Raw genomic sequence first — 144,179 nt, 5'->3', positions numbered from 1 at the left:
GCATTCTGCCTGCATGATTTCATGTTTTGCAACAGTTCCAAACTGAAGACAATTGGCAGGCAATCAGGGAGGAAATCAAGTCAAATAAAATCAAATTATGAGTTCAGTCTCATCTCTTCCCTCTGAGGCCTTGTAGGTGAGAAGATGAGATGAATGAGGTTTCAGGCGCTGTGTTCCCCAAATTTCGGTAGATGCATATAAGGTCATCTGAGTGATTTTCCCGGAGTCTTCTTTCCCAATTTGACTTACAGGGAAAGGGAAGTGTTCCCTGCCCCCACCCTCAGATGAGGGTTATCCCCACCATCCTACAATGTTCTCCAGAGATGTGCTCCCATTGGCCTCGTCAATCTTCCTATTAATTCATAGCCTTTTTAAATATAACCTCTTCTATGAGCTAATAATGGCAGACCTGGATCGCTTCCTTTGCAAATCCTGCATATTCTGAAACCTCACTCTAGAATATAGGTGTTGGCACCTATTGTTTTATTCTGGACTTAGTTGGCCTCTAGAAAAACTGAGACATCAAGAAAATTCTCAATTAACATTCCTTCTTATTAGTATGTTGATAGAAAATTCTAAAGGAATACACACAAAACTATAGACAGTGATTTTCAGGGAAGTGGGGATAATCACAGGGAATTAATTTTCCACGTGTCATACTTCTACTTAGTTCAGATTTTTTGTATGTGCATTTCTTACTTTGGCAATAAGGAAAAGAATCACTAATATGAATCTTCCCAGGATCCTAGGTTCAGGTATTCACAAGGAATGTTGACTTAAATATGAAATCCAAGGAGAGAGTGGACTCTGGCTTCAAGGTATGGTGGCTCTGTAGGTTCAAAAGATGCCATCAGCTCCCGACCCTCGGCCCCGTCAGTGCTTGGCTTTGCTTTCCTCTGGGTTGGCTTCATTCCCAGGCAGACTGTCCCCACAGGGAGACAAATGTTCCTCCCAGAAGTTCCAAGTTCATCTGGTTTCTTGGTGCTCACAAAGTCAGGAATAAGGAGTCTCTCCTTCATAGAGTGCAACCCCAAAGGCTTTCAGTGGCACTGCTAGAACCACGGGACCAATCACAGTGTCCAAGGAGTAGAGCACTTCGATTGGCTAGCATTGGTCACGTGCCTGCCAAGTGGCAGGTGAGATAGGATCCACTTAATTGTCAGCCCCATCTAAATACAGTGGGGCCTTAACTTACGAGTTTAATTTGTTCCGTGACGGAGCTCCTAACTCAAATTACTCGTATGTCAAATCTTAAAATGAACGAGTGAGACACGTGATGCTGGGCTGATGTGACGTTCGCTGCGCCAACTAGTGGTGGGGTATCTGAAGCTGGCTGGTAACCCGAATTTTAGCTCGCAACTCAAAGCAAAAAATCGGCCTCTCGAAAAACTCGTTAGTCGGGACACTCGTAAGTCAAGGCCCCACTGTACATGTAAAGGGGAAGAGGGTGTTTTCTAAAGTGATGAGGGTGGACATAAAAAGAAAGGATGGGGAAGGAAGAAAGGAAAGACGTCAGGAGAGGGGGTAGAGGGAGGGAGGGAGGGAAAAAGAAGAGAGGGAGGGAATAATGGAAGAAAAGTAAAAGATGACTACTAGCTCAGAAACCCAGCATCTATCGAAAGCATTTATTGACTGCTTACTGCATGCATGCTGCTGCAGATCCTGGGAAATCTAGAACTTAACATTGAAAGTTTTAGCTAGAAGAGACTTCATATCTATAATACTTTCAACAATAACGATGATTTTTTTAAAAAGAGAGAGAGACTTCAAAGATCCAAGATATGATGGCATATAACCAATTCTGTGGTGACAGTGTTTACTACATCGGAGGCTCCCAAACTTTAGTGTGTATCAGAAGCACGTGGAGGGCTTGCTGCAGCACAGATTGCAGCCCAGTGAGTCTGGGGTGGGGCCTTAGGATGTGCCTTTCTGGCAAGGTCTCAGGTGATACTGACACTGTCAGGGCCCCACTCTGAGAATCACTGCCCTATGTCAAAGGGTTTCAGGAAGACAAGTATGAGCAAGGTGGCTGCTACCAGCTTGACGCTCTGGTTCAGCAAGCATGACAACCTTGTTTAGTAAACAAGTCCGTTTAACTTCCGCGTCTCCATTCGTGGTGTTCTGGAGTTTAGGAACACCCTAAAGACTGTTGATGTATTCTTCACAGTCATTAAGGGGGTGATGTTCAAGGAAGTTTAACCAGGGGTCCGCCCTGGAGAACAGTGAGATTCAAGGTCAAAAGCTGGTTTTCTCTGACTGAAGCTAAAGCTGGAGGCAACGGGCCATGCTGACCTTTCCCACCATTGCCCCATCCCATAAAAAACAATGCAAGCCTGGCCCAGGCAAGGACACCATCAGGAGGAAGCCAGCAAAACAGGCAGAAAAGACACCCGGAGCTTGAAACTCAAGATGCTTTCATCTCCAAAACAGCATGTTCTTTCTCTCCGGTCCACCCAGTGTTTCTGACGGAAGTGAAATTTTTCTCCGGCTTCCAAGAAAGATTTATGACTAAAAAGGAGCCGATTTTACCTGGCAGCGGGTGGGTGCAAGGTCTGTTCCCGTTCCTAGCCGGCCCAGTTGCTCTTTATTTTGCAGATGCTAATATTAGACCCGGTTAATCATTGCACATTCCTTTTATTAGGTGAGGAGCTACATTCTTGAAACCGCTCTCAGGAAAACAATCCTCTATTTCCAGACCACCCTGGGTTGCAGACTTGGGGTTTCGGCAGCGGTAGCGCTGCTGGGCCATGTGGCCGCCGTCTGGGCAGCGCGGAGACATCTGCTCCACAGCCTCAACCCTTTGCAAGTGGTTCGGGAACTTCCTCTCTCCTTGCTCACTTGGCCCAAGGTTGCTCCTTCTATAAACATCCAGAAGGTGTTAGTACCACCAGAGTATCAGACTTTATTGCCTCTCTCCCTGTGGGCAAATCGGCCTGTAATGAGGGCAAGGCTGTTGGAATAGGATGCATTCAATCTACTTTATGTGAAGGCCCTAATTCAGACAAGCTAGATCCATCTGAGTGCTGTGCAAAATATGAAATTGTCAGACCATATTCAGTTTCATTACTTCTCAGAGAGTATGTCTTGATTTTCATAGTCATTTCTAAGTTGATTATTGGCAAATTAATAGCCAATTTGCCATAGAAACATTGTGGTTAGATTCTGAGCCAACTCCCAGATGCTTCCTTAACTGGTTCTGTGCCTGAAACCCAGCACTACACTAACACTACCGTGAAATCGCATCGCCGCTTCCAACGCTGCTTTTGAAATTAAAACATCCCGAGTTCCAACTCGGGACTTCAGGGGGTGGTTGCTGGGACCCCCCTCAGGCCCTGCTGTCCCAGTTGTGGTCATCTGCAGAGCTCCCCATGGTGAGAGGGGGGTCCCAGGAAGCAGAAGCAGGGTGCTGGGGGAAGTCTGGTCTTCGGGGGACGCTGGCAAGCAGCAGCAGTTGCACACATTGTGCATGGTGGTCCCCGTTCTTGCTGAGTGACATTAGGGCTGGAAACGGGGAGTGAGATGAGAGGGGGAGGAAAAGGGGGTCCCTCGGGGAAGCAGTGGTGCCCGAAGGGAGTTAAGCCTGGGCTACAATTCCCAGGAAGAACACACCTGGGAGTCTGGGATGAGGAAGTGGTCCGTTTGCTGACCACAGTGGAATCAAAAATATGTTGCCCACAAGATCCTTAGAAGACCCGCTTCACCAAAAGAGAGAGAAAGGTAAGAGATAATTGGCACATCAATTCGAAATGTAAATACTTCCATATATTTATTCCCTGACGACTTTTAGCACCACTTCTCTGCCCGCCCCAGGTCCCGTTCCCAGACTATTAACTGAGCACCTACTCTGTGCCAAGACCACCCTCCTGTATCTGCTCTCAGTTGGCACACCTGCAAGGCATTTGCTGTGTATCTGAAATAGACTCACTCGCTTCCTTCTGTCCCGCATAATGTCTTCTGGGCCCTTCTTTCTCTCCTCCTTTTCTCTTTCTCTTTCATCTCTAAGATCCACTTAACCTGACTGGGGCCTCCTAGGGGGCCTGGTGAGTACTGATTATTCTAGAATCTCATTCCTGGTCATATCCTAGACCAGCCGTGGGCAAACTACGGCCCGCAGGCCGGATCCGGCCCGTTTGAAATGAATAAAACTAAAAAAAAAAAAAAGACCATACCCTTTTATGTAATGATGTTTACTTTGAATTTATATTAGTTCACACAAACACTCCATCCATGCTTTTGTTCCGGCCCTCTGGTCCAGTTTAAGAACCCATTGTGGCCCTCGAGTCAAAAAGTTTGCCCACCCCTGGCCTAGACCCAGATAGACAAGAGCCTGCCTGTGCCCAGGACAAGGAGCAGACGTCAGTCCTGGCCGCAGCCGGACTGCGCAGCAGGATAAACGAGGCCTGCCTCCATGTCTGCCCTCATCCTGCTTTCCAGGCTCCAGTAAGATTTGCTTCTGTTTCTCTTTCTCCTCCTTCCATTTTTCATCCTGATATCCTTTCTGTTCCTTCTCTTTCATTTTTCCTTCCTCCCGACCTTTACATGGGAAACTCGTGCATTCCGCTAAGCAAGAGGGACAGGGAAGGAGTTAGTATACACATGCCCACTCGCTCAGAGGAGGAACACACGCCTGAGGCTGGGTGAGCGAAGCAGGAAGCCAGGGCCACATTCCCGGAAGAACCCTGCGTGGGAGAGACTCCCACAGGCATTCGTGGAGACTCCAGCCTCTTAGATGAGTTTACATTTCATAGCGTTGACTGAATTTTCTTCAACTGTCTCTCCAAACATACTTCTCTGCTCCATAAACCCTTTCCAGTGAAGCTGGGAGCCCATTTGGTGTAATTCCTGTAACTTTGGGAGAATCTGAGGCAGACCATTCATGCTGAAGCAAACCTCTCTTTTAAAAGACTGTGTTTGCCACCACTCAGACCCGGTTGTCAATCACACAGCCCTCCCTCCTTCTGAACATTGTGTGGCCAGTCTGTACTTCCCTGAAACCGTGGCTGCTGGGGCCCTGTGTGCCACTTTTAATTCGTTGCTTTTTTATAGACACTTTTATTTCTCAAACTGTGAACAAGTCTGAATTGCATGGGGCCAAATGTGAGAGAAAGGCCACTAACATTTCTATTCCCAGCCTTCCCCCACCTATTCCTTTAGGTAAAAGCTTTCCTACTAAAACCTGTAACAGAGAAAGCGTGGAGGTGACTTCTTCCAGCAAACTGCATTTAGCGGGCGAAGGTGATGTGTGTGATGGGAAGGAGCAGGCTACGTTTTGAAGCTCTGCGTTGATTATCTAATTAAGGTGACCTCTGACCTCCATGGGTCTGAGGGTTTTGACTGGCCCACTGCTTCCTTGAGTTTTACTTCCAAAGTGACCAGGATGTACTTAGGAGGCAGCCTAGCCCATCGAGGCCCCCTGAGCCGGGAACTTCACCTGTCAGAGGGGCCTTAGCTCTGCCCTCGCCACTCCGGGGCCATGGGGAGCGCACAGAGCAGGCCTCTCCTCCCGCCGCCCGGGAAAGAAAGTCTCTCTCCTGGGAGCCCAGCCAAGACAAACAACCTCCTGTTAATCATTACTCACTATCAATTTGGCCAAAATTGCGGGTTTGTTTTTTTTCCATCTGGGTGGCACAGGCTCTGAGCAAATCTCATTACATCAACAGCCGGTTTATAATTCTGGGTGGCTTCCCTGGGGCAGGAACTCTCTAACGTGTCCTTGTGAAGGGCTAGTGCCATCTCTTTCGCCTTAAACCAAATAGACTTGGCATTTCCGTCTATTCCCACAGACCGTCACTTTCATTACATTTCCCCGAAACTGGAATGATCATTAAAAAACACTGTGTGACTTCTGCTCCATCACCTGGTGCTCGGCTTGCCTCTGGGAGAAGGGAGGCGCTTTGCAATACCAGGAGTGGGTCTGGCTTTTCTTCCTCAAGATTCGTTATTTAAACAGTGGCCTTGTTTGATTTAAACAAGCCCTGTTGGTTCTCCTGCCTTCAACCAATGGAAAAGTTCGTAGGAAATTCACGTTTACTCTTGTGGATGACAGATAGGCGTTATTAATGACTCTACGCCTCAAAGGCAATTAGAAACCTGAATCAACTTTTTGTCTCTTATAATGGCCCCTGGGGAAACATCAGGAAAATCATTTGCCAAGGAAGGCGGGAGCAATTGTTAGCATTTCATTTTGTTTCATTTCCTGAGAGGACTTAGAAAAACTGGGGAACTTCCGCCCCTCTGATAGGAGACATCGAAAAAAATCAAAATATTCTGCTTTGAAGCCACAGAAGGCAAGCTGAACTAGCCAAGAGCCTCCCCGTTCTAAGCAAAAGCCAACTCATTCAGGCAAAAGCAAATTGTACTTTTCTAGAAGGTAAATTTCAGACAGCATTTTTCACACTTTTGTTTCTACTACAACTCATAGCACAAATATATTTTATGTCATTTGCGCACACGTGTAGTTATCTGAAATGTGTTTTGTGAAACATAGCTTGTCCTTGGTGCATGCTGTGAACTGATATTTTCACCTCTGCTATTTTATTCTATTCCATCCTATGTCATTCTTCTTAAAATGCTAGCTGTGACCCACAACATCGATTTCCCAATCCATGACCCAGTGTGAAAAAACTCTTACAGGTAGGAACAAAGTGGTGAATCCTGACCACAAATCAGCGGTTCTCAACCTGTGGGTCGCGACCCTTTTGGGGGTCGAACGACCCTTTCACAGGGGTCGCCTAAGACCATCGGAAAACACATATATAATTACATATTGTTTTTGTGATTCATCACTATGCTTTAATTATGTTCAATTTGTAACAATGAAAATACATCCTGCATATCAGATATTTACATTACGATTCATAACAGTAGCAAAGTTACAGTGATGAAGTAGCAACAAAAATAATTTTATGTTTGGGGGTCACCACAACATGAGGAGCTGTATTAAAGGGTCATGGCATTAGGAAGGTTGAGAACCCCCCCCCACAAATCATCCCACTGTTATTGAAGAGACTCAAAATTTCCCGTTGAGGATGCCATTGCCTTGGCTAAACATGTTCTCTCTTATTAAAATGTCAATGAACCCTGAATGAGTAAGAGATGAAACTTGGTCCATCATTCACACCTTTATGATACTGAGTACATATCACATTACATCACCTCCATCCATCACATCACAGGAGAGAAAGGAGATCAGGTTGGAGAAGGCGGGGTGGGAGTGAGAACACAAGTGCGCCAAGGAAGGGGTGGGTGCAGTAAGGAGGTCAGAGCACCCTGGGGGTCCTAGGCCTGTGGCCTTGCTCCCTAAGAAGGGGGACAGGCCTAGGCTGAAGTCCCCTCAGCACACCCCGAGTTCCCTGGATGCCCCCGGCCCCCACTTCTGCACATGTCACTGGGCAGGAACCGGGAGTGCCACGTGGGAATGGGAGGAACAGAACAGAGCACCCCGAGGCCTGCAGGGGCTCCCATGAAGCACGGAGCAGCCCGAGGCCTGCAGGGGCTTCCATGAAGCACAGAGCACCCCGAGACCTGCAGGGGCTTCCATGAAGCACAGAGCACCCCGAGACCTGCAGGGGCTCCCATGAAGCACAGAGCACCCCGAGGCCTGCAGGGGCTCCCATGAAGCACGGAGCACCCCGAGGCCTGCAGGGGCTCCCATGAAGCACGGAGCACCCCGAGGCCTGCAGGGGCTCCCATGAAGCACGGAGCACCCCGAGGCCTGCAGGAGCTTCCATGAAGCACCGAGCACCCCGAGGCCTGCAGGGGCTCCCATGGAGCACAGAGCACCCCGAGGCCTGCAGGGGCTTCCATGAAGCACGGAGCACCCGGAGCAGGAGGCCCCCAGCCCTGCCTCTTTCCCTTCCCTGCACTCTCTCCGCTGATGTCGCTCCCAGTCCTCTCCCCGTTTGTGAGCTCGGGGAGCATGTTCTGCCAACACCACTCCTCTGTCCTTCCCACGCCACCTGGGCCTGCACGTGTCAGGGCTTGGAGAGCGTCGTCCATGTTACTAGATGGTCATCTCTAGCACCCGGCACAGTGCCCATGCCCCTCACTCATCCCATATGCTTCCATCCATAACAAATATTAACCTAGAGCTGGTACACCGGGCCAGGCGTGGGGAGGGCGCTGATGAGCTGTGCGGTAAACCTTGTCTGCTTGCTAATGATGTCTGTTTGCTCAGGAACAAAGATGTGCTTCGGGATGCGGGGATGAAGGAGGGAATGGCAGACCCCTGTGCCGCCCTGTGCTGTTATCTCACTGCTTCCCCGCCCACGCCCATCCATCCTGGGACAGTTTCCATTATGAGGAGGGACTTAAAGCGAATCAGTCTGCGGCCCCAAAGCTCCCATGTTTTCGTCCATAAAGAATCTGAGCAGCTGATGGCAGCTGCCGTGTCCCAGGGCCTCTCCTCTCCCTCGGCTGAAACACCACCGGGGCCTGCAGGGGCCCCGGACAGATCCACCAGCAACAACATGAATGGTTTCAGTTACCCGGCAGCCTGCTTGCCTCCCTCCAAAGGCCCTTCATTTGGTCTATAATCTCTCGGTGTGACCCCAGAACCAACCCATCCTCCAGGGGTGCTGACTGCCGCGCCCTAAACGCAGCACCCACAGACCTAGCCTCCTGCTGCATCAGCTGCACCGAAAAACACGCTCTCACTGGCTTCCCAGGGACCCTGTGGGCCGCACCATCCTGCTCGGTCTCTATGGGCTGCCGAGCAGAAAGTCCCTGTACGCCCTGAAATTCCCAATGGCCCTCGCCCGTCCCTCCCCATAGGCACATTGAAATGGCTGTTTTGAGACCTGTCCCTTCCCACAGGATTCTGTTTCACCGGCTACAGGGGAGCTCTGACAGGTTTCCCATGGGAATCCCCCACCGCCTTTCTCTGAGCCTCTGCAGTCAGGAGCAAAAGGCCCAGAGGCTCCCAGCCTGGGGGGCCCTCACTCCCCGGTGAGGCTTATCACAGTGAGAGGAGAAACCCCAGGGAGGCCACCCAAGAGCAGCCCTGGAGGCTGGAATGGGGAGAGCCCCGGGGTGTGTGTCCCTCTCCCCACTCACCCCTGACACTTGGCTGTCTCCCTGCCTCCCCCAGGCTGGTTGTTCTTGGATTCCAAGAGCCAATAAATTCCCTTCTGGCCCTTTTGCCTAATTCCAGTTGGGTCTCCGTAAGTTGCAACCAAAAAATTCCTGACGAATACAACCCCTAATTTTTCTTCCTGAGCGCTGCCCGGCCGCTCCTGACCCACACCGTCGCATCCTGTGCTTGCCCGTTCCTACCTCCAGGCCAGGACTCCCACTCGCCGCCATGGAACATCGCCTGGTGTTTCATTCGTGATTCCAGGTGGCGAGGCACAGCTTGCACACTCGCTGTCAGTTGTGCTAAGAAAATGTGGCTTTTGTACGTTTTGGGAGCAGAGCTAGTCACCCTCTAGGCAGCAAGAAAAAATAGTCATTTTCCAGTAAATGGTGTCTCATTCAAACAAGACTTTGAAGCCGGAAGAAACGGATTTGGTCCTTTTGAGTAGATCATGCCATGTGTGCTGTGGGCACTCCTGCCGCTCTTCTCAATATGTGGACTGGCTGCAGGAGGGGGTTCTCGAAGTGCGTGAGAAGTTCTGGGCTCCAGGAATGACACCAAAGACATGGGAGGCTAGCAGTGGTCAGCTGCCCCTCTGTCCGTGACACACCACATGGACATTACGCTGCCCAGCTCATTGTGAGGCCAATTCCAGAGTTTCCAGCTTCCCGCAGCCACACCTAAGGAAACTGACCAATCATCCCAAATGATGAACCCCCCTATATGGGCATTCCCGCAGCCCTTGAATTGTGGGCCTGGAACAAGGTCCCTCAGGGCCCTGCCATCTGACCTCCAGGCCCCACTCCGGCTCCTTTCTCCTGCCCACAGCCTCTGAGATTACATGGTAGTTGTCCTTCCCTCCTTAGTGTCAGAGGCTCCTGTGACATTGTACCTAAGTTCCCTCTGCCCTGTTATTTTTGTTAAAACTCAGTCATCAAATGTTACTGGAACCTAAAAGCAGCTTAGGAACTCTATTTTCTCTCACCAAAGCCTGTCTTTCAAACTGTCGTGAACTCAAAACTTCCATTTTGGAATTTATAAATTCAGCATTGCCTTTGTCCTTACATTCTTGCTGCAAAAAAAATCCTAATTTTCCCCAAGGCTGATGGATGCCTCTGGCAGAAGAAAAGGTCACATGGAAGGAAATTCAAATGCAAAAATCATTTTAATATAAATCAAAAGTATTATTCCCCATTACATAACATGGAAATAACAATGGAACCTAATTGTGTCATCCAAATTATTTGCTAAGACTCTGATCTCATTCACTCATAAATCTGAAAACCTTACCTTTTGTTCCTTCATGAAGACATTGTTAAAAAGGATAAAATTGCCCTAGCCGGTTTGGCTCAGTGGATAGAGCATCGGACCTCGGGCCAAAGGGTCCTAGGTTTGATTCCAATCGAGGGCACATGCCTGGGTTGAGGCTCGATCCTCAGTAGGGGGTGTGCAGCCGATCCATGATTCTCTCTCATCATTGATGTTTCTATCTCTCTCTCCCTTTCCCTTCCTCTCTGAAATCAATAAAAATGTATTTTAAAAGTAAAATAAAAAGGGTAAAATTACTGGATGACATAGAGAATAGAGCTTGGAGAAACACCACTAGAAACATGTTTGCAATTGGACAGCGATCCACAGGGAAAATACTGTTTGCCTGGAATGTTTTGCTGTGTTAGCCCCGGAAAATCACTTATTTGGGGTTGTAGTGGGAAGACCGTAAGGTGAACCCCCATGATCCTCACCTTCTGGTATTCATGCCCTTGTTTGGGTGCTACTTGTGAGTTGCTTCTAACCAATAGAATATGGCAGCAGTGATGCAATGCCTCTCCTGGGTCCTGTGACGCTAAATAAGGCTGTCTTGCTAGAGACTTTCTCACTTGCTGGTTTTGAAGACGTAAATGGCTGTGTCAGGAGGCCCACGGGTCAAGGGAGTGAGGATAGTCTCTAGGAAGTGAGGATGGCCTCCAGCCGACAGCCAGAAGGAAGCTGGAACCCCCAGTCTCACAGCTGCAGGGAAATAAACTCTGCCAACAACCTGAGAGAGCTTGGAAGAGGACACTTCCCCAGTTGGGTCTCCAGATGAGAACACAGCCTGGCTGATATTTTGCTTATTGCAGGCTGAATCCAGAGAATCCAGCTAAACCTTGCTCAGATTCATGACCTTCAGAAATAGTAAGATATATTGTATAGAATATGTAATATAATATATAGTTTATATACTAGTATATGATAGTGAAAGAGTAAGTAAGTGCATATTGTTTTAAGACACTATGTTTGTGGCAGTTTGTTACATAGCATAGAAAACTAATACAGGGTCATACTGTGCAGAAACATACGTTAGGACATGTGCCCTGGTTCTGATCCCTGCTTCGGATTATATCACCTCTCTAAGCAGGTAACTGAATCACTACTCAGAAGAGCTAAGATCTGAGGCAAATCCCATTAATTATGGCCAGCAATTCCCTTCCCTTCTCTGCACCTCATTTTTCTCATCTGTAAAATGAGGACATCCCAGTGGGTGAATTCTAAAGGACCTCTAGGCTCAAATATTTTATGTCCTGTGGCCCCAAAGGAAGATAGATATCCTTGAAATGCATTTGAACTGAGGTGAAGCAGAAAGAAGTTGGAATGGAATTTGGAAATAACAAAATAGAAATGAGCAAGTATTGAAGACTAAAAAAAAAATCAGCTCTAAATAGAAAGTTCAAAAAGCACAGTTCAGCCAGCATGGCTCAATGGTTGAGTGTCGACCTATGAACCAGGAGGTCACAGTTGGATTCCAGGTTGTGGGTTTGATTCCCAGTGTGGGGTGTGCAAGAGGCAGCTTATCAATGATTCTCTCTCATCATTGATGTTTCTCTCTCTCTCTCTCTTTCCCTCTCCCTCTCCCTTCTTCTCTGAAACCAATAAAAATATTTTGTTAAAGCCTATACACTGATAGCCCCATAGAAGTCAGTGAAATGAAATGACTCAGACCAGTTACAGACACAATGCAGGCACATCCAGCCAGGTGAGCGCTGGGATCATTAGTATCTGCCAGCTGGGTTTTATAGATGTCATTCTGAAGACATCTAGTTTTTTAAATCTAGCTCAGATCTTTTCCAGTGAAAGAAAAAAGAACTTACCCGCAGCCCAACGCTAAGAGACTCAGCGTGGAATTTCTCTTCATGTTCTCCACCCCTAATAACAGACGACGCTCAGTTATTAGACCGCTGTCATGACTCTGGTTAGTCGGAAGAGCAGAGCCAATGTTCTTAGAAGTAAACCAGAGCAACAAACTCATGTGAAACAGTTCTGTGGGTCTCCATTTTCTACCGCCACATAAAGAAAGGCTTTGAACAGTGCTGGGCTGGGAAGAACCACGGTGAGTATTTCCTAAGATTTCAAAGTCAATGGGGTATATAACTGAGAACATAAATTCTAAAACCATCATAAGCTGAATGTTGGAAAAAAATAAGAAAATGTTTTTTTCAGTGTAAAAAAAAAAAAAAAGCCTGCTCATTAGAGCCTTAGAATGAATCTGCTCTTATAAGTCTAATCCATGAATAAGCTAAGAAATAGAACTTTGCTGAAAAATTCCTCATGGATTTACAAGTTGCTATACGTCCCCAAGGAGCGGGCTTTGAGCTGTAAAGTTGCCTGAGACGCACAGATCTGTACAGTGTAGTGGAAACTTGAAAACTGATATCGTTCCACAACAAAGACACTACTGATACCCAAACCAGACCTATCTGGCTTTTTGTCCGCTGTATTAACTGGTATTTAGTTTGGGTTTAAGAGTAACTTAATGGTTACTAGCTTCAGAAAGGTGATTTTTGAGGGATTGTTGGATCATTGAAAGCAGGTTTCTTAAAAACCTTGAAATCATTTCATTTTTATTTTAAATTTATAATTATAAGTGGTCTAATAATATTCAAAATTCTTAATTACTCAAAACATATTGGTCAAACCAGAAAACAAATGTACATATGCCTTTATGCCTCTTGTCAAATGAAATAGCAATGTTAAATATTCTAACAACTAGGAAATACTGATAAAGGTGGGCTTCATTTTGTCTCATTCATTCTGTGCTTTATTCAACTGTCCCATATTAATGGGCCTTTTTTTCCCCCCAAATCTTTGATTTTGTAATGGACTCAGCTGAATGTTAAATGTGTTGTTTTGGATGGACATCAGTCAAAAACACAGTCACGAAACTGGACTATAGTAACACTAAGCTGATAATATTGACTATCTCGCAGATTACACAATCTCTGATGCTAAATCCATTTCTGAAGTCTGCTTTGGCCAAATGCAACATTCCTTTCTTCCTCAACTGTCGAAGGATCCTGCTTACAAGTACTATATAAAATAAGAAAATGATCAACTTAGGCATAAGACTGCCTGGTCAGTCTGAGAAAGGATTACTTCATCTTCTGTGTTTTGAATCAGAAATCTGTGAGCCAGTGATTGGTAGTGGTCGTATGACCTTAAGCAGACATCTGGATGCTCTTCGGGTGGAAGACTTCAGGGGAATGTTCCATGACCCTTCAGTCTCTACAGGATGGGTATTTTATTTACTTTTGAGTTCAATCAGACTTTCTAGTTCATGCTCGAGAATTCAACTTAAATTTTAGCCATTCCACTCTGGAAAGAAGACAGAATTCCTAGCAGTTAAGAAAAACCTAGTCTAGTGAGAGAAATGAAATGTTGTCACAAACAAACATAGTACAGGGTAGGATGTGCTTTCAGATGAGTACAGATAATATGCATTGTGAGTTCAAAGGCAGGGGGGTATTTGAGATTTGGCAAGATTCAAAAAAGATCCAACAGTGTTTATCATTAATGCCACAATATGGACCAATCAGAATTATCTTAGAATCAAGGATCTCAGAAGTAGTAGAATTCTGAAAAGTCCAATCCTTTATCCTGTGGTTTTTATTAATTTATTTTTAGTTATAGTAACTATTAATATAGTTATATTAATCTTAGATGTGCAACATAGTGATTCAACATTTATATACCTTAGGAAGTAATCATAGTAAGTCTAGTAACCATCTGTCACTGTACATAATTATTATGCTGTCATTGACTAAGTTCCCTATGCTGTACCCCATGACTTATTTTATAACTGGAAGTTTGTACTTCTTAACTCCCTTCCGCTTTTTTACCCAGCCCTCTCCTCTCTTTCCTCTGGCAACCATCAATTTATTCTCTGTATCTATGAATTTGTTTCTGTTTCATTTTGCTTGTTAGTTTGTTTGTTTATTTTTTATTCCACATATAAGTGAAATTATACAATATTTGTTTTTCTCTGCCTAACTTATTTTACTTAACATAATATTCTCTAGGTGCACCCATGTTGTTGCAAATGGGAAGTATTCCTTTGTATATGTAAACTCCATTGTTTTTATCCAGTCATCTATCAATGGACATCTAAGTTGCTTCCATATCTTGGTTATTGTAAACAATGCTGCAATGAGCATGGGAGTGCATATATCTTTTAAAATTATTGTTTTCATCTTCAAGTAAGTACCCAGAAGTGGAATTGCTGGATTGGATGGCAGTTCTATTTTTAATTTTTTTTTTTTTTCGGAATCTCCCATGGATTTTTAAATGGAAATCCATGCCCAGATTTTAGGGTTTTCAGATCCTCCACATTGCCTCTCATTCTGTCTCCTGTGGAGGCTCACCCTCTTCTTTCCTGTCATTAAATATTGAAGTTCCTCAAGGATTCATCCCAGGTTCACCCATCCATATTCATGACTTCAGTAGCTATATATATATCAGTGACTCCTAAATTTATCTCTCTGGACAAGATCTCATTTCTACATTCCATATCTTTCTCTGCCCACTTGGCATCTCTACTAGGAAAACTTAAATGCAATTTACATTCAATATGTCCAAGATGTACCTCATAATCCTCAAGGTATTTTCAAGTGTGCATAGGTAGGGGCACCTACTGCTGCCTCACCAGGACACTTGATTTTGAGAACTACCACCCTTATCACATGGCCAATAAATACTATGGTCCCAAACCAACTTCTCTGTAAATAGCAGCAGCCAATGAGTTTCAAGGTCAGAAGCATTCAGTTGTATTGGACGAAATGTTTAACAGTGTTTGGTCAGGCATAGGTTGGTACCTGTGTTGCCTTCAATCTCCTTCCCAATAAGATAATAATATTCATCAATTGTGAGTTGTAAATTCTCCCTTTGCCATGTACTTTGTTGCATTGAATGGTAGCAGGGCTGTAACTCAAGACATGATAAGGAAATGAAAGGGAATGTAGGAACTAGGACTTCTTATTTTAGAGCCATGAGTTAGAGGAGAGGCACACCAGGCTGAAAGGCACCATAAGATACCCTCTTTGGGAACGGCATGATGCTGACAGGGACATGGGCTGCCAAGCTAAATACACCAGGTTCTGATCCAATATCAACTGCAAATAAAATTTGATAAACAAGAAAGTCATTTGCAGTGAAAACGATATGTCGCTGGTGGTCATTACTTAAAGCCAAGGTGACCTTTCTGACCTCCAAAAGAAACCACCCACCCCAGCTTAAGGAAAGACCAAGACTTAGAATCAGAAGGGAATGACCCTTATGTTTTTAGTCTGGTCCAAGCTTATAAAAGATGCAGCACAGTGACTCCAGCATGAGCTCACAGAAGAGAAGCAGAAGCCAAGCTGAAACGGGCTTTCCATGATTAGGAAAACACACCGCAGGCTCTTAAGGAGAGCTCTATAAAGTCTGTGTAATGAAACCAGGAGAGATTTGGTGGTGAATATTAACTGAGTGATAATTTTGAATGGAAAGAAAATACAAATATTCTGAATATTTCCCCCTCTTGATCAGAAACTCTTAATTTGTTACCACTTCTTTGAATTTTGAAGATCATTTGAATCCCCATCTGCCATTGAAAGTTAACTGAGTATCCAAGGGTTGGATGATTCAGTATTTTTAAGACATCCATAATTCCAGGGATCTTGTGAAGAAATGTAAGAAAGACATTGCCACCTCATACCCATTAGGACAGGTACTATAAAGAAAAACAGAAAACAACAAGTGTTGGGAAGCCTGTGGAGAAACTGGAACCTTTGTGCTGTGTTGGTGGGAATGTAAAATGGTGGAGGTGCTGTGGAAAGCAGTATGAAGGTTCCTCCAGAAGTTAAAAATAGAATTACCATATGAGCCAGCAATCCCACCTCTGGGTGTATACCCAAAACAATGGAAAGCAGAGTCTCAAGTCGCTATTTGCACACCCATGTTCACAGCAGCACTATTAACAATAGCCAAGAGACAGAAGCAATCCAGGTGCCCACCGGGAGATGAATGTGAAAACAAAATATGGTGTCTACATACAGTAGAATATTATTTGACCTTAAAAAGGAAGGAAATCTTGTCATATGCTACAACATGGATGTACCTCGAAACATTAATCTAAGTCACAAAAAAACAAATACCGTATGATTTCACGTATATGAGGTAGATAGTAGTCAGGGGCTAGAGGAGGGGGAAAGATGGGGTTGTTGCTTAGTGGATACAGAGTTTCAGATATACAAGATAGAATAGTTCCTCAGATCTAATACACTTAACACTACTGAACTCTACACTTAATTATAGCTCAGATGGCAAATTTTATGTTATGTAGCTTTTGCCACAATAAAAAAAAAAAAGACATTGCCAAGTCCCTCATTAGCCCTTAACTTCAGGAGAGATTGGGTGAAAGATAGGTAACAGGAAGAAGGACAGGGGAAAGAACACAGAAGAGTTATAAGAGGTCTGGACTTGGGAACTATTGAGTCTGTGGAGTGTAAATGAAGACAGAGCTGAGATAATAACCTTGCAATACAAAAGGGATTGAAGAAGTTCATGCAAGACACCCCTTCTGCTAACTGCAGTTCTCCTTGATTCTGCATGGCTTGCTAGATCCAGATCTTTTGATAGCACAGGCCCACCCAGTCTCTCCTCCTTAGAATCTATACTATTTGGCCCAGCTACTGCCCTCAAAGGCCTGAAGTTTCTTTCTCCCCTCCTGGCCGAGCATGCTCAGTGCCTCCATAGGCCTCATATCTATACTTCTGTAAATGGTCTTTCTGACTCAGTATTTGACTCCTAATTTCACCCGCAGCCTCCCATCATTGAAACTTTATCTTTTTTTTCTATCTTAGGAACTCAGGTACATTGTAAATGCTCCCTTGATAACTATAATAGAGGCCCGGTGCCTCCTTCACAAGGACATATCCAACAAGCATTCCTGTAAATGCATAGCTGAGTGCACCTAAACTCAAGGGAAAGCTCCAGGGGCCCAAAACACAGAAGGAATTGAATGAACGTCAGAGCAGGCGCCACGGGTACAAAGTGGGTGGGGAGTTTGTCAGTTTACAGAAACCAGGACATGGGTTTTAACAGTCATGCAGGAACGGAAAACAAATATTTTAGAGAAATTTTTCCATAATCTTGTATCGCTCTTGGTAACTAATCATGTATCTCTCTTGGGTTACCTTGGGTAACTTCTAGCCTCCAGGTCAGAACCAGTCCCAGATCTTTCTTCCCAGGAATGTATTGAAATTTCTTCAGTGCTTCTTCCAGATACATTTATCTCAGAAATCAGAGGACAGGGAAGCCTTTTAAGTACAATAACCAACCCCGAAGAGCCTCCGACCCTCTGGTATTGGCAGCATTTAGTCACTCGTGAGCCTCCCGTTCCTCATCTTCTCACCCAGGTTCATGAAGTTTAAGGATACAGCTCCCTAACTGCCCCATTACAAGGCTCCTAGATTCTAGAATCTACAGCCCAAATGATCCTTAACCTACTTTGCCTTAAAATGAACAGTCAAGCCTAGAATGATATTTCAGAAAAATTAAACACTTACACCTTTTAGAAGGAGAGGGCCTGCCTGTTTTTAAAGCCAAATATGATGTCTTCCATAGTGGCAGCTTTGGTCATGGCCACCTTGAGTCTAGAACCAGCACCTGGGAGAAGAATTGGAGGTCTCCAGTTAGGACACCAAAGGGTCCTGTTAGGGAACCAGTAGACACCTGGAAGGATGAAAGGAACACACAGTTACAGTGAAAACAGCTCCTTATCGTCATGTTCACTCTCCTCCAACAAAGATCTGTGTTTTCCTGAGAAGGTAAATGTGAGAAGGGCCTTAGACCTGAGATGACTCATTGACATGCACCCAGAGCGACTGTGTGATCCCTGGGAGACCCCCATGGGCATTGTGGGCTGTAAATGATGGTCATTCCTAAGAGGTAACAAGAGAGGTCCTGTCAGCTGTGCAATTGCTTTGTTTTGGCAGGACACTTTGGAGTCAGGAAAACATTGGCTGGAGTTCAAGGCCAAGATTTTGGATCAGCTGCCACCATAATTTTTCAGAAATGTGATGACTGTTCCTCAAGAAATAGTTTCCTAAGTAGGCTGCAGGAATGTCTCCTGTGCATGTTCGAAAGGGATTTAAGGAATGAAGCCCTTGGGTACTGACCAGTTCAGCAGAGTTACCATGGGCCTCTCAAGCAAAGGGTGAGAAGACGGAGTCACATCAGGAATCCTCCTCACCAAATGTAGTGAGGGAATCAGAAAGTGGCTTTAACGGAGACAGGGCATGCCTAGACTCCATATCTTACACAATATAGGAGCACCACAACGGAAAATCTACCAAGGTTACTCAGCCAGATCTTCTCTCTCTCCATTGAAAGTTCTGTGCTAAACTAAACAGTGTAAGCTTTCTACACTCAGTACTGTGTTTGGATATAATAATAGTGAGGAGAAGAATCGTGTGAACATCTACATGAACCCCAACCATCCATGAGGGCCATGGATGTACTGTCTCCATTTCTTGCCTAGTCACAGTCCTTCATTTATATATCAAAAAGCATCACTCATACTTAAAAAACACAGGGGATCATAGCAATCTGAATACCCAAGTCTAAGGCTCAGCATGGAGAACATTCCCTGCCCATTTTTAAGTAGCATAACATTGCATGTAGACAAACTCTATTATTAACACCATCTATATATATAAAAGCTTAAGTGACTGTTATGACTGAACAACAGGAATGACCAGAATGACTGGAACAACCTGTCAACCGGTCTCTATGACATGCACTGACCACCAGGGGACAGACGCTCAATGCAGGAGCTGCCCCCCTGGTGGTCAGTGCGCTCCCACAGAGGGAGCACCGCTCAGGTGTCAGAGGCAGGGCTCATGGCTGGTGAGTGCTGCTGTGGCAACACGAGCCTCTCCCAATCAGGACTGACTGGGCGTGAGCCGGCAGCAGGCGCAGCTGGGCCGGGATGAGCTGGAGCATCAGGCAGCGTTGCACTGCCGGTTTCAGACTGATCCCCGCAGGCCACGCTGAGGGACCCCACCAGTGCACGAATTCATGCACCAGGCCTCTAGTATATTATAGTTATCAAGGAAACATTTACAATGTACCTGAGTTCCTAACATAGGGGGGAAAAAGATAAAGTTTCAGTGATGGGAGGCTGGGGGTGAAATTAAGAGTCAAATACTGAGTCAGAAAGACCTTTTACAGAAGTATAGATATGAGGCCTATGGAGGCACTGAGCATGCTCGGCCAGGAGGGGAGAAAGAAACTTCAGGCCTTTGAGGGCAGTAGCTGGGCCAAATAGATCATGTCCTGAAAAGATGAGGCAAGCCATTAATTTATTATCAGTTACTACATTTCTTTAATTAATTTTATGGAATAAAATGAAGTACATTAAAAACACTGTTTGCTCCATATGAGATTTTAAAAGATAGTGGTGGTTCTCTAGAGCAGTGGTCGGCAAACTTATTAGTCAACAGAGCCAAATATCAATAGTACAACGATTGAAATTTCTTTTGAGAGCCAAATTTTTTAAACTTAAACTATATAGGTAGGTACATTGTTATTAACTCAATTAGGGTACTCCTAAACTGGCCTTTACTAAAAACGTCCTCAATCTGATTGAGGTACGTTCGCTGAGGTCGACCCCTTCCAACTCTCCCATCCACACTCGTCTTGTATACTTGTTTTGTCTATCTCCTTTCCGAAAACCGACTTCTGCGCATGGGCCACGAAGTTTCAATCGCACTGTACGTGCGCACCCGCACATGGTATTTTGTGGAAGAGCCACACTCAAGGGGCCAAAGAGCTGCATGTGGCTTGCGAGCCGCAGTTTGCCGACCACTGCTCTAGAGTTTTCAGAGTTCGCACAAATGGTTTCCCAAATGGAAGCCAATGCGGGATTCTTCATTCCATGACTCCTGAGGAAATGATATCCATGGCTCTTGAGGAAGGCGGTGAAATTTCTGTGCTCTACTATGCATGTGCCTGGATTGGTTCTACACTATAAATATAATATTAAAAATGTCACAAGAGGTAGCATTGTGCAAAAGGATATGGAATGAAGTCTCATTGGAAGGCCTACGATATATCAATTGTTTCTCATTGAATTTTTATTTCTACTTTTTTTTATCATGTTTCCAACTTTCCCATGTGTGCCATGTATGAATACATGGTATGTGGAGTGGGGGCTGCCAATTTAGGAGGAGGGAGGGTCTAAAAACTTCAACAGCAAAGCTTCCAATTGTCAGACTCTGTGATTCTCATCCCGTTGTGCCCTCTTCCCATCACCCAACTTGCTATGCATACGTAAACCTCGCTGAAATACTGAGGGTTTCCTGGGAGATCACTAGCTGAGGCCATAAAAGCATTTTTGGATTTTTAAGGATTTCTGTTACAGGAATCAGAACCTTTGATCTCTTGGCAGAGGCTCAGGGCAAAACTTTGTCCAGGGCAATGGTTAAGCAGGCGGTTCCCCCAACAGTCTGGCCCTGCGTTCCGTGGCATAACCACGCTAAGCCTGCAGCTCTAGCCCTGGGCTCACTGGCTGTCCGCTGTGAGGCTTTGAACACACCATTGAGCTTCCCGGAACATTGATTTCCTTCTCAGGGAAAGAGAGGGCACTCATGGCCGAGTTCTGGGTTCATCTGGTGGAAGGGAAGGGCAGACAGTGGTGTGCCTTAGCAAGCAGGTCTCCAAAGGGAACATGCCATGGTTTGTAGCATCTGTTGATTCCCAGGTGTAAATACCAGTACGATGGCTGATTTCAAGCTGCCAGTGTGACGTCACTGAATGTGGAGCCGGGAAGAGATGTATGGTGGCACCCTTATTCTGTACTTCTGTATGGAGGCCTTACAGATAGAATGGGTATAGACAACCTCAAATGCATAGGTAACAGCCACGTGTAGTGGGATAATTAGATGATGTTTTGAGTATTTATTACCTTTGCCTAATGAAATTTATTTAATTGAAGGTTTATATAATGTAGTTTTTAAGAATGACTCTGTTTACCAACCAGCTCACAAAGTTTCTGAAAATTGAGTAAATTGTTCTCACAAGCTAGTACGAGCCAGCTTTAGCCCATCACCCGTGGTTTCTTTCAGATGAACAAAATGAGCCAGAGAATGGCAATTAGTCTTCTTATTTATTGAGCGAGAGAAGCATCAATTTGTTGTCTCATTTATTTATGCATTCACTGGTTGATTCTTGCATGTGCCCTGGCATATCGAGGCACTGCTCTAACCAGCTGAGCTCCCTGGCCAGGGCCGATTAATTCTTAAATAAAATCTGAGAAAGGCTTTGGGCCAAACCTTCCTGGAATGAGAAGATATAGGACCTTGGGAGGGTAGAAATGAGAGTAAAATGCAGGAAAAGTGTCCACACTGATGGGCAGGGCGTGGGCATCAAGGGCTTTACTTTTCTTCTCTTCCATCAAAGCAGCTAAGTTTAGAGTAAAATTAAATAACATTTTAATGTTTTCGCTTCAAAGGGCACACTGAGCAGAAGTCTCTGACGTGCTGTGGCAATATTTTCACTGTCATTATCGCTGTTATTCTAAGCTGGTGAGTGGTGGCCTGTGACCATGGAAGCGGCTGTGACGCAGCTGAAGTGCCCCCCTGCGGGCCCTGGAGGAGCAGAGGGCCCTGGAGGAGCAGAGGGCCCTGGAGGAGCAGTGAGGACCCTGGAGGAGCAGTGAGGGCCCTGGAGGAGCAGTGAGGGCCCTGGAGGAGCAGTGAGGACCCTGGAGGAGCAGTGAGGACTCTGGAGGAGCAGTGAGGGCCCTGGAGGAGCAGAGGGCACTGGAGGAGCAGTGAGGGCCCTGGAGGAGCAGTGAGGGCCCTGGAGGAGCAGTGAGGACTCTGGAGGAGCAGTGAGGGCCCTGGAGGAGCAGTGAGGGCCCTGGAGGAGCAGTGAGGGCCCTGGAGGAGCAGAGGGCCCTGGAGGAGCAGCAAGAGCCCTGGAGAAGCAGAGGGCCCCAGTGGGGAGAGCAGGGCTGAGCTGCTTGCATGGCCGGCAGTTTGGTTGGAACTGACTTGCTAGTCACCTGACAAGTCAGGATGCGAGGGTCCTCCAGGAGGATAGCGGGACAGTATTAGCAACCTGGGCTGGGACACAGGCTTCGCCCGGCCCTAGAGGTTGGGTGGCAGGTGCCTCAGCCACTGGTTTACGAGCAGCAGGAAGGCTGGCGGGAGACAGGCCTGGCCTCACGCTTCAGTGCAGCCCAGCAGGAGCCTGGGCCCTGCGGGTGCTGAGGGCGGCCGCCTGAGAGCTGTGCGCTCGGCTGCCTGGCCGCCGCGGGCAGGTGCTGCGTGAGACCCACACGGAGTTGTTGTTATTGTCCTGATTGTACAAAGAGGAGACTGAGGCTCAGCGAGGCTGGGCTGCTGGGGGCCCACACTGGTCAATGGAAAAACGGATGTAAGCTCAAGAGTCCTTCTTATGAGAGGCCATTTAAGAATGTCCCAGTTTTAAGAAAATGGCAAAGCAGACACATGACGGAGTATTAACATCACAAGAGCTACATGGTGTGGACGGTGACGGAGGAAGCCTGGTCTCCTGAGAGAGGACCGCCCGCTGCTGGGCTCGGCCCTTGGGCATCGTTGCTGCCTGGAGCCAGCAGCCTGACTTCAACCCCAGCCCTGCCACGTAGAAGCTGGGCCCCGTGGGCAAGTCACTTACCCTCTCTGTGCCTCCGGTCACACAGCTCTAAAGTGAGGAGACCGGCCCTGGCCCTCCTCATAGAGGCGACAGTGGCTGGATCACCATGCGGGTGACCAGGTGAACCCCCGGTGCTGAGCCCGGTCGGGCAGCAGAGCGCTCCTTACATCGCCGCCACTATTGGCTTGAGAAGGCGCGTGCTCCCGCTCCTTCCTCGTCCTTCTGCGTGAGAGGCTGAGAGTCATAAAGGTCCGCAGTTAAGAAGTCAGGTCGCAGGTTAGACAGTCTCTTGCTGGTTTTTTTCCTGAAAACGTAAAATGCCTTTGCTACCGCCCAGGACGCCCTGCGGGGTAACCTGGCCCTTCACGCACAGCTGGCTTTTCTCCAGCACCCACAGAGCTGCCCCCCCAGCGGTGCCAGCACCCACAGAGCCCCCCCAGCGGTGCCAGCACCCACAGAGCTGCCTCCCCCCATCCCCAGCGGTGCCAGCACCCACAGAGCTGCCTCCCCCCATCCCCAGCGGTGCCAGCACCGGCCCCTGTACTAACAGATGGGGGGGGGGGGTTGATGGGGCCTGGGGTGCTGCCTCCTGGATCTGCTGACCCGACCCGCGTTCTGACTGCTGGGGCCTGTGGGGAGTGGCTGTGTCTGGCTGGTCCCTGGGGCGTCGGGGCCCGGGAGGAGGCTGCCTTACACGGCAGGAGCTGTGTGGCTTGGCCGCGGTGGTTCCCCACTGTCCTGCGTGACTCCTGGTCTCTCCTGGGCCACGGGAGGGGCAGTGGAATAAGAACCCGCTCCTATCTGCACTGGGGAATGCCCCCGCCCACGAACACACTTCAGAGGGGCTGTTGCTGCCCTGGGACGGGTCCCAGCTTCCTCCAGGGAGCGGGCAGCGAGGGCCGCCCCTGGAGAGTTCGGGGAGGGTCCTTCTCGGAGGAGCAGGTGCTGCTCTGACAGGTCACATCTGCTGGCTTCGTTTTCCCAGCGGCTGGTGTCCAGGCCGGGGCAGAGGCGGTGGGAGGGGGGGGGGGGGGTGGCCGGCGTGCCCCGCTGGCCCAGCTGTGGCACCTCCACTCCACAGAGAGCAGGTGTGGATGAGACGCGCTGAGCTTCAGAGGCAGCGCGGCCATGACTGTCCCCCTTGGCCGTTGTCTGGACCCTTTGCCCCGGGGACAGTGCACAGAAGAGGGACTCCGCCGCCTCATTGCCTCTCATCTCATCCTCCAAACGGGCAGAACTACCTGTCATCAAGCCAAACTGCCTTGAAAGGCCTCAAAAATGGTCAACTGCGGGTTGTGTCTCCCTTTCCAAGGAACTGGAAGAGGGTAACAATCCTTCCATTGATGCTCCCGGTGAGCCAGGCCTGAGGTCCTCGGGGCCGCCCAGTGGAGCTGGACCCCGGCTGCTCCCATCTGCACCCGGTCTGCACCCACGAGCGGCAGGCCAGGCTGTAAACCCGGGGGGTCTGGCTCAGCGCGTCCTCCTCTGAGAAATGGGGACAGAGGCTCCCAGCCGAGGGCGGTCAGGGATGCACAAAGCCCGCAGAGGAATTATTTTTCTTGGTTCTAGTTTGGTGCTAATAGATGGTTCATTAAATTGCTATTTTTTTAAAGACACACAGACCCTGGAACCTCTCCCAATCCAATAGTAGTTGCTATTTAAGTCCACCCAGCAGCCCATGGGTTCAGGTTCGGGTGGGGCCCTGAATCAATGGTGTAGGGCACTCCCTGCCTGAGCTCCTCCTGGGACACACGCCCCCAGGGCCACAGTCCTAAGGCATCTGGGGTGCCTCATGGGGCCGGGGATGTGTGAAGAGGTTCAAGGGGCTGGGGAGCTGAGACCTGGGTGGAAAGATTCAGGGAAGCCCTGGTCCCCGAGGCGATATAGGAAAGCGGTGGGGACACTGCGTGATGGGCTGAATGTTTGTGTTCCCCTAAAACTCACACGTGGAAGCCTGAACTCCCAGGTGTCTGCATTTGGAGAAGGGTCTTCTAAGGAAGTAATTCAGGTTAATTGAGGACACAAAAGTCAGGCCCTGATCTGACCGGATTAGTGTCCTTAAAAGAAGAGACTCAAGCCCCAGTCGATTTGGCTCAGAGGATAGAGCATCAGCCCTTGGACTGAAGGGTCCCATGTTCGATTCTGGTCAAGGGCACGCACCTCGGTTGCAGGCTCCACCCCGGGGTTGGTCCGGGCCCATGCAGGAGGCAACCAATAGAAGTGTCTCTCTCACATCGATGTTTCTCTCTGTGTTTCTCTCCCCGTCCCTTCCACTCTCTCTAAAAATCAATGGAAAAATATCCTTGGGTGAGGATTAACAACAAAAAGAAGAGACTCAGGAGATCTCCTCTCCTTCTCTCCTGACCCTATACACACACACACACTCCCACAGACACACACACACACACACACACACACACACACACAGGCCATGTGAGGACACAGTGAGAAGGAAGCCGCCCTCACCAGGACCCAGAGCCTCCAGAGGCCTGAGAAGTAAATGTCTGCTGTGTGAGCGCCCGGTCGGTGGCATTTTGTTTTAGCAACACAGACGGATGAGACATCCTGTGTTTCCTGGACGTTTCCTGGCCCCCCTTCATTCCTCCAGGGCCCCTCGCCCTGCCCCCCACCCGCACTCCCACCCCCGAGGCAGCCTCCTGCTGCAGGATCGCCTCAAGCCCCTGCACCGGGGTGAGGGGTGCTGTGGTCTCAGGAGGCCCCGTGGTGGGAGTGGTGGCAGCAGCAGGACCGCGGGAACATTGCTCCGACCGTGAGAATCGCCACGTGTTTCTGGGGCTTGAAATAAACCACCGGTGACTTCCCAGACAGTGCAGCCACGTGTTACAGCTCGGAGGCCACGGGGGACGCCTGAGCTGGCTAGTCTGCTTCGTGGGGTGCTCTTGAGAGTGATCAAACTAACTGAGGGCCCCGCCAAAGGGGGCAGGGACATCCTAGGTCGATGAGGCCCATGGTGTAACAGTGTGGTGTTCTCAAGCTGTAGACCAAGCATGTCAAACTTGCGGCCCGCACAACGAATATTTTTGTGGCCCAGCCAATATAACGGCGTGAGCAGTTATTTACAATTATGAAAGGAAATAAATCTCCTGTCAGAACCAGAATTACTGACATTCACTGTGGGTCAGTTTGAAAGTAATCCCTGCAAACAAGATTTCCCCCGAAGCAGGAAAGATAGTAGCAGAGAAGAGATGCCAAGTATCAGGAAGAAAACATGAATTTTATCATTGCTCTTATGCTTTTTTTTATACTATTCTAAATCAACCTATGTTTCTATGGAAATTGAAGCTTTTGGTTTTTTGCGGCACATAAATTTAAACCTTGCTTATTTGGCCCGTGTTAGCCTTTGAGTTTGACATGCTTACTGTAGACACTCAAGATCATATTACTCAGCTTTCTTCCCTCACCGGCCAATTCAAGGTAGACCCCTCATTTGAATGATAATCTTTTCTTGTTTCTGTGAGTTTCCCTTCGCTGGGCAGAAAATTCTTGAGTTAGTTCATAGGCACCAGGCAAACAATAAAACCCGCCCCATCCACGGATTGATCTTTTACTTAAGCTCTTCCAGGGACCGTGTCTCCTGGAGGGTATGGGCCTGGGCAGTGGGGGTGGCTGGATCACAAACAGGAAAGGCTTGCTGTGGGATGTATTTTTAATGAGAACACATTGTTATACTGTGAGCATGTGGCATTCTTGCTGAATAAAAACATTTACGAGAACACATACACATTTATATCCAAACACCAAATGAAGTAGATACTTTAAAGGACCAGTTTGCACCGGAAATAAAATATATTATACAAAACAGGGGTTATATCCACAGTCATTAATTCTCATCTTCTACACAACAATAAATTAAATCACATTATATGCAGATAGTTCTACTTACATTAGAATAATCAGCCGTGTGTAGCGGGTGCCGCTTTTACTCTTCCTTTTCTACTGGGCTCTGGAAGGTCATATTGTTCGGTGGTCCTGTGTTCACATTAACAATGACTAACCCGGCCCAGAAGACAAGGGCTGCAGAGGGACCCTCCACAGTGTCTGGACCTCCTCTTGGTGTCACTACCCACCAGGCACAGGGCACAAAGCTCAGGTTCCCAGGCCCCAGCACAACGGTCTGCAAACGCCCAGCCTCTCCCGGCTGCCTCGGGCACCTCGTGGCTCTCTTGTAAGACACGCCACACGGAACATGTTCAGCTTTGGCAGTGAATAATGCCTAGGACTGCCTGCTTCAAAGCCCCACATGTCCTTTCTCTGCCCGGTTATCATGTGCCGTGGCCGCGTTTTCTCTTCCCCAGTGAGAATCAATTTGGCGGGCTAGGCTGCGGCTCACCCTGCGTGAATGGGCCCTTTATTCCTTGCTGCGTAGAACTGTAGGTCTTTAACTCCTGAATCAGAGCAATGCAGCATTTTTTGCTAAATCTTAATTCTGCTTGTTCCAATTTCTCCCCCAGGAATCACCCCACACCCGAGCCATCAGAGAGCGAGGACAGCCTGTGGATTTTTACTTCTGAGCCTCGCTCCCATGGCAACCCTGCCCCGGTGTTTGAAGCAGCTGAAGACAAGAACGTTAACAGCATCAGCTGGTGTAGAATTGCGTTGCCTCTGGTAGGAATTAACGTTAGTGGTTAATGAGAAATTTGAACCAGCTCCAATCCAGCACCTTTTGAAAGTTGTTTTAATCCTAGAGTCTAGCTGTGGGGTACGCCTGCAAGAGATGTTTGGGAGACTGGCATGCTGAAAACCAGGCCAGGCTTGTTGGCGTCTATGCACATCCCAGGCTTGAAGTGGCCCCAGGGCGTGTGTGGTCAAGTTAACATAAGGGTTCTGGTTGCGAGCCAGCGAAGGGAATCATTCTGCCCGCTCACAGCCAGCACCGGGCGGGTGGCCGTCTTCCCCTGAGGAAGTGCGGGGGTCCCTCTACAAGCTCCTGCCTGCGCGGGCAAGAGCTGGCGCACCTTCGCAGCCAGGACAGAGGTGAGTGGGGTGCGGGAGGAAGGAGGGGAAGACGAGGCAATTTGCAATTGTACTTTCTGTTCCTTTCAGAGAATGGAGCTCCTGATTCTTTCTGGGTGTGGCCCACGCTTCTGGCTGAGCCTGGCCGTTGAAGAGGACTAAATTATTGGCTACTCCGCACTTTCCAAGAAACACCACCTCCTTTTCTCTGCTGCCACCCTGCCCCTCAGACACGGGCCCTGGTCTTAGAGAATTTCACTTTCCCACTGAAGAAGGTCAGTCCATGATCAGCTCCCTCAGGAAGCACTGGGCCACAGCACATAACCAAACAAGCCCCCAAACGCAGATCAAGGGCCTGCACTCCGTGGGCATTTGGCTTTCTGCCTGCATCGAGTCAGCAGCTAAGTTCTTTGTGTCCCAAGAAACATCGAAACGCGTGCCTTTCCTTTTAGAAACACTCCCTTAAGACACGGCCTAGTGTTCTATGTGGTTTCCTACAGAGACTTCCACCAATAGCCACTGCGTACTCCCAAGAAGGGGGCGCCATGGGACCTCCCTTCTGAATTCCTGTCACTGTGTGAGACCTGCACAATGGCCTTCGTCTCACTGCCAACAGCCTGTCTCACCCTCCGAAACCCAGCGCCAGACAGAAGGAAAGTGGGAAATGGGGGCCAAAGAGGGCGCACAGGGGCCTTGAAGAAGTTTGTGACGCTAGAAGCCTGTGAATAAGGGAGCAGTGTCTGGCCATCAAGTCTTAGAATTTCAGGAATTTATTTCCATACACGTCTCCCCTCCCTCCGTGAAATGTTGCTTCTGAAACGTAGAGGACTGTTTTAAAGCCAGCGGAGCCGTGTCTGTGGTTCAGGAAAGGACACGCTAATGGTGCTTCCAAGAAATATAATGTTTACAGGGGATTCCTCGCAAAACCTGCGGTCAGGGTGGGGGGAGGACGCACCCTCTATACAGAGAGTGTTTTCTGGATGGAAGTGATCCTCTGGAGAAAGCTTTTATTTCTGAGTCCAGGAAAACAATCTGAGAAGGTGACAATGATGAACATAAAAGCTACACTTACTTCCAACGCCATGAGTATATGTGAAAAGTATATACCTTGACGGGCATTGATGTCGGCTGGCTTGGCCAGCTGACACTGACCTCTTTTTAAACCCGAACTCCCTGGACCTCAGGGAAAAACTGTATAGAATGGTTTAAGAACTAAAGCCCTATTTATTTGACTGTGTGATATGTGGCTCCTGGCGGAGGATAAATGACTAGTTGTCAAAGATGTTGCTTAGCAGTTAGGAACTTACTCCGAAACTACAATCTCCACAGGTCTGAACCCAGGGTAACCTTGGGCCAAACACCTACACTTTTTGCAAAGATTTCCAACTGAATGGAGTCTTCCAAAACATAAGAGAGTTTTGGTAAGTCATATGATGAGTTCAAGGCAGAAAGTATAGACAGCAGACATAAGCAATCAATCTTAAGAGCCCTACGATTGCTTTAAGATTGGAAGAGAATGGCATCCACATCTGAGAAACCTCATGATTTGTTCTGCCATTTTTAAAAGACTAAAATTCTCATTTTTACAATTTTATCTGGGGACATAATAATATTAACTTCAGAACTATTCCTCTACCTAAAGTAGAAATAAAAGATATTTGCTTTAAAAATGTGAGTTAATGGAACCCTGTGTCGATTATAGGAAGGCTAGAAATGTTTATAGCCAACGACTGCAACCAGGTAGAATGTTTTCCCCCTGAAATAAGCACATAGGCACAAAATGGAAATGTCTCTTTACAAACACATGATAAAAGAAAATGAGTATCTCTAAAAGACATGACGAACATCACTGAAAAATAAAAACTAGAGAGAAGTAAGTTCTCAATTCATAAAAACCAAATGAAATCAAGCCTTCGCTTTGAGGAGTCCTGAGCTGCTCATCGCTTTGCTTCTCTGGTTTTTACTTCCCAGGCTCTCTTCCTAGGACAGGATTTCTGGAGCTCGCCTTTCTTGCTTTCTTTTTTCATCCTTTTTAAATTTAGTACTTTTTCCTTTGCATCCAACATGGAGGACTACAACATCGCTGTTCCAGTTGATCATCCTTAATTCTTTGATCATGTTCTCCAGCTGCCTGCATAACATTTTTAAGCCATAAAGGGAACATGTGCCTCACCCAGAAATAATCCATTCCCTGTGACTGGCTGGAGTAGGAGTGACAGGGGCCAGCTCCTCCAGGAAGCAAGGTGGGACCAACGTCCAAGACACACGGCTTCCTCTCATCAGCCTCTGCCCTCACCTGTACAAGCTATGACCTCCACCACTTCCCAGGAATTGCTCAGACTCCACTACTGACCTCCCTACACATGGTCTTTTACAGACAGTAAGATGATGTTTAAAACTATTTTCCAGATGCTCAAATGTCATCAAGGACCGAGTGACCTAATTACATGCTAGCTAGTCCAGCAATGTCTCATTCTGCTCTCACCGTCCATTTTCTCCACAAATCATACAATGACAGCCTGAATGTTAAACCTGTGTGCAGAGTACTGGGTGCAATGTAGAGATTCAGTAAAGACTTATTCAACTTTGTCCAAATTCCTTATATCCACACACACAACCATTGTTATACAGGATACTAGTGGATGACTACAAAACTCTGTGGCATTAACTGAAAGGGAATATAGTCGCTATTTAGATTCCCTCTTTTAACCCAAATCATCACTGTAAGTTTTGGTAAAATGCCATGTATTTATCATTTTTGTGTTTACTGTCAAGTTCTAACTCTCTTATAAAGTTCTTCTTGAGGAAAAAGGGCTGCCTCCCCTTATAACATCCTACTTAATTCTAGTACATTTCACCCTTGATCCTGAAACTCATCATTTGGCCAGAATTGGAAGAGATCTATCCCTAAAACAACGTGCATTTAAAACAGGTAAATGAATGTGCTCCTGCCGGGTCTGCAATCGGAAGACATTTCTAGGTCTCTGGAATTAAAGCAGCAGTTTGCATTTGGGTCTGGCCCTGGGGAAGAGGACAATGGGAGGGGTGGGGGAGGGGGCATTGGGGGAGAGAAGCATCTTTCATCACTGTTATACCCATGTTTTTCAAATATAAGTGAAATTTAATCTTAAAAATGAAAAAATAGACACATTTTCTAATAGCAAAATATAAGATCAAAATACTTAAAAATAAAATGTTAGTGGGAAGTAGGGCTTTGTTTTTTACATTTTAAAAAATGAAACCTTTTAGATTTGCTTTTCTTGTATAAATCCTCTTGTCTCGGTGATAGTTACAACTGTCCAGAGCAGCTTTTATGAGACACTGAAGGAGACAGGAGGAAATCCTTTGTCAAGAGAGGAAGTCAGGGCCTGAATGCATACATTGGACAGAGCCGTCCTCAACTCAACCCGGCCGGCCAGCACTAGAGAGAGGCGCAAGCCTATTTCCCACATTGAGATATTTCATTTCATTTTCCTCTTCTTGGGTGTTAAATTCTTTCTAAAATATTCTACTTGTAAAAATGATTTTATTCTAGCTATAAAACATTTCATTTGAGAAAACCCCATTTTATAGCCTTGTGTGAAATGCCCCCAAAAGCCAGCAAGATAGGGAGACATCAGATTCTCAAACCATAAATCCAACACAGAGTGACATTATATTCTGATATTTTCCTGTCGTGAGATGAAAGGCCGAGAGGCATCTGATGACTAATAATAGTTCCTGAGCTTCTAAAGAAATTTTACAACGAAATGACTAAATGCTTAAAAGAATGAGTTCTTCAAGAGCATGCCTCTGTTCCAGTCGTGTCTTTCATCCCATCAATCTCCCCAAAGAATCTCGGGCCGAAAGCAAAGGCTGCCTTTTAAGCCACCGACAAATGGGATCTGATGGAGTCTTCCCGGAGCTCCCGATGTTTCCCGAGGTTTCTTTCTTCTCGCCGGTTTCGTCTCTCAATGGTTATTCTGTATTTCTTCCTGGGTAAAGGGAAAGTGAATGTAGTAATAAAACCTCCGTTGGCTACGAAATACTATGGTTTCTCTTACAAAGAATGCCCTTGGGGGACATCTGGGTTGGGGTTGATAAATGAGAAGTGACAGAATATGAAACCCTGGTCAGAGATTAAAGTAGAGTGCCCCCAGGCGCCCTGACCTTATTCAAGGAGGAAAATTGGCCCACTTTCTGAAATGCCATAGAACAAGCCTTTCCCTTCTTCCCTGGGCGCCTGGTGGATTCAGTCGTGTCTACTGGGCCAGAGAAGCGCTCCCCAACTCCCAGGACAGGCCCCAGATAAAGATCAGATTACGTGCACTGAGCCAAAGGAACAGGAATACAATTGTTCCCACCAAGAGCCACAGACACCCAGAGCTACATTTCCATGCAGAAATGAAGAAATTGTGGTCTAATGGCTTAAGAATAAGCCACAAACTCAACCACCAAAGATTACAAAGGGATCGGCCGCCCTTGTGGTGTGAAACTGTCGGTATCTTGGACACAGAGAAATATGACAATTTTACAAGCCTTGGGGCTTAACCACAGTGGTAACCAAGTGTGTGGGGTCTCCAGATCCTCAGCACCGACCAGCCTGAGAGCATGGGCCGCTCGGAGCTGCTGCCTCCTCTTGAGATGAACCCAGGCACCTCCTTCTGACCCGGAGGAAGCCTGAGAGCGGGGCCATCTATTTCCGCTTTGTCCAGATTCCCTCTCCACGTACACACTGAGTGGGTGGTAGGGATTCGGGTCAGAATATCTGTCATCAAAGGATAGCAACAGCTCTGTGGCCCACAGGGCAGTGCAGCAGGAACCCCTGCCCTCTCCCTAGCACGCTATCCCACTGACCACCACACCGGGGCGCCCACCAACAGATGGCTTTGTTCTTCCAACCACCATGCTTTTGGGGTAAGAGCAAGATATGGGCAGGTCACAGAAAGATCATGCAAAGGCAAGTGACAAAGGCAATAATAGAGTGAATTTTTAAACCCGATTACAAGGTCCTACCTGAAAAAGTAGAAAGCCATTAGCAAACCAGCTCCTAGTAAGGCCCCCACCACAATTCCTGTGACCGCTGATTCTTCTAGGCCACCTGCTTGAGAAAAAAATAGATCATCAGAGTTCATTTTGAGAAACAGACAAGTCTCCTCCTAACCTTTCTGTTTTTGAATGATAAGAGCACACATTTATTTTCCCCATCACATACAGAATATTGGCCAATATCCATCACATACTAGATCATAAAGAAAATCTCAGGACATTTCAATGAATAGGTGTCATTCAAACCCTGAATTCATACGTCCTAACCTTTCATTGATTGAAAAGCTTCGTTCTCTGGACAGTGTTTCTCAGTTTCCCACTTGAGAACATTTTCCTTTATTTTTTGAGAAAGATTTCTAGGGGATCCTGCACTTTTCCTAAGAAGCACCTAAGAGCGCGCTAGATGAGCACACAGCCTGCTACAGGACAGCGGGAAGAACGCCGGCTCAGGAGGACTCGAGGGAAAGTGGAACAGGTGTTCAGCTCCATCCACACTTGTGTGAGTTTACAGTCAGAGAGGACAACTGGACAGGCCGTGAAATCGACCGCATGCCTTACTTTCACAGATGGGTGGGGACATGCCAAAGCGCTGGAAGCTTTGGTGAAAAATTCATTGGGTTAGCGTTCTCTTTTTAGATGTTCTCTCACCAAAGCCAGAGTTTCATGTTGAAATGTCCTACATAGCACTGTGAAAACGTGAGTAACAGCAGAAACGATCAAGTTCAGTGGTGTCCTAGTTATTATATAAAAATGATAAATAGCTAGCTTGTCTATAAAGAGTTCAGGGTACAGCCTTCAACCCATCATCTTGTTTCATTCCCAAAACAGTCCTAAGAGTTGGGCAGATTCCCTTCATTTTTTTTTAAATCTTTAACTTCTTTATTGGCTAAGGTATTACAAATGTGTCCTCATCCCCCCATTAACCCACAACCTCCCCCCCCACCCCTCCCCCCGACCCCCGACCCCCACACTCATCCTCTCATCCCCCTGTTGTCCGTGTCCATTGGTTTGGCTTATATGCATGCACACAAGTCCTTTGGTTGATCTATTCCCCTTACCCCCACCCTCCCCCACTTTCCCTCTGGGGATTGAAAACTGAGGCTTAAAAAAACACAGGAATGCCCCTGGGGCCACGAAACCAGTAAGTGATAAGGATGGGACTTCAAATCCAAGCCTGATAACTCCAGAGACTGTGTTCCTACTCATTTCTGCCTCACTCCTTCCCGGAATCACTGCCTACGCATAAATACCCACAGACCCAAACACAATGTGCATACATATATTAGCATACGTGACCAAGTGGCCTCAAAGAACGCTATTAACTGTGTTCTCCCTCACTAGCTTATAAAAAAAAAGGGTCTTCTACCTAAAGCAATGATTTCCAATGATGTTCCTATTTGTAAGCTCCTTATAAGAATGTCCACTTGCTTCTGTATTTATGACAGGCCATACATAAATAACAGACTTAACACCCATTCCCCAATTTGTAATCTGTGGGTGTTTAAGGGACATCATCTGTTTGGTTTTGAGGGATGGGCAGAGACTGCAAACTTTGAAAATTAGAATGAGACTTGCTACGAGGGATGAGTAAGTGAGTGATGTCTATTATTTGGTGTTTTGATTTTCTCTAAAACGGTAATTCTAATACTCAATGTCATTTCCTCATTCATCTCTCATAGCAAGCCTCATTCTGATTTTCAGAGTTTGCTCACAGTAAGGTTATAGTAAGAGATGAACAAGTAGGGAGAAGGCTTTTGCCAGTTTGGAAACGGACGGATGAGAAGACCTAGAAGCTCCTGGTGAAGGTGGGACGCCAGTTCGTGAGTTGTTTCTGTGGGTTTGACCACAACAGAAGAGAAATCTGAACCTTCAGACCTGAGCCCCCAGATCACACATCTAACCCCGCGTCACGCTGATGCCCCGATGGCGGAGCAGCGGTTCCGCCCCTGGACTTACACGACTTGCAGGGGGAGCTGCTGGTGTGCTCCACAATCCTGGTCTCGTCGATCCTCAGCTTCAAGGGCCCCCAGGGATACTTGACGTTGGGCCGCATTTCAAAGCGACCTTCTTTTCCGAAGTAATCACCAATCACCTGTTTCAAGGCCAAAAGCAAGTGGACCAGCTGAGAGGTCAGAGTCACCTGTCTCCCAAGGAGGCGCAGGGCGGGCTCCCGGTGGTGCACCCTGACCCCAGCCCTGTGTTTGAGGACTTTGTAAGTCGGGGTTTACAGCTGCTGAGTCGCCCTGGAGGTGAGCATCACTGAGGGAGGGCTGTGGCCCCTCAAGGCAAGGTGGTTGGTTACACAGGGAACCATGATCTCGGGTTCACGGCTTTTCCCTTGCTTATCTGAGGCTGCTGTCCACCCATCCCCGCCGAGCAGCCCCCGGGGCCAGCCCTTCCGAAGGCCCACGTTCCTCTGGGCTGGGAGACCAGGTCTGCTCGGCCAGGAAGTGTAAGACAGGAGCATGGCCTCACACCACTCAGTCGGCCCCGCACATAATGGAAGCGTTAAAGAAAGTAGCTCTTAGGGACTCCTGGCCTCACACGCCCCTGAGGTGGGATTACATTCTCCTGGCTGAGGAGTTTACCCTGCTTATACCCCATTTCTGGGTGGAACTCCTCTTTGATTGGTCCCTCTGGTTCCCGGAAAATCACTATTCATTTATGCTCAGTCCAAGGGTCTCTCTCAGTTTCAGGTTTAAATGCCTTTCATCAGCTTCTCAGCCCTGATCTAGAGGCACCTCCATCTGGGTGCTTGGGCTCCATCACTCTTGTCACCAGCCTACTTCTCCGAGTGGCTGTCACACCTCCGCCCGTCCCTTTTGAGGGAGGTGCAGCCGGCTCTCCAGGCTGTTCCATGGCATGGCAAAAAGCATTCTGCACAATCACTGTGTACTGACACCCTACAAAGCACCTCACACACTGTTACCCTGCACCCCCACAATGACCCTCCCTCACAGAGGGGAGACCAGAATACCCACCAGACCCGGACCAGCCTGAGCAGCAGATTCAACCTGAAACACTGCATCCTATCTAATAAAGAGGGAATATGCTAATTGACCTTCATGCCATCACAAAGATGGCGGCACCCACAACTAATAAGGAGGGAATATGCTAATTGACTGTCCCACCCTCAAAGATAGCTGCGCCCACAGCCAATAAGGAGGGGATATGCTAATGGCTGCCCTGCCCTCAAAGATGGTGGCGCCCACGGCCAATAGGAGGGAATATGCTAATCGACTGTCCCTCCCTCAAAGATGGTGGCACCCACAGCCAATAGAAGGTAATATGCTAATTGACTGTCCCTTCCTCAAAGATGACGGCACCCACAACCACAAGATGGTGGCGCCCAGTCCCCTCAGCCCCACCAGGGCAGCCTTGCCACATGCCTGCCTCTGGAGTCCCCCAGTCTCCTCAGCCCCCAGCCTCCCAGGGCCAGCCCGAGGCGCAGGCAAGCCTCAGTTGGCAGCTGCCCAACTGCCCAGAGCTGTCCAAGGCACAGGTAACCAGGGCCAGCCGAGGTTTGCACTGCCAGCAGTGGCAGCAGCAGAGGTGCGATGGGGCGTCACCTTCCCCTGATCGCCCGGTCGCCTCCAGCCCCTGAGGGCTCCTGGACTGTGAGACGGGGCAGGCCGGGCTGAGGGACACCCCATCCAGTGCATGAATTTTCATGCACTGGGCCTCTAGTATGTGTATAATCTTTATTTATAGACTGATCATTTAAAGTTTATATAGTACTTTCCTAGGTCTCATTTTATTCTGGGCTCATAATCACGAGAGAGCAAGGAAGATCTGATTTCCATGTGACAGCCCAGGAAACTGAGGCAGAGAGCGTCCTCCCAGTGAGGGTCAGAGGCTCATCTTTGCGTCCAGGGTGCTCTTCCCATTCCGAGATGCTGTCCAGAAACACCACCATCTTTGGAAACGTTAACAATTGTCCAGTTTATAGCCCGCCCCTCCCCCCCAAAAAAAACAAAGTCAGATTGTAAGGGAGGAGAGAAATACACCGTCTCACTTCACCTATCTCACCCACATCCCTCTTGCATCGTAGGACTGAGCTGTGATTGGTGGCCACTAAAAGAAACAATTTCCCCACTTGGGGTAACCGGGGGACTGATTCCTGAAGTCTTCCCTGATCCCCTCAACCGACATGAGCCCCCCCTACTTGGAAACCCCAGGTTTGGGGCTCATTCTCATTTGGAGGCTGCCTTGGGGACAGCTATTGGGACATCAGGACAAACCCATTCCTTGGGGTCCTAAACAGCAGGAGAGTAGGCAGAGCCTCGCTCGCTTACCTCTTGGGTGCCCGCCTCTGCGTCGGTCATGGCGATCACCGAGAAGTCCCCGTACCGGTCCCCGTTGGTGTCTATGGACACCTGCCCGGCAATACCTAGAGGATGACACAAGAGGAGCACCAGGTTGGTTACTTAAAGCGCCTCTGAGCCAACGAACACGAGGCATGAACGGATGGGATTGTTCAGGCGCCCTCTGGCCACAGGGAGCCTCATCAGACGCGGAGCGTTTATGTTGGCCTTGGAAAAGACATTGTAATTTCATCTGTGTCTGCATTCCTAAATTCTTAACATTTCTCCATTTAAAAACGAAAAGAAAAGGAAATAAATGACCTTCTCTGAGAAATATGCGTGTGTGTTTTTAAAGAAGAGTGAGGCTAATCCTGAAAGCAGCATGCTTATCCCAGAGTTTTCCATTAAATTAAAACAAAAGCAAACTGCCAGGCAGGAGAAGTGGAGGTGTGGCCGGCTCCTGGACTTGTCACGGGTTCGTGTTATCACTAGACAAACGTCCGAAGAGAAACCCTATTCCAGGCCCAGGACCCGGCCAATGTGCTCCGCTCCGGGCAACGTGGTGCGCAGGACGGGGAGTGCCTGGCCCCCCGGTCATGGGAGCTGAGAGTGAAGGAAGAGTTCATCTCTCTCCCACTATCTTCATTCGCTGTTCTGTGTCTGTTTGGGGGGAGTTTTTTCCAGTTTTATTACGATATAATTGACATTCATCGCTGTTTGAGTTTCAAGTGTCCAGCATAAAGCTTTGCCTTACATATACTGTGAAAGGATCGCCACCATAAGTTCAGCGACTATTCATTATCTCACAGAGAAACAGTAAGTCATTTATTGTTTGCCCAAATGTTTGCGTGGTGATGCTGCCGCGGAGGCAAAGGTGAATGGGACACATTCTCTGCTCAAGAGAGGGGCAGCCCCAAGGAGGGATTTAGCCTGTGGAACCCAGAGGTCTGCATTTGGATCCCAGCTCTCATGCTTACAAGCCCCGTGACCTTGAGCAAGGACTTGGCCCGGTGAGACTCAGTCTCCCGGACTATGAAAGAGTCATAATAGTGCCTCCCAGCCAAGAGGCTGTTGACGAGATGAAACAGGTAAAGCCCTTTCAACACAGGTTGAAGAGAAGTTGGTTGCTTTCCTCTGCTGTCATCGCTACTATCGCCAGGCCTGAACTCTGGGAGAGGACATTGGCAGTGCCCACACCACGCAGAGCAGGAGGCCCAGTGCAAAGGCAGTCTTTCATGGGCACGTGGGTGAAGTCCATGGTTTGGACAAGCAGCCATCAGAGAGGGTGGGGGTGTTTGAGGCAGAAAGGCCAGCCTTGCTGGCATTTACAAAGGCGCTGACGCTGGAAGGAAGCAGAGCGGCCATGAGGATTCTGGGAGGTGGCCCGTGTGCATGGAAGGGAGCAGAGAGAAAAACTGGAACAGAGTGGCCAGCGTATGGAGAGCCCCGAGTGCCCACAGGAAAGACTGAATTCGTTCTGGCCAGCAATGGTGGCTTACAACAGCTAATCAACCAAGCAAATATGTCTCCTTAGTTGATCTTAAATGTCTATATTGTAATTTTCATTAACTAAATAATAGAGTGCAAATATCAGCTACATGCCAAGTCACCAAGGCTATTTATTTTCCTTTATTTCAAACTGTGGCAGAGTTCGGTGTAATTCTTAATTGGTGTTTCCATTGATCTGGTTCTCTCCGGAAGTAAAATGAATGTCTGGGAAAAGGGATCCCAAGGGAAAGTTCCATCCTCAAGTGTGGCTTGGAGAGGACAAGTATTTGGGTTTACTGTCCTTGGGTTGTGGTTTGAAGCCCTGCCGATTTTTCCAGACTTTGGTCTACTTTGCCAGAAACAGAATGGAGTTACCATTCATCTGGATGTTTTGTCTTCTTAATATAGACTGGTTACAAAGGGTACACCTACCTCGAACTTGTTTATCCTTGACAGCCTATACAACTTTTAAGTCATGCCTTTTTTTAACAATATATATATGTTTATCCCCAAGCGTATTGGCTATCCAAAAACCTTTTTTATTCTGTTCAGAGGGCTTTATGATAGTGTGTTCTGTAAGTGTTTTTGCAGAGTGTTCTATAAGACAAGGTGGCCCTGGTAATCCAAGACCTCACTATACTTGAAGCTATTACAATTCTGCCAAGAAATGAGGTGAGAACCCTCAAGGCAGCCGATTAGCAAGTGAGACTTCACCTGAGAGTATTGTACATAAGGTGTGATGGTCAGGCTGCGGCAGAATTTTCCTGTATAATTACTGAGACATCCCACCCTCATTTCTATGAGCCTGTAGTGAAGTTCACGGTTTGAGCCACAGTCCTATTTACCTTGTCACTCTGACCTCTCACACAGAGAGCAATTTAGCTTCTTCCAGGGCCATGGTTGAGAGTTGGTCATAGGTCTCTCGGTAGTTAAATCTAAATTTGTCAAATAACATCCAGAGTATTTTTCCCTTAAGAACTTAATGGTCCCTTATGGTGACCATTAAAATGAAAATTGATTTTAAATTTAGAAAGGTTAAAGTTTTTCTTAGAGGTCTTTTGGGGGCTACCCTCAGCTGGATCACTGTTTAGTAAAGAGAATGGAAACTTACCTTGGCTTTAATTGTCTTTACATTTAGACAAATGAGATTCTACATTTTAATTGAACTCATACAGTTGATTGTTTTAGAACTCATTTCCTATTGCCTGTGTAGACCTGGCCCTAGAATGGAAGACCAAGACGGCCTATGGGAAAATTTAGTTCATGCCCTCTAAACAAAACTGAATCCAGCCATTGTGGGCACCTGCCCTTCCCTTAACAACCTCCCTCAGAAGACCAAGAACAAATGACCACACCACGTAGTGAGGAATAGCTAAGAACGGGATGTGGCCTACCAAGATTGTGTCCACACACACACCAGTTTCTCAGTGTATTGGGCACAACTTCTGGAAAATTTGACTCTGTCCTAATATGCCCCCTGAATTATCCTACTTGATTCCAGCTCCCAGCTAAAGCAGTCTAAGGTTGAGCAAGACAATCCTGGAGGCCTATTTGTTCACATTCTACAATCTGTCAAAAGTTAATCAGATGTCACTTTAGTTTTGAGTAAGATGTGGCATCCACATAAACCACCAAGGAGCAATGAAATCCACCACTTGTCACCATAGCTAAGGCCAAGACAATTCTAGATGGAACATGACCCCTTTGTACTGCCCTACCCCTTCTAATAACTGAGAACAGAACAAGACAGTGGAGTGGATAGGAGTCCCAATTGGAAAAAAAAAATGTGTGCTTCAAATCTAGACTTGGAAGTACTAGTTCCCATCATTGAAAATGTCATTAGTTAGATTGCAAATAAATATAGGCCTAGCCCCAATGCATTCAGGGATTCAAAGGAAGAGGTAGCATAATGCAAAACTGAAAGGACTCTTGTCAGTCATCAACTAGTCCAACCCCCAAGTGTTAGGTGATGGAGAAGTCCAGGGACTGAGGGTGGAGTTCATAACCAGGACGCATGTTTCCTGGTCCAGCGATCTGTACTCTATGTTAGTGGCTCTCACATGATGCCCATTAGCATACTATAGTTTATTTTCCACACAGCCTCCATAGGACCCCTTTTAAAGACTCAAGATAGATCATCTTCCTCAAACCATCTGGTGGCTTTCTATCTCACTCAGGGTGGAACCCAAAGTCCTTGGTGCAGCTCCCAGGTCTGTGGGATCTAGCCCCCACTACCTCTCTGACTTGGACTCCTATCACACTGCCTCTCACATGCTGTTTCAGCCTCCTGGCCTGTCTGGGGGCACTCAGGACTGTCCCACCGATACATTCACGGTCTCTGCGTTTGCTGCTCTCTCTGGAATGTTCTCTCATGAACATAATTTCTTTCCTTTTCTTCAGGTCTCTACTCAACTGCCACTTACCAGAGAGACCTTCCCTGATTACTCTATTTAAATTAATAGTCCCACACGACACTTTCTATCTCTCTATCCTGCTTTATTTTATAGCCCCTGAAATGGTGTATCTATTTGTTTATCATTAGTTAACCCCACTACCATGGAAGCTCATATGATTGCAGGGAATGTCTTTTGCTAAATCCTCAGTATCTTGAACAGTGCCTGGCACATGGTAGGCGCTCAAGAATATTTGATGAATGAATGAGTGAGTGAATATGAAGTTGATAACTGCAGGGCTCATGTTGAGTCTCATGTTAATTTTCTTTGAGTGCTGGTGAGGCCAGAGGAAGCCAGCCCTCTATATACTGTTGGCAAGAATATAAGCTAGTAGACCTTTCCAGAAGACATTTGCCAATATCTAATGATATCCCACAACTAGAAATATTCCCTGTTGGATGTACTCACAGAAATTCATCAAGACACATAAGATGCATAATAGCAGAAACTATAAACAGCTGAAGTGTGCATCAACAGGAGATTGGTTAAAGAAGTCCTTGTACAGCCATATGGTGGAAAACTATGGAACTATCGTTGAAAAATGTGCTGAATCTATGAGTATTCATATGGAACGTTTTTGGCATGAAAGTAAAATAGCTATGATAAGGAATGGTATTCATGGTATGACGCTTTTTGTATAAATTTTTTAGATACGATATAATTAAAATGCATATGTGCTAGCAGAAGACAAAATATTTTTAAACCGAATCATAGGGAATTGTTAATAGTGATCACATTGGAGGGAGGGGACCAGGGCGAGGAGGAAAACTTTCACTTTTCATTTTGTGCATTCCTGGACTGTTTAAATTTTCCAGCCAAGAATAGTCTCATTCTTGTACAATTTTTAAATGTCAACAGAGGTTGCTTGAGTGATGAGATGATGGGCCATTTTTTGGTTGTTGTTAAGAAAGCCACAGCTAATATTCATCATTTTATAAATAAAAGTGAGGGCTCACTAGACCTGCTCATCATCTCGAACCACTCAGGTTTGGACAGAGAAACGTATATCTGGGATCTTTCATTTTAAAACTGACTACAGTTTGTTTGTTGTGAATGAAGCTTGTGATGAATTTAATTTTAAGAAACATGGAGTTTGCCCAACAATCAGAAGGAGATAAGCCACTTCCCGTTTCAGTGGGACTCTTTCAAAGCCCTTGCACGTGCTTTATCTCTTTGAATTTTCACAGCAAGCCCGTGGGCAGCTTGATTTTGACTTATTATCCTTACTGCGGAGCTGAGGAAAGCAAGGTCCAGTTGTATGAGCAAAATAGAACCAGCAAAGAAGCAGCTCCAGGAGCTGCAAAGTGCCGTCAACGTAAAGACTGAATCCTCACCTTCAAAGGTCCTGTTCCAAGTCTGCTGGATAATTTTCCCTCCGTCCTTCTTGCTATAACCAGCTCTGAGCACTTCGTGCAAAGCCAGGACGTAGAGCAGAATGGCATCATGGAACCCTTCAACAAACATGTTCACCTGGAAAGGAAACCCCAGCTGGGTGAGACCAAGCACCAAATGATCAAGTTGAGGAATAATAGAAGCGAATAAAAATGATCAGCACGTTAGATCCAGGCCTGCAAGCATGGGGAGGCGGGCAGGGCCGTAGCTAACGAGAATGGTGGCATGGTTTTCCTAGCACTGGTTTAGTGAGGAAAATTTTTCCCCAGTTTGGGAATTTGAAAAGCAGACAAGATATTACAGAATTTAAATTAAAAAAAAAAAAAAAAAGCCTGCACCTGTTGGCTAGGTTACGTATTCCGGGTGCATCAGCCTTTGCCCATAGTTCCCTTTGCACAGGCGCCCTCCTTCCCCACGTTGCTCTCTGCCTCCAGCCAACTTGAGTCCCATCTCCCCCTTGAGGTTTTCTCCACCTTCAAAAGCCCCTCTGATCTCTCCGCGCTCTGAATTTGGAACTTAACTAAAAGAAGAGTAGGGATCCATTCGCTCATATTCAAATGCTATTGAATGCCTACCGGAATGCTCAGCATGCAAAGAGGACTGGGCTGCGTCATTCCTGCCTGCCGCCATTGATGCTCTCTATTCTATCAGCAAGAACATCTTCGTTTCTCGTGCTAATGTGTGTCCTGAGTAGTTTCAGTGCATCTCAGTGCTCCCCAGCTCCACTCCCTGCAGAGCTCCAAGGACAGGAATGGAAAAAGGCCCGGCTCAAGTAAGGAAACTTACAGCTTCCTGTGGACTTGGGAAGTTCACTCAAATCCCTTTGAGCCTTATTTCCTCCTATAAGCACCATTTGTAAGTTCTAATACCACATTTAAACCCATTGCAACATTCAATAAACATGAAATGAGCAAATACGATCCTGAAACACTGAGTAGCTGACAAATGCTGTACAAAAGTATGAAGAAAAATCGAGCCTTCTTTCAGGAGAAAGCATCAGGAATGTAATGCCATGCAGCAGAATGAGCTGGGCATCCCATGGACCGACGATCAGGGTGAGGCTTTTGAGGCTGTTTCCTGTCCCACCCCCAGTCCAAATACAGAAACATTCACAGAAGACACAGTTCAACATCCAGTTCTACTTGGCTTCTTCCCACCCAAAGGGCCGGTAAAGTCCTGTTTGTGTCCCAGAAGCAAATATTTCAGATTTGACCAAGTCTACTGCTGAGAGGCAGGTCAGAATAACTGTAGGGAGCCCAGCTTCACTTCCTAGCTGTGTTTCCGCACCACGCTGGGTCTCAGTTTTCCCCATCTGGAAAATGAGGAAGATAGTAATACCTATCTTAGGGGGGGTGCCGTTGTGTTTAGACAAATCAATAGATGTAAAAGAGTCAGTATTCACTGTTAGTTCTTGTCGTTATTGTCTAATGGCGAATTATAAAGCAAGGGGTCCTGGTTAGCTTCTCATTTCTAGTAGTGGTATTAATCAACTTACTGGTATAACATATCTTACTGACCCATTTATACTTAACGGAAACTTTGTTCATGCTTTGACACCCCAACTCGTTCTCTTACTTCCTAAATGTCTATATTGTAATTTTCATTAACTAAATAATAGAGTGCAAATATCAGCTACATGCCAAGTCACCAAGGCTATTTATTTTCCTTTATTTCAAACTGTGGCAGAGTTCGGTGTAATTCTTAATTGGTGTTTCCATTGATCTGGTTCTCTCCGGAAGTAAAATGAATGTCTGGGAAAAGGGATCAGTATTCACTGTTAGTTCTTGTCGTTATTGTCTAATAACGAATTATAAAGCAAGGGGTCCTGGTTAGCTTCTCATTTCTAGAAGTAAAATGAATGTCTGGGGAAAGGGATCAGTATTCACTGTTAGTTCACATGGCATTCACAATGTCCAGTCCTTCATTCCGTCCAAGTGTGATGGGTGCAGCCCAAGCTGGTCAATTGCACTGACCCTCTGGGGTGGGTGGAGGACGGGAAAGAGTGCTGGCTCACAGTAGAGCTCTGAATCAGCTGCTGGACCCAAAATCTAATCCTAGCCCTGACACGTTGTTTAATCTCTCTGATCTTCAATTTCCTCATTGGTTTAATGGGGGGTTAGCACCTAGTCATCTCCTAGAGCTCTTCTGGGGATGAAATGAATGAGGGCATGTAGAACATCTAAAACAATTCCTGGGACCATGAAAGCAAATAGTAGACAATGGCTCTTGCTCTTAGCCGTCACGCTTAAGTCTCAGAGTCATTATTTTCTTAGGCAAAGCAGAATGTGTAGAAATAACATCTACCAGTCAAAGATAATTTTCTGCTGATTCGGCTACGCTAATTAAATTTTCCAAAGGAATATGAAATTTTCACTTAGACCATGAAGTCATTGTGGCTTAAGAAAGTATGCATGCTGATGAGTTAATGAGTTTTAATAAGTGAACTTTGGCTGTGTAACTTCATTCTCGGGCCACTAAACATATTTTTTCAAAAGCTCTTTCTCCTCTTTGATAATTATATACACACCATCCTGCTACAGAGGGAGTCACAGAGTCATGGGAAGTGGAAGATGCAAGGTGCTCAGAAAAGCTCTGGCCTAGCCCTCTCCTTACTTGGAAGACCAAAAGGGCATCGCTCCCCCTCAATCGTCCTGCACTCTGTACCCGAGGGTTGTTCCCTTCGTACTCCTTGTTCCTGGGGAGCCTAGGACAACCCTGCTTCAACTGTGAAGTACCTCCGCCTCTCTTCCTCCTCCTCTTGACGCCTTCCCAAAGTCCTAAACCAAGGCCATCATAACACCTACCTACTGCTGGCCACCTTAAGCGTTGGACATGTTCCCAGCACCACCCTCATCTGACTCTCCCCATTCTTCCTTTCTTTTTTTGAAAATAGATTTTTATTGATTTCAGAGAGGAAGGGGGAGAGAGAGAGAGATAGAAACTTCATTGATGAGAGAAAATCATTGAACGGCTGCCTTCTGCATGCCCCACACTGGGGATTAAGCCTGTAACCCAGGCATGTGCCCTGACTGAGAATCAAACTGTGACCTCCTGGTTCAAAGGTCGATGCTCAAACACTGAGCCACAGTGGCATATCCTTCTTCTTGATATGCCCTCTGTGCTGCCCCCTCTACAACCCGGGATGGAAAGCACGATCATCTGGCTGAGAAACATGAACCTGGATTGCTTTTTCCTACCAGGTTTAACGGTAGAAGAAAATAGATTGGTTCTAAACACATGTCCAGGTCTGAAAACCCATTCTATCCTGATTTGCAAATAGATTGAAAATCGTACTTCCTTTCTCTCAAAGTAGCTGAGTGTCTCCCTCTCCTGCCAAAATTAGCAGGAGAGCTGCTGACCCCCACCGAGGTTCGCTGGCACCCCAACCTGCTGCGGAGGAGGTTTCATAACACCTACCTCATAGGCCCTCGAGCCAGAAGCAAAACCCTAGAGACCTTCTTTTCTCCAGGAGAACATTCTCACATCCACACATGTTTTCAAGTGGGAGGAAAGCCCATTAGCACATTATAGACACTGCAAATTAGAAGTGCAAATTTTTGAAAAAATAAGGGGAAAAAAAGTCCAGAGTATTAAGTTGCCTTTGGAACACTTTCCACTGGACCTCCAGGCTAAAAGGAAGTAGGTCATCTGGTCTGCCCCCTACCCAGCCTGTCAGAACAACACCTGGACCTCAAAGTCCTGACGGACAGACTGCACAACCTCTCCAGTATTTAGCATCCTTTTAGCCAGAAATCTCCTCCTTACTGTCATCAGCCATAAGTCTTCATTAAATTCCTAAATGCAGCCATCCCTGCTAGATGCTGAACAAACAGAGAGAACAATACAATTCAAGAGCCCTGGGGATTTACAGTCTTGACCAAACAGTGTCACAGTTCCATAAGGACACAAACAGCGTCACAGCTCCATACGGACACGTAGAGGGAGTCTGAGCAAGGCGGTTGTGAAGGGGACCACCATGAGGGACAAGCCCCAGGGCGATTACTATCGTGCTGTGTACCATTCCAACAAGATGGAAATCACGCACCATCCTCCACTCATCCTGGGAACTCGGCCAGAACAGGGCAGCATGCTGGCATTAACTCTCCCATCGTTTCATCTCAGTTCTCTTGATTTTCCCTCCGGAGCTGGCCAGCGGCAGGTATGCCAAATGGAAGAATGCCATTTTTGCCTTTGGCCTGTCTCTCTGATTGCACTTGTCAGCCGTGTCTATTTATTAGTGTGTGTTTTTCGTCTCTCATGGGGAAAGCCAAATAGAAATTTTGCTATTTTTTAACTGAGCATAAAGAGTGACCATTCATGACATGGCTCCCATCTGTGGCAGGAGTGGCACTTTCTCATTTCTCTTTGGGGAGGCACATTCGTAGAGGAATTCCTCAGTGTTTGTGTTTCAAACAAGTAAGCAAAGATGTTGCCTGTCTCAGCTGTTTTGTGCAGTGATAGTGAATAACATAGCAGTAGTCCACCTCCCAGGTGGTCTGGGTATCTGAGACAGCCTGTAACGCTCTCACATAGCGTCCCGGGAGAAAGCTCCCAAAGCTCAATGCAAGGCTATGCTGCCCGGAGATCTTGCCTGTAGTATTCAATGAACTCAAGCATATCACAAGGTGGCTCCATCTTCCTTCCCATAAACCAATGGTTCCCAATGCAAATAAGGAAAGTGGAGAGTTGGGGAGCATATCTCAAGAGTCTTTTGTCTTGTCTTTTTTGATATATTTTTATTGATTTCAGAGAGGAAGGAAGAGGGAGAGAGTGACAGAAACATCAACGATGAGAGGGAATATTTGATTGGCTGCCTCCTGCACATCCCCCACTGGGGACTGAGCCCACAACATGTGCCCTGACCAGGAATCAAACCCAGGTTCATAGGTCAATGCTCAACCACTGAGCCACGCCAGCTGGGCTAGAGTCTTTTGAAAAGACATGACCCTTAACCTTCCATTCCACTGAAGAGAAGATGTAGGGGAAGGGAAATTTTGATGGCAGGAAGGTAAGAGGAAAAATGGACTCAAGACCTGCCTTTCCCCATCACAGCAGCAACAATGGCAGCAGCATATTGTCTAATTAGCAGTATGATCCTGAAAATGGACCTGTCTTCCCCTCCTAGGCCACTGAGATGGTGGCCAGCGGAAGACCGTGTCCTGGGGATGTAGCCTGTAGGCAAAAAGTTAAAGGATATTATTTATTTGATGAGCACTGTGCACATGAGCTCCGTACAATAAAAACATGGATACTATCTGTTTTCATTCCATTTTCTTTTGAATCATAAAATTAAAAATCTACAATTTAAAGTAAGAGCAGGAACTCCATAAATCAAGTGGTATCGCAGCCTCCTCAGCACCAGAAAGGTGGTCCTTCCGCTTCCTGACAGACACTTAACATCTGTTCTCCTACACAGGGGCTGCCTGCATGGAGTCTCCCCGGTCACTTAGGCTTGCAGAGCGTGCAGTTGGAAATCTTCATCCTTATCCCGGCTGACCTCTGAGGCAATGCAAAGGGCAGGTGTCTTACTAACTGTCAGGGAGCAGGTCAGGGAGAGCAGGGTCCAGCTCTATGCTTGACCGAAGCACCTCCACACCGCCCGGCAGCCTCCTTTCTCCTGCACTGAAGTTAGGACTCCCTTGGGGTGGGGGGTTGCCCTCGCTTGCCCAAATGACTGTCTCCATCCTGGGCTCAGCTCTGCCGCGGTAGCAATGCCCTAGACCAGTGGTCGGCACACTGCGGCTCGCGAGCCACACGCGGCTCTTTGGCCCCTTGAGTGTGGCTCTTCCACAAAATACCGACTTCTGCACATGGGCCACGAAGTTTCAATCACACTGTACATGCGCCCCCGCACGTGGTATTTTGTGGAAGAGCCACACCCAAGGGGCCAAAGCGCTACATGTGGCTCGCGAGCCACGGTTTGCCGACCATGTCCCTAGACTGACACATGAATTCAGATCTTTTAGCCTGAAGTGTGGCTAGAAGCAGAAAGGTACCACTCTCTATCGTCATCAAAAACAAAATGGATCTGCCCTGCTGGTGTGGCTCAGTGGTTGAGCATCGACCTATGAACCAGGAGGTCATGGTTCGATGTCCAGTCAGGGCACATGCTCGGGTTGCGGGCTTGATCCCCAATGGGGGACGTGCAGGAGGCAGCTTAACAATGATTCTCTCATCACCAATGTTTCCATCTCTCTCTCCCTCTCCCTTCCTCTCTGAAATCAATAAAAATATATTTTAAGGATAAATGAAGTGGATCATTAAACAGTCCTGGGAAGATCATTAATTCAAATATGGCCTTTCATTCATCTCCTATACCACAGCAGCTGGCTGCCCCTTTTATGAATGGAACAGCAGTGCTGAGGATGGGGCCTCATGCTGGTACGTGGCATCCATTCACAAGAGCAAAATGCAGCAAGGAAAGCTGCCTGACCGCCTGTGAGGAGAAACGAGGCAGAGGGTTCCATGCTGCTGGACTCTTGGAACTGGTGAGTGGGGAGCACAAGCCCTCCTTCTTCTTGCCCCTTCTGATCTAGGGTGGTAACAGCTTCCCACTTCTGCAGGCAAGCGGTTCTCTGCCCTCCTTTGGTGGTTTTCCTTAGCTGTGCACACACCTGTGTAATAGTACCTTTCGGTGTGTCTTCTGTTTCCTCCCAGGATCAATGGATACATCTACCTTCTGTGAGCCACTCAAACTTGTTCTTGCTCGAGCCCTCCCTGAACCACCTCACTCCTCCTTCCCTCCATATTACACTTTATGCAAACCTGTACCCCTTCATTCACGGGTCTGCTTTACTTCGATGCACCTGCGTACCCTGGCGCTCCACACGCTCCTCGATGTGCAAGCCGTTCGGTGGGTATGTTAGGTTCCCTAGGACCTCGCCCTGCCTCTACTACAGGGAGACTCAGTGGGGTTGTCACCTGTCACTCCCTGCTACTCTCACTGCCTCTAGCATGTCATCCTGCTCTCTTGTACTTGCCACTGCTCATGTTCTATCAACTGGGGGAAGACATCACGAAGTGTATTACAGCTCCACGTCAAGTGGGGGAAGTGGGTTCTGAGTGAGGGTTTGACGGAGTTCCCTGTGACAAACTAATAGAGTATGTGTCCATTGTAACAGCTCCAAGGCCTTTCTCACGTACTTCTTTGCTCTTGACTGGGCCCCACAAAGTTGAGCTTGCCATAAAAATTGGCCCCAGGGCGCCTGCTAAGGGAAAGACTGCTGGTCGCGCGAGCACAGGGGCGACACCAAGGCGTCCAGTAAAAGCAGCAGCTGGGAGGCGGCAGAAGCTGAGGAGCCTCGGGGCCGGCTGCCCTCTGCACAGAGGGAGTTTGGAGCTTAAATGCCACCAGGTTAGAGGAACTTGGGAAGTGGCTCAGGCTTCCCAGTAAGACTCTATATGGGCTACATCTTAGAAGTAAAGACTTTATCCAAAGACTAACACTAAAAACAAACCAAAACAGAACCACTTTCTTCTTTTAAAAAAAAAAAAAAAAAGCACACTTCCCAAAATTCAAAGTGGTTAGTCAAACTGGCTGCTAGCACAAAATTTCTCTTCAGAGGAACAGATCTAAATGCAATCTCTATAAAATATCATCCACAACCTACATTGCTGGTGGGAATGTAAAACAATGCTACTTTGGCAGTTTCTTATAAAGCACACATCTGTGCTATGGCCCAGCAATTCTACTCCTAGGTATTCATGCAAACAATAAAAACAAAAATATATGTCCACTCTAAGACTTATACCAGAATGCTTATTGCAGCTTTAGTCATAATAGTCCCAAACTAGGGAGGAAGAAGTCCATCAATACAAAATAAATAAGCAAATTATACTTATATTTACACAATAAAATATTACTCAGTAATTCAAAAAGAGAAGAAAATGAATATTAATACATGGAATAACATGCAAAATCACAAAAGCAGGACATAGAGTGAAAGAAGCCAGACACAAGAGTATATACTGCATGATTCCACTCAAGAATGAATTCAATAATGAGTAAAACAAATTTGATAACAGAAATAAGGAGTGGTTACATCAAAAACAATAAAATAGTTATTAAAGACATAAATAAATAGAAAAGATATCCCATGTTCTTTGGATTAGAAGAATATTGTTAAGATACTAATACTACCTCAAACAATCCACAGATTCAATGCAATTCCTATCAAAATTCCAGTGGTCTTATTCACATAAAGAAAACAAAAAAAAAAATCTAAAATTGGTATGGAACCACAAAAGACCCTGAATAACCAAAATAATACTGAGAAAGAAAAAGTTGAAGGCATCACATTTCCTGATTTCAAACTAGATTACAAAGCTATAGTAATCAAAACAGTATGATGCTGGCATAAAAACAGGTAAGTAGACCAATAGAACAGAATCAAGAGCCCAGAAATAAACCCAGACAGATATGGTCACCTAATTTTTTACAAGGAAACCAAAACTACACAATGGAGAAAGGATCATCTCTTGAATAAATGGTACTGGGAAAACTGGGTAGCCACATGCAAAAGAATGAAATTGAAGACCTATCTTATACCACTCACAAAAATTAACTCGAAATGGATTAAACACTTATAGAAATGTAAGGCCTGAAACCATAAAACTATTGGAGGGAAAAAAAACAGGGGGAAAGTTCCTTGATATTGCTCTTGGCAATAGATTTTTTGGAAATGGCACCAATAGCACAAGCAATGAAAGCAAAAATAAACAAGTGAGACTACATCAAACTAAAAAGCTTCTGCACAGCAAGGGACCCACCAACAAAATGAAAAGCAATCTATGGAATGGGAGAAAATATTTGCAAACCTTATATCTGATAAGGGGGTTAATATCTAAAATATACAAGGAACTCATGCAACTTAATAGCAAACGTAAAAACAATCTGATTAACAAAATGAGCAAAGGACCTGAATAGCCATTTTTTTCCAAAAAGGACGTACAGATGATCAACAGATGCATGAAAAGGTGTTCAATGTCACTAATCATCAGGGAAATGTAAGTCAAAACCACAATGAGATATCAATGCACACCGTTAGAATGGCTATTATTAATAATAATAATAAAGAGGTGACAAGTATTGGTGGAAATGTGAGAAATTGGAGAAAATGGAAAACTTGTGCACTGTTGGTGGGAGTGTAAATTGGTGCAGCTATTATGGAAAACAGTATGACACTGCCTCCAAAGATTAAAAATAGAACTACCACCTGATCCAGCTATCCTACTTCCGGGTATATATCTGAAGGAAATGAAATCAGTATCTCAAAGAAATATCTGCACCCGATGTTCATTACAGCATTACTCACATTAGTCAAGACACATAAATTTTATTTTAATAAAATAATAAAGAGCTTTGCCTGTTAGATACATACTACAATATTTACAGAGGAAATGAGGGTGGCTTATATTTGCTTCAGGATTATCAGAAAGTGGGGTAATGGTGGTATAAAGGTACAGATAAGATCAGACTGAGTTGAAAATGGTTGAAGCTGAGTGACAGGGACATGGAGTTACACTATACTGCACTCATTAGTTTTGTATATATTTAAAATTCCCATAATAAAATGTTTTCTTTATTAATCAATTCCCTACATGAATAACCAAAACCTGGAAAATTGTGGAAACCTTTCTGCAGTTGGTCCTATTGGAACATATGAAAATACCTAAGGTCAACATTTATGTTTTGTCCAGTTTTGTGTTTTCTATCATTTAACCAATTTTTTTCATTTTAAACCAATAACTATTCTTTAAAAAGACTTTTTTAGAAAAAGACATTAAAAGATCTCAAACATCAACCTCAAAGAATAAGGCAACACACCAAGTGATCAACACGATCTTAATCCCACTTGGGGCCCATCATGATGAGCTGATCTAAATCATTCTGGAACCCATTTAGGACAGCTTTTGGAAAATATGCGAGTAATGAGTTTCATATGCTTACTAACTACCAGGAAAAACAGGCATTCCTTGTAATTATCCTGAAAGTATCCCTTCAGGTCTACAGCTGGAGAATTCAGTTAAGTCTTCAAATTTCAAGAAAAGCCTCATAGTCTTCACAGGTTGGATCATGCCACATCTTAAACATTTTGAAGAGATTGATCTTTTTAAGTTTACTTCATAAGAAAATTGTTTCATCCCCTTGGGCAATTAAAAGGAACTACATTTCTTTTTTTTAAAATGTTTAGGGTAACATACTCTACGAGTGTGAGGAGACTGGTTTCTCTTAAGAACATTAGCAAAATCATGCCGAGTGTTCTAGATGCAGATGTAGCAGGACTATCATGGAGTTAGTCCCAATATTTTAAAGGTCGAATGACACTGAGCCTAATAAATATACTTGCCACAACACAAGAGAGACCCCTGGGCACATGTCTCAGGGAGATGCATTCTTTTAACCTCATGGGCATTTCATAACAGCCCAAAGGGATGGCAGAAACGCAAAAGTGGACGACTTGAAGGGAATTTTGAGCTCATACAGGCCAACCAGCGTGTTGTGTAAGTGGGGAAGTGGAGCCACCACAGTTGCCTGGTTCACTCAGTGTCGCACAGAGAGCAAGGACAGAGCTGCAAGTGGACCTCAAGTCGTCTGTCTCCAGCCCAGCACCTGCACCCACAGCGTTAATGTGTTTCTCAAGCCCCTTAAAGACCAAACTCACCCAGGGATGGTGAACCAAGATGAACAGCCTCCCATTTCAAGTCTTAATATGACTTCTCTACCATGCGTAAGATTGCCAAGATGTTATCTGCGTATCAGGAGGGAGGAAAGAATGAGAAAGTCTGCCCTAGCAAACACAGCTTTAATTGACTGTCAGGGAAATAGGATCAAAGGAAAGAAAAAGATGGTATTGGATACCAGATGGTTAAAGTCAGCTCCAGGGTTGTTGTTGTTTTATTGTAAATTGACGTAAAAGTGGGGGGGGGGGGAGGGCAGGTTAATCTCCTGGAGCCTATTGCTCATAATGTCATTATTTAAGGACCTGCCATATTTTTTTTAAGAGCTGAGATATGGAAAAATCCTAGCAGAGACTCTGTTCTCAAGGGGCTAAGACATTAAAAATCCTGTGTCAAATATCACTGTTACCTCCTGCAACGGCCCTCCCTCACTCCCAGGGCATACGAATGCACTAAGGAGGTTGGCAGTCAGTTCGCATTCTTCCTCTCCACCCACATTGCTGCATTCATACTGGGCCATTTCGATGCTCCTGTGCATTCACTGTCCCCATCCATTCATTCTGCACCGCAGCCTCTGAGTTCTCCAACCACCATTGTTGGATAAATTTCATCTCCACTCAGTTTCATCAACTCACTCTCTCCTACACATACCCTAGACCAGCGGTCGCCAACCTTTTGGACCTCACGGACCACCAGTGGTCCACGCACCACTGCCCTAGACCAGTGGTCAGCAAACTGCAGCTCACGAGCCACAGGCGGCTCTTTGGCCCCTTGAGTGTGGCTCTTCCACAAAATACCACGTGCGGGCACGCACGTACAGTGCGATTGAAACTTCGTGGCCCATGCGCAGGAGTCGGTTTTGGGCCTGGGCGAGTCTATTTTGAAGAAGTGGCGTTAGAAGAAGTGGGGGGTGTCGGTCGGTCAGGCGATGGGAGACCCGGCGCAGGCGAGCTGCGGGATACGCAGCGCGGGGGAGGCCCGCGGTTCATGCACGAGTTGAGTGAACCAGTCAGTCAGCAGCCTCCTGTGCAGTGGTTAGTGCTAGTCGAGTCTGCAAATCACGCGCGGGTGACAGAAGTACCTACTCGAAGCATAAAGTTACCTGTATTTTTCCAACCAGCTGCAAATCCTACAGGTATTTTTGTCATCAATTTAAGAATTGTAATTCTTTTGTGTTGGTGGCTTTATTATTATAAAATGAAACATTTTTTAGGTGCCCTGTTTGAGATGGCTACAAAGAAGAAGCAAAGAAAAACAGAAGACGAAAACAGTGAATTTAAAGTTGAATGTACCTACCTATATAGTTTAAGTTTAAAAAATTTGGCTCTCAAAAGAAATTTCAATCGTTGTACTGTTGATATTTGGCTCTGTTGACTAATGAGTTTGCCGACCACTGCCCTAGACCATACATTCACCTGGGAACTTATTCAAACGCAGAGTCTGATTCAGTAGGTGTGAGGGTTGGAGCACTATGGTTCCTCGGGTCCACAGACCAACCTTTGAGTAACAAGACCCTTGATCTTATCAGCACCGAGGCTGCTCTCCTGTCACAACCCTTGAAAATCATTGGACGCCAACCTCCTACTTCCCACTTCCGTGTGCTGAACAAGTTCTTTGAGCTCAGACTTCCATCCTCCTGATTCCTCTCTACGCTCCAGAGAGCTCAGAAGGGAGCAGATCAGCGGGAGGATGAGACGGGGTAGACACGGTTATTCAGGCAGAGAGGCCAGTGCGAAATGGGAGCGGGGTCCTGCCCTCAGAGGTTGGACTCAGGTATAAATTTAGGGGTTACCCGCCCCAGGATGAGGATCCCACCCAGGCGAGTGGATGTGCTGCCCAGAAATAGTGTCTGGAGAGAAAGGGGCCAAGAGAAGAACCTTGGGAAACACTAATATTTGCCGAGCAAGTGGAAAAGAGGAGTCACACAGGCAGACTGGCAATGTAGGCAGAGAGCTTAGAGACGGGGTGTCTTGGCAGCCCGGGGAGAGGCAGATTTCAAAAAAGAGGGGACCAGCCCTCGCCAGTTTGGCTCAGTGGATAGAGCGTCGGCCTGTGAACTGAAGGGTCCCAGGTTCGATTCCGGTCAAGGGCACATGCCCGCGTTGTGGGCTCAATCCCCAGTGGGGGACTTGTAGGAGGCAACCGATCCAAGATTCTCTCTCATCATGGATGTTTCTATCTCTCTCTCCTTCATCTTTCCTCTCTGAAATCAATAAAAAAAAAAAAAAGAGGGGACCTCTCCCACCTACTCATCTACCAATCCCCTCCCTTCAAGCCAGGCTGTTTTGCGATTCCCTGAATGGGTCTAATGCCATCTTTCGTCTACACTTGGATTCCCTCTTGGCCTCACTTGGAAGGCTCTTCTGTACCCATCTCTTCTGACCCATCCTTCAAGAGACATCCGCCCGGGTGTGAACGCTCCTCACGGGACCTGGCACAATGCCTGGCCCGGAGGAGGGATGCGGTGGGTGCAGGGAGGCATGCGTCCAGCTCTGATCAATAGCCAGCTGCAGGCTTTACCATTTTCACAGCAACACTCGGGGTCACGGAGTCAACACCAACACGCGTGCACTTAGAGGGCATAGAACTGTGTCTGATATCTATTCTACCCAAGAAATTCTTGGACACATGGTTACCGTAACTATACATCGCTGCTGAGTACAGAAAAGAAAAAATGCCCTAAAATCAAAAGGAATGTGATTTGTAGGGCAACAGTGGGTGCCATCCGACGCAGGACCGTTTACTAATGAATTACAGCTCTTGACCGTCCACAGGACAGGGTAGAAACACGGCTGATTTCGGGGATCTAGTCATCATCCCACATAAGATGACTGGATAAAGGAAATAGTTAATCCAGGTCCCCAACTTTAGGTCAGCTGTCAAACGTTTATAATAAAAAAAAAAAATTCTCTGCTCACCTCCTCCCTATCTTTATATCGTAGCCTGTGGGAAGGAGATTTTTAGAACTTTGCAAATTAATGAAGCAAATTTCACTCCAGGAGGGGGAAAGAGCAGGAGATAAAGACTAATCCAAAATAACTTCCTACAGCTTGAGCTTACTTTCAAATTTCCTGACCACGAAGGGAGTTGAGTCCCCAGCAATACATTATTCTAGCTCCTCTCCTTTGACCATTGGCCGGAGCCCAGAAAGGGTGTCACTGAGAACTGCTGCTGTGCGCTGCGTGCGGGCCACAGGGATGCTCTGCTCCCGGTGGCCGGGCTGTTTTCTTTGGACACTGTCACTCACAGCGCTCAAGCTCATAAACCCCTTTACAATCATTTTTCATAACTTCCAAGAGCAAGTCCATGTGGTTTTCTCCATTTCATAGATTAAAGTCTCTGGCACACAGGCTGGCAGGCCCCGGGGTCATCGATTGTTCTAATGCCCATCAATTAATATTTATTGGACCACTACGTTGGGCACCTCACCACATCCACCCACACCAACAGCAGCATCAATGGCCAGGCCTCATGAACCAGAACTCTGCCCCGAGACTTTAAAACCCTGCGGCTGCTGTCCGCATCAAACACCGGAGTCCTCTGTGAGCTCGGTGGCCAGCGGGGCTGGCAGGGGCCTGCTGGCCTCCCCTCTTCCCAGCTGGAAGGCTGCGCACACATGGGCATTCCCTCTGGGGCCTGTCAAATTATGTGCAAGGCAGAGTCTTCCGGCGGCAGCCCTGGTAGTAAAATGCAGACCTTCATGTTGGGGAGCTAAGTTCTGAAAGCGCCACGCTGCTCCGGCCACGGGGCGGCCTAAGGAACCGTTTCCTGGGCAGAGCACTCCCGTGGAAAGTATACATCCTGCCCGCACGCATGGCTCGGTGGTTGAGCATCAACCTGCGGTTCGATGCCCGGTCAGGGCACATGCCCGGGTTGCGGGCTTGATCCCCAGAGTTGGGTGTGCGGGAGGCAGCTGATCAATGATTCTCTCTCATCATTGATGTTTCTCTCTCTCCCCTTTATCCTCCCCCTTCCTCTCTGAAATCAATGAAATATAAAAATATTAAAAAAAAGATAAATCCTGGCGTTTGAGACACTCTCTCGTCTACTCCCCCGGACAGCAGAGTAGCTCCTTTAGATCTGTTTACCTGCAGCCTTTCTTGTCCAGGCTCCTCCTCGAAATGCAATGTGAGCTGAAGCTAACCTGCTGCGCCCCCACAGCTTTGCATACATGAGTTCCTCGCCAAGGAGAACGAGGGGTGCTGAGCCCCTGCACCCCAGAAGCACAGAGGCGTGGGGAAGAAAGTCAGGAAAAAACAGAAATCTGGGCTTTCACCCTCTGTAATTGTGCCTTGAGCTTCCTCACTTACACCGACGGGTATAATCGTCAGCGCCCACGCGTGTTCTTTCTGCAGCCTGCACTGCTGATGGGTCTGCAGCCCATCTATGGAGTGACCTGCTGTTCTAAGAAGATGTTCATCTGTGTTTCCATTGTGAAGAATTTGGCCAAATGTGCTGAAATGCCCTTCTACTTGCGGGGGGGGGGGGGGGGGGGGGGGGGGCGGGGGCGGGGGCGGGTGACAGCTTAGCCATTGTGAAGGGCCTTTCCACGTGGCATTGCTATTTAGCCGTGCACATTTGAGTTTATTGCCACTGTTATTGCAAAATCGCTTTCTAGCTGAATCACATCACCGTACGTGACGGAAGAAAGCCACAGCGACTGTCCCTCAGAGGGCAGCGCGAAGCCTACAGCAGGGGAGGGTCACCGTTCACAGGCTCGGGGCTCTCCCCGGAGCACTTCCAGGTCACACCCGGCCAACACGTTCTCGCAGCGAATCCATCCACACTGGCCGCGAGGTGGAGACCACAGGCAAATGGAACAGATTCTCACCAAACGGAACCACTCCCATCAGGAGAGTCCCGAGTCTTCTCCACATTCCACTGTGGCACAAGGAAAGCTCTCTAGAAGCTACAGGAATAAGCAACTTGAAAGCAACTTTCTCTTTCATTTCGAGAAAAGGAAGGTGATGTATTTTTCTTAGATTTCAGCACATCTTCATCTAAACGTGTTTTGAAGGCCCGGTGCTATTTCCTTGGCGAGGCAAAAAGAATGGCGTTTTAATAAGTCATTCCTCTGGCAGCGCCGGCTGCCTGGGTGCATGTTCCTAATAAAACTAATCTGATTAATATGTTGGCATGTGGACTCGTCATTTTTCTGTTGTTAAATGCCAACTTGTGGTTTGCTTTTATTCTTTCAAATACAATTAGCAAAGCCCTCCAGTGCCTGAAAGGGCCTTTTCATTTGCACAATTATTCTCTGGCTGGCTTTAGAGAAAGGGGGTGAGGGCAAAGGGGGGGTGGCAGAGGAGGGGGGGGGGTCTCCTTCTATTCAGATGGTGCTGCGCAGACACAAAAGCCCGCCTGTGCACAACCTCACCAGGGCTGGGGCAAACCGGGCCTTTATCGGCTGCGGTTCTTTTCCCTTTCATTGGCTTTGCTGAATAGCTAACTTTTCACCATTTTGGAAAGAGTACACAGTTCCAATTAAATGATATTAGGTAAGACAAGAGGGGGTGAAGTGTCTGGCCAGGATGTTATTGATGATCTGATCATTTTTCATCCGATGTCACCTCCCGCACGGCTTCTGTGCAACAGCCGTGGCAAACACGAGCTGGTTCAGACAGCTCCCTGCCCGGCCTGTCCCTCATCGCAGGAAATGAGCGCGTTGTTTTGCAACATTTTGGACTTTCCAAAGTGTAATGTCTGGCCTATCTAAACAATGATTTATTAAACCCTGTCTCTGGTCAAATACCCTGGCCCAGGACATCGCCGACTCCGGGCTCCCACCTCGCACCCAGTGCCGACGGAGACCTGGGCGGGAGGGGGCCCCTCGGACACCCCGCCTCCCTGACAATGCCACTGTGCTCCCAACGCCGCCGCCGGAACATTTGTTTAATTAGTTAAATTCTCAACTTTTAAATAAGGAGAAAAAACAAGCTATGGGTGGCCTGCTAACCTCAAACGAGCAAATAGCCAAGGTTATAAAATCACCGCCTGCTCAGAATACCTGGTTAGAAATAAAAACAGTATTGGCCAGGCTCTCTGCGACCAGAACAGAGGTCGCATTAAGAAGCATGAAACCAAATTGGAAAGCTGAGGTCCTAAGGATGCGCATTATTTCATTAAAAAATGGACTCCGCACACTTTTTATAATTAAAACACCTTTCTCGGACAACAATAACAACAAAAAGCCACCTCTGAGATTAATTGGAAAAATACTAAATAAAAATAAAAAACACTGCGGACCCACTCTTAAAAACTAGGCTCTAATTCTGTGTCTTGCCAAAACGACACTTGCAGCTGTGCCCTCGCAAAGCAAACTGCACAGAAAACATTGCGATTCCTTCCTGTGTGGACACACAGGTGAGCTTTGCACACGCAAACAGCTGCACGCCATAGAATGGTGACCCGTTTGGAGCCGAAGAAAAGTTGGTCCTTTGTCTTTTAAAGCCAGAGTCATGAAAACTTCCAAGCGAGTTTTCTGATGAAATATCACAAGCAGCAGATTACCTTATTGAAATAAAATTATCCTAAAAAAAGGGAAGGGAGGACAGGAAGTGGGAGGAGGGGGAGGTGATGATTGTTTCACTCTGATCTTTCAATAAGGGAGAAGTAAAATCCATACTCAGATAATCACAAGGAAACACAGCCTCTAAATTAAGACTAAAGTTAGAGCCCGGCCGTGGTGGCTCAGTGGTTGAGCATCAACCTATGAACCAGGAGGTCACAGTTGGATTCCCGGTCAGGGCACAGGCCTGGGTTGTGGGCTCGATCCCCAGGAGGGGATGTGCAGGAAGTAGCCGATCAATAATTCTCTCTCATCATTGATATTTCTATCTCTTTCTCCTGATCCCTTCTTCTGTGAAATCAATAAAGATATATTGAAAAAAAAACAAAAACAAGACTAAAGAAAGTTGGAAAGATACTTTCAACTAATAACAGAAAGCTGGGAATATGAAAGCCACTGGAGGTGGTGGCTCAAATCCTGGGTTTTACAACAGCGGAAGCCCTAAGATCAGAGGACCCAGCCACAGGCATTCTCAGCCCAAGTCCCCTGTGATGGCCCAGGGCTGGGAGCTCTGCCTTCTCTCGCCTTCTCTCCCACAGCGCCTTGCAGCCGGCCTGCCTGTGGCTCTGCAACGATGCTGTCTGCAACCTTGGAGATGACTAGCAAGTGGGTCCTATCCAGAAGAGATGGTCTCTGCCGTGGAAGGTTGCATCAGAAGGTAACACAGCCCCACATGGGAACTCTCTTAACGTGTATGTCGTCCACTGTTTTTTAACTTTTTCTCTGAAGTATTTTGTTTTGCAATAAAAGAGTCTTAATGGGTTCTAGAAAGGATGTAAAATGTCTACCAATGCATTGTGATACATTACAAATAACCTGCCAGGACACGAGCAGGTCTAATTATTTTCTAATTTAATTTTATTGATTTCAGAGAGGAAGGGAGAGGGAGAGAGAGATAGAAACATCAATGATGAGAGAGAATCACTGATCAGCTGCCTCCTGAATGCCCCACACTGCGGACTGAGCCCACAACCTGATCATGTGTCCTGACTGGGAATCAAACCGTGACCTCCTGGTTCATAGGTCAATGCTCAACCACTGAGCAACACTAGCCAGGCTCTAATTATTTTTAGGTAAGTTTCCCATTTTTTAACTTTACAACTGAGTCAACTTGGCTTTTTTAAAATCCACTTTTAAAACCTAAACTTTTACTTACACGGGCAACAGGATTTCTAGATGATGTTCCTATATATGTTCTTTTTTCTCTAGTGAAACTGGCATAAGAGCTATATTTAAGGAAATGGGTTAGCTCTGGACATAAAGTCTTCATACCCCAGTATGACAAACCTGTAAAAGAACAAGCCTTTTCTTGGGGAGTAAGTATTACTGTTAATATATGCTGCTTTTGTACAATTCCTTTGAAAGAATGACAGAAGCCAGGCATGTCTGTGAGGGTACAAAAGTAAGCACTAGTCAGTAAATCAGGAAAAATAGCCACCAGAAGGGAAACTGTAACCAAATGGGAACTTCTAAAGGAGCTAGAGCATTCTGGCCCAAAAGCATCGTGCTGGCTCCCTCTCTCAAAAACACACTCTTTCCCTCTTCCTTCCTTGATTTTAATATAACAAGATTACCACCACCACCTCCCAAACCCCCCAAAGAGATGGAGCCACCATTTCTGAATACTTGCATGGAATGGAGATTCAACAATCCAGAGAGACTTCTAGTAAATCACAACCATTTAAACACACATTCCCTATCACCCAGCCATAAGAAAGGATGAAATACTGCCATTTGTGACAACATGGGCTGGGGGTATCGAGCTAAGTGAAATAAGTCAGACGGAAAAGGACAAGAACCATGTGATTTCACTCATATGTGGGATATAAAACAGAAAGCAACAAAGAAACAAAGAAACTCACAGACAGACAACAGCATGGTGGTTACGAGAGGGGAAGAAGGGTGAGGGTGATAAAGAGGGTAAAGGGTAAAAAAAATATGTATTTTTTTTAAAAGGAAACCTCATCCACTGAAAGAGTCATGGAAACGTGGATGATTTGGAAGTAGCTTCCTTCTAAAGTGAACCCACTCCCCGTGTTTGATGTCATTTACTGGGATCGGGGCTGCTATGAGGTACCCTGCCCAGACCTCTGGGAGTGCCAGCGTGACAGCCTGTGTCCGTGCAGGAGGGATCTGCAGACTCCGGAGCTCACAGCCGTGGGCATTCACACGCCTGCTTACGTATCTTTAGGTCATGAGGCTCCCACCGCAGAGGGGGCCACCGCGTGGTCCAGGGTCAAGCTCACGGCCATGCTCCCGGGAGCACTCCTAGCAGCCTCTGCCAGGCGAGGAAATGATGGGCCACTGTCCGGAGGAGATGAAGAGGAGACACGTCCTCCCCAGCCTTGGTCACGTGTGTGCACTCGGGCGGGCAGGGTGCAGAGAGGGAGGACGTCCTGCAACCCGTGGCGCCGGCCAGGCTCATTGCGGGGCCTGAGACACTTGATCTCCGGGTCATGGGCTCACCCCCACGTCGGGCACACCATTCTTAAAGGGCCAGACTGATGTAGTGGAAAAAGAGTCGCTGAGCCAGGAGTCAGGGGGCGCACCTAATCCCGCTTGGCCGCCACACCGCGCGTTCTAAAGCCAATCAACGTGCCTCGCATTGGAACCGCCTGCGGGGCAGAGGCCAGCGCCTCCAGGAAGATACCCTGAGTGAAAGCCACTGCACGTGGGGGTGCCCCCAACCACAGGGAAGCCAGCCAGGCGCTTGGAAACACCCTCAGAGCCGCCCCAGGTACCTGAGGGCCCCGGAGTCTAACTTCAGGTTTCTGACGACACCCCAGAGGGTCTTCAGGACGCCCACTGTGCACACCCGTTGCTACCGACCCCCAAACACCGTCTGTCACAGCGTAAGCGGAACTCCTGGCTCTGTGCACCGGGCGAGGGCGAGGCACAGGGTCCCCCCAGCGCTGCTGTCCCGGTCGCAGTCTGCTGGTCACATTCGGGGAGGCCCTCGCCTTCCTGGGCCTCCGTTCCCACCGCCGCACAAGGAGTGGGCTGATCCGATGTCCTCTGGGTCTCTGATAACTAAAATAATGAGCCCAGCGATAACGGCTTCCTTTGATTGACTGCTCCCCGTGTGCCACGCCTAAGGGAGGGAATGCAGACTGAGCAGAAAGAGACATGTTTCTGCTGCCGCAGAGGTCAGTCTGGTGGCAGAGGCCCACTTCGTCAGAAAACCCCACGCCCCTGTGTGTGACTGCAGCCTGCGAGGCGGGCCATGGTGGGAGGAGGGAGGGCCAGGAGGCGGCCTGGAGAAGGTAGCCCTAAGCTAAGATGTGACGGGTCAGCAGTTCTGGGAACATCAGGCCAGCAAGAGCAGCAAATCCCCTGGTCCGGAGTATAAGAAACAAAAGTAGAAGAGATCACAGCTACCGTCCACTGGACACTGACTGCGCGCCTGGCATTGTCTTAGATATTACCTGCGTACACAATTCTTGTGTTCTTTCAACAGCCTTCTCAGTTTAAACATTATCACCCCCATTTTATAGTCAGTAAACTAGGGCACGGAATTTCGGAAATGTGCCCGAGATAAGGATAGTAAGAGGCAGAGCCAGGGGGATGAAACCCCAAGCCTGCGTGTTTAACCACTGGGCCATACCGCCTCCAATGGTCGCCACTGGGCCCCACTGAAACATAACAGGTCAGAATGGAATTGGTTTCCACCTGGTTCGCTGGTAGGAGGACAAAGGTGCTTTTGAAAATGTTATCAAATTCCCCAGGGAAATGGGGGAGAAACTGTCAGGAGATACAAGTCCTGAAACTAGACCATTACGGTATATGCAACACCCGCAGCCAGTGACAGCGGCCCTAAGCAGTCTCATTTTCTGTCACATCACACACATGCGCCACCCAGCCACCCCCAGCGGTGAATGAAACCAGTGTAAACATTGGACCCAGAGACACTGATCTACAGGCAGCACTGGCCTTTGAAACGACCCAGCCCAGGAATCGCCACGTAGGCAAACTTGTATAGGTTCAACCGTGATTATGTTCTCCAACATACGGCCGGGGAAATAGAGAGGGTCACGGTCATGAGGTACAGAGAGACCGGAGTTACTCCAGGAGCACAGAGAGTATTAAAACTAGAAAAATCTAGCAATGCAGGTGATCAAAAGGTACACCTTACATTTATGAGATGATAAATTCTGGGACATCAAGTACAGAATGGTGACTGTAGTGAACACTAGCACACATTTGAAAGCTACTGAGAGGAGAGACCTTAAATGTTTCATCACAAGAAAAAATGTTTGTGGCCAAATGAGGTGATGGATGTTAACTGAAGTAATTGTAGTAATCACTTCACTATAAACATATATATCAAATTATTATGTTGTACACCTTACACTTACACAATGTTATATGTCAATTATATCTCAATAAAACTGGGGGGGGAATCTAGTAATACAACAAATTATGCTATAACAGAATAAAGAAAAATACATTTGATTATCTCAATAGATATAGAAAAGGTATTTGGTAAAATTCAAATACCCCAACCCTCACTGATGATAAAATTGCATAGCACTTAACACACGAACACACACACACACACACACACACACACACACACCCATACAAATGAAACTGAAGAAATCTGAAATCAGTGCATTGTGTCAGTGTCAATATCCATCTGTGATTTTATATATAATTTTCTAAAATATTACCAGTGGGGGAAACAGGGCATGTATACAAGTGATCTCTGTACTGCATCTTAAAACTGAATGTAAATATCCAATTAGCTCAATTAAAAAGTCAATATTTAAAAGGGCAAGAGGTGGATATAGAATGAGGAGAGAGGAAGGAAGGGAGAAGGAGGGAGGGTGATGGGAGAGGAAATCAACTTTCTGGAAACAAAATTTCATTAGCCATCAAAATCTTGGAAGTTTAAAACATAAAATAATAATTGATTTTAAAAATCATAGCCACTCCATCCTTACAATGTTTCAATAGAGCCTTACAAAAAATGTTAAAGTTTTGAATTTTTACATTTTGAGAAGATCACACGCCACCAAAATGCTAATATGACGAATGTGATACTAACACGTATGACATAGTCAAGGATAGAATACAGTGTGTAATACCTGCAATAAGGTCCTGTGTTCAAAGTCTTCCCTCAACCTACATTATAAAAAATGTGGTGTTTGCTGTGTTTTGCTTTTAATTATCCTAAAAAAAGGTGTCATTTTGCCAAAACAAAATTTCACCAACAAGGAGTAAAAGGGAACTTGCATAATCTCATGAAGGCGCTCCCCAAAACCCCACAGTAAGCATCATGCTTACGTGGTGAGATGAACAAGGATGAAGTCTATTATGTTCTTCCTAGTAAAGTGGAGAACGAGGCAAGGGTGCCCACCTCACTGCTTGTATTCAGTGCTGCCTTGGGACCCAGCCAGGCTCATCAAAGTTTATTTTGTATTCCTGTATGCGCGGCTCATGGGAAGGAGCCAATAAAAGTAAGCTATTATTACTAAATACTTTAGTTCATTTAATACACTTGAGTAAACTTTTAATTAAGCATACTTAGAAGAATTGAAAAGAAACAAATGTGTCCTTACTCACAGGCCAAGTGATTGTTTAGAAAATGCATGGTTAATTGGGAAACTAACCAGAGAGTCCATGGAAGTTTCTGGATGTAGGATCCAGAGCAGGGGCTGAAGAGCCCACGATGGGTGTCCTGGACTTAAGTTCTAAGTAAGCAGATGAGTACAAATTAGAGAAGCAGAAAGGCCAAGAAAAGAGCTGAGCCCTAGAATGAAGACCACTAAGTCTTGCTGGTCTTGTTTAGCATCTCCTGCACATTTGACCAGGAATTGCCCGTGAGTCCCAGCCACACTGGATCCTGGTTCTTGGGCGCCCGGGTCTCCCTCTCCCACTGTGGTCACCATAGCCACCTGTCTATGCTCACCTGACAAACTTCTGCAACTGGCATTCAAAGAGCCTGAGGAATACAGGCATGGATGTGACAGACCACCTTCAGCACTGCAATGAGCAATTGCAATGAGCTCCAATTTCTACTTAAAATTACCATTTTTTTTAAATTTATAAAATCAACTAGAGGCCCGGTGCACGAATTCATGCACCAGTGAGGTCCCTCAGGGTGGCCTGCAAGGATTGGGCTGAAACCCACAGTCCAATGCCACCTGCAGCTCCTACCTGCCGCTCCCACTCATCCTGGCCCTGCTGCGCCTTCCACGGGCTTGCGCCCAATCAGTCCCGACGGGAGAGGCTTGCGCTGCTGCTGCTGCACCAGCAGGGCTCACCAACCGTGAGCCCTTTGTCTGGTGCCCTCCCGAGGGGAGTGGCCTGCGGGATTGAGCCGAAACCAGCTCTCTGACATCCCCTAAGGCAGCCATGGGCAAACTACGGCCCCGTGGGCCGGATCTGGCTTGTTTGAAATGAATAAAACTAAAAAAAAAAAGACCGTACCCTTTTATGTAATGATGTTTACTTTGAATTTATATTAGTTCACACAAACACTCCATCCATGCTTTTGTTCCGGCCCTCCAGTCCAGTTTAAGAACCCATTGTGGCCCTCGAGTCAAAAAGTTTGCCCACCTCTGCCCTAAGGGGTCCCAGATTGCGAGAAGGCGCAGGCCAGGCTGAGAGACCCCACCAGTGCATGATCAGGACCAGGGAGGGACCTCGGGAGGGCTCTAGGGCATGTCCAGCCCATCTCGCTCAGTCCCAATCGGCCAGACCCAGCAGCAAGCTAACCTACCAGTTGGAGCATCTGTCCCCTGGTGGTCAGTGAACATCATAGCGAGCGGTTGAGCAGCCTTAGCATATCATTAGCATACAGTGGGGCCTTGACTTACGAGTGTCCCAACTAACGAGTTTTTTGAGATATGAGCTGTCTCTCGGCAGATTTTTTGCTTTGAATTACGAGCTAAAATTCGGGCTACGAGCCAGCTTCAGATAGCCCACCGCTAGTTGGTGCAGCGAACGTCACAGTGAATGCCACAACATCAGCCCAGCATCACGTGTCTCACTCATTCACTTTAAGATTTGACATACGAGTAATTTGAGTTACGAGCTCCATCACGGAACAAATTAAACTCGTAAGTCAAGGCCCCACTGTATTATACTTCGATTGGTTGAACAGTTGACCAGTCACCAGATGACCAGACACCTAGCATATTAGGCTTTTAGTATATAGGGTTTTAGATGGTCCCACCATGAGAGAGAAGCAGTACCATAATCTACAACTACCAATAATCTCTAATGCACTTGGTTTGGAATGTATTATGGATCTTTGTAGTAGGAATACCTTCCCAATGAAAAGTTTTCTTGCACTACCCTTACCATAAGACTTAATAGTCTGAATAGAAGAAAGACTGGTAACAAAAAAGAATGATCCAGTAATGTGTTGCAATGCCACTTTTTGCCCAATGAGTATCATTAAGTTGGACGGCCTATACTGATATACTTGAACTTCAACAACCTCAGGAAGGATGCCAGATAAAAAAGGACACCATTGTTGAGTTCTGAAGCCATGGATTAATATAACCCTGGTAAAGTAAAATAACACAGTGGCAGGTGTGAAAGACTTGGAGTCTTCCATTTGGCCCAGGCCACCGTAGACACCCCATGAAAGGAAGCTCAGCGCCCTCTCTGTTCTTCCATATCCTTGGGGCAAAGGCTTCGGTGATGACACTGCCATGGCTTTCCTTACACTTGGGCTCTATTCCACTGGGCCTGTTTCTGTCATAATTCCGAACGCACTGTCCAGTGTAGCAGCCACCAGTCATGCATGTTTCCTGAGCCCTTGACCTGCAGGTATGTGGTAAGGGCAAGATACACACTGGACTTCAAAGACTTCACACGATAAAAAGAATATACAATCTCCTTCATAATTTTTACATTGGTTAATGTTGAAATAATCTTTTTTATGAGTCAAGTAAAATGTCTTATTAAAATTAATTTCACCTGGTTATTGTCATTCTTTTAAATGTGGCTACTAGGAACTTTTAAATTACATATGTGGCTCACTGGCAGCTCACATTGCATAATCACTGGACAGTGCTGATTTAGAGACACAAACGGTATTCTAAATGATGTATGTAAAATATGCAACATCTTAGACCAGCATGTCGTTTAAATGAACGAGGCATGTAGCCTGCCAGCTGCGAGCTTGACATGCTTGGAAAACATTACTCAATATGATTATAAGCCCCTTTGTGTGTTGTTGGATGGAAAAGTCCTATGGAGGCAGGGATAATATTACAACAATAGTATAAAAGAGGCCTCATTTATTGAGTTCCAGCTTTTGACAGGGATACTGCTAAGTGCTTCAGATAGATTATCTATAATCCTCCCAACAGGGAGAAATAATTTGGACCAGAGAGACTAAGTCATTTGGCACAGCTCACACAGCGAGGGAGTGCTAGAGCCAGGCTCTGAATGGAGGTCTGTCTAAGGCCAAGGCCTGTACCCCGTGGTACTTCAAGGAAAGAAACTGGGAGAGGCCTGTTTGAAAGTGACCTTCTCTTTTGAAGTGGTTGCTACCCACCTGGGGCAGGGACTACCCACGCCACCCATCGGTCATTACGAAGCTGCTCCCCTGAGACCAGACTGGTGATTGCCAGAGGGAAGGGGGTGGGGACTGGGTAAAAGAGGTGAAGAAACTGAGAAGTACAAATTGGTAGTTACGGAATAGTCGCAGGGAGTACGATGCTAAGTGAGATAATCCAGTCAGAGAAAGACAAATACCATATGATTTCACTTACGTGTGGCATCTAATGAACAAATAAACAAACAAAATAGAAGCAGACTCATAGATACAGAATAATCAGGGGTGTAAAGTACCCCATAGGGAATACAGTCAATAATACTGTGATAACTCTGTATGGTGCCGGGTGGATACTGAAAATATCAGTTTGTAAAGTATACGATTACCTAATCACTATGCTGTACACTGGAAACCAATACAAAACAATACTCGAAGTAACCTGTCATTGAAAATTTAAGCAAATTTTTTAAAAATTAAGAAGGTGCTCTATTCTGCTCTGGACTCGTGGAGTGGACAGTTTGGGAATGCAGCACGTCTACCCAACCCGCCTGGGGCCCCTGCTCACCCTGCTCTGCACAGGAACGGCTCCGGGATGTGCAGGGCACCCAGCAAAGCCTGCCCACGACAGCAACACATGGCGCCACATGAGGTGGCACCAACGAGACGAGTGCCCCTGTGTATCCCATAGTCTGGCCTGACCTGACTCCCATCCTTTCCTCTTGGAAAACGCCGCAGTCACAACAGCACTAATTGATGGGCAGCTCTGGGATGGGGAGGGGGCGGGAACAGCCTGCAGCCAAAGAGGCCATGACACAGCCACAGAGAGAGGAGGCTTGTCAGAAAGCCGAGACCGACTGCCAACAGACAGTCTCTCAACCCCGAAATACCTCCTGCCTCCGAGCTTGGGGAACATCAGGCACACAAGCTCCGGCACCCTTCGTCCCCCTTCTCCCCAGCACGCTCCTCGCCGACCAAGTGATGGACGTCTACAGACATCTGCTCCGCCCACGAGAAGCAGTTTGCTCCCTGTAGCAGTTGGAAAGCATAAGTGCAGGGTGGGGGTGCTTGGGGGGGGGTTCTGGGGTGGGGGGTGGAGGTGCTGGGGGGAGCTGGTCAGAAAAAAAACACACGCAGAGAAAGCACAGTGACATTCATACATGAGCCAGGGAATCTCCGAATGGCTCAGACGGGACACTGTGTCACCTCTGATTTAAGCAGGGGGCTGTTTTCAGAATGCTGGCGGCCCCGGCTCGCCATCAGGCACTTACGTAATCCTCCTCATTGAGCCCTTGTTTCTCCACAGAACTCTTCACCTCCATGGAAAACTTCTCAAACTCGGGCTTCACTGTCCTCAGCAGCGTGACTGTTTGGAGGGATGAGTACGCCTGCTTCGCTTCAAAGTCGTGTTTGTCTCCTCTCTTCCACGAGCCATCTCCTACGGGAGAAATGAAAACATTTATCATTCCAAGCCAGTCACCATAAAGGGCCCTTTCTCCCTTCCCAACTGCCATGTGTCTCGACAGGTTACGAGGGGCAGCCGGGGTGAGAGGTATTGTCATGGTCTTGCACTTGGATCCATGTGACAATGAGCATCACGATCCTCAAAGAAGAAGGCCCTCTGGACACGTGTCCCTTTGAACTGGGAGAGAAATAAAAGCTCTGTGGCCTCAACTACTTATAGTCACCATGAAATTGTACTTTCAGTCCCCAAGAACTGCAGGATGGGCGGCGTAGGAAGTAAGTTTCGCCCAGCCGGTGTGGCTCAGTGGTTGAGGATTGACCTAGGAACCAGGAGGTCACGGTTCAATTCCCAGTCAGGGCACACGCCTGGGTTGCAGGCTCGATCCCCAGTGTGGGGTGTGCAGGAGGCAGGTGACCCATGATTCTCATCATTGATGTTTCTCTCTCTCTCTCTCTCTCTCCCTTCCTCTTTGAAATCAATAAAAACACATTTTTTAAGAGAAGTAAGTTTCACTCTTTCTCATTCACACTCAGCTGTTAATCCCCACCATCACCTGGGGAGGTCAGCCAAGCTGTTGCTTGGTGCCATCGGCCTGACATTGGGCGGAGGGGGTGGCAGGAATGGCTGTGTGACGACGGGTGTGCAAAGGGTGATAGAGGTGGCACTGCTGAGGCGGACAAGTTTCAGATCATCAATAGTTCTTGAAGCATTTTGGAACCTCTTCAGAGTGAGAAGTCCTTTAGGTGAGCGTGAGGGTTTAGCACTGGCAACAGCGTCACATTATTTACGGGACGGTGTTCACCGGTGCATCCGTGAAATGGAAACTGCTCCCATGCACTGGGCGGAGAGATAATAATCACCTCTCTTTATCGAGCACTTTATAATGAGAAACTCACTTCATCCTCCCAGGACCCAGGGATGTGGGTACAATGATCGTCTCGATTTCACAGAGAGGAAACCGAGGCCCGGGAAGCTGGGTGCCCCGCTGCCTCCCGGCTCTCCCTTCACAAAAGCAGAGGCAAATGACGTGGGTGAAAACCAGCGCTTTCTATTATTTCGTTTTTTTAGAAAATACGTGGCCTTCAGCGCCCCAGAAGGAAATGTGGCCGTCCAGGGTTGGACAATGAGCTGATGTTTCCATGAATTGTCGTTGTGATCCCTGGAGACCTGGGAACACAGCAGGGAAGTCAGGCCCTGGAGTCCGACTCCAAAGTCATGTGTTCGCGCTGAGCCCAGGCCCCTGGCAGAGGCCTGCAGCCCAGCGGCCGAGCCCTGAGGATGGTTCTGGAGTGTGAGGCCAGAGCTCCGAGGCCCACCCCGACTCCTACAGAAAAGGAGCTGGTGGCCTTGGGATTTCCATCACGGCTGAAGCCGGAAAACAGGGGGTCACTGAGCCCCGGTCAGAGGTCCGTGGGAGCCACCCCCGGGGACTTCATAAATCTCTTGAACAGTCTCCACCCCCTTCGAGAGAAGAAGTAGAGACAGACGGGTGACAGCTGAGTTATTACAGGTGGCAGCTCCCTGGGGAGAAAGAGGGGGTACAGTGCAGGGGGTAGAGGAAGAGGCAGCCAGCTCCAAGGAAGGATTTTACAGGCAGCGAGGAGGACGAGGAGGCTCGCTGGGCAGAGCAGGAGGCACAGGCTAAGGTGCAAATGCAGCAGCAGCAGCTGTTCAACGATAAGACAGAGCCACGGGCAAAATTCATTAAGGGCTGGATCTGTGCTCAGTGAGCAAAGCCTAAGTGTCAAGCCACCCAACAGGACCTGACAAAGTCCTCCTCCCACATGAAGCCTCCCCAACACGGAGGAGGCCTCGGCGTGAGGAGCAGCCGCGATGCCTGTGCTCAGAGAGGGAGCTGTGGGGTCGGCCAGGACCAGCTGCTGTCAGAACGGCCCCAGAGTGTGGAGATGCCCAGAACCTCTGCCCGCCGTGGAGGAAGCCAGTCCTCAGAGGCCTGCGATCAATGCTTATTGATTCGTTTTTCATTGATTTGTGGTGCCAAGACTCAGCAGGAGTGGTGTGTCTGAAGCAAAGAGGGTGGGAGTTTCTCAGCTGGGGGAGGGGAGGGCTCTCTCCTGGGAAAACTTAACCCTGCCGGTGCCGGTGCTGGGCTGTGCAACCAGAACAAGCACACGGCGCTGGAAACAGCCACCCTCTGTTACTACCATAGGGAAAACCTTTTTATTTTGAAAGAAATGAAATCCAGTGCAATAAATTTGTCTGCCATCATCTAAACATAAGCCCGGCCAGTGTGGCTCAGTGGGTTGAGTGTCAACCTAGGAGCCAGGAGTTCACGGTTCGATTCCCGGTCAGGGCACAGGCCCGGGTTGCAGGCTCGATCCCCAGTACGAGGCGTGCAGGAGGCAGCCGATCCATGATTTTCTCTCATCACTGATGTTTCTGTCTGTCTCTCTCTCCCTTCATCTCGGAAATCAATAAAAACATATTAAAAAATAAAAGATAATGATTTTGAAGTTCCATTTTCTGAAAAAAAAAAAAAAAAGAATGGAAACAATAGTGCTTAATAAGTTTAAGCCAAAATAAATAGGTGTCTAGTCGCAAACATAACTGATCCTAGGACTTCCTGCTGTTGTGGGTTTCTCAGTGTGTTGTGTCAGTAACGCCTCCCACACGGGGCCGCTGGGCACGAGGGAAGCAGAGGTCGGCGTGGCGCTTGGCGTGTGGGACACAGTTAATTCCACAGACAACTGGGTGCCTCTGGAGATTTATGAGTGGAACGGAGATGCATGATCAGAACCAGCCTGGGAAATCGCGATGGATTAGGGTTGGGGGCACGGAGGGTTCCCAGCCACAGGCATCCAGGTGAGAGGTTCCATGTGGGGAGTCAGACCCCCAAAACTAACCGCGGTTCTCTGGGTGGTGAGAATCATGGGCGAGTTTTTCTCTTTCTTCCCTTTTCTTTCCCTTTCTTTTGTCTGGGGTGTGTTTTTCTGAATCTAGGAAATGTTCCCTCATAATTAGTTACTGCTCTTTTAATCACAAAAACAGGGAGGGCCTGGGAATGCAAGCAGAGGACGGCGCAAGAGGAATCTCAAGACTCCACAGAGCGAGGGAGTGAGGGACAACAGCGAGAGGAGAGGCGTCAGCGGTGATGCAGGGGGGGAAGAAGGGGGTGTCATTAGAGGAAAGAGCCGAGTCAGATGGAGGAGGCGGATGTGGACATCATAGGGGTGTCAGTTAGGGTCACGGTCCACCCAAGGTGACGGCCTGCAGAATGCCCGGTGACGGCACCAGGCGGGGTGGGGAACAGCAGTCTGAACAGAAAGAGGGGTGAAGGCTCGAGGAATGTGGGTGTCATTTCTACAGCCTGAGGGTCAGAACCAGGGGCTGACTCCACTGGGTGAGAGAGTGCGGGGGAGCGGGGAGGAGGGCTGGCACCAGCACTTGGGGAGGCTGTTTTTGGGGGGCAGAAGGAGGAGGGGGAGACAGGACCTCACAGAGAACCAGGAGTAGCCGGTGCCACCAACGCTCGGGAAAACAGGGCTTCCAGGAAGAAATGGCTGGAAACTCACTGACTGCGCTGAGCTGACCCATCTAGCCCAGGAGTCACTAGCCACACGGGTGACTAGTTCAACGTAAATTAATTAAAATAAATAAAATTTAAAACTTGGTTTTTCCATTGCACTTGCTACATTTACGCAGAAAGGAACACATCCAGTGCCCTCCGAGTTCTCAGAAGACGGGCAAGTTTCGAACAGTCCCAGCGGGATTGCCCCAATAGCCTTCCACCCAACTCACTGCAAAGAAGACGCCGCCGCCATGGTACTAACAAAAACTCAACGGGACAACGTACGTCATCTTCTCTCTAGATTTTGTAAATCTATCCTTTCAGTCTTATGTTCCATCATTCCAATTCCCCCATAATATATGCTGAGCTCCTGTAATAATATAATTCAGGCAGACATGAGAGTATCTTTGAGAGCTCATCAGGATCAAACAACCTAGTAATCAGTCAATATGAACACACTGTCAAAATGTTTTTAAAAAATCCAATATCAAGGCACGGGAGGGGGTGGGGGAGAAAGAGATCCATCAGAGGACTTGTATGCATGCATATAAGCATAACCAATGGACACAGACAGTAGGGGGTGAGGGCATGTGCTGGGGGGCGAGAGTGGGTGGGGAGAGGTCAATGGGGAAAAAGGAGACATGCAATACTTGCAACAATAAAGAATTTAAATTTTTTAAAAAGAAAGAAAAAATCCAATATCAATTAAATACTGATTGAAATAGAACCTTTCTCTAGAACAGGCATTAGAGTTCAGTGTGAGGGCGCACAGGGAGAAGGATGCTGCAGAACTCTGCATGAACATGCAGGATTCTTGGGGCACCACGTTTCGGAGAAGGTCCTTTACTGACGATGGGCACCAGGGCCCCGGGCCCTGCTCACGGCCACTCTGCCGGCCACAGGCTCTGTTCACGGCCTCTGCTCTGAGGAGGAAAGGTGCTTCGGGGTCTGGGACAAACATGGACAGGAGCCTCTCTATCTACAGCCATCGTCCCTTCTTCCTGACGATTCCTGCATTGATCAGGGGTTGCGGTGAATTCAGCTAAAAGTACACATTTCCTGACCCCGCTCACAAGGAGGAGTTGGTGAGGGGCTTCCGGAGAGCTCTTCACACCAAATTGAGTCAGCTGCCTCTCATCTTCCCCTTTATCTTGCCTGGAATTAAGACACGACCCCTGGAGCCCTCACTGTCCTCTTGTGTCACTGAGGTTGGCTGCAATTCACTATGACCGAGGGAGCGGAAAAACAGGAGCTTGTGGAATCCAATGAACAAAATAACCCGATGAGCAAAATAGGTCCAGAGACGTAGAAGCGTGGAACAGACTGACGCATCTCAGAGGGGAGGCGGGGGTGGGGCGTGGGGGCATTGAACGTGGCAGAGTTCAAATGAAGAAAAAATGCGAATCTTTGCTTATGGACATGAAAAGAGATTAAAATAAGTAAAGTAATTTAACAGTGAGGTGACAAAGATGTAGGAAAACAGACCATCTCACACACTGTGGCAAAGTGTAAATTGGTAAACTCTCTATCCCAGTGATGGCGAACCTATGGCACGCGTGTCAGAGGTGACACGCGAACTCATTTTTTTGGTTGATTTTTCTTTGTTAAGTGGCATTTAAATATATAAAATAAATATCAAAAATATAAGTCTTTGTTTTACTATGGTTGCAAATATCAAAAAATTTCTATATGTGACACGGCACCAGAGTTAAGTTAGGGTTTTTCAAAATGCTGACACGCCGAGCTCAAAAGGTTCGCCATCACTGCTCTAGAGGATTACTTGGCAATATCTATCAAAACTTAAATGCATATAACCTTTGACCCAGAAATTCTTCTAGAAATTTATCTTACAGAACAAATGTGTGTGTGTGTGTGTGTGTGTGTGTGCGTGTGTCGACATACAGGCATGCACACTCAATTAGCCTCGTTCTGGGAGCAACACAAATATTTAAAAATAGGAGACAGAAAAAGTAAAGATGACATGTCAACATTATAAAATACTGTGCAAATAATTCATTAAATTGTATATATTTGTTTTATATTTTCAATGCATTCTTAATCTTTAATAAAGAAATAGAAACAATAAATAAATAAGTTACTGTGTACCCATAATATAGCGATCATTTTATTAGAAATATTTTTGTAAAGCCCTGACTGGTTTGGCTCAATGGATAGAGTGTCAGCCTGTGGATTGAAGGGTCCTGAGTTTGATTCTTGTCAATGGTACATGCCTGGGTTGCAGGCTCGATCCCCAGTGGGGGGGGAATGCAGGAGGCAGTCGATTATTGCTTCTCTCTCATCATTGATGTTTCTATCTCTCTCTCCCTCTCTGAAATCAATACAAATATTTTTTTAAAGAAAGAAATTAAATGCTTTCCATCGCTTATGTTGATGGCTCCTGAGCTTCTACATGGAAGCTTAACTAATAAGTAATAAGTAATCTGAAATGAAGGGGCGGTGGGAGAAGAGACTTTCAAAATGTTGCACTTCAGTTTACAGTAATGATTGTTTTCTTTTTTTCACATTGTGGCCCATTACAAACATATGAGTAACATGCATAAATATATACACATGAACGTATCCTATATAATAAGAGCCTAATATGCAAATCAACTGAAAGGCAGAACCACAGGTTGGCAGGGGGCAGGGCCGGCGAGTGGGCAGCACCAGGCCAGCCAAGGTAGGGAGCGGGCCTAAGCCATCAGTCGGACATCCCCCGAGGGCTCCCAGACTGCGAGAGGGCACAGGCCGGGCTGAGAGACCCCTCTGAGTGCATGAATTTTCACGCACCGGGCCTCTAGTTACTAACATAAAAGTTTTATGTAACAATACATATGCTACGTGTGACCCACTTTGACGTATCCTATTCCATTACATTGATATGTTCTAGTCCTGTGGTCAGCAACCGGCGGCTCGTGAGCCACATGCGGCTATTTGGCCCCCTCAGTGTGGTTCTTCCACAAAATACCACGTGCGGGCGCACACGTACAGTGCGATTGAAACTTCGTGGCCCATGTGTAGAAGTCGGTATTTTGTGGAAGAGCCGGTATTTTGTGGAAGAGCCACACTGAAGGGGCCAAAGTGCCGCATGTGGCTCGCGAGCTGCGGTTTGCCGAGCCGCAGTTTGCTGACCACTGTTCTAGTCTATTCCATCCTATTAAAAATCATCCCAGCAGTCCATCTGGAGGCAACCTGCAGTTGGAAGTGCACAAGGCAGGGGTCTGTGCGGCCTGGATTTAAGACCATCTGGAGACAGATGCCCTGGCATCAGGTTATGTGGGACCTTCCTTGCTGAGTTCTCAGAGAAGCAAAGCTTGAGAACTTAGAAGTCACAACCGTGCTCAGGATTCCCAATTTCTAAACTCCTAGCTATGAAAATGAAATCTGTTGACGTAACTCACATTATTGGCTCTTTCCTGCCCCTTCCTGACACCCCAGCCCGCGAGGGAAAGGGACCGAGTTACCGTAGGAAGAGCTGTTGAAGAGCTCGATGTTGAAGAAGGCGTAGTCCCCGCTGGTCATCCCGTGTCTGTGCGCCGCCAGCATGATGCCCCGGATGGTGTCGCTGCTCGCACACATGATCACCACTGGGAGGGAGGAACAACAACACGTGTGAGACGCCCTGTCAGGACCCAGCGAGGACGCTGAGACCAGCGGGGGACGGCCGGCAAGGTGCCGGGTACTCACATCCCCTCCAGTGTCCTCACGAATACATATGGATTACGAAGGGGAAGAGTAGTAACGTGACAGTGGAGAAACGCAGAGGATGCCACCATAGCCAAGGATGGAAGCCAATGTCACCAACCCTAGGAAGAGACTCCTGAGCCTCCGGATGAAGCCCACCCAGGACCAAAGCCGACAAAGTGGGTGACCTGAACCTAATGCAGGGCGGTGGGGAGCAGCCAGTGTGGGGACAGTCTGTAGGAGACTTGGCCTGTGCGCCTTGAAATGGTCAAGTTCGTGACCAACAAAGACAGGCTGGGGGAATGTCCTAGACCAGTGGTCCTCAACCTTCTGGCCCTTTAAATACAGTTCCTCATGTTGTGACCCAGCCATAAAATTATTTTCATTGCTACTTCATAACTGTCATGTTGCTACTGTTATGAATCGGAATGTAAATATGTGATATGCAGGATGGTCTTAGGCGACCCCTGTGAAAGGGGTCATTCAACCGCCAAAGGGGTAGCGACCCACAGGTTGAGAACCGCTGATCTAGACGAAAAGACACAGAAGAACAGAAAGCTCAGTGCAATATGTGCCCCTCGAGTGGACCCTGGCCCTTTAAAATAATAAAAGTTTTGCTATAAAGGGCATTATTGAGACAACTGGAGAAACCTGAATAAGGTCTGAAAACCAGCTAATGGTATTGCATTTGTTTTTTCACAGTTCTGCTGTGGATGTGTAAGTGAATGTCCTTTTTCTGAGGAAACACACCTAAGTATTTAGGAGTCAAAGAGCATGATGGCTGTACTTACTCTCAAATAGTTCCTTACAAGATAGTAATGTGTCCGTGTGGTGTACGTGTGTGCATATTTGGAGGGAGGGGGGAAGAGGGGAAGGGAGGGGAGGGGAGGGGAGGGGAGGAGGGAGAGACTTGGAATGATGAAGCAAAAGCAGCAGAATGTTAACAATTGCTAAAAACCTGGGTGAAGTCTATAGCACAGATGGCTTTTTATTAATTTCTTACATCTTTTCCCAAAACGTAAGATTCTTTCAAAACGAAGCTTTACAAAATGCTTCCAATGAATCGCCAGATTTGCCCAATAGAAGACAGCGAGGAGTGCCAAGTGCTTTTTATACTTAATCGCATGGTAAATACCTTTTCCCGAAAAAGCAAACTTAATGGTTCTAGGGAGGCCCTTCATGTGGCAAATCAGAGGACGAGGGAGGGGCCTGGGCTTTCTGCTGCCTTGATTCGGAAACACTCCTCCCAAGCTGTGCAGCATCAGAGGGACAGGCCCAGAGCCCAGGCCCGCCCCCTGCTCTCTCCGCTCAGAGCCACACTGTCAGGCACGAGGGGCGTTGAGCAGCTCCAGAATGTTGCTGCCTGCTCAGAAGAGCATCCACGGCCTGGAGTGAAGCGGGGACCTGGCCATTACCCAGGAAACTTGATCACTGTCGCTGTCCCTCGACCCCTGTGCCTGGTGCACACAGAGGAGGGGAGCGACCTGGAGAGGCTGGGCGCCATCCCGCGCGATGGCTCTCAGAGCTGTGTCTGCTCTTTGTGAAAGCACGGGCGCTGGAAGACGTCAGACTAACTCCAGGCCGAGCCAAAGCTGCCTTGGCAACGCGAGGGTCAGGGCTTGTTGGTGTTCCGTGTGCTGCGACCTGCACTGAGAGTGTCGGATCACGGCTCTAACGTTCCTTACGCAAAGGGGCTCCGTGTACAGGCCTAAGGCTCCAGAGCACTTGTTGCTAAACAATACAGAACTCAGAAGAGCTACCACTGTACGAGTAGGTGCTGTGTGTGCCCATGAAAATACTTACACGTTTAAGAAACATAATCAAATTCCCAGATGCCTCCGTAAGGGAGTTTTCGAAGAAACAACTCGCTACTCACTATGATTTACAGTTTTGTTTCAGCAATGATTAATTCTAGTCCCTGAAATCAAAAAAGAGTGAAGGTGTCCCACAAAACAGCCAATAAGGGGCTGAAGCTGGACACGTTTGAAGAGCGTGGGCTCCAAGAGGGGGCGTCTCCGGGAGGGTCCGGTAGGCCCCGGCCGGTGGCCTGCCCGTAGCCCTCATCACTTTTTGTTAATTCCTCATAGTCCGAGGTCTGCCTCTCCCTCCCGGACGCAGCACCTCCTTCTGCCAGCACATAACTAGTGGAGCACAGAGTCCTCATCACCTGACTCAGCCATTTTCAGAAGAGCTGAAAGGCAGACGACTGAGGTTCAACGAGGACCAAAGCGCATGAACATGTCTGCATCGCCAGGTACCAGGCACGCTGACTGGGGTGACGGTGAGGACGAACTCAGAAGCAGGTCACTCCGTTGGATGACTCAGGCAAGGAAGGCATCGGGGCTTGATGACTCTACGTGTCTAAGAGACATCTCCCTGGCCCAGGACCAAGCAGGCTGGGTCCTCGGGCCAGAGCAGAAGCTTCACTGAGTCCTGGCTGGGGTCCACCCGGCACTAGCCTCTCTGTCACTTCTCTTTCTATTTTTACAGTCCTGTCCCATCTGCTGCTCTCTGTCCCCCTCATCATCAAGGCCCATTCCTTCTGGCAGACACATTCTCTCTTTAAATGTCAGTGCCTCCTTGGACCGAGCAAGAGTGACCTCAGTGGCGTTGTGTGTATCTGAGCAGACTTGGATTATTTGTGTGTTGACCATGTGGCTTAACTCTCAAAGGGAACCCTTAGCTTCCAAGTTCAGGGCAGGGTATTGTTTTTCTTGCATAAAAATCACGATTCAGTTTAAGTTGGAGCAAGGGCTTCCAGATGCTGGCAAAGAGGGCAGAATGGAGAATACGCCTAGATTGGGAGGATAATCCCTAATCTCAGATGGTTGTTTCAATCTAGCCTAGCTCAACAGCAAGTATTTTTAGAAACCTGCCTTTAGACGGTCTATCAGGAGATTAAAATAGTTTTCATTAAAATAGCATTCTCTTCCTACTCGTGTTTCATCAGTTTACATAACTCATCAAACTACATGCTTAAATGAATAAGCACAACTGGCAGGAACAGATTTGGGGACAGCTCCTGGGAAGTCTCTGGACAAGTGTGAGAGGTCTGCAGGCCCCTGCCAGCGCTCACCAGCAGGCAATAAGGTTTATAGAGAAGAGGCATCAGCTAATCCTCTAAGCTGCTAACGCAGAGGTCAAGTAAGACAGTTTCTGCCCAGCCGTGTGGCTCAGTAGGTAAGCATCCACCCATGAACCAGGTGGTCACAGTTGATTCCTGGTCAGGGCACATGCCTGGGTTGTGGGCTCGACCCCCAGTAGGGGGCGTGCAGAAGGCAGCCGATTGATGGTTCTCTTCATTGATGTTTCTATCTCTCTCTCCCTCTCCCTTCCTCTGAAATCAATAAAAATATTTTTTAAATTTTTTTAATTTAAAAAATGTAGACAGTTTCTATTGTATTTAAGTATATTTAAATATACAAATACTAATTTAAGGATCAAATTTTTAAAATTCTAAAAGGGAGGGTGGTGTGACTCTAAGTTTCTGGATACCGTTTCCGTCCATGTGCCCTATTTTCTCCAAGTTGCCACAGAAATTGCAATGTTCCATGTCACCCTCCACTTCCTGATCTTGCCAGTGTCTTCTGTAAGAGACTCCTCGCTCCTGTGCACGCCCGAGAACACTCTAAGAACGGCAGAGAGAAGCGCGAAGGGATGGCTATAGAAGTCCATCCGGAGACCAGAAACATTCCAGGTAGCAAAACTGAAATGGGGGTATGTGTGCCTTTCCCCAGGCTCCGGTTTATAGTTGGAGCAACTTCTAATGAGGTGACACTCAGCTCTCAAACTGCCTTCATTTACCCGCTCTGTCCCCACAGAGTGAATTGTCTGACAGGTGAGTTGAGAAGAAAGCCCTGGGCACATTGGACTCAGCCCTTCCTTCCTTCCCCTTTGAGATGTGTCTGCTTTCGGAGAGCACACGGTATGGCTGACCTTCGTCCTGTGGCCAGCGGCCTGTGCTGGAGGGGGTCTGCGGCCAGACAGCTGATCTGGAACTCAGTGGACAAACCTGCCTAATTCAGAGGGAAAGTAACAAGCAGCCCTTTTGGCAGCAGATCTAAGTCCATGTTCTCAGTAAGTTTTATCGATATTAAAAATCGTATTTTCATACTGTCTATGTGACTCCTGCATCCGTCGGTCATTTAACTCAGTACCTGAAGGGAACGGGGTGCTTCTGCATGGCAACAAAGCAAGATGTGCATGTGCTGCAAACTGAAAACATGATAGCAGACATGGAAAACCAATCTCCATGGTCGCTCTGGGAGTCATCAAAAGAATAAGAAAGATTTTTTTAATATGTGTTTACTGATTTCAGAGAGGAAGGGAGAAGGAGATAGTAACATCAATGATGAAAGAGAATCATTAATTGGATGCCTCTTGCACGCCCCCTACTGGGAATCATGCCTGCAACCTAGGCATGTGCCCTTGACGGGAATCGAACCAGGGACCCTACAGATAGTAGGCCGACGCTCTACCCACTGAGCCAAATCAGCCAGGGCAAGAAGGATTTTTGTAAAGACAGGTGGTAAATGGGAGAAAAGAGATAAGAAAAGTAAAGTATCAATCCAGGAGATCTAACATCCAAATAAAACAAGTTCTAGAAAGAGAAAACAGAGAAAATGAAGAGGATAAAATTACCGAAGGAATAATTTAAGAAATCTTCCCAGAACTGCCTGGCTGGCATAGCTCAGTGTTTGAGCATTGGCCCATGAATCAGGAGGTCACAAGTCGATTCCCGGTCAGCGCACATGCCTGGGTTGCTGGCTCAATCCCCAGTAGGGACCGTGCAGGAGGCAGCTGATCAATGATTCTCTCTCATTGATGTTTCTATCTCTCTCTCCCCCTCTCCCTTCCTCTCTGAAATCAATAAAAATATATTTAATTTTTTTAAAAGAAATCTTCCCAGAACTAAAAGACATGAGTTTCTGGATTGCAGAGGCCTACCCTTGAATACCCTCAAGTGCATAAGGCAAAATACTGCCATAAAAATCTATCAAAATGGAATGTAAAAACATTGGGAGCAACAAAAATAGTCCAAAAAAATTCCAGGACAAAAAGAAAAACACAACATTCTATTGATAAAGAAGCGGAATCAATTCTAGCTTCCTAATAGCAACATTGGAATCTAAAAGACAATCCTTCAAATTTTGAGGGAAAATAATTTCATATCTAGAATTCTGTAAATACATGGAATGGTAGGATGAAGAAATTTTCAGTCATGAGATGTCTCAAACTTTAGCTCTCATTCACCCTTTCTGAGAAAGCTCCTGGAGAATGTGTTCCACTAAAACAAGAATATGCACCAAGAAAGAACACAGAGGGACCTAATCAGAGAGAGAGGGGGTGGGAGTTACAGGAGGATGTTGAAGAAAGAACCCAGAGTTACAACTGTGCAGCATGTTTAGAAAATAACTAAACTGGAGCAGCTCAGGAGACTTAAAATATAAAATTGGTAGATGATTTAGTAATTCCATAGGAAACTAAGCAGACAAACAAAAATAGACTTTTTTTTAACCCCAAGGAAAACAAGTAGGGCGAGAAAGGAAATGTCATCGTAGTAGCCTGTACGGCTCAGCTACAAATAATTTTTAGAAGGTAATAATAATGTAGACACTAAATACTACCGAGCTAACCAAAAATTATAATGCAATCATCTTGGAGGGGAGACTGGAAGGAAACTTGAGTTTGTGGCTAATAGGGAGTAGACGAGAACTAAATCAGCATCTTCCACTGGGATGGTAAGAGATTAAAATCTAAACCTGAAAAAATCAAAAGTAACATGGGACTTAGAGGTATGAGGTCAAATACCTACAGAAACAGCTGCAAGCGTTGAAAACAGTTGCCTCTGGGCAGTGAGAAATGGGGAGAAGGAGACAGTAGGTCTGGTTTGTAATGACACCTGGAATTTTCTTACTTTGTAAACTATATAGCTGTATAACTAATTTACGTAAAAATAACATATGTTTTCAAGAAAAATGATTTCTCTCTGGCTGATCCTACACTACATAGCAACGGGTTTTATTTGCAAAATAGAGATTGCACCTTTATTTTTGTTGTTCACAAGGCTCCTGCTACTCCCAAGGTTTTCAGCATTTCCACAGGGCAGCCTACAGTGCTTCTTCCCCCTGCTGGGTCAGTTATCATGGGTTCTTTGCTTAAAAATTCTGCTGATCAACCACTTGGTCATTTCCCCCAGCCGAATTCTAAAAATAAATGACTCTCTACTGATTAAACACAGTTATCTCTACAGTGGTCATGCAGGCCCAGAGTAGTGACACATTATTAACTACAGGCCTGGTGCACAAAATTTGTGCATGGGGTAGGGGCTGTCCCTCAGCCCGGCCTGCACCCTCTTGCAATCCAGGTGATTTGTGAGACCCCCGGGGAATGTCTGACTGCCGTTTTAGGCCCAATCCCACAGTGGGACCGGGCCTAAACTGGCAGTCAGACATCCCTCTCACAATCCGGGACTGCTGGCTCCTAACTGCTCGCCTGCCTGCCTGCCTGATCGCCCCTAACCACTCTGCCTGCCTGCCTGATTACCCCTAACCACTCGCCTGCCTGCCTGATCGCTCCTAACCACTCTGCCTGCCTGCCTGATTGCCCCTAACTGCTCGCCTGCCTGTCTGATCGCCCCTAACCGCCTCTGCCTTGGCCCCCGCCACGGCAGCTTTATCCGGAAGGACGTCTGGAATGACGTCCAGAAGGTTGTTTAGCTGTCTGGTCTAATTAACATATTATACTTTTGTTATATATTAGTTTTTCTTTCTACAGTACAGCATATAGCCAAATGAAATTTTAGTCATATCAGTATTTGAGATGGCAGCATTGTTAGTTTTTACCTTTTAAAAGATTCAAATATTTGTATCTGATTTTGAAGATGAAGTGAAGTCCAAAAAAAGTGCTAAAATGTGATCTCCAAAGGTGGGGGGGGGGGGGGGGAGGCGGACTCTCTAGCTCTATGGTGTTTAATATGGAATTTTCAAAGACAGAAACACAGTCCATGGCATCTTCACACTTGAGTGAGCACCCATCAGAGCCACCCACCGGCAGCGTGAGGGCCTGACTCGCGGGCCAGCTCTCCATTTCACAGAAGAGGAAGGGCCGCTTCAGAGCAGGTAAGTGACCGCCCAGGCCAAGCAGCTGCTGAGTGGAGAGGACACGGCAAGTCCAGGGCACCTGCCTCTTACCCCGGGTCCTTCCCCAGGACACGGCTGGCCTTCCAGTGGAAGTGAGGATCATCATGTACAGACCACCAGCCACTGTAATAACACTTCACGTTCACTGTGCGCCACGCACCTGGCGCTGTGCCAGCACGTTCCTGTGTTCGCTCATTCAATCCTCCCAGCATCCCTAAGATGGGGGTGCCCCTACGCCCCCCCCCCCCCCCACTTTACCTGAGGAACCTGAGGTTTAGTAGCAGCCCAAGCTCCCTCTCCAGTGAAGACCTGAGCCTGGACAAAGGCTCTGGACATCAAAACCCCACTGAACCCAGTTAACCCATTAACTGCTTATGGCAGAGTAATGGCAATTAGCTAAAGGGAAAAGATCCCCAGAGAGAGCTGTGTCATCATCAAGCAGCTCTCTCTCCTGGGGGTAGGTAATTTCGGGGAGAGGGGGAGAAATTGTTCTGCATTTCTGACATCTGCCAAGTCACGGTTAGAAATACACTTTAGAGTAGGAATGGTATCCTTTGTCCCCTGTAAAATACACAGGTCAGCCAAGCAAACTCCCACCACTAAATTCAAGTTTAGACGAAAAGGAGCAGAGACTGGGTACATGGGCGAGGCGTTTGTAATGAAAAGCTAATCCGCAGCATCAGGCTGTAGTCCAACCCCTCGGAAGCCCCCAGGCCCACCAGGGCACAGTTGCCCGCCCTGCTGCCTGGGCTCAGCCACCCCTTGTGCGGCTGAGGGGCCCCTGGCTGAGATCTGCCCTAATCTGGAATGACAGGTCCCCTGGGCCGGGAACCCCAGGCCATGTGCTCAGGGACACCCTCCTCCCTCCCCCCCCCCCCCAACCCCCGCCCGCCGCTGAGACCTTCAGAGCAGATCTTGAGGGTTGGGGGACACCCCCACCCCAGCTAGCCCTGGGAAATCTCCAACTCCTAGCTCCCCAGCTGAGCCTGGGGTTCCGGAGGCCAGAGCCCTGCGTCTGCAGGAACCCGCAGAGGAGCCCGCAGGGGCCCGCAGGGGCCCGCAGGAGCCCGCAGGAGCCCGGAATGCTGGAGACAAGAAGCAGATGCGGGCTGCTCCGCTGGCCGGGCGTGGCCAGTTCACAGCCTAGGAGACAAGCACCCTTTTTCATAATCAGCGCAGCCGGCGCTCCCCGCCTGGCTGACTGGCAGGGATTCTGCGCAGACCGCCTGGAGTTCGAAAGCTCAAAACTTGGCCACTCACCCCCACTGTCAACACCCCCCTCCTCCTCGCGCTAAAGCGTGTGCTCCCTACAAGGCTGAGTGGCCAACTTGGGAAGGGCGGTGGCCTCTGCGCCATCCTCCAGGGCCCCTCCACCCACTCTCATCGGCTGCTGACACCTCCCGGCTCCCACGGCCAGCGCCCAGGTGCCAGTCCGACTGTGCCCAGTCGGGGGCTAGCCCTGCACCTGGCTCAGCCCTGGCCCCCTCGGCCGCTGGGCGTGAGGTCGTGGGGAGCTTTGCTGGGGTTGCACCACTTACAATCCAGGCGCAAGGGGGAGCAGAGGCAGGATCCCTCCAGCTCTGTGCACCCCAAACCTGACACCAGTCGGAGGGAACTGCCTTTGGCTGCCCTCTCGGCCCGCCCTTCCCGGCCGTCTACTGGGCAGTGAAATGGGCCACGAGGGCGCGCTCACGATTATGTATCCGCGACCACCCGCTTCCCCTCCCGCTCACTATAGCCGGACCTTAGTCAATCCCCACCCCCAGACCCGCGGGGAGAACTTGGGAAGCCCGTGGAAATGGGGCGTCTGCGCCCGCTTCTCCAGCGCGCGCTCCGGCCAGTCGCCCTCCCAGCGCAGGCGACCGATGCCGCGCACGCCGGGGAGCGACCGCCAGTGCAGGCGCGGCAGGCGTTTTTGGTGGAAACCACACACGTCGGTTTATAAGAGGCCGGAGGGGCCGCGGAAGGACTGAGGGGGGCGGTCAACGCCGAGGGGACCCGAGACCCGAGCGGGGAGCCGAGTGGCGGCGCGGCTGAAGCGAGTCCCCGCGCGCTCCCGCACCCAGAGGGGCGCACGTTGGGAAAAGGCTGGGCAAGTCCTTCGGGCCTCCCAATACTTTCATGTCCCAGGTGGAGCCTGGCACCCACCCGCAGTGCGCCCCCATCGCTCGCCAGGTGCGGGCGAAGGAGAAAAAGCCCAGGTGGCTCCCCAACACCTGTCGGGGCTGCGGGCTCGGACGCCCCTCCCCCAGACCCCATCCCGTCCGCGGGGCTTTCTACCTACACCCACGACAGACGCAGGGTCGTGGCCACCAGACACGCGCCCTTCCCGAGTCCTTCGTGCCGCAGAGAAGCGCACGGAGGTGCCGGGGGAGCCGGGGAGAGCGGCCGGGCTGCCGCGGGGCCCGCGCCCCTCCCGCTCACCTCGCTCACTGGCCTGGATGTAGCGCACGATGTCCTCCAGGTCCAAGTCCTTGGCCTCGTCGAAGCTGTAGGCGGACGTGTGCAGACCCTCCTCCTGGAAGACCTCGTGGACACCCTCCAGGGTGAAGAAGCAGTTGCGCTCCAGCTTGTCGTCGCTGTAAAGCAGAGCGGCGCGGCTCCACTGGTGGTGGCGGAACAGGGCGAGCATCATCTCGCCCATCTTGGCGTAGGCGGGCGACACGCGCGTGAGGTGCGAGTACTCCGTGTCCTTGTGCTGGAAGCCGGCGGCCAGGGCGCCCGCCGACAGCATGGGCAGGTCCCAGTGCGACGCCAGCCGGGCCACGGGCGCCGCCGCGTACTCGCACACGGGTCCGAGGATGAGGTCCGGCTTGGCGCCCCGCGCCGCCGCCACGCGGTCCACCAGGCTGAAGAGCGCGCGGTTGCCGCAGTCCGAGTCCTCGTAGGCCACCTGGAAGCGAGTGCCGGGCGGCAGCAGCCGCGGTCCGGTCCCGTTGCCCTCCACGCTGCGCAGCGCGTACTCGATGGCCGGCCGCACCCGGGCCAAGGAGAACAGGTAGGAGTCGTCCCGGGGCAGCAGCACCAGCACCTCGATCTTCTGCGGTGGCGGCGGCGTCTCTCTCCCCCTGCGCCCGCCGCCGCCCGCACTACCGGCCAGCACCGCCCAGCCGAGCAGGGCGCACGCGGAGAGAGCCAGCGCCCGCAGGGACGGCATGGTGCCGCAGGAAAGCGCCCGCCCGCGCCGCCCGCTAGCCCTCGGCCCCCCGCCCACCCTTCCTCGGTCCTCCCCACGCTCCGCGCCGCGGCCCCGGCGCCCCCTCGGGCGCTCTAAGAACACCAGATGCCCCCCTGCGCGCACTCGCCAAAAGATAGAGAGGAACCAGAGTCCTTCTTTGAAAGGTCACTCGTTTAAAAAAAAAAAAAGTTCACCGGGTGTAAACCTGTCCGCCTGTAAATATTTACATATATATACTTCTTATAAATATATATATATATTCGCCCTCCCTTTATATATACTATTTTGCTTAGAGGTGGCTTCTATTTGGGCGTTGCTAAGGTGGCTTTTGAAAGCGCATTTGTAAAAGAAAAAAAAAGTTCGACTTGTCCAAGTGCTTGTAATTGACGGTGCATCTCCCTCGCGTTTGATCTCATTGATTCGCGCCGGTTCCTGGATCCATAACCGGCGTTTAAATAGCGTGGCAGCGGCGCTCCGAGTTACCACACGGGGCGCGCAGGGGCCGGGCTTGTATTTCCAACGGGTGGGGGGCGGGGTGGGGCCCGGTGGGGGCTGGGCTGGGGGAGCGCTCATTAACATTCTTACATCAGGGCTCCTCCCCGCACCCTATCCTTTCCCACCCCTCCGCCGTCCCTAACCCCGGCTCCCCGCTAGCCCCGGGCCTTCCCTTAAAGCCGAGGTCGCCCACGTCTGCGGGCGTGCGCCAGCGGGAGCCCCCACCGCACCAAACCGCCTCCGGGGCCCCCGCCTCTCCCCCGGCAGCACGGGCGCGCTCTCTCCAGCATCCGGCCTTAAAAATGAAAATGCTCTCGAAAGTACAGGAATGCGCGCAGGCACACGCACGCACGGACACCACGTGCAAAAATAAACAGTATCAGAGAAAGGAGTGGTCCTGCAAACATGGTAGTTTCGGTGCAAACACCCGTAGGTCCGGCTCGCTCTCGCCTTTTCCTCACTCCGGCCACCTTCCCTCCTGACACCTTCCCTTCCCCGCCCCGGGCATGAGGTAAGGGAGCAGGGACCTGGGACCCTGAGCAGGCGGCCGGATCGCGGACCTGGAGCGCCCCACTAGGCTTAGCGTTCAGCGCACCCCTCCTCCCCGAGCCCAGGCCCGGCCCCCGCCCCCGGGCAGCGCCGGTGCCCGCCAGAGGTGCCCGCCAGAGGTGCCGCCAGAGGTGTCCGCCAGAGGTGCCCGCTAAGCCTCCGCGTTGCGGGGATGCCCGGCCCCGCGCACAGACCCTCGGCCTCGGTGCTGCGAGCAGGAAAGCGAAACTTGTTGCTCCCAACGGCGAGCGGAGGGTTGGGCTTCTTGAGGCAGCGAAGAGCCTGAGACGCATCCTCAAAGCATCCTTCGGGCTGGGTTCGCTAAGTCAGGTAACCAAACGAGACCTTCTCCCGAACCGTTACCCTGGGGTCCCCGGAGTGCAGGCGCCCCGCTCTGCTCCGACCCGAACGCTGGGCAGGCAGTCCAACTGCCTCTCCTCCGGAGCGCGCCAGGCTCGGTGCTCTGGGTCCTGCAACTCCGAGAAAGCTCCTGCCTCGGACCCGGACCCGGACCCGGACCCGGTCCTGCCACTGGTCGCAGCCGCTACCGCAGTGGGGACGGGGCTGGAAGCGGCCGCGGAGCCGTCCGTGGCCCGCGGGAGTCCCCCCGCTGCAGGGCAGCTCCGAATGGAACCTGACCCCCTTCCCGTGGTAACACGCTGAGGTCATTTGCAACGCGAACGTGCGGCCTTGGGGACACTGAAGTCCCGCAAATTAAAATAAATTGAAAATGTTTTTAAAATGGCCTTTCATGTGACGCCTGGGTGTTGTTCTCCACAAACATGCATCGGCCTGAGGCGCACGCCCCCTTTCGGCAGGAACTGGGAGCCACGAGTGCCTCCCGTGGCCCGATCCCAGGCGTCCGAGTTCGTGTGTGTGTGTGTGTGTGTGTGTGTGTGTGTGTGTGTGTGTTCGTTCGTTTAGACACCGAGGCCCCAAAGAGCCATCGCTACAAATCGGGGTTCCAGAGACGGGCATCTCCAGGCATCAGCGCTCGCCCCCGTTCGTAGCATCCTCCGTGCAGGTCTTTCTGGAACCGAAAATGTAATTATGGGTGACTTTTCATCCTCCCGGTCATGCACCTTTCAGACTATGCACCATGACCCCTGAGGTTGGGGCTTCCAACCCCTGTGAGAACTTCCATTCATTTCATTGGCGCTGCTAACCAGTAGCAAAAGAGGCATCTATCGGCACAAAATTTAAACCCACAAGCGAGGTAAGACCCACATGACGGACATGGAAATTTAGAGCTTCGCAGCAATTAAATCCTCCCTGAACTCCTAGGAGAGAGGGAGGGAGGCAGGCAGGCAGGAGAGAGGGAGAGGAGGAAGGAAACAGAGAAAGAAAGAAGGAAGGGAGAGAGAACAATGGCTAAAGCCAAGGGTTTTTATGGATTTCCAAATTGGTGGCCAGGACGCGCCTGGAACCAGGGTGTCCCGTTACTGCCGGCTGTGCCCTGTGTCTGGGGAGCGCCGGCCAGTGGCGACAGGGTTCTGCGCACCCTGGAGCCTGGGAGTTCAGTGCCACCGGGCGGGCGGCGCGCATGCCTCTCCCACCCCCCCATCCCCCCTACCCCCCCATCCCCCCTACCCCCCCCACCCCCGCAGGCGCTGCCCGCCGCCCAGGGTCACACGCAGGGCAGAGAGCTAACGTGTGGGTGAGTGTGGGCCCCCCGGTGGCCTCCGGATCAGAGCTCTCAGCTTCCAGCTTGTCACTCAGGAGCACCAGGCCGGGAAGGGAAGAGCCCCCACCGGGACGGCAGAACCAGAAAAGCCAGTGTCGCTGCTCTCTCTGCCGCTCAAAGCACCCTTACGTTTTCCCAGAGAGCAGAAATGATGATTTCCACCACCACCCCCCCCCAAAAAAAGAGGGGGGGTTCAAATGAAAATAGGCTATAGGAATACCCACCAAGTGACACAAGCATACAGATTTTAATTTAATGGGTTTGTTTACGTTCCATCAAATTAGATTTTTCCCAAGCAGCTGAAAATCTGTGTAAATATTATGAGTGTCGTGGAGTCTCCGATCTGAAGGCTGCAAGTCACCCAGCACTCACTAGATGGAGAGTTGGGGCCTAAAGGATATGCACGGCATGTTTAATAACTTCCCCCCTGGGACATGTCCCTGTGGGATTGGGTTAGAAATAAAGCGTGTCCCACCTTATGCACCAGGTGAGAGAGGGGGCAAAGCTAACTTTCACTTTAAGTGGCAACACCCTTTATTCCAAAAATTCACTTTGAGTGAAGTTTTGAGAATATACAACACAGTAAGATTACTAACATTTTATAATAGACTTTTTGCAACATTTATAAACGTGAAGATGAATCACACCCAGAAAGAAGGAAAAAATATTTAAATAACTTGTCAATTTTTAAATATTGTTTCTTTCCAAGCTGTAAAATACTGAAAAGGGGAGGGGGGAAGACCACATTTTTAACTCTCAAAGAATTGCTAACCTGTTCACTGAATGCATTCTTTCAGGCTACAATTGTTGAATAAAAACAAAAGAAAGTTACAGGGGAACACTGCAAAATAAAATTAACTCCCCCCCCCAAAAAAAAAAACCTGGGGAAATATTTGTAACCCACAGTACTGAAAGGGGCTAATTTTATTTACAGATATAGAAATTATTTTTAAAGTTTGATGAAATTTAGTTCGTGGAACGTGTGAGTAAACACATTACTACTTCTTAAAAAAAAAGAAAAGAAAACCTTAAAAACAATGTTAGCCCTAAACAAGATGTGACAGACACTACTACTTTTTTATTGGCTTTAGAAATGTTTTCATCAATATCTACAAACCATATTTTTAAACTTTAAGTTGCTAAAATACGGTGGCAAATTTTCTATGAAATATTCGACTACTTGTTTTTCAGGTCTGTGAAATAACACCGCTGCCTACATTCATCCTCTGCTAGCCGCAGGACAGCGTTACGAGGGAAACCTTAGCATGTGGCTCTTTGTTAGAAATGCGATCAGAGAGTTTTCTCCACCAACTGTCGTCCGTCCGACCTTCTCCCCAAATCCTGGTGGCACCCTCTAAAGTCGGAAGGAGCCCTTCCAGGTTGTCAAAGAGTCTCCTCTTCCTGTCAAGCCATCCCTGAGGTCACACTGGAGACAATCCCCAAGACCATAGCCCACAAAGAAAATAACCTTCCGAGGACGGAATTGTTGAAAACACACTTCCCCCTAGAGGCAGAAAAGATGAAACAATATTGCACAGAATTCAGGAATATGTCATGAAACGAGGGCTGAGATCTTATTTTTAACATGCAGTTGGTGTTTCTGAGAAACCATTCAAGATGTGGGAGGAAAATCAATGAAAAAATTAAAACTTTGCCTCTAGGTCTTAGCTTTCCCTAGCAGGGACTCTGTTAATTGGCCCCATCCTTTTGTTTTGTTTTAATACAAATCTAAGATTTTTTTGCCAGCACTAAAAATAATAGCGATCATGTGTTTTTTCTAGTTAAATTTATGATTCAATTTCATCAGAAACGGCAGTCAAATGTGACCTTGAGGGGTGCTTTTGAAAACACGGCCCCAGCAGATTTATCGCCTGATGGGTCACATTTGTTTCTGTATTCCTGCCCTATTTTTTTTTTAATATATTTTATTGATTTTTTACAGAGAGGAAGGGAGAGGGATAGAGAGTTAGAAACATCGATGATAGAGAAACGTCGATCAGCTGCCTCTTGCATACCCCCAACTGGGGATGTGCCCGCAACCAAGGTACATGCCCGGGACCCTTGAGTCCGCAGGCCAACGCTCTATCCACTGAGCCAAACCAGTCAGGGCTACTCCTGCCCTCTTAAGTTTCCATCGACCAGTCTTATTGTCATTTCTTTGGAGATGTTCTGAGACAAAATGACATTAGAAAGACTTCCTGAAAAAAGAGAGCCGGTCCGTGATTTAACCTGAGTATCACCATGAGTTTTCGAGGATTTGCAAGCCACATGAAGAATTCCCATATCACTGACATATGGACACATTATTTAATATAGATTATTCCATTCACAAAAACAGTGGGTGGGCCTCAACTTCACCCACACCAATACTGACTATACTTCATTGGTTTATTTAATTGTACCCTGCATTAGTCCAGAAAGGATTTGAGAAGACGCATAAGAAGTGAGATTTTAGCCGTAACCGGTTTGGCTCAGTGGATAGAGCGTCGGCCTGCGGACTGAAAGGTCCCAGGTTCGATTCCGGTCAAGGGCATGTACCTTGGTTGCGGGCACATCCCCAGTAGGGGGTGTGTAGGAGGCAGCTGATCGATGTTTCTCACTCTCTATCCCTCTCCCTTCCTCTCTGTAAAAAAATCAATAAAATATATTTTTTTTAAAAAAAGTGAAATTTTAGAAAAGTTTCCTCAGGCCAAAATGCACAGCCATCGGGTCCGACTCTCTTGGGCCCGACACTGTGCCTCCAGCCTTTACACGACTCCAAAGCCTCAGCAGCACCTTCCACCCAGCCGAGTTCCAGGGTTCCCGGTCACAGCCAGTTTTCTTTCCGTTTTCTGGGAGGGGTGTCTGGTGGACCAGGCTTCGGGGCAGGATTCCATGGAGACAGGAGGCGTTTAGAAGCCTCACAAACATGTCCTGAGGTGGTCACCGAGGCTCTTTGACCTTCAGTTTCCTCACTGTTCTTCAATCTTCTCACTTCTAACATGGAGACCATGTCATCGGCCTGGTGTTGCAGAAGGAAGGATCAGAAAGGATGGATGCCAAGTCCTTCGAATTCAGTGGGAAATGAATAAATGGCAGTCCTTACAGTCCTTTGAATGCCTGGTAAAGAGAACTACGCCAAGTAAGTGTTCACTAAATGCTATGAAATAAAGGAATGACTTCCAAACCCAAAATGAGGTGGCTATGTGTAACTTGTTTGGAAGTAGCTATTGTCCAATCACAATAGACCTTATTTAATGATGTTGGTTTGGTGAAGGTGGCTACCACTTGGCAATTACTTTGAGATTAGCCCTGGGTTCCCACACTCAGATGTTTCAGACAAATGTTTGAGACAAGAGCGGGTTCAATATCCTTTCCTCTCTCTACATAGTTCGCAAAGACAGCAGGAGCTCAGCTCCCTTAAGGAGACGGAGGTACATCAGAGTGATTACGGGAAAACAAACAAACAAAAAAAAAAAAAGGAGCCGAAACCGGTTTGGCTCAGTGGATAGAGCGTCGGCCTACGGACTGAAAGGTCCCAGGTTCGATTCCGGTCAAGGGCATGTACCTGGGTTACGGGCACATCCCCAGTGGGAGATGTGCAGGAGGCAGCTGATCGATGTTTCTCTCTCATCGATGTTTCTGACTATCTCTCTCTCCCTTCCTCTCTGTAAAAAATCAATAAAATATATATATTTTTTTTTTAAAAAAAAAGGAAAAAATAGAAGTGGCTGTATAAAGGGTCAGGACTTTGAGGATGAGGGAAGGACTAAGCAGAATATATGGAAGCAAAAGAGGATTGTGCTAGAAGGAATGTATTTAATTTCTAGATCAAGTGTATTATTAATAGTGATAAAAGATTAAAATGTATCCTAATGTACTAAGTACACAGCCTACAAAGATGTCAGGCCCGGGGTTTAATGTCCTTGTTTAACTCAGCCTTTCAAACATCCACCGTGTGTCAAGAGCTATGGTGCTCCAGCTTAAGCCTGTTGTATCAGACATTCATTTGCCTGGGGATGTGATTTGACCCAAGTTATATTTAACTCTTTGTGATCGTCAAGCATGTTATGACAGCCAAATGGGCTATGTTTAAGAGAAACTTGAGCAGGACAAAAATATATTCGATTTCAAAAACATCTTATAAAAATAATTTTCCTGGTGTCATTGCATCAACATATCGAACACTTTGTGCTCTAAATTAACCATCATTAATCCGTGAGAATATAAACTCCATGAGGGCTAGGATATTTTTCCTTTAATCCTGCATTCCCTCCTTCAAGAATGATATATGAAGTAGGCACTTAAAATTTAATTTCATCAATGATAAATTCAAAATAAAAAATAAGCATATATGTATAAATTCATATACATATAAACTTTTTAAATAATTTTCAGAATATTCAAATATTATGTTGGATTTCTGATTATGCAAAGAATATAAGAAGCCAAAGATCCTAAATACCAGCTTTGAGGCCTTAACACATTGCTATAACAACACCTCATCACTTAATTCTTGATTGTTTCCTTGCTAAAGAGGAAAATGCCGGATCCCCCCAAAAATAAATAAGAACATTATTTTTTGTAATGCTGTGAACAGAAATTAAAGGTGGTGAGGAAAGTTTTTGTTACCGCCATGTACAATGTGGGAAGATACAGTTTTTATTTCTTTCCAGCGAGTACATTCCACGAGGTCTTAAATCTTGGATAGCTGATGCATGAGACTAAAATAGAATAGAATGCCATGAGGAAAACATCAGGAAAATTCTTAACATTTGTCTTCTTATATTTTTGGTGATCATGTTGTTAACATTAAATTTCACTCTGACATTAGTGGAGGAAATTGTTTCATCAAGCTAACATGGTTATTTTTTTCTTTTTTTTAATAGCTATGTGTTTATCGCCATTTTATTATTTATATATTTTTGTCTTTTCTTCTTTTTAAAATATGTTGATTTTAGAGAGAGAGGAAGGGAAAGGGAGAGAAAGAGAAGCATCGATAAGAGAGAAACAAAAACATCAATCTGCTGCCTACTACACGCCCCCTGACCGGATCGAACCGGCAAGTTCTCGGTGCATGGGTCGATGCTCAAGCCCTGAGAAACACTGGCCAGGCTCTTATTATTATTCTTAAATAAGACCCATGAACATTTCTCGTTCTTCAATTTTTTTAAATGTTTATTGAATTTACTGGGGTGGCATTGGTTAACAAAATTATATAGGTTTCAGGTGTACAATTCTATAATACATCTGTATACTGTATTGTGTGTTTATCACCCCGAATCAAGTCTTCTTTCATCATCATTTACCGCCCCCCCGCCCCTTCTACCTTCCCCTACCCCTCTTTCCTTCTGGTAATCGCCACACTGTTGTCTGTGTCTATGAGCGTTTTTTTCTTTGCTTAATCCCCTCATCTTTTTCACCCAGGCCCCCAACCCCCTCATGGTTATTTTCCAATTGTTGGTAACTCCTTTGGCATTAAATGTTCTTCGCTCTCCATCCGTCCTACAAAAATATTCTTCTCAGCCTTTATTTCTTTTTCCCTGTACTAACTGCTGGGGTGGCGGTGAGCAGGGGGAGGGGGAGTAACAAAGATTATTTTAACTCAAATCTGTCATTTCACAGACTCTTGGAAGTCTTGAGGTATGACATGGAAATGACTTTCTACTTGGGCAATTTCTTATATTCAAGTGTATGTAAGTGTATAAAGTATCTCAAGTTGTAAACCATTCCTGTTCTAGTGAATCGCTTTGGTGGTGTTATTTTTAACCTCAGGTACAAAATTTTTTATTTCAGCTCTTGGTACATTCAGTACCAATCTGCAAGGTTCTTGTCTTATTTTAATGTCTTCCCTTCATTGCTCTCTTCATTCCTTTTGCTCCATATGACTCTTCTGTTTCTAATATATGTAGATGGGTCTAAATCATTGAAAAAGAGTATTTCTTGTGCATGCATGTGTTATTTCAATATAGAAATTGTATTACGCTATTTCTTATTTTCACAGAGAGTGACATGGATAGATCTTACCTATTAGGTGAAAAATCTACCTTATTACTTTGGTTTTGTTTATAGAACTGGTAATATTTTTTCAAACTTTCTTGTAGAATAATTGACAAATATAATTGTACAACTTGTGTGATACACATTGTGGATATTTACCAAGCCCAAGACAATTAACACATACATCTCCTCATATAGTTGTGTGTGTGTGGGGGGGGGGGTGGTGAGAATGCCTAAAATCTATTCTCAGCAACTTTTCAAGTGGCCAATACCACATTACTAACTATAGTCACCATGCTGCACTATTAACCCTCAGACTTCTTTTTTTTTTAATTTATTTTATTGATTTTTCACAGAGAGGAAGGGAGAGGGATAGAGAGTTAGAAACATCGATGAGATAGAAACATTGATCAGCTGCCTCCTGCACACCACCTACTGGGGATATGCCCACAACCAAGGTACATGCCCTTGACTGGAATCGAACCTGGGACCCTTCAGTCCGCAGACCCTGAGCCAAACCAGTCAGGGCCCTCAGAACTTCTATCCACTGAGCCAAACCGGTCAGGGCCCTCAGAACTTCTTACAAGTGCAAGTTTACACTCTTGACTTACATCTCCCTACTTCCCCTCCTCCCCGCCCTCCCCACCCAGTGCCTGCCAACCACCATTTTATATGGAATCGGCTACTTTTTAATCCCACATGTGATACCGTACAATATCCGCCTTTCTCTCCCTGGCTTATTTCACTTTGCACAGTGCCCTGCAGTTTCTCCCACGTTGTCCCAAATGTCAGCATTTCCTTCTTCCCGTGGCTTCATAATGTTTCCTTGTATATTCCTTATAATATTCCACTGTGTGCGTGTGTCCCATTTTCATGGTCTGCTCGCCCAGGAGGACGTGCGGGCTGTTTCATGCCCTTGCTGTTGGGAATGATGTCATGCACACGGGAACGCCTGTGTCTCTTCTGAGATAGGATTTCATTTCCTTTGGGTGTACACCCAGGACCGGGATTGCTGGGTCATATGTTCCTTCTATTTTTTAAATGTTGAGGAACTGCCACTATTTTCCATAATTGCTGTACACGTTTACATTCCCACCAGCAGGGTAAGGGTTCCCTTTCCTCCTCAGCCCGGTTGTTGGTTACCTCTTGTCTTTTCTGTAAGAGCATCCACAACATGCTGCACTAAAATGGTGAGTTTCAAGTCACCTAAGGGAAGAGGTACGACTCTCTGGCCAAAAACGGAAGCCAAGCAGGATAAGCCGGTGGCTCCTGCCCAGAGTTAACGGCCAGTGCCCACGTCCGGTTGGAGCTTCCCCAACGCAGAAGCCAGAGGGCGGGACGGCGAGCACCAGGAGCAGCCCCAGCACTACCCAAGGTCGGTGTATAAACACCCCAGGGCCCACCCCACTTAAGCGAGACCATGCTGAGACCCTGGCTCCCACCACGGTTTCCCAGGCTCCTCTGCGGATCCAGAGCCGAGCCCTCGTGGCTGAGTGCACGCCCTTCATTAGCTCCCTCCCCTGCCCCATCTCTCTTCTCACTCTCCTCCCCAATGCTCCCTGCACCTGCCGGATAAACCACCTGCACTCCAGGTCCGTCCTCAGGGTCTCTTCTGGGTACAAACTCAATGGGGTCTCTCAGGAAAAAGAGATTTCACCCGAAGGCTGTGGAAGCTCAAAGAACTGAGAGGAGTGGGAGCTCCCAACCAGGCCCAGCAAACAGGCAGACCCAGGAGCTCAGGAGGCCGGGCCTGGCCAGGACCTGCAGTGGGAAGAGCCAGTCCACGTGTGGCCACGGCCCTCAGGGACGAGTCAGTCCACGTGTGGCCACGGCCCTCAGGGACGAGTCAGTCCACGTGTGGCCACGGCCCTCGAGGAAGAGCCAGTCCACGTGTGGCCACGGCCCTCGAGGAAGAGCCAGTCCACGTGTGGTCACGGCCCTCAGGGACGAGTCAGTCCACGTGTGGCCACGGCCCTCAGGGAAGAGCCCAAGGCTGAGAGCCACGTCCAGTTTGCAGAGTGTAAGTCAGGGCCTGACGGCAGGTGCAGGTTGGAAAAGAGAAGATGCGCCCTTTGGCTTCAGGGTGGGAGATGGGTGCTGCCCCCACGCCAGACGTGTCCCATAAGCTGGGTGCTCACAAAGAAGGGCTGGACGCTCAAAAGACCAAAAAACACAAACAAATGTCCACTCCAAGCAGAAAAAGACCTATTTTTGCTTCACATCTACTTCATGTTATTCTCCAAGGAACATGAGCAGGGTGTGAAACCATTGGCTGTTTCCTGTTGTTACCATCAAAATGACAGGCAGAGCCCTGCCCGCCAGCCCTCTGCTTATTAAAATGTCCGTGGCATTACAGTTTCACGGGAGACCAAACGTTACGTTCCTCCCCAGTCGGATACTGGAGGGGGCTTTTAATATAATTTTTAAGTTAACCTCTGCCTTTGTAAACTCCTCTGTGATCTTTCTACATGCGCAGCATCGCTCATCTCTTACACTAGACACTCTTTTCCTCCAACGTCCTTTATTGTGTTCACAAATCACATCTCATTTTGTCTTCAGTTTTCCTAATCCTACAAGACCATAAGGGCACAGGACTGAGGTCCAAGGTGTCGACATAAGAAAAGTCTGAACCTGTAGAGAATTGTTATGAGCTTATTTGGGCCAAACTGACAATTGCTGGGAAACGAAATCTCCAGGAATTTGGAAAACGGCAGTTTTGCAGCTGAGTTGGCACATCAGAATCAGAGGAGGAGGTGGAAGGAGGCTCACAGGAAGTCCACGGTGGGAGATGAAGGGGGCGGGACAAAGCCAAGTGGGGGAGCCTCTGAGGTTGGGTGAGAGTAAAGGACAGTTAACCATCAACATTGACAGCACAGGGAGATGGCATTTCCGGGAACAAGATAACAATGAGGCTGTCTGTGGGCTCGTGCTCTGGTGTGTGGCTGTGCCCTGAGAGGTCTGGAAAAGGAGATTACGCTGACATTTCACAGGTATGTTATCTCCGGTGCAAAAGGACAACAGACAGGCTCCGTTACGGTAAAGACTGACCTCTGTCAAGGAAGCTACAGGCCTAGGATGTGACTGCCCCCCAGGACCTGCTTTTTGTTAGGAATTTTAATGTTCAGACCCTCCTGTGTGGTTACTTTTGGTCTCTGAGTCTGTAAGGCCCACCCTGCAGGCCTCCCCTGAGCCTGTCAGGTTTAGTATGCGGCCCCTCTTTGGTCCGCAGAGGCAATAGAGCAGTGGTTCTCAACCTTCTGGCCCTTTAAACACAGTTCCTCATGTTGTGACCCAACCATAAAACTATTTTCGTTGCTACTTCACAACTGTCATGTTGCTACTGTTATGAATCGAAACGTAAATATCTGATATGCAGGATGGTCTTAGGTGACCCCTGTGAAAGGGTCGTTCGACCACCAAAGGGGTCTCGACCCACAGGTTGAGAACCACTGCAACAGAGCGTAACAGCAGGAAGTGCTTCTCCAGCAGCGCTCAGCAAGAGCAAGGCGCTAAGTGCCCTGCGTGCATCATCTCACCAATCCCCCCAGTCACTCCAAGTCCGGATTCTCCTCAGCTCTGTTTTAGAGATGATGAAACTGAGCTTCAAAGACTGGAATAATTTGTCTGCACTCACCCTGGTCATAGGTGACAGGGCTGGGGTTTGAACCGAGTTGTTTAACTCTATAGCTCATATTCCTAAGAAGCATTCCACGGGCAAAACAAGGGGTCTGGAGTCTACCCGCATGAGGATTAAAGTTGCCCAAGTCAACGGTCACTCCCCTATCAGAGAGCAATTCTGAACCCCCATCTGCCAACCCAACGGTGGGACCCCCGACTCTGTAACTGCACTGAACACGAGCTACCCTCCTTGCTTTGAGGGATAATTGTCAGAGTTTTCCATTTTAGCCATTCATCTTTTTATTTTTCATTTCTTTATTATAAAAAGTAAGTACATGTGTCTATATTGTGACACATCAAAAGTAGTGCTAATAAATTGAGAAGCAAAGTCTCCATGGGGGGTGGGAGGGACTGGAGGTTCCACTTAATGACCTAAAGATGGGCTTGGAATAGTCATAGAGAGAATCCTGCATAAATTGTTAACGTTAGAATTTTAGAATGGGAAGATGTGGCCCTCCAGTCCTTGCATTTCAGGGAGGGAGGCCCTGGGGAGCTAAGTGATGGAACCAAGCAAACCAAGAACCAGGGCATCGCGACTCTGTCATTCCTCGCCCGATGGAGGTTACTGGGCTTTAATACATTATGATAAGAACTCTGTGGGGTTTTGTTCGAGCCTGAAGTGTGTAGAGGTGCTACTCAATCCTTTAATGTTTGACTTAATTTTCTAAATTCAGCACTTTATCAAGTGTCTTTTTTTAATCTACCACACTTATTTTGCAGGGGGGAAACGTGTGTACTATGTACCTAACCCCGTGGTTCTATTTCTGTTTGATTTGTCCTCCAGTGATGAATCACTCATTTTCTTAGAAGTCTTGTTTCCTAGTCTTGGGAGCAGCAGCTGCTGGTTCTCAGTGGGGGTCATTCTGAAGCAGCCAGGGTTATGCACATCAAACGGACACTGTGGGTGACACATCTGTCACATGTCCAGTTACTGGGCTTTGGGGCAAGAGTCACATTGTGTAAAGATTACATTTGGGCCGCGTAGACATATTCCGCCACATAAAACCCAGGGGGCCTCTTGTTTCTATTCAAAGACGATGAAGCAAAATAATGGGTTGGTTTATTCTTCTTTTGAACAAGGAAAAACACATGAAAATCCAGTTTTTTAAAAAAAAATAAAAAACAAATTGCAGCAGCCAAAGAGTATTTGGTATTATGGGAGGGAGGGGGGGAGTGGGGGTGGGGGGGGGGTGTCCAAGAGTGTACAGAGCCTCGGGCCTCGGAGGCACACGCCCTGTGTGAATGCTGTCAAGAGCTGGGCACCTGCTGAGCTTTCGCACAGAACTGGGACCCGGGAGCCCTAGCTGGTTTGGCTCAGTGGATAGAGCACCGGACTGCAGACTGAGGCAAGTCCTGAGTTCGACTCTGGTCAAGGGCACAAGGTTGCAGGTGAGATTCCCCAATGTGGGGAAGTGCAGGAAGCAGCTGATCAATGATTCTCTCTCACCGTTGACGTTTCTATCTCTCTCTCCCTCTCCTTTCCTCTCTGAAATCAATTTTAAAAAAAAACAAAAAACAGAGTTGGGACCCGGGGCAGCTGTAGAATGTTTGCAGCCAGGAGAGACGGGCTTGTTTTCATCAGGAAGGTGAGGTGGCAGACAGAGGCAACTGCCTTTGAAAGAAGAGTTTATTACCTACGTTTCCTAAGACCGTGGTCGGCAAACCGTGGCTCTCGAGCCACATGTGGCTCTTTGGCCCCTTGAGTGCGGCTCTTCCACAAAATACCACGTGCGGTATTAATACATTATAAAATGTAAGTACATGTGCGATTGAAACTTTGTGGCCCATGCGCAGAAGTCGGTATTTTGTGGAAGAGCCAGTATTTTGTGGAAGAGCCAGTATTTTGTAGAAGAGCCACACTGAAGGGGCCAAAGAGCCGCATGTGGCTCATGAGCCACGGTTTGCCGAGCCGCAGTTTGCCGACCACTGTCCTAAGAGAAGGGGGCAGGCACTTCACACAGGGCCTTGTGGGAAGCATCATGGTCCCTCGGCCAGGAGGCAGAGGAGCAAAGGAAGGAGGTTGGGCCAGAGCCTTCACTGTGGATTCGGAGGGACGGAAGCGGGGATGGCAGACAAGTTGGAGCGAGTTCAGGAAGGAATGGTTGAACAATTCTGTGAGACTGTGAGCTCTAGGCGTGCTCTGCATTTGTCTGGTGCCTGGTGTCGAGCAGGGAGATCTCGCTTGGGGTGTGAGAATTAATGAGGGCCGTGGACTGGCTGGTTTGCATATGAAAGGTGCTCACAGGAGAGTCACTGGCTACCTCTAGGAAGCAGCTAGCTGTGAAGGGGCGGTCTCTCCCCAGCCAGCCAGGCCCCTGAGACGTGAAAGCATTATAAAACATACAAATTAAAAAGCATGATTAATACAGAAGACAACCACTGCACAGGTTGTTTTTAGGCAGTTAACCAAAATAAAATGTGTCAATCAGCAAAACCTGTCACAATTGCTAGAAGCTGAAAACAACCTAACTATCCCCAGCTAAGAGAGCAAGAAAGTCCTGAAATATACACGCAGTGAAACATGAAACAGGTGCTTAAAATACTGTTGCTGAAGAATGAGGAGTAAGATGGGAAGTGGTCAACATACATGAAAAATGTAAGTTACAAAATCCCATGTTCTATATGACCTGCTTTTCTGAAGAAAACGGAAAGTTATTTACACGCATAAAAAGGAGAGACTGGGGAGATATGCCCACGGTGAGGTCCACAGTTATATGGCTTGTGATTTTCTTCTTGCTCCTTATTTGTATTCTTAAGAGAACATTCCCAAAGAAATGTTCTCCTACTGTTGGTTCTGCTGGGTCATAAGACCCTAGTCCTGTGATCAGGAAACTGCAGCTCGCGAGCCACATGCGGCTCTTGGGCCCCTTGAGTGTGGCTCTTCCTAAGCCTTAGGAGTACCCTAATTAAGTTAATAACAATGTACCTATATAGTTTAAGTTTAAAAAATTTGGCTCTCAAAAGAAATTTCAATCGTTGTACTGTTGATATTTGGCTCTGCTGACTAATGAGTTTGCCGACCACTGCCCCAGTCACAGGGCAGCTGGGAGGACCATATCTTACCGCAGGCCCCATTCAAACCCACACCTTCTGGGTTGCCTAGTAACGAGCGAAAGCAGCATGCCCAACCGGGGTGCCCATGCCTCCGACACCCAAACAGGCTCACCAAGCTGTGTACCTCACTCTCAGCGGTGAGCAAGGCAAGATACAACAACCTGTCTCTCCCTCACAGTGGTTCTCAACCTTCCTAATGCCGCGACCCTTTAATACAGTTCCTCATGTTGTGGTGACCCCCAACCATAAAATTATTTTCGTTGCTACTTCATAACTGTAATTTTGCTACTGTGATGAATCGTAATGTAAATATCTGATATGCAGGATGTATTTTCATTGTTCGCGACCCACAGGTTGAGAACCGCTGCTCGGAATATCTCCAAATGCCCAGATGACTGGGCTCTAGGAACTTGCCGAGATGGCAAGGCCCTAACCTTTCTTGGGGCTCATCATCCGTCAGCAGCATGCATGTATCTTGCTGAGGATCATGACATTTGCTGCTTCCTAACCAGGTCCCACTAGCACACTCCCCTCGACAGTGGGACATCAAGATGGTCACTACTCCTCCAAGCCATCATTCCCCATTCACCTCCGAGAGAGCTGAAGCTCAGAGAGGCTAAGTCGCATGCTCACAGTTACACATGGCGCTGAGAGAACCAGCTCTCTCTGACTCTAAAGACACTAGTCCCCACGGCATCTATAATAATAAAAGCGTAATATGCTAATTAGACCAGACATCCTTCCGGACGTCCTTCTTTCCAGACAAAGCCACAGCAGGCGAGGGCCAAGGCAGAGGTGGCAGAGGCCCCTGGCCACAGTGGCGGCAGGTGGGGGCCGAGACAGAGGCAGGCGGGGGCCAGGGCCAAGGCTCTTGCATGAATTTCGTGCATCGGGCCTCTAGTCTTTCAATAACTGTTTCTAGAACCAATAGCCAGACAAGGAGCCCCAATAAATCCTGTACATGTGACTTTACTTCCACACTGTTTTGTATCTCCAAACAAAATTTCCTGGCCTTATCACAAACCAGGCTTCACTCTTATGACTCCATCAATGGTTGCATGTAACAAAAATCAAGTCTGGCTAAATTAATCAAAAATAAAGGGATTTTTGGAGAGGTGGGGAGAGGCTAACCAAAGAACTTGTATGCACATATGCATAACCCATGGATGCAGACAAGAGTGTGGGGAAGGCCTGGGGGAGGACAAGGTCAATGGGGGAAAGAAAGGGGCATCTGTAATACTTTCAACAATAAAGATAAATTAATTAAATAAATACATCTATATATATAAAAGGTTAATATGCTAAGTGTCCCTCCGACCGGTTGCTATGATGCACACTGACCACCAGGGGGCTCAACACAGGAGCTGCTGAGATGCAGTGACTTGGCAGCAGCAGTTCTGGGTGACGCACCCCAAAACCAGAGAGGAGGGAGCTCAATTCCTAGCGGGGCTGCGTGAGTCCACCTTCTGTTGTGGGTTATGTTGTTGCTGGGGCACTGTTGGCCCTGAATCTGGTTTACTGCACACTTGCATTTGTGTTCCACACCCTGCACAACAGCAACTGTGCAGAGTGCCCTCTTGCACTCTGGGACCCCTTGGGGGACATTGGAGAGCTGGTTTCAGCCGATCCCCATAGGCCAGGCCGAGGGACCCCACCTGCCAGAGGGACCCCGCTCACTCCACAGAGGCCCTTCAAGCCACGGCGCCACCCCAGGTGCGGCCAGCTGGGGAGGGACCACGGGAGGTTGGCTCCAAAGTGGTGCCCGCCTCGCACCTTCTAATTAATTTCCTTTCAATGTGCACGAATCTGTGCACCGGGTCACTAGTAAATAAACAAAGGGATTTGTGGAAAGATAAGGATTAGCCCATGGAGTTAAAGCCGCCACTGACCAGCTGTTGAGAAAGACAGAAAGCAGGTAAAACTGGGAGTCAAGATGCAGAAAGTCACAGCCAGGCCGTTTGGGCCTCCACCCTGGGATGGATCAGCTGCCACTATTTCCAGCCCTTGTGTCACTGCTTCAAGCCTCGCATTCCAGCACATCTGACTGACATCATCCGGACCCGCGTCCAGCCCGAGGCCGGGGATGAGGGTGCAGAGGAGGGGGGCGCCGTGAGAGGCAGCTCCACCAAGACTGCGTTCAGGAAAGGAAAATGCAGGGACAGGGACTGAAAGAAGGCCTCAGGGGCCAAACACAAAACATCGGCTACAACGACGGTGACACACCGTGACCGTGACCGCAGGAGCAAGAGTTCTACCATTGGCAGCATTCAAAGAAACGCACTCCCTACCAGCACCTCCTGAGGAAAGGTCCAAACCATTTAGGGTGCTGCTTCTTAAAAGGATCGCTTTCCACTTAAAGCAAATAAAAGCGGTTACAAGGAAAGCTCTCACAAGCCGTCTAGCGTTATCTCAAACGACTTTTTTTTTTTAATTGATTTTTTACAGAGAGGAAGGGAGAGAGATAGAGAGTTAGAAACATCGATGAGAGAGAAACATCGATCAGCTGCCTCCTGCACATCTCTTATTGGGGATGTGCCTGCAACCAAGGTACATGCCCTTGACCGGAATCAAACCTGGGACCTTTCAGTCCGCAGGCCGACGCTCTATCCGCTGAGCCAAACCGGTTTTGGCTCAAATGACTTTTGACGACAACGTTACTTAGAGGTGCACAAACATAAAATTAGGGAGATAAAAACCTCTCGACTTACAGCACTTGTTAAATTATAAAGCCGCAAGAGGTTTTAAAATTCAAACAAAATGACAGAAGCAATATAATTCCAATTACTCACGGACCTTGGACTTGGCAGGTGGCGTTGCGGGCGCGTGGAGCTCGGCGTGGCTGTGCTGTGGCCGGCCTTGTGATGACTCCGTTCTCCCGACACTTTGTCCCGTGAAGTCAATCCCCCGGGAACCTTGGGACAGAGGGCCAGGTCATGACTGGGGCAAGTTGAATTATCTGCACAATTCAAGATGGGTGAAAAGGTGGATAATGCCCAAAAGATGTTTAGATGCTTCGGCATCCCCTATCACTTTGAAATGTCAGCTGTTATAGGATCTTATAAGAGGAAACTTGGGAAATATTAGAAATACCAGAGCAGGTGTAGAGTACCCCTTTCCTGCAGAAAGCGTTGAGCATGCCAGGGTCTCCATTCTCTCTCGGGATGTGAGCTCCCTGGTGAACATCATGTGAGGGAGTGTCACGGGTGGGCTTTAAAACCAGCTGGGTCTGGGGCTGAACACAGGCTTTGCCATTTACAAACGGTGTGACCTCAGGCATGTCCTTAACCACTCTCAAGCTCGGGTTCTCAGTCCAGGTAAAGCAAATAATAAGACTTCCCTACAGGAGTTAGAGGGCTTGGTTTCCCCCTTGGCTCAGTCACTCTGTCATTTCGGCAAGTCATACGACCCCTGCAGCCCTCCATGTCTCCGAGTGAAAGTGAAGGTGTTAGTGGTTCTCAACAGAATACTGCTGTCTCCCACCCCAGGGACATTGGGAACTGTGCGGGGTGTTGTCACAAAAACGAAGGGAACCAAAAATGCTAAGTGCCCTGTCGTGGGGAGGACAGTCCCATAAACACAGAATTGTCTCCATCTGAACACCAGCCGAGCCTGTTGTGAAACTAACCTGGGTCACCTGAGGTGCTTTCCACTTTGACATTTTATCTTTTATTTTGTGTCGTTATTTTCTTTACAGTTCTTCGGGAACAGCAGATAATTAACTGCTGGCAGCCACCACGACACACACAAGCATGTTTATAAAAATAAAACCCGTGGAGAAAGAACCCAGGGAGGTTCATTGTCAGGCAGAAGCTGCCCTGGAAGGAGTCCCTCGCGTAGCTCACTACGGAGAGGAAAGGAAACACAGTTTCTAAAACATATTTTTATTTAAGAGAAAGCGAGAGGGAGAGAGAGAGAAAAACATCAATGAAGAGAGAGAATCATGGATCGGCTGCCTCCTGCGTTCCCCACACTGGGATCGAGCCCGCACCCAAGCACATGCCCTGACTAGGAATGGAGCCGTGACCTCCTGGTTCATAGGTTGACGCTCAACCCCTGAGCCATGCCGGCCAGGTAAGGAAACACATTGAATGAGCACAGTTGCAGGTACTCTGACCTGGGTTGTCCCACGGAACCCACAGCAACCCTGTGTGCTAGGGCCTGTTCTCTGCATTTTGCAGGTCACGAAATCTACCCATAATGCCAAGGATTGTTTTCTAGTCTAGATGAGTTAAATTGTGTGCATATGTGTGTGAGTTTCCAAAATCCTGGACGAGAAACAGCATCGGTTGAAATCCTGAACCTTGTCCGGGAGTCCTGCCCCTCTGCCTTCGGGGCCCAGACCCAGGGCACCCACCGCCACAGGTGGCCTCACTGGCCCGGCCTCAGAGAACAAAGGGTGCTCTCCCCCACCAGCAATGCTCCCACCTCCTTCCCCAGACTGACCTCTTTCCAGGACAACTGGTGGTCGGGCTGTCTGTTCCTTTCGGGGCCAACTCCAGCCTCCGCCCCCAGGACTCCAGTATTGTTCTTTTGCCCCAAAAGACGTCAGCACACATTGCTCTACAAGTGCGTTTGCCAAGTGGGCTATTCAATCTTTAGTGAAGCCATGTGGGACCAGCCAGAACCCCGGGCAGGGCCCTCTGCTCCCAGCACAGCTCCTGGCAAGCTCTCCTCCGGCTGAAGAAAGAGCAGATTGTGGCGTGGGTGTTGCCAGAAGCTTCGGGGTCTCTGCCCCTAATCCAGGAGCAAGCATACTTTCCATCCTCGCCGTGGCTTCCCCGCAGACACACACCGAAGGCCTGGCGGGCCAGGTGCAATGCCAGCCCCACGCCCAGAGAACCCAGGAAAGCTCCGGGCAGGGGCCAATGCCAGCCACACACCCAGAGAACCCCAGGAAAGCTCCGGGCCGGGGCCAATGCCAGTCACACGCCCAGAGAACCCCAGGAAAGCTCCGGGCCGGGGCCAATGCCAGCCCCACGCCCAGAGAACCCAGGAAAGCTCCGGGCAGGGGGCAATGCCAGTCACACGCCCAGAGAACCCCAGGAAAGCTCCGGGCCGGGGCCAATGCCAGCCACACGCCCAGAGAACCCCAGAAAAGCTCCGGGCCGGGGCCAATGCCAGTCACACGCCCAGAGAACCCCAGGAAAGCTCCGGGCCGGGGCCAATGCCAGTCACACGCCCAGAGAACCCCAGGAAAGCTCCGGGCAGGGGCCAATGCCAGACACACGCCCAGAGAACCCCAGGAAAGCTCCGGGCCAGGTGCAATGCCAGTCACACGACCAGAGAACCCCAAGAAAGCTCCGGGCCAGGTGCAATGCCAGCCACACGCCCAGAGAACCCCAGGAAAACTCCGGGCCGGGGGCAATACCAGTCACACGCCCAGAGAACCCCAGGAAAGCTCCGGGCCGGGGGCAATGCCAGTCACACGCCCAGAGAACCCCAGGAAAGCTCCGGGCCGGGGGCAATACCAGTCACACGCCCAGAGAACCCCAGGAAAGCTCCGGGCCGGGGCCAATGCCAGCCACACGCCCAGAGAACCCCAGAAAAGCTCCGGGCCGGGGCCAATGCCAGCCACATGCCCAGAGAACCCCAGAAAAGCTCCGGGCCGGGGCCAATGCCAGTCACACGCCCAGAGAACCCCAGGAAAGCTCCGGGCCGGGGCCAATGCCAGCCACACGCCCAGAGAACCCCAGGAAAGCTCCGGGCCGGGGCCAATGCCAGTCACACGCCCAGAGAACCCCAGGAAAGCTCCGGGCCAGGTGCAATGCCAGTCACACGCCCAGAGAACCCCAGGAAAGCTCCGGGCAGGGGCCAATGCCAGTCACACGCCCAGAGAACCCCAGGAAAGCTCCGGGCCAGGTGCAATGCCAGCCACACGCCCAGAGAACCCCAGGAAAGCTCCGGGCCGGGGCCAATGCCATCCACACGCCCAGAGAACCCCAGGAAAGCTCCGGGCCGGGGGCAATACCAGTCACACGCCCAGAGAACCCCAGGAAAGCTCCGGGCCAGGTGCAATGCCAGTCACACGCCCAGAGAACCCCAGGAAAGCTCCTGGCCGGGGCCAATGCCATCCACACGCCCAGAGAACCCCAGGAAAGCTCCGGGCCGGGGCCAATACCAGCCACACGCCCAGAGAACCCCAGAAAAGCTCCGGGCCGGGGCCAATGCCAGTCACACGCCCAGAGAACCCCAGGAAAGCTCCGGGCCAGGTGCAATGCCAGTCACACGCCCAGAGAACCCCAGGAAAGCTCCGGGCCGGGGCCAATGCCATCCACACGCCCAGAGAACCCCAGGAAAGCACCGGGCCGGGGCCAATGCCAGTCACACGCCCAGAGAACCCCAGGAAAGCTCCGGGCCAGGTGCAATGCCAGTCACACGCCCAGAGAACCCCAGGAAAGCTCCGGGCAGGGGCCAATGCCAGTCACACGCCCAGAGAACCCCAGGAAAGCTCCGGGCCAGGTGCAATGCCAGCCCCATGCCCAGAGAACCCCAGGAAAGCTCCGGGCCGGGGCCAATGCCATCCACACGCCCAGAGAACCCCAGGAAAGCTCCGGGCCGGGGGCAATACCAGTCACACGCCCAGAGAACCCCAGGAAAGCTCCGGGCCAGGTGCAATGCCAGTCACACGCCCAGAGAACCCCAGGAAAGCTCCTGGCCGGGGCCAATGCCATCCACACGCCCAGAGAACCCCAGGAAAGCTCCGGGCCGGGGCCAATGCCAGTCACACGCCCAGAGAACCCCAGGAAAGCTCCGGGCCGGGGGCAATACCAGTCACACGCCCAGAGAACCCCAGGAAAGCTCCGGGCCAGGTGCAATGCCAGTCACGCCCAGAGAACCCCAGGAAAGCTCCGGGCCGGGGCCAATGCCAGCCACACGCCCAGAGAACCTCAGGAAAGCTCCGGGCCAGGTGCAATGCCAGCCCCATGCCCAGAGAATCCCAGGAAAGCTCCGGGCCGGGGCCAATGCCAGTCACACGCCCAGAGAACCCCAGGAAAGCTCCGGGCCGGGGCCAATGCCATCCACACGCCCAGAGAACCCCAGGAAAGCTCCGGGCCGGGGCCAATGCCAGTCACACGCCCAGAGAACCCCAGGAAAGCTCCGGGCCAGGTGCAATGCCAGTCACACGCCCAGAGAACCCCAGGAAAGCTCCGGGCAGGGGCCAATGCCAGTCACACGCCCAGAGAACCCCAGGAAAGCTCCGGGCCAGGTGCAATGCCAGCCACACGCCCAGAGAACCCCAGGAAAGCTCCGGGCCGGGGCCAATGCCATCCACACGCCCAGAGAACCCCAGGAAAGCTCCGGGCCGGGGGCAATACCAGTCACACGCCCAGAGAACCCCAGGAAAGCTCCGGGCCAGGTGCAATGCCAGTCACACGCCCAGAGAACCCCAGGAAAGCTCCTGGCCGGGGCCAATGCCATCCACACGCCCAGAGAACCCCAGGAAAGCTCCGGGCCGGGGCCAATACCAGCCACACGCCCAGAGAACCCCAGAAAAGCTCCGGGCCGGGGCCAATGCCAGTCACACGCCCAGAGAACCCCAGGAAAGCTCCGGGCCAGGTGCAATGCCAGTCACACGCCCAGAGAACCCCAGGAAAGCTCCGGGCCGGGGCCAATGCCATCCACACGCCCAGAGAACCCCAGGAAAGCACCGGGCCGGGGCCAATGCCAGTCACACGCCCAGAGAACCCCAGGAAAGCTCCGGGCCAGGTGCAATGCCAGTCACACGCCCAGAGAACCCCAGGAAAGCTCCGGGCAGGGGCCAATGCCAGTCACACGCCCAGAGAACCCCAGGAAAGCTCCGGGCCAGGTGCAATGCCAGCCCCATGCCCAGAGAACCCCAGGAAAGCTCCGGGCCGGGGCCAATGCCATCCACACGCCCAGAGAACCCCAGGAAAGCTCCGGGCCGGGGGCAATACCAGTCACACGCCCAGAGAACCCCAGGAAAGCTCCGGGCCAGGTGCAATGCCAGTCACACGCCCAGAGAACCCCAGGAAAGCTCCTGGCCGGGGCCAATGCCATCCACACGCCCAGAGAACCCCAGGAAAGCTCCGGGCCGGGGCCAATGCCAGTCACACGCCCAGAGAACCCCAGGAAAGCTCCGGGCCGGGGGCAATACCAGTCACACGCCCAGAGAACCCCAGGAAAGCTCCGGGCCAGGTGCAATGCCAGTCACGCCCAGAGAACCCCAGGAAAGCTCCGGGCCGGGGCCAATGCCAGCCACACGCCCAGAGAACCTCAGGAAAGCTCCGGGCCAGGTGCAATGCCAGCCCCATGCCCAGAGAATCCCAGGAAAGCTCCGGGCCGGGGCCAATGCCAGTCACACGCCCAGAGAACCCCAGGAAAGCTCCGGGCCGGGGCCAATGCCATCCACACGCCCAGAGAACCCCAGGAAAGCTCCGGGCCGGGGCCAATGCCAGTCACACGCCCAGAGAACCCCAGGAAAGCTCCGGGCCGGGGCCAATGCCAGTCACACGCCCAGAGAACCCCAGGAAAGCTCCGGGCCAGGTGCAATGCCAGTCACACGCCCAGAGAACCCCAGGAAAGCTCCGGGCCGGGGCCAATGCCAGTCACACGCCCAGAGAACCCCAGGAAAGCTCCGGGCCGGGGCCAATGCCAGCCACACGCCCAGAGAACCCCAGGAAAGCTCCGGGCCAGGTGCAATGCCAGCCCCATGCCCAGAGAATCCCAGGAAAGCTCCGGGCCGGGGCCAATGCCAGTCACACGCCCAGAGAACCCAGGAAAGCTCCGGGCCGGGGCCAATGCCATCCACACGCCCAGAGAACCCCAGGAAAGCTCCGGGCCGGGGGCAATGCCAGTCACACGCCCCGAGAACCCCAGGAAAGCTCCGGGCCAGGTGCAATGCCAGTCACACACCCAGAGAACCCCAGGAAAGCTCCGGGCCGGGGCCAATGCCAGCCCCACACCCAGAGAACCCAGGAAAGCTCCGGGCCGGGGCCAATGCAGCCACACGCCCAGAGAACCCCAGGAAAGCTCCGGGCCAGGTGCAATGCCAGTCACACGCCCAGAGAACCCCAGGAAAGCTCCGGGCCAGGTGCAATGCCAGCCCCATGCCCAGAGAATCCCAGGAAAGCTCCGGGCCGGGGCCAATGCCAGTCACACGCCCAGAGAACCCAGGAAAGCTCCGGGCCGGGGCCAATGCCATCCACACGCCCAGAGAACCCCAGGAAAGCTCCGGGCCGGGGGCAATGCCAGTCACACGCCCAGAGAACCCCAGGAAAGCTCCGGGCCAGGTGCAATGCCAGTCACACACCCAGAGAACCCCAGGAAAGCTCCGGGCCGGGGCCAATGCCAGCCCCACACCCAGAGAACCCAGGAAAGCTCCGGGCCGGGGCCAATGCAGCCACACGCCCAGAGAACCCCAGGAAAGCTCCGGGCCGGGGCCAATGCCAGCCACACGCCCAGAGAACCCCAGGAAAGCTCCGGGCCAGGTGCAATGCCAGTCACACGCCCAGAGAATCCCAGGAAAGCTCTGGGTCCGGAAGGAACACGCAGAGCAGCCGCAGCCCCAGGGAAACCATGTGACTCCTGGGCATATCTAGAAAAGGAAACGGGTGGAAGTGGGCTGTAGGAGGCAGAGCCTGGAGGTAAACCCTCCTGCATTTCTGCGCAAAGCCTGCGGAGGGGAGGGAGCGGAGAGGAGCCCCTGCTCCATGGCCCTCGGGGCTGCGGGAGGAAGGGGCTGACCGCGCTGAGAGCTGGCCGCCAGCGCTGAGCAGAGACCCGGGGCCCGGGGAGGCCAAGCAGGGAGCAGGTTCTTCAAAAGCTCTTTTCTTAAATGGCTCCACGTGTATGTAGTGAGGTTAGGACGAGCACACAGAGCCCAGCCGGCGTGCTCACTGGGCGAGCGTCAGTATATGAACATATCTATAAAAATAAAAGTGTAATATGCTAATTAGACCGGACAGCCCAACGACCTTCTGGACGACCTTCCGGAAGAAGCCGGGGCTGCAAGGGCCGAGCCCCTTGCTTGAATTTCCTGCATCGGGCCTCTAGTTATATTATATAGTACATATTATGTAACTCCTCCTCCTCCTCCACCTCTTCCTCTTCTTCCTCTACCTCCTCCTCCCCACCTGTACCTCATCTTATCCCTCCTCCTCCTCCTCCCCCACCTGTACTTCATCCAGTTCCCCTCCTCCTCCTCCCTCACCTGCACCTCATCTTATCCCTCCTCCTCCTCCTCCCCCACCTGTACTTCATCCAGTTCCCCTCCTCCTCCTCCCTCACCTGCACCTCATCCAGTTCCCCTCCTCCTCCTCCCTCACCTGCACCTCATCTTATCCCTCCTCCTCGGTGAGAGTGCTGGCATGAAGAGGAAGGCTCCCCCACAGGGAGACACTAGATGGGGTGCCGGGAAGGGTGAGAACAGTCTCTCTGAGGAAAGGCAGCCCAGCAAATGGGACAGCCCCCCAGGAGTAAGGACACGGCAGGGGAAGGGGTGGCAGCGGAGGTGGTAGACTAGTTACATACCAGGAGGTTGATCAAAGGAGTAAATAAATAAAGATAATGGAGCCCGGTTTCTCACGCCGATGAGAAGACTGGAGAACTAGTGCAAGTGATGCGCAGAGTAAAGACTGTACCAAGCGCCAGGTGACTAGAAAAGGATGGGCAGGAGTTAAATCCCTAAACGGCAGTTACTTTTGAACTTGCCTGGAACCTCTTGTATAAGGCAGAAGCCTAGACCCACTGGGGTTGATTCTCATATTATTGTTTTGATACTCTGTATTATTACAGTGAAGATAATTCTGCATTCATTATAAAAGTTTTAGCTAGCATATGTTTTCATCTAGTTCCAATGTCTGTTGCATAAGTTCCTGGGGGAGAAAAATTCTAGAACATTGATTTTACCCTGCGAGTTCATGTTGAAATCATCCAACCAGAGATTTTAAATAAGAATTAGTGTTGGTATAAACCCTCCTTCTCCCCTTTTCAAGTGGCATTTGTATGAAAGGAGAATAAGAGAATAAATTCTCATTGGCCATGCTGTTTAAAAAGACAAGGAGGCAAATTACTAATTACATAATAATTGAAGAGCTTGAAGTTGGCGTGCTACATCAATTTTTAGTTGGGGTGCAGTGTTGAAAAACTGTAACTCATTCATTGGCTCAATATGTAGTTTGACTTCGTAATGGGACTATTTCTTTTTATTATTATTATTGATTTTTGGAGAGAGAGAAAGAGAGAAAAGCTACCACCTACATACCAGCTACTGGGAATTGAGCCTGCAGGGCCGGGCAGTTGTCCCTACTTGGAATGAAACCAGTGACCTTTCGATGCATGGGATGATACTCAACCAACAGAGCAACACCAGCCAGGGCCCTAATGGAACTATTTCAAATTTCTTTTTAACATGGAATTATAGAAAACAACTGCTTTTTAAAATCATCCAAATAACTACACTATGTCTTATGCTTAGATTTTTAAATTAATTAATGCTTTATTATTAAATTAGAGGCCCGGTGCACGAATTCATGCACCAGTGGGGTCCCTTGGCCTGGCCTGCGGGATTGGGCCAAAACTGGCTCTCTGACATCCCCCGAGGGGTCCCAGATTGCAAGAGGCACAGGTCAGGCCGAGGGACCCCACTGGTGCACAATCGGGGCAGGAGAGGGACCATGGGAGGGTTCCAAGGCATGTCTGGCCCATCTCGCTCAGTCCCAATCAGCCGGCCCCCAGCAGCAAGTTAACCTACTGGTCAGAGTGCCTGCGCCCTGGTGGTCAGTGCATATCATAGCGAGCAGTTGAGCGGCCTTAGCATATCATTAGCATATTATGTTTTGATTGGTTTAATGGCCAACCGGTCTACCAGACACTTAGCATATTAGGCTTTTCTTATATAGGATATTTCAAAATATACATGGCTCCTACCACTTAGCTATAACAAATTTCATTTTTCCCAATCCACTTACATTTTTTTATCGTTACAAAAGTGAAATTCACCAATGTGGCTTCTGTCCTCTGTATGACCTTGTCCAGTGCCATTCCCATCCCTCTGGTCCAGAGACTACTGTTCTGAGGCTGGCCATCCATCCCCAGCATATTCTTACACTTTTAGGTCCTATGTACATAAACAACATAAGTCTATTGTTTTCCCTTCATATTACAGTTTTAATATTTTTCCTTATTGATATGCATACTTCTAATTCATTCCTGGTGATTTCTGTAGGGTCTTATCAGTAGTTTATCTATCAATTCTGCTCCCAAAGGAAATCTTGGTTGTTAGCAATTTTGCACCATTACAAACAAGACTGTGATGAATGTTCTGCATTTTTCCTGGAGCACAGGGACACGAGATTTTCCAGAGAGACCTCTCCATCCCATTTGCCTTCCATTGCTTATGTGGAGGGGATGTATACGGCTGTAGCGAGGGCCCAGAGGTGGCTGCACAATTCTTCCCCTCATGGAGGAAACACAAAGGTGGGCAGGGCTCTCTGGGTGACGCAGGCCTCCAGCACATGCCACAGCTCTTACAGAAAGGGGAACAGCACATACCTTCCAGCCTGCCCTCCACAATGAGAGCTAAGACATCCGGGGCACGCAGCTGGAGGGCCCAGGCAGGTGCTTACAAAGTCTGGAACCACCAGTGCAAGCAATGGCGAGTGCATAGGACACACAGCCAAAGCTGGTTGGAGGTTCAAAGGGGAACACGACAGTAACGGTGGACTGACCAGTCCCCCCGAGACTCCCACATCTAACCCTCGAAGCCTGTGCGTGTTTCCTCACGTGGCAGAAGGCGCTTGGCAGGTGGGACTAAGTCAAGGAGCTGAGACGAGGAGAGGATCCTGGATGACCTGGAAGGGCAGTGGGTCCAATGTAATCACAAGGGCCCTTATCGAACAAAACGCAGGAGGGGGCTGGGGAGATGCTGGGAGATGCTGGGCTGCCCCCAGAAGAGGAAGAAATGCAGGCGGCTTCTAGCAGCTGAGAAGGGGGAGGAAAGGGGGCCTCCCTTGGGCCTCCAGGATTGTAGCCTCCCCAACACCTTGATTTGGGCCCAGTGAGACCTATTTTTTTTAATGTTTTTATTGATTTTAGAGAGAGGAAGGAAGAGGGACAGAGAGTTAGAAACATCAGTGAGAGAGAAACATCATCGATCGGCTGCCTCCTGCACGCCCCCTAACTAGGCTCGAGCCTCCAACCCGGGCATGTGCCCCGACTGGGAATCGAACCGGTGGCCTCTTGGTTCCTGGGTCAACGCTCAACCACTGAGCTACACTGGCCAGGCGTGGGACCCATTTTTGACTTCTGACCTCCAGAACTGTGAGAGAATACATTCGTGTCCAAGGTCACGGAGTCCCTGGTAATTATTATAGTAGAATGTGAAATTCACAACAGCAGAGGTGGCGAGGGTCCACCTGGTGCCATCACTAAAGAGGAGGCTCACCACGCCTGTGGTCCTGAGAGCAAGGCTGGCGGGCGTGCGGACTGACCCGAAGAAGCCGCCAGCCGGGACGGGAGCCACTGGCATGCCGGGGCCCCACCGCCCGGCACTGCTTGGGACCTGACCACAGCCCCTGCCGATAGCCGGCGATGGCCGGTGGGATCTGTGGGTCGAGGTGGCTGAAGGAAGTCCGTGTGCTCTGTTGACTTTCCTGTCTGGGAACTGGAGGAAGTTCTCTCTGGCATCACTTGGCTCCGTCGTCAACCCCTGACCTTGGAGCCCCAGCCATTGTTTCCTGTCTCCGGCTCTGGTCTGAGGGCCGCTGCCTGACCTCACCCGCTGGGACCCTGCGCCCCGGCCCCAGGGGTCCATCCAGACCTCGCTGCGGCTGCACCTCCCGCCGGCTTGGACCGCCGCCTCTGCCCTCTCACTCAGATCCGGCCTCCGGGTGCTGGCTCCCGGCCTGGTCCGTCTGAGCAGGTCTGTGCCTTCTGGCAGTTTTGGATCTTGCTGTTCATTCCCTGGACTTCTGACCTGGTGTGCCGGTCCTGACCGCTGAGACCGAGGCCTTGCCTGACGGTCACGTCTTGTTCTCGCTCTGAGGTTCTTACACAAAGCTCGCTTCCTGGCTCGTTCTCCCACCGGCTCAGTGTCGCACTGTTGTCCAAAGGAAGGTCTTTCTCTGCTGCAGCCTGAATAAAGGAGCAGCCACGATGCATCGCCACCGACTCGGGTGCCAGGAACCATGCTGCGCTGTCCCCACACATCCCATCCAATCCGAGAAGACCCCGGGTGTGCGGGGTTTGGAATATCAGTGCCCAAGGCCTCTTCTGGGAAACACACCTTCTTTCTCTCAGAGAACTGCTCCCATCAGCCCCTGAGGACCATGTGGACACAGTGGGCGCAGCTAATCCTTATTCTCTGCTCTCCTGGCCTCACAGCGCCGTGTGAGCAGAGCTGATTCGAATGCCCCACACGCCTGCCCGCCAGGACTGGGCACATGCCTCAAGTCAGGGCCGAAGCATAGCCTTTGTCCAGAACCCCATAATGGAGCCTGAAGGAGGAGGAGCCCGTTCCTGGGAAGGAGGTGAGGGGGCACACGCAGGGGCAGGAGCCAGGCCTCTGATCTCCTGGGAAAGCTGACCAAGGAGAGTGAAAGAGGCCCAAGGACACGAGAGTCACACCGAGAAAATGAACTGTGCCTGCAGTTACGTCCCTGGAGACACAGTGCGCGGTGGTTCCAAGTGTGGGCTTAGAGTCAGGCCGCTTAGGTCACCGTGGGACACACCTCTCTGAGCCCGAGTTCCCACTTTCGTAAACAGTGGGTCATAAGAGCACTTACCCCGCAGGGCTGCTGTGAGGACGGAAGGACTCGGTGCTGTGAAGCGTGCCTAACGGAGCCCGGAGCCCGCACACGGTCCTCACCCAGTGGACAGTCAGAGCGGCTGCTCCTGCCTTGGCCTTGATTGCCTGAGCAAATGGTTTTCTCTTTTTTCCTAAACTACTGTTTGGCCCCTATTGTAACCTGAAGAGTCCTGAGGAATATAGTGATCCTTTTCCTAAATTCCTGAATTCCTGGAGATGCTCTAGGACGGTGGCCGGCAAACTGCGGCTCGGCAAACCGCGGCTCGCGAGCCACATGCGGCTCTTTGGCCCCTTCAGTGTGGCTCTTCCACAAAATACCGACTTCTTCGCATGGGCCATGAAGTTTCAATCGCACTGTACGTGTGCGCCCACACGTGGTATTTTGTGGAAGAGCCACACTCAAGGGGCCAAAGAGCCGCATGTGGCTCTCGAGCTGCAGTTTGCCAACCATGGGTCTAGGACAGCCATGGGCAAACTACGGCCTGCGGGCCGGATCCGGCCCGTTTGAAATGAATAAAACTAAAAAAAAAAAAAAAGACCATACCCTTTTATGTAATGATGTTTACTTTGAATTTATATTAGTTCACACAAACACTCCATCCATGCTTTTGTTCCGGCCCTCCGGCCCAGTTTAAGAACCCACTGTGGCCCTCGAGTCAAAAAGTTTGCCCAGCCCTGGGCTAGGAGAACACGGTTTATCTAGATAATTCTGGGCAGCCCTCAGATATCCATTGTGCTTTGATGTGCGTGGTTCTCCCCTCTTTGCTAGTCTCCTTGTACTTTACTACATTGAAGTTGAACTTGATTCAACTTGGCATTTCCCATTCGTATTTAACTCCAGTTCCCACTTTCTTTCCTGGGACCTTTCTCTCCTCGTCTACAGGACTAGTGTTCCACAGAACACACTGTGCTGTGATAAACAGAACAGACAGCTGAGAAGATTGAAGAACCTGCTGGGTGACAGGTTGGAAACGCACGCTCCTTCCACAATTGTGCCCGCACACAGATGCCTCCAAGTATTACTCATCATTTGGAAAGGAAGTGTTAGATATACCGGTGTTGAGGTCGCCTGTCTGTTTTAAGTGTTCGTTTCTCAGAGAACAAAGTCTCAACTGCTTGCTCTTGAAGATTCATCTAGACCCGTGGTCGGCAAACTGCGGCTCGCGAGCCACATGCGGCTCTTTGGCCCCTTGAGTGTGGCTCTTCCTAAGCCTTAGGAGCACCCTAATTAAGTTAATAACAATGTACCTGCCTATATAGTTTAAGTTTAAAAAATTTGGCTCTCAAAAGAAATTTCAATCGTTGTACTGTTGATATTTGGCTCTGTTGACTAATGAGTTTGCCAACCTCTGATCTAGACCATGCAAAATTAAGTAGAATTAAATATTTTTAAGACAATTTTGAGGGGAAAAAATTATCTGAGGCATGCAACAGGCCTCTTCTTTGAAAAATTACAGGAAGCATGGCTTTGCTGTTCTGGCTGCCAGAGTCAGTTGTGGAAGAAAAACTAGGCTGGGAGATGTTCCATTCTAATTCACACTGTGATACCTTTGTCTTCATTTACAGGTTGGCCACATGGTTGCACAAGTCCGCCCATGTCCCTGGGGGCCAACTTCTCGCTTCTGATCACCCAAAGCTGTGCTTCTTGAACTGCAGGTCAAACCTGAGCAGTAGCTATCCTCCTCCTCATCACCACCATCATCATCATTATGGGTTGATATTGATTGCTGGGCCCTCAGAATTGTCAGAGGGGACTTCTGGACCAAGGGCGAGACCCAGCTCCCTCTGGCAGCCTTACAATCTAAATTAGACTGCGTTGTATAACAGTTTTCAGCATCCGACATGGGACTTGCCAAGTGTTATGGCTTCAGGCACACGGAATGCACATCCCTGTTCCAGGGAGGCGAAATATTTTTCCAAATCAGTAGATAAAACAAACTCCCTGACCTCAACTTGCTTCCTGGCGCCCGGAGTCCTGAGTCGCCGCTGAAGAGTGTCTGTCTGCTATCAAGTGACAGGCACATCCAGACTGGCTCCTGCGCACAGGGCCGCGTGGCACCCGATCCCGGCTCCATCTTCGGAGCTGAGATTCTGGCTGCAACCTAAAGATCTGGGTCCAGAGGGCAAGGGGCCAGGGTAGATACCATGAGATGCCATTGGGTCAGCCTGGAAGGGCAACTGTGGCTTCTTCGGGCATGAGGCAATGTGCGGCGGCCGCGGCTGCGGAGAGCCGGCACCGGACCCCCGCGCAAAGCACGTCTCCACCGTCCTGCCTGGAATGGAGACGTGCCTGCGGCCCTGTCCCAGGGGAATGCTACGCACAGACTTTACACTTGACCCAGCCAACCGAGGAGGGAGCCGATCCAGCTCGGGGAGCCTGAGGCTTCTGACCTAAGCGCTGGGTTAGGGGGACACCTGAGCTGTTGGACAGTGACACCTGCTGCCTGTGGTAGACACTGCCGCCTCCCAGGTGAAACAAGGCTTTGCTGAGCTTGGAAGGCTCAAAAGCAGTTAAATGAGGAGGGACGTTCCCAGGGATGGTGTAGAGAGAAAACAGCAGCAGAAGTGAGAGTGCAGAGCTGAAAACCCCTTATGGAGTGTTACCTTGAGCGTCTGTAATCACAAAGTCCTTTGGGCCTTTTCTGCAGAGGAGTGGTCACTGCCAGGGGGGAAAGGGAAATAGAGAAAAGGGGCTTAGGGCCCGGCCGGTGTGGCTCAGTGGTTAAGCATCGACCTATGAACCAGGAGTTCACGGTTCGCATCCTGGTCAGGGCACACGCCCAGGTTGTGGGCTCCATCCCCGGTGTGGGGTGTGCAAGGGGTAGCGGGTCAATAATTCTCTCTCGTCATTGATGTTTCTATCTCTCTCTCCCTCTCCCTTCCTCTCTGAAATCAATAAAAATATATTTTTTTAAAAGAGAGAGAGAGGCCTCACCCAAAACCTGATACACCTTGATCTCGAACTTCCAGCCTCCAGAACTGTGAGAAAATGAATTTCTGTTGTTCAAGCCCCTCGGTCTGGGGTATTCGTCACGGCAGCCCAAGCGGACGAACCCAGACGGCAAGGCCCTCGCTCCTGGGACAGCCTGGCCCCTGGCGAGGTGCCTGGAAAACGAAATGTAGTCACAGGCTGACGCAAGGTCTCCAGGGATGGGCCCCTCTGGGGAGAGGCCTGTCCACCAACTCGCTGATGGTTTGCACAAAGTTCAGTTTCACGCCCTGGGCTCCCAGGGGAAAGGGACTTCATGATCAAAAGACAACAGCACCTTGTGGTTTCACAGCACTTCCTCTCCCAGAAAACATCCCCTCCTCAGAGAACCTCATCCATGAGACTGTAAACACCGTGGCGGTGCTTTATGGTCGTCCTCAGTAAGCTGTGTATTCCGGTTGGTCTCTTGCGGGGACGGCACCATGTTTAGCCTGTTGCCTGGAACACAGTGGGCCCTCAGCCATTACCTGTCAACTTCAATTGAACTTCAGAAGAAAAGACCAATGACCATATTTCTGAATTTCAACCATTCTGAGGGCAAGAATGAGAATGCATCCCACATCCCAGCCCCAGCGGGTACACAGAGGGCTTGCAGCCAGGAGATGTTGGCTTACGCAATGGCATTCAACAGAACAAGAACCCAGCCATTTGAAACATCTGCTGACAGCTGGGATTCTTTCTCATGTGGGTGACGTTTGCTCATTTTGCCTCAGTTTGACTAAGGTTTCTCAATCTGGTTTTTCTTTCAACATTCCTGGCACCATGTCAGAAAAGCGTTATAAAACAGCAGTCTTGAGACAGTCAGCAGAACATCTGAGTCATAACCGAGGCAGAACCCAGGAATTTGAAATGCAAATAAACCATTTTTTTCTTGAAGTATCTGGACCAAAAATACATAGTAAATACAATCTAGAGATACAGGTAGTTGAAGAGACTGAGCCTTTAAGATATAACGATTTTTTTCTTTTTTTTTTTTTTGCAGCATTGGATGAGTAAAACAGATACCCTCTGTTCCTTCCTTTTGGTCGTTCGAAAGCTGTCTCTGACCCATGAAGGTCAGAACAATGGGTTGAGTTGGATATGTAATAACTTTCCTTCCAGAGCAGCAGCATGACTATTCAATAAGGTAATGGACAGCACTGTAAATCAGTGGTTCTCAACCTTCTGGCCCTTTAAATACAGTTCCTCATGTTGTGACCCAACCATAAAATTATTTTCGTTCTACTTCATAACTGTAATGTTGCTACTGTTATGAATCGTAATGTAAATATCTGATATGCAGGATGGTCTTAGGCGATCCCTGTGAAAGGGTCGTTTGACCGCCAAAGGGATCGCGACCCACAGGTTGAGAACCGCTGCTGTAAATAAACCTAACCGTTCCCCACACAGCCGTTCCTTTGATTAAAATGCTTACATTGGTAATTTGCTGTATCTCCCCACGCTTGAGCGTTGCAGTTGTACAGTGAAGTTTGGGGGGCAACTAGCTGTGGTCTGTGCCCTGGGACGTGGACACACTTCCGCTTCCTTGCCTGTGGATGGGTCGTAGCCGTTACGAGATGTTGACACAGTAAAACTTAAAAACTTTGGGGAAAATCCTTGCCTCTGCTTAGGGCTCTTCATCTGTTGGGGCCAAGCCCCAGCACTGTTCTCTATTAGCCTGTGTGTCTATTAGACATTTCTCTGACTTTTGAGCCTTAAAAAAAAAAAAGCAAGGATTTTTGTTGTTGTCATGTTATTACTCTTACCACAATCCTCCTTATTTAGTCGGCCTGTTTCTGGAGGCTCACACCCTGGTTCTGTGCTCCCGCAGCCACATCCCCACACCCCCTCTCTGCACCCAGAAGCGATTCCACAGAAGCTGTTGTAAATGCAGAGTCTGAAATTTGGTGGTCCATGGGTCACATCAAGGCTCCAATGTGATTAGATTTGGGAGCAATTTTTGGCTTTTGTTGTTTCTTAATCTATATAATGCTGATGGGGGTTTAAATTTATTTTTAAATATATTTTTATTGATTTCAGAGAAGAAGGGAGAGAGGGAGAGAAATAGAAACATCGATGATGAGAGAGAATCATTGATCGGCTGCCTCCTGCACGTCCCCTACTGGGGACTGAGCCCACAGGGAACTGAACCATGACCTCCTGGTTCATAGGTCGGCACTCATTTCATGTTGACTTTTTAAAGAATCATTATCAATGTTAAGATAAAAACATATCTGGCTTTCCTGGGCCTACATTTCTAAACGAACACACCTGGCTGAGCCCAATAGCAGCTGCTCTGGACAAGGGGCCTCCCGTGGGTCTGGCCCGTGCCCCCCTCTCCCTAGCGCCCAGCCCGCCTCACTCACCTCCTTCCCCGGCTGGCTCCTCTCAAACCTTCCTCCTGGGGTTATGAAGCAGACTCAGCCGCCCTGGGCTTGGAGGGCCAGCGCCGGTGCGTGTGGGAACAGGGCCGGCTGCGCCACAGAATGAACGAGCTTGCTTACCGCTTGTCCTCCTACATTGTCCAAAGCTCCCCTTCAAACATGCCCACTGCTGCCCCACCGCGGTGGCTCAGTGACTGAGCATCAACTATGAACCAGGAGGTCACAGTTTGATTCCTGGTCAGGGCACATGTTGACTCGATCCCCAGTAGGGGGCGTGCAGGAGGCAGCTGGTCAATGATTCTCTCTTGTCATTGATGTTTCTCTCTCCCTCTCCCTTCCTCTCTGAAATCAATCTATGTATATAAAAGCCTAAGTGACCATTCCGATGGTTGCTATGACACACACGGGCCACCAGGGGGCAGATGCTCAATGCAGGAGCTGCCCCCTGGTGGTCAGTGCACTCCCACAGCCAACCTCCTGAGATCCCTCCCCCCCCCACCCCCCCCCCCACCCCCCGCCCGCTGATTGGCCCCGATTGCCAGCCAGGCCCAGAGACCCCACCTGTGCACAAATTCATACACTGGGCCTCCCGTAAATATAGATTTTTAAAAACAACACACACATACACATGTCAACTGCCGGATTGAGAAATGGCATCTAATGAATCCACAGGCCCAGAGAGGCATTCTTTGCTTCTTGGTTCTCCTCACAGCCCACAGCCCCGCACCCTGCAAAACCCTTGCCCTGTGCCTGTGCTCAGAAGTGAGCCACGGATTAGAACACTGTTGAGGACTCCCCGGAACTCCCTGACCGTAAGACTTGAGGCATTGAAACGGAGGCTCTGTTGCCAGAGGAGCCTGTGGGATTTTGTTCTGTGGAAACAGAAGGACAGAATTTTAAGGCTAAAGAAGCCTTCCAAGGTCCCTCCTGCCAAGGCCGGGCTGGGAGATGCTGCGGCTCTGGACAGGCTGCCCGGCCGCCCTGGCCCTCCGTTCCCCAGAGGTGGGTAAGAAGATGCAGACAGATTTTCCTGATGCAGTTCTCTTCCTCAGCTTTTTCTAGTATTGTTCCCTTTCCTTTCTGAAACAGCAGCTATGCCATGATTCGCTTTCTCGTTCCACCGCTTTCCTGTTGGGGAGCGTGCTGACTGTGGTCAGTTGGCCCGGTTGGCGCACCACTGCGCATTTCTAGAAGCAGGGAGCTCGATCCACTTACCATCCATCGACTTGTCACTTCAGACCCTAAACTCAAGAGCGAGTAGTACTGACAGGGTAGAAATTTAGTTTCATGAAGAGGCTTGGACTACTAAAGAATTGTTTCAGAATCATCCATTTCACTGAACTTACAGAGTAACAATCCTATTCCTCTTATAGTTCTTTTCTTTTAATAATTCTGAGTTCTAAAAACAGGACTATCCGATAAAAATCAAGAATTAAATAAGCAGGCAGCATGTCATTGTTTTCCTGGTTTGGGGGGGTGTTGTGTGTTTTTTTTAGCGGGGCGGGGGGCGTGTTTGTTCTCATTGGGTGCTGACACTGCACATTTCACCCAGGGTCAGATTGTACCTTTGCTACCACCTTCTGGCAAAATAATGAACATCTGATGGGTTTGGGTTTTTTTTTTTTTTACTAAAATGAGTTCCACGATTTTGTTTATTTCACCTGAATCTATTGGGCTGAAAACAGAAGCTGTTCAAGGCAAACATGGCAGAGGCAGGCCAGGTGCAGGCCCCTTCGCCAAGACCTGCAGGAAGAATTTCTTTTCATGTTTCAACACCCAATACTCGGCAGTGGCGATAAAAGAACAAAATGGTGACCAAGAAAATAAGCAGGAAATCCAGGAGGAAAAGTTCCAAGTGAAAACCCTCAACAGTAGAAACCACTCACCCCGCCTCAGCTTTGCCACAGGCAGGCAGTGTTGCCAAGGCTCGCCGGGCACTGGGTTTAGTCGAGGAAACAGGCCTAATCCCACCGGAACGGCACGTGCCCATGGCCGTGTGAGCCCCAGACAGGACATTTCAGTGGGTCAGGAGAGAATAAAAGACCAGGACCCCCAGCAATGGCTGCACTTGGTCCCAAAAGAGCTGACCCTGCCCGCCACCTCAGCCCCCCCGGGGGACACATGCCATCGGGGCACAGAGGAAGGCAGGGAAAGCAATTCCCAGCTGTCACGCTGTCATCGAAAGGAAGCAAGGCAAGTGGGCCCTGCCCCCAACAGCGACATCAGGGAGGTTCTACCCACACCACATCCGGGGAAACAGACTTGAACAGAAGTGCCACAGTGAACACAAACAAGATGCGGAGAAGTGGGGCAGGATGGGACACGAGACAATGAAAGTGAGCCGCCTGGCCCTAACCGGTTTGGCTCAGTGGATAGAGCGTCAGCCTGTGGACTGAAAGGTCCCAGGTTCGATTCCAGTCAAGGGCATGTACCTTGGTTGCAGGCACATCCCCAGTGGACTGTGTGCAGGAGGCGGCTGATGGATGTTTCTCTCTCATCGATGTTTCTGACTCTCTATCCCTCTCCCTTCCTCTCTGTAAAAAATCAATAAAACATATTTTTTTTAAAAAAAGAAAGAAAAAAAAAAGAAAGTGAGCCGCCTGTAGCGTCACACACAGCGTGGATGGACCTCACTACCCAGAGGCTGAGGGAAAGGAGCCGGTGCAGAAGAATGCATGCTGGGCTCTGCTACTTGCCTGTCCTACAGCCACAGGCAAAGCTGACTCCACTGTCAGAGGTCAGGACACTCATCGCCGTGCTGGGAGCAATGGGTGCTGGGACATCTGTCTGGGGAATAACTCCTCTCCCAGTTCCTGACCATCTCACCCAAGGTTTCATGGCTTCTTACATTAAGAGAAAAACATAAATAAAACATAAACAATGTATTATATAACATATAAATTATACATTATAATTATTTAAATAGAAAAATAATATAATCTCTCTATATAAAAGCCTAAGTGACCAGTCAACCGCTTGACTGATCGCTATGATGCGCACTGACCACCAGGGGGCAGACGCTCAATGCAAGAGCTGCCCCCTGGTGGTCAATGTGCTCCCACAGCAGGAGCACCGCTCAGCCAGAAGCCAGCGGCCAGCGCAGTGGGGCCGGGTGCTGCGGGAGCAGCCAGGCTTGGGCTCCTCCCTGGCCGTCTGCCACTTTGGGCACTGCTACATCCCTGGGGGATCAGGCCAAAAACAGCAGTTTGGCATCCCCCAAGGGGTCCCAGATTATGAGAGGGTCAGGCCAGGCTGAGGGACCCCACTGGTGCACAAATTCATGCACCGGGCCTCTAGTTATTACATAAAATTATTATAATTATATAAAAATAAATAATTTTCTATTTTATATTTTTATGTATACATTTTATATTAAAAATTCCTGATGCATATCAACCTTTACATGTTGAAAAAAATATAATATGGAATCACTTTATTCACAATTCACTCACTCTAAAAGAGACCTCACTGTATACCCAATAAAGAGTATTGAGTCAAGAAAGTCAGGTGTGGGGGCAGCTCTAGTAGCTGCATTAGAAAGCTTGGGCTATTATAACAAAAGTCCATAGCCTGTGTGTTTAAACAACAGGCATTTTTGTTGAAGTTGTTGTTGTTAATCCTCACCTGAGGGTATTTTTCCATTGATTTTTAAAGAGAGTGGAAGGGAAGGGGAGAGACAGACAGAGAGAAAGAGAGACATCTATTGGTTGCCTCCCACAAGTGCAGACCAGGGCCAGGATCGGCAGATGAGGTACACGCCCTTGACCAGAACTGAACTGGGGCCCTTCAGTCCTAGGCCTGGCGCTCTATCCACTGAGCCACACCAGCTGGGCCGACAACAGACTTTTATTTCTGCTTGAACTCAGGATCAAACTCTTAGTTTAAAAGTTGGTTCCTACTTTTTAAAGATATTACTTGAACAACTTTATTTACTTGTTTGCCTAATAACTTCAATATTTTAATACCTTTATGCATCATGTTCTCCAATGGCAAGTAAGAGCTAAGGGCAAAAAGCAAAAGTTATAATTTGGAAAGGCAAAATGTATATAGACTGTAATAACATTTACCACAATTTAACAACAATTGCCAATACTTTAGATACTGTATAGGATGTTTTGAATTTTATTTTCTATCAAAAGATGGAGATGGATCTGAAATTCATTTCTTTTATCAAAAGGTAATTTAATTATAGGAATACAAGATAAATTGTTAGAACTGACTGCTTATGAAGGATCTAAAGTGACTTTTGAAGCTATAACCTCACTTGCTTAATTCTGTATAAAAATTAAATGAATATCCTGAGTGTGCTGAGATTGCATTATGCCTCTGTGAGCTGGTTTCTCTACTGTGTATGTTATTAAAACAAAATATTTTTCCCTGAGAGTAACATTGTCATTAATTCACCTGCATTCGGTGTTTTATCAAGCAAGACACAAGTTCATTTATCACATCAGAAACTTATTTTTGCATAATTTAAATATTGGTATATATTTGTACAAATATGTGGTACAAAACAAACATTGGTACATATGTGTTTGTTCAAAATTGTGTTTAGGCCCTAGCTAGCCAGTTTGGCTCAGTGGATAGATAGCAGCCTGCGGACCAAAGGATCCTGGGTTCGATTCCGGTCAAGGGCATATACTTCGGCTGCAGGCTCCTCCCAACCCGGGCCCTGGTTGGAGCTCATGCAGGAGGCAAACAATCGATGTCATATCCATATTTCTCTCTGTCTTTCCCTCTCTCTTCCACTCTCTATAAAAATCAATGGGAAAATACCTCGGGTGAGGATTTAAAGAACACACAGAACTGTGTTTAGGCATTTATTATGGGGAAATCGCCATCTCACGCTAACTTTTTTAGTTTTGTTTACACTTGCAATGAACAATGTGCAGTTTTTATTTCCCCCCACGTTTGTTCTGATTGCAGTTATTAAAATATTATTTGTCTGTTCAGTCTCATAATAAAAATTGAGACTTTTATTTTGTGTTTGTTTATTACATAATTTTTCTCATAATTTTTTGTTGTATTTGACAAAAATATTGGTCCCCCAACCATTTGGAAATGACATGCCTTTGACCACACCATCACTTGAGCAGCACTGCTGCCCCCTAGATGGCCACTAGGTGGTGCCCAAGGACCTTCTCCTGGACTTTGCATGAGCTTCGGAATGGCACCTCCAATTGAGAAAAAGGCACTTCCTGGCCTACAACCTTTTCCGGAGAAGTCCCCGCAGAACCGCCACACCGTTCCTATCTGCCAAGCCCAAAGGGAAGGCCATCAGTCTCCCTGTATGGACATTTGTAAAGGGGGAGGGAAGGAGTCTTTCACATGGAGAGGCCCGGCAATCACCGCCTGGCCTAACAGTGATCGAGCAGAATGAGCAGCCGGGCCTGCTGTGCTGATGGTGTCGTGCGATAGAAACACCACCTCTGCCGTGTTCCTGCAAAAGGCATGTCATTAACCGGATGGAGCCATGAGGAAGCAGACAAGTCCAGAGCGTGGGACGCAGCGCAAGGTACTTGGCTTGGACTCTTGTAAAAGTCAACGTTACTGAAAAACCAAAGTAGTAGATCATCATTTTACATTAAAAGAGACTCGGCGCCAGCCGAAGGGCATGAACCTTGGTGCGGTACTGGATCAACAAGGGGGGGAGACAAACGGGGGAAATGTAAATATATGCTGATTGTAGATAAAATCACTGACTTTTTCTGAAGTTGTGGTAACTGTGAGGTTGGCGGAACGTCTCTGCTCTTGGGAGAGGCGTGTTGATGTTCAATGGCTTCTCGAGGAAGAGCACAGCGCCTGGTGTGGGCGGTGAACTGAGCTAGCGTGCTCCTTCACGGAGACCACTTTCACCCTGGGAATGATCGACAAACTACATGACTAAGACGCGATGTGACCGACATTTCTCAGAAATGAACACACCGAGCCTCACTTCAGGGAAAACAGCTGACAGCTCTGTTGTCCATGGTGGAATGCTCCCTGTCGAGCAAAAATTACACAGTGTGACTGACCTTTAAGAAACTATCCCTTGCTTGACCGGCAGGGCCCAGTGGTTGAGCGGTGACCTCCACACGTCCCCGGACGCCCATGGCCTGCAGGGGCAGGCCATACCACTCCCTAGTGCCTCCGGTTCCTTAACCAGAATTAGATCCCAACATTTCCTGTCTGATTGACAAGGCCTGCTTCAGGAGGAGAGCGTGCCTAGAAACAAAGCAATTTTAACACTTCTCCAACCTATTGGAGCAGCCCAGAGAGCATTCGTGGGAGTAACTCCTACGTGTGTTAGACCAATGGGGTCACACCATGGGAGTGGCCCCTCTCACTCTTACACTGGTAACCACTTGAAGAATGTTTGCACTCCAGCCCAGTGACCTTGGACTTGATCCTCCCACCCCCCACATATTATATATATTTTTATTGATTTCAACGAGGAAGGAAGAGTGAGAGAGAGATAGAAACATCCGTGATGAGAGAGAATCATGGTGGATCGGCTGCCTCCTTCAAGTCCCCCACTGGGGATCGAGCCCATAATCCAGGCACGTGCCCTTGACTGGAATCGAACCCGGGATCTTTCAGTTTGCAGGCCGACACTCTATCCACTGAGACAAACCGGCTAGGCCACATATTCTATTTTGAAAATTTTCAAATCTACAGGAAAGTTGAAAGAGTAGTAAAAGGAACAGCCTGATATCCTTCACCTATTATTTCACAACACGAGAGGCCCCGTGCAGTGCCGTCCAGGGAAGTGTGGAGGTTCAAAGTTCCCAGCCCGAATGCCCTCGTGTCCTTTCCTGACAAGTGCCCTTAGCGATCTAGCAAAACTGAATGTGTCATCGGTGATATGACCGTGCAGCCCTCTCCACAAACCATGGGCTTGTCCCAGGGCTGCAGGGTGAGAGATCCGGGGTGGGCCCTGGAAGGCAGTGACCTCGCCCTAGCGCAGCCCTGTGCTGCGATGCAAGTGCGACCAGCTGCCCTTCCGGCTACACGGGAATGTGGTGAAATGGTTTTAAGCAATTTGCACAAGAGTCACTGGGTCAGACCTGGCCCTGGCTCGTGATGCCAGTGAGAATCAGGGTGAGGGTTACTCCAGTAGAGTAATCCCGAGTCAATGAACCGAGAGAGGACTCTGCCAGGGTCCAAGGTCTGAACATAGGAACACAGTGAAGGTAAACATGGCCTCAGGCTTTGAGTCGGCCAGATGTGGATTCAAATTCTGCTTCTGCCACTGGTGCTGCTACAAGCAAGTCAACTGCTCTCTGGAAACCCATTTCCACCTGTAAAATGTGAATCGTAGGAGTACCCTCTCGCAGATCTCACAGCACAGTGCCGGGGCCTTTCCTGAGGTAGAACGTTTCCAAAGATGAAAGCGTCGCACCCAGATTATTTTCAATACTTGCAGGGAAGAGTTCTAAGTCCTTGCATGTTTCCCTTGCCCATTGCTAGAGCTGAAGATGTTGCAAAACCCAGGCCTCGATGCATTTGTCACACCCATCAATGTCTTGGAGGCAGTCTTCTAATGGCTTGCTGCCAACACTGTTTTGAGTCCATCTTACATACAGCAAGCAATCGCTTCCCTTCTGCGTAAACAGTCAAGAGCCAGTGTTAACAGGACTTCAAAGTTTTGAAATGTTCTCAGTTGTTTCTAAGGGCTCTCTCTGAAAAAAGTCACTGATCAAAAAAAAGAGCTACCTGAGTGCCTGGGTATCGAGACATTGCTTCCAAATAAGAATTTCAGGAAAACCGTAGACTTCTGATCCTCAAAGCTCCCGACTTCTGCTACATGCCTTTCAGTACCCTCTCATCCTGTTAGCACACATGTGTGAGTGTTCTTTTTCCTTCTCGTCTCCCAGGGCCAACCGTGAACGGGGAAACAAGGCTCACGCTTCAACAAATAGACCAGGCTCCCGACTGCCTCCTGCACCGAGCACGCAGGCTGCGCACATGCAGCTGGACAAGGCCAAGGTCTAGGCTTGAGAAACTCAGCTGTAGGAGGGAAAAGTGGTTCGAGAGCCAAAATGACCAGATTCTTGATGTTACAGTGAAGTGTGTGTGTGTGTGTGTATTTTTTTTAATTATTAAAAGTACTCCCAGTTCAGATGGCACTTATGAAGAAGTCACCAGAAACCCCAAGTGGGAAGCGACTGAAGCTGTAGCTGACAGTCAATGTAAGCGTGTGCTGAGCAGCCAGATCTGCCGTCACTCCGACGCTGCACTGCTTCACCCTGTCCTGGGGGCCAACACCCTTCCTAGCTACCACCCCGTTTCTCTTTACCTCACACCCAAGCTGCCGCGTCTCCACTCCTGGCGCAGACTCTGCCTCCCCCTTGTGAGCATCACCGGTGACCTGCAAACCACGCCTCAGCGATGTCAGGTTGTGGAAGGAAGGCAACACGGAGGGGCTGTGTCAGACGTAAGACCAGACAGACACAGCCATCAAGTGGGCTGGAAGCTTGCGCTATAGGTATTATCGGGACAACTGGCAAACCTCATTGGGCTTCTGGGTGAAGGGATAGTGGGAGTTCCCGGCCATTCTTGGAACAACTACTTATCCTATATAATAAAGCGGTATTATGCAAATTAACCCACACGCCCTCACAAGATGGCTGCCTACGACCAGGCCAGCAGGGGGGTTAGTGACGGACAACAAACAACTGAACAAGCAGGCTGCGTGGGGCGACCAGGCCAGTGGGTGTCCATGAGGGCAGCCAGTTAGGTGGGGGGGTGGAGGGGGCAGTTGGGGGTGACCAGGCCGGGGGGGGGGGGCAGTTAGGAGCAATCAGCTGGACATCCCCTGAGGGGTCCTGGACTGGAGAGGATGCAGGCTGGGCTGAGGGGATACCCCCCACCCCCATGCCTCTAGTCTATAATAGGTGTAACATGCTAATTAGACCAGACTTCCAGATGACCTTCCGGGGCTGTGAGGGCCAAGCCCCTCACACAAATGCCGTACATCAGGCCTCTAGTTCGGAAAATAAAGCCAGAGTGGGAGCTGTGAGAAGGCTCGGGCTTCATGAGGAAGCAGCCGAAGTGGAACCTCTTTCCAAGACATGAGCTACTCCATAGGCCATTTTAGCGAAGTTCCGACTTGGACAGTAGGAAAAGCACTTTGTGTACAATGTTTTTCTTACCGAGGTTATAGTATCCAACTGCCGAAATGCAGAATAAGGGACTTACGTTCGGGCAGCGAGAATGGAAGCGGCCTAAAGTCATACAGCAGAAAGATAAACTAGTTAAAACTCTCCACAGCCTGAGGATGGAATTAGACGATTCCACGTTGGTGGGAAACGGGTCACTTTAACCTGGGACTGAAGTGGCTGTGACAGCCAGGGACGGTCTGGACTCTGTGAAGGGCTTCTATGAAGGGGGGAGGGGAGCCTTGTGTAACAGGATCTTGTACTCAGATGGACATTAAGTCTGAGATGAACTGTTACACAGTAAATAATCCCATATTATTTTTTAAATGTTTCATGTTTTTCAAACCTCTTTTCTCACCCAATTATGCCTTTGAGCCATGCTACATAATTGTCAAGGACTGTTTTCTGTTTTTTTTCTTGACTGGAGTTGTTTTTTTAAAATATATTTTTGATTTCAGAGACCAAGGGAGAGGTAGAGATAGAAATATCAATGATCGGCTGCCTCCTGCATGCCCCCCCACTGGGGATCAAGCCCGCAACACAGGCATGTGCCCTTGACTGGAATCGAACCCGGGACCCTTTAGTCCACAGGCCGATACTCTATCCACTGAGCCAAACCGGCCAGGGCATTGACTGGAGTTTTGAGTCCATGTGTTTTACAGTCAATCAGGTGGAGCAAAATTAGTCATATGTAGTGTTCCACAGATCTTTCTATCCCTGTGTAAGTTTCCCTAAACAGAAATTTATAAGAGATCTCAACACGTAACTAAGCAAAAGCACTCATCAAGATGGGGAAAATAGACACTTTAAATCAAGATGTACATTTAAGTTACACGAAGAAGTCCATTATACACTTAAGTACACCAAGGAATAATCAGACTACACAACACTCACAGGGCAGACAAAAGGAGGCTGTGCACTCCTGTTATTTGCATTTCCCCTGGGGTCAGCTGGCAGTCCAGGCCCAGAGGGCCCCGAAGACGAAGACGGAAGTGCCAAGGCTAACTCACATTCCAAAAGCTCTCCTGCAGAAAGGTACTCCACTTCATAAAACCCGATCAACAGGTAACCTAGCCATTCATGTTCAGGAATGTGAAAACTGGGATGACACACAGGGCACGTTTCTTATTTTTTATTTCAACATTTAAAATATTCACAGATGTAGTAGTATATTCATTGGCATCTCCATGGAAGATGTACCAAACAAAGCATACAGGTATTCCACAGTTACAGAAGTACATGTGTGTGACTATGTAAAGATTTTACTCCTAGAATTTATCTAGAAAACCACCACTAAAAAACAAAGAAAAACACACACACAAAAGAACTTTTGAGTGTTTCACTGGATTTCCATAAACAGTGAAGGACTATCAAGAGAAATACCTAAATATTAGCCAGCACTTTTGTACTATTTCAGACTTTCATATACTCTTTCAACATACCCATGTCATCAGGAACACTTAATTCTCAATTATTTTTCTTTTCCCCTCAATAGCCAAGGCCAAGATGTATATATTTATTTTCATAATCTTTTTTCCAAAAATATTATGCAGAATAGGTTGATCATCACCGGATCTCGACTAGCTAATGAGGTAGGAACAGTCTTCAAAAGAAGTTCTTAAGCATTTATGAAGCAAAACAAAAGAGAATAAGCAAATTATACAGTTTTTCCTTTTTAGTGGTTGTTCTTTTAATAAAATGCCAAGAGCATTGGAAACTGGTCACATGCTACTTGTATGTAAAAGACAGAGAGTAAAACCCCATGAGAAAGCCCTCTGCCGAGCACATGCCAGGGCCAGTGGTGGTAAGTCCATGTTGGCATCACACGGCAAGAAATGGCTGCCCCAAAATGCCAAGCTTTCCTTCTGAGTGATCTTACCAAAAAGATAAAGTTTAAACACAAACAAAAGTACCCTTTCTTTCAGTAGGAGTTATTTTGGCTCTTATTTTAACCCAGCTCTCATCCTTCCCTATACACACACCCAAAAAAAAGATTAATAATTTCTATATAGTGCATATCCAGTAGCATTATTTAAATGAATTTAGCAGTCAACTTACCAAATTCTGCCAGAAAAGCCCTCCTTATATAAAGGTTTAACATCGTACACTAAAAAGCTGGAAAATGCCTGGGTAATAACAGATTTCAGCACCATCTCTCTATTAGGTTGTTTCAAAATGCACACACCCCTTAAATTCCTGTAAACCTAGGAAATCAACAATTATCCCCTCTCCATCTACACCAAAATCAAAGTTCTGTGTTCTAACTACCCTTTCTATATATATATAAGGAATATTTTTCAAATCTACCCAATCAAGTTAACAGGACATGTTTCCAAAAAAGGGGAAAGTTATCAATCAAGTATGCATTGTCTAAAAGACGTTATTTGAACACTTTGGTACCTATTATTTGATGAAGGCTAAACTACCAGAAAGAGAGTTTCTTTATTTCCCCAACTACATACTGATTAGGGTTACTGCTAAAAACACTAAAAAAAAAATCTAAAAATGTAAAAAAATACTTAGACTAGCTGCCAGATAAATTGATAACTGTATGTGGTTTGGAAGATGGTTTTGAAATCAAGTCCTTGACAATTCTATAAAATGTTCTAGACATAGTTAGCAATCGAACTTGGTATAACAGTGCAACTCTGATATGGCAATAACCAATTACTATTTTACTTTAGCTATCAAAAATAATTTGTCAACAAGCATTTTTTACATCTTTAAACCTTTCTTTTGACTATTCTATCTAGAATCGTGTCCTATCTACATGATCAAAATATCATTAGTTTGCAGAGAATTCTCCCGTCATCACAGCCTTCTTTAACTCCAGTTACAGCTCCCTCACATCCTTTTCCTAAGGCACACCAGGCCCTGCTTATTGCTGCCAAGGCCCTGAAACCTGTATCTCAATCTATGTCTCTGTCATCGGTTCAGTGAAAATCCTATAGAGCACCTGCTAGGTTAACTAAAAGAACAAAGCCTATTTCTGAAGCAAAGGCCAAAAAACACGAGTCTATGCTCTTTCCCTAAAAACCAACCACACTGCCTACCCTAACAGTAAAGCTCACGACATCCCTGGCTGCATATACTCCATATTCAATGTTACAAAATAAAATGTTAGTCCAGTAAACTTTCACAACTTTTATTAAATCCTAGTCTAATTTAACAATATCTGGTTCTACAGACATCATCCTACGGTGAACATGTTTAATAAGAGAAAGCAAATCAGACATCTAAGTCATTATTTTCTGCAGACTAAGCAATAAGATAACTACGACACAGAACACTACAGATCATGACATACACTTACTTGCTCAGAGTTTTCACACAAGCCATATTGTTTATCAAACTATGTCTCCTAATATTTAATACAGAATTAGTGATTGTAGTTCTCATATAATATTTTAGTTACAAGTACCTTATTGAGATAACTAACATTTAGACAGTTTCACTGACTTTCCAGATTAGCGGAATATATTCAAGAAAAAGCAAAAAGTAAAATGAACACTGAACATGACAAGTTATAGAAGGAAAATGAAGTAAAGATAAAAAGGGAAGTGAAGTATCAGTGGGGTTGAAAATCAGTCTAGACATTTGTTTAGCAGAATCAACTATGGATTTCACAGATCAAGTTTATAAATTCAATACAATATAAATCCTTTTGAATGTAAAAGCCGCACTGAAATTAAAAGGTCTATAAACTGTTAACTTTTGGCCTTAAATAGTACCAATTCTTCTGATCAAAGAAGGCCACAACAGTTAAGATTGTATTCCTTGATTTTATTTTACACTAGGTGGTGGGCACAAAGCAACCCCCTAATAAAGTTGACAATTAGCTTCACTCAGAACGTTTTTAATAACGCACATTAAAAAAAAAGTATTCTTACAAATTGTTCTGCAATCCAAATATACAATAGCCTGGAAAACAACATTTAAAAAACAAAGCCAATGTAAAAAGACAGGTTAAAACAACTAGGACAGTACAGGTTATATGGCTCAGATTTTACAGTTTTCTCACTGCATCGTCAATGTCAGAAATCTGTTCCTTCAGCTGGCTCCATTGCTCAGGGTTTAAGGAAATACCTAAAACAAAGTTTTAAAAATCAAAAGTTGAAAATGTATTTAAGCTTTCCTGAGGGTTTTTAAACTTCCAAATAAAATACTGTTTCATCAAAATTGCTATTTTTGAATGGCACAATGATATAAATATTGACAACAAGATATCTTGTTAACTATAAATTCATCATGGTTGCCCAGGATGATCGATGTTATATCTAGTTTTACTTCCCACACTGCATCTGCAAGACACATACTAAACTGAGAACAATGACTTGAAGCTTAGCTCACAAATGCTTGCAAATGAGCAATTCCAGTGGCCAGGTCGAGGTTTGGTGTGTGACACCCATTCATTTCTACATTCCGTTGGCTCCAACGTTTGTTCCCAATCCCCACAGGAGCTCAGGTGAATGGCTTGTACGTTTCACTTTGGGACATCCCTGGGATGTGACTTCTTGGAAGGTACAGTCTAGAGACTGGATTCAAATCCCAGCCTCACTGTCACTAACTACATGACTTCAAAACAATTACAAGTAAGTCTGAGCCTAAGTTTTTTGGCTGATTTGAATTATAAGCTTGGCATATCACTGGGCACATGCAAAATTTAAAATGTTAGCTAATGACATGTCTGTCCTATTTAAAGTATGAGCAGGAAGAACTTTGTCCTTTAAACTTCTAATATGCTAATACCTGACCCATACAAATGGAGAAATAAACTAGAATTGAAGAACTGATGGATTTCTCAGGAAACTGCTGGGAGGCCATAAACGGAGGGGAAGGAGAACGTATTGGGACAACACCTAGGAAGGGCTTTCCAGCTCATCTTACTGGTTAGCAATTGCTGCAGGAAGAAAAGAACTCTGGCATTGGCCACGATGGAACAGCTGGACTGCCCAGTCCCAAAGTGGGCTGAACAAGGGAATGAAACCATAGACATTAAGTTTACTAAATCTACAAACTACAGGAAGGAAACAAGTCATACCTTACAAGATGACGTGCAGGCAGAAGAAAACAGAGGCATTTTTTCATTAGGTTGGCACACAAATGTTCTCTAGCTACTTGGTGAATTAATACACATGCTGCGCCCGGCTGGTGTGGCTCAGTGGTAGAGCACCAGCCCGTGCACCGAAGGGAGGGCTCATGCAGTGGGCAATGAATCAACGTGCCTCTCTCACATCAATGTCTCTCTACCCCTCTCCACTCTCTAAAGATCAATGGGAAAAATAACTCGGGTGGATAACTAACTAAAGTATGCTTCTATGATGCTGGATGAAGCACAAAAGGAAGACAAAAACCCACTTAGAGGACACCACCCTAAGAATACCCAAAAGGACACACTGTGAACCAGGATTTCCATTCATTTTACAGCCTCCCAGGCAGAGCCTACTCTACTTCAGAATTAATGTAAAAGTAATTTTTAAGTTATATTCAAGTACATTAGCAGCCTTACAATTCCCGCACAATCTAACTTCTTTCTCACCTCAAGGTATCTGCACAATTTCCTCTACTTTGAAAATGATTCCCTCTCCCATACAATTCACATTGACTAGCTCTTCCTTTATCTAAAGTGTCAAATGACACTTCCTTAGGAGATTCCCGGAGCACTTCTCCTCTCATAATAATCTGCCCTTTTACTTCTCAGCCCTTATCATTTTAATTATATGTTTATCTGCATAATTTTTTTAATATATATTTTTTATTTCAGAGAGGAAGGGAGAGGGAGAGAGAGACAGAAACATCAATGATGAGAGAGAATCATTAACTGGCTGCCTCCTGCAGACCCGCAATGAGGATCGAGCCTACAACCCAGGCACATGCCCTGACCGAGAAATCAAACAGAGACCTCCTGGTTCACAGGTCAACGCTCAACCACTGAGCCACGCTGGCTGGGCTCTGCCATAATTTTATCCTCATTAAAGTTAAGTGTTGCCCTGGCAGGGTAGCTCGGTTGGAGTATCGTCCCATAAATCAAAAAAAAAAAAAAAGGTTGCGGGTTCGATCCCTGGTCTGGGTATGTTCAGGAAGCAACCGATCAATGTTTCTCTCACATCAATGTCCGTCCGTCCGTCCTTCCTTCCTTCCTTCCTTCCTTCCTTCCTTCCTCCTTCCCTCTCTCTAGAATTCACAGAAACATATCCTCAGGTGAGGATTAAAAAATAAGAAGTATCATTACCAAAAAGACTACAGAAGATAGTGAACCAACCCAATGAGGATCTTCCTAGTGCACTGACAACATTATTTCATTTCAAACTAGGACACTTAATTTTTAATTTAGTCCCAATATTAGGACCAAATTCAGGAAATCAAATCTCACCTTTTCTTCCTGGTTTCATTTCACCTTCTTGATCCATCCAATATTCTCTAATATCAATTAGGACTTTTCCTTTAAAGTCCCGTACGCTGACGTACCTCATTTTCCCAATCTGCAAAAGAAACAGAACATAAAAAAGTATTTATTTATAAGTCCATATTTATATTCACAACTTACTGCATACTCACTACTCTTTTAATCACAAAAATAACTACTACTATCAATATCAAAACTATAATCCAAAGGAAATGTCACTATTAAAAAAAAAATCTTTGTAAATGATGGAACTAAACAAGCACAACTCACATTTCTAATCATTTTACATTAAAAGAATCATTAGCAAAAATACTGCAACCGCTACGGAAAACAGTATGGAGGTTCCTCAAAAAATAGAACATATGACCCAGCAGCCCCACTTCTGGATATGTACCTACAAGAAATAAAAGCAGGGTCCTGAAGCGGTATTATCTGTACACCCATATTCATAGCAACATTACTTACAATGTTTGGGATAGGGCAGGGGTGGGCAAACTTTTTGACTCGAGGGCCACAATGGGTTCTTAAACTGGACCGGAGGGCCGGAACAAAAGCATGGATGGAGTGTTTGTGTGAACTAATATAAATTCAAAGTAAACATCATTACATAAAAGGGTACGGTCTTTTTTTTTTTTTTTAGTTTTATTCATTTCAAACGGGCCGGATCCGGCCCGCGGGCCGTAGTTTGCCCACAGCTGGGATAGGGCAACCCAATGTCCATCTTCTGATAAATGAATAAACAAAATGTGATATATACAAGCAATGGAATATTATTAAGCTTAAAAAGAAAGAAATACGTTCACATGCTGCAACATGGATGAGCCTGAGGCCATTATGGTAAGTGAATTAACAAGTCACCAAAAGATACAGATTGTATGATTCCACTTATAAGATGCCTAGAACAGTCAGATTCCTCTCTGAAATTAATAAATATATATGTATTTTTAAGTGTAAGTATCTTAGGCGGCTATGGCACTGAACTAAACATTTTCATTTTGGTTTTACAATAAGCCTAAGAGCTTGCTGAATAGATACAATTAAATCTACAGAAAATCTACTAAAATAATTTTGGTTATTAGATAAGTCAAATAAAAGTTCAATGTGGGCTTGAGCAAGTGGAAGAAACTTTAGGTGATAGGATTTGACCTTGAAAAGTGATCAGCCATTAAATAAGTAAAAAAGGAGAAAAAAATGACAAAGACATAGAAGGGAGAAAGCAGAAAGATACAATACTGATTTTCAAGGGCAGGCTGACCACATTGACCTATACTGCAGAGGACTTGAAAACACAGGAAGAAAATTCTGAAGCCTGTATAGGTTCTTAGAGCAAGGACAAAAAAAATAAAATAAACAATCAGAAAAATACTACTACTACTGCTTGTCTTTTGCAAGACTCGTCTTCCTGAGATATCAGAAACCTGCAAAGAATTTAAACTCTCGCTAGAAAAAGTAAATGTATTTTAAAAGAGACAAGCAATGATCACAAGTAATTGAAGAGGTAGAAAACTGTTGTCGATTTGCAGTTTAGCCAGTGACAGTGTTCCCGAGGTGGTCAAGTATGGAAAAGTGGAGATGCTGCCAGCTGACCTCCTGTAAGACACCTGGAACAAGTGCTGAAAGGGCTCCTTTAAGGCTGGGGGTGGGGTGAGGGGGTGTCAATACATTAAGAAAGGAAGTGTTTGTTTATAAACTAACCAGCACATTAGCCATGTACTGTACATGAAAAAGGCTAAAGCCCTAACCGGTTTGGCTCAGTGGATAGAGCGTCGGCCTGCGGACTCAAGGGTCCCAGGTTCGATTCCGGTCAAGGGCATGGACCTTGGTTTCGGGCACAACCCCAGTAGGTGTGCAGGAAGCAGCTGATTGATGTTTCTCATCGATGTATCTAACTCTCTACCTCTCTCCCCTCCTCTCTGTAAAAAAAATCAATAAAATATATTTAAAAAATGCTAAAACAGGGATTCATTTGGGGTCTGGAACAAATTAATTCAATTTACATTCGTTCTAATGAGAAAAAATGATTTGGTTTTTGAACAAATTGGGTCTCGAACAGCCTTCTGAAACAAGTTGTTAGAGAACCGAGGTTCTACTGTACTTTCTAATGTGCACTTCTCAATCTCTTCTTTTGGATTTCTACAGCTTTTAAATTCACATTGTTTTAAATACAGGAAAACTACAGACTTCTAGGTGTTAGCAATAATCTAACACCGTATAGGGAGCATTTGAGGTATTGCTCCCAGGCATGCTGTCAATTTTGGCTCAAATTAAACCTGTTAAAAAATTTTTTCAGCATCATATAAATTACTTTCATTTCTACTAACTTGTTCTTGTATTTCAATGAATATCCTTAGTCAAGAGCACTCTAATGTACATAAAGATTGTGCCTTATTAGATTAAGGCACTCTGATGGTTCTTCAGGTCCAGCCAGAGAAGAAGTCCTCTGGACCCAATAACCAACCTTACCTGGAACATGTTGTCATCCCTGCTGCTGCTGCTCTGTTTAGAAGATGACAGGGCTCTTGAAGTCTCACCGGTCTTTTGCTTCTTTACAGGCTTTTCTGAAGCAACTTGCTTTTTCCTCTTTAACTTGAAAGAAAAATATGAATATGGTTAAAATTTGCACACTTAATAAAACACTTCTCCGGTTTATGGACACAAAAAAAGGGGGGGGGGGGGGCATGTACAAGTTCAGTGATCAACAGGAACCTCACAGGACGATCTGACCATAGATCCCTACCTGGGCAGGTCAATGCCTGTACCTTTTAGTACAGGATGCATCTTTGCATGAGGCCCTGTCCACTGTTTCTGAGCACCTGGGTGCACACACCTTTGAAAGGCCTAGTTTTCAGACACCTGGGAGCTTCAGCACCCGCAGAAGAACACGGTCTTGCTAACTGCCCTGTAAGCCAATCCCAGCCTCGCTTTCCACATAACCTTCCCTGTTTCCTTCGTAATTCCAAATGTACAAGAGAAAGTGCAAAAGTGTCCTTCTCCAGAGCATTAGGTCTTGCTTCCCAACTATGTCATCAGTTTGGCTTAATTAACTCTTATAAAAATTCACTACAAGTTTAGACATTTATTACATGGACAGGTTCAAGATTCCAATACTTTTTAATACTTAAAGGATCAAAAGTCTGCATTTACTCATTAAGTAAAAAATATAAACATAGCCAAGATCCACCTGACAATGAAACTTTGAAACTAACCTAACACTGGTATATAGTAGTTTTTGCAAACAGTTCTGAGGAGCCCAAAAAATACTTCAGGCATTAGAGTGGTATTGAGCAGAAAAATTTATTTTATAGATCAGAATCCCACATAAGGTTTCTTTGGGAGGAACAACATAAAAAGATGAGGGGCCTAATGTTTTTGAATAAACTTTTGGGAACCACAAGTCTACTAAAGCTACAAAGGAGACATGCTAACTAGGAAGAATACAACCAACTTATTCCATTTCTAGAATATGATTATCTATTTATGCTCTGCCTGTTCCAAGAGACACACTGGCTTAGGGAGTCTGAGTAGGCAAAACTAAGAAATCTATTTTGTACTGCGCACAAGTCAACTCTAAAACGTCCTCATCACAAAAAAAAAAACACTAAAGATAGGCAGCAATGTATTAGACTAGCATTCAAAAGCAAAACAATGTTTTAAAAGCAGCATCATTGCAAAAGCTTTTTATATAATCTGTCTCAAAATGAGGTAACAGCCCATGAAAACCAGTAGAGTTCCCAACCCAAACAGTAGAGGGCAATCATGTTCCTTAGTGGAAAGCCTAACCTAGTATGGGGTGGGCAAAAGTAGGCTTACAGTTGTAATAACGAATAATGCAACTAACAAATAATAGCGCAATAAACTGTTTCATGTATTCACAACTGGAAACCTACTTTTGTCCACCCCTGTATATTGATTTACTAATTTAGATGAAGCTAGACATAACATAATGTATACAAACAAAAAGAAATGGATGTATTTAACATATGTCCTTAAGTCTATTTGGGCCCTAACCAGTTTGGCTCAGCGGATAGAGTCGACCTGCGGACTGAAGGGTCCCAGGTTCGATTCCATCAAGGGCATGTACCTGGGTTGCTGGGCACATCCCAGCTCAATCCCTGAAAGGACTTAAGTAGCAGAATCTTTCCTTCACTCTTCTTTTAGTCTTCATCTCAATGCTCCAGTGGAAAACATGGCTTTTTTGTGTGTGTGTCCAGGAGCCCTAGGGTGATGTCCAACTGCCGTGGAGGCAGGAGAGGCTCCCGCAACCACCGCACGGCTGGCAAGCACCGCATCTGGCTGGTGCAAGAGGCAGCTGAATCGATGTTTCTTTCTCATCGATGTTTCTAACTCTGTATCCCTCTCCCTTCCTCTCTGTAAAAAAAATCATTAAAATATATATGTATTTTTTTAAATAGTACTATTTGGGACAATCAGCAAAAATTAACTCTGCTCAAGAAGCAAAAGCAGCCCTGACCAGTTTGGCTCAGTGGATGGAGTGTTGGCCTGCAGACCCAGGTTCGGTTCCGGTCAAGGGCATGTACCTTGGTTGCGGGCACAAACCCAGTGGGCTGTGTGCAGGAGGCAGCTGATCGGTTTCTAACTCTCTATCCCTCTCCCTTCCTCTCTGTAAAAAAATCAATAAAATATATATATTTTTAAAAATTATTCTTTACATCAGGGTCTGTATAGATAGTCCCTGTGGACTGGTACATGCCTGACACACAAAAGCTCAATAAAAATACGTTGAATGAATGTATTCAAATGCTCTGCTGGTGTAATAGAGAATTTCCCTACTACAGTACATATATTCTCTGAAGCCTGTTTCACTCTTCCAGATGGTATCATGTTCTGTATTTCCCTATGAAGATCCATCTCCCCCAAACTCCCCCTTAAGCTCTCTCTTAACTGACACTGCCACCTAGGCTCGGAGACACCACTGCGGGAGCTTCTAGGAGACAGAGGACAGTGCGTGGAAGGCAGACCCGATGAAGTGCGAGGTGCTCAGGGAAGGAGAATAGTGCACCACTCACAGCGCAGCTGCCATCTGATGCGGAAAAAGCCTACTCTGCCTCAACAGGCAATTTCACGTCAGCTATGCTGGGGGCTAAAAGGAGGGAACAGAGTAAATAGCATTCTAACTTAAATGCACCAAGCCTACACTTTAACTAATACTGTGGGCTGGATGAACACCAATGACCGAGACAGTGGTCAAAACTGACATGTGCATTCAAGGAGTGCAAATAATTCGGGTCAATTACTTCATACAATAGCTACAGAGTAAGCCCATCTCTAAACAATGGCAAACAGTGACGTTGGCCTAATTCTAATGCTATTCCTCTAGGGCAGCGGTTCTCAAACCTGTGGGTTGCGAACAATGAAAATACATCCTGCATATCAGATATTTACATTACGATTCATAATAGTAGCAAAATTAGTTATGAAGTAGCCACGAAAATAATTTTATGGTTGGGGGTCACAACATGAGGAACTGTATTAAAGGGTCGCGGCATTAGGAAGGTTGAGAACTGCTGCTCTAGGGTCTATGGCAGTGGTTCTGCAGGTGTAGGGCTCCTCACAGAAGTCAGTCTGAGGCTGACTGGAGTCTGATTTAGGGGCGAGGGGTGTGCATGGAGCAGC

At 48.1% G+C, this 144,179-nt stretch overlaps 2 protein-coding genes across 4 annotated transcripts in view; both read right to left on the bottom strand.

Moving 5' to 3' along the window:
* Positions 1-26,693: 26,693 nt before the first annotated feature.
* Positions 26,694-87,439, bottom strand: NPR3 (natriuretic peptide receptor 3). Of its 3 annotated transcripts, none has more exons than XM_070411766.1 (8): positions 86,688-87,439; positions 76,902-77,024; positions 69,715-69,881; positions 42,626-42,761; positions 37,342-37,436; positions 35,003-35,138; positions 33,014-33,098; positions 26,694-31,992 (listed from the first exon to the last, which is right to left on the bottom strand). In XM_070411766.1, exons 1-8 carry the CDS (start codon positions 87,418-87,420, stop codon positions 31,881-31,883), a joined length of 1,587 nt encoding a protein of 528 aa, XP_070267867.1. In that variant the 5' UTR covers positions 87,421-87,439; the 3' UTR covers positions 26,694-31,880. The 3 variants fall into 3 exon arrangements, with proteins under 3 accessions (XP_070267867.1, XP_070267868.1, XP_070267869.1); XM_070411767.1 differs by having other exon boundaries at positions 33,014-33,101; positions 86,697-87,439; XM_070411768.1 differs by having other exon boundaries at positions 33,014-33,101; positions 86,688-87,436.
* Positions 87,440-133,256: 45,817 nt separating this feature from the next.
* The window catches only part of SUB1 (SUB1 regulator of transcription), a 14,497-nt gene continuing 3,574 nt past the window's right edge, over positions 133,257-144,179 (bottom strand). Inside the window, exons 3-5 of the mRNA XM_070411765.1 lie at positions 141,009-141,131; positions 138,513-138,621; positions 133,257-136,225 (exon numbers count right to left, since the gene is read on the bottom strand). Of these exons, the coding sequence (XP_070267866.1) occupies positions 136,146-136,225; positions 138,513-138,621; positions 141,009-141,131 (312 nt within the window). The 3' untranslated portion in view covers positions 133,257-136,145. The remainder of the gene's footprint in view (positions 136,226-138,512; positions 138,622-141,008; positions 141,132-144,179) is intronic.

This window comes from Myotis yumanensis, unplaced genomic scaffold (genome assembly GCF_028538775.1).
Source record: "Myotis yumanensis isolate MYYU_CA2020_CCGP unplaced genomic scaffold, mMyoYum1.0.hap1 SCAF_4, whole genome shotgun sequence".
NCBI lineage: Eukaryota > Metazoa > Chordata > Mammalia > Chiroptera > Vespertilionidae > Myotis > Myotis yumanensis.
This window is presented reverse-complemented; position numbering and strand designations above follow the sequence as displayed.

What these genes read in the sequence shown, in the direction of transcription:
- NPR3 (XM_070411768.1), bottom strand. Translation starts at nt 87,420, where the DNA reads ATGCCGTCCCTGCGGGCGCTGGCTCTCTCCGCGTGCGCCCTGCTCGGC. An exon ending in CATCCAGGCCAGTGAGCGAG is followed by an intron (nt 77,025 to 86,687) that starts GTGAGCGGGAGG and finishes CCTCCCTCCCAG; the next exon opens with TGGTGATCATGTGTGCGAGC. An exon ending in GGCTCAATGAGGAGGATTAC is followed by an intron (nt 42,762 to 69,714) that starts GTAAGTGCCTGA and finishes TTTCCTTTCCAG; the next exon opens with GTGAACATGTTTGTTGAAGG.